Source organism: Lemur catta, chromosome 11, assembly GCF_020740605.2.
Source record: "Lemur catta isolate mLemCat1 chromosome 11, mLemCat1.pri, whole genome shotgun sequence".
In the NCBI taxonomy this organism is placed as follows: Eukaryota; Metazoa; Chordata; class Mammalia; order Primates; family Lemuridae; genus Lemur; species Lemur catta.
Genome location: NC_059138.1, coordinates 79,769,457 through 79,879,216, shown reverse-complemented (window position 1 = coordinate 79,879,216; position 109,760 = coordinate 79,769,457). Strand labels below are relative to the sequence as shown.

The 109,760-nt window shown below is 36.7% G+C and overlaps 1 protein-coding gene across 2 annotated transcripts; it reads left to right on the top strand.

Moving 5' to 3' along the window:
• The first annotated feature begins 393 nt into the window (after positions 1–393).
• DPY19L1 (dpy-19 like C-mannosyltransferase 1) lies at positions 394–105,262 on the top strand. Of its 2 annotated transcripts, XM_045564413.1 has the most exons (23): positions 453–782; positions 17,794–17,818; positions 18,463–18,550; positions 21,909–22,046; positions 24,055–24,175; positions 24,931–25,024; positions 44,189–44,246; positions 58,850–58,941; positions 63,074–63,173; positions 65,268–65,345; positions 73,383–73,469; positions 75,562–75,621; positions 76,159–76,239; positions 83,032–83,133; positions 85,215–85,286; positions 87,330–87,379; positions 92,078–92,102; positions 92,834–92,953; positions 94,445–94,619; positions 95,361–95,460; positions 96,640–96,765; positions 102,409–102,602; positions 103,975–105,262. In XM_045564413.1, the coding sequence occupies exons 1-22, from the start codon at positions 485–487 to the stop codon at positions 102,563–102,565; spliced, it is 2,247 nt and encodes a 748-aa protein (XP_045420369.1). In that variant the 5' UTR covers positions 453–484; the 3' UTR covers positions 102,566–102,602; positions 103,975–105,262. The 2 variants fall into 2 exon arrangements, with proteins under 2 accessions (XP_045420370.1, XP_045420369.1); XM_045564414.1 differs by having other exon boundaries at positions 394–782; positions 102,409–105,262.
• Positions 105,263–109,760: the final 4,498 nt, after the last annotated feature.

Genomic DNA, 109,760 nt, shown 5'->3' with positions numbered 1-109,760 from the left:
GGAGGGGCAGCCGCTTCCGGAAGGCTGTCTGCGGCATCGCCCCGGCGGAGCCCAGCGCGGGCCCCGAGCAAGGTTGGGGTCGCGGGGCGGCCGCGGGGTCGGGCCCCGCCCGCGCCGGAAGTGCGCGCGTGCGCGTTGGCTGTCCCAGAGCGCGCGTCCGGCGCGGAGGGGCGGCGGGGGCGGGGCTGCGGCCGCTCGCAGGGTGTCCCCGCCCCCGCCCCCCGGCGTTCTGCGGTCGCCGTGACAACCGGAGCGGCGGCAACGGCGGCGGGCGCGCGAGTCCGGCGCCGCCTCCCGGCCGTACAGCCAAGCAGGCAGCCGCCGCCCGGCCTTCCTGCTCTCCCCGCCTCTCGGCTCGCGGGGAGGGACAGGCCCGCCCTCCGCCCGCCCGCAGGAGAGTGAGCGGCGCCCGGCCGCCCCGCCAGCCCGCTGTTCTTCGGCCGCCGTCCGGGCGCGCGCAGCGAGCGGGCGCGACTATGCTAAGATGGTCCTGCAGGCGCGGAACAAGCACCGGGAGGCAGCTCCCAAGGCGCCCCAGCCGCCCCGCGCCTCGCAGTCTCCGCTGAGGGGAGCGCTGGACATCGGCGCCGGGGAGCCGGGGCCCGAGCGCGCGCCCCCGTCCCCAGGGCGCAAGGGCGCCGCGGGCAGGAAGGGGCCCCGCGCCGAGCCCGCCGCGCCGCTCGCCCGGGGCGGCCTCGGGGGGCGCCTGGCGGCCGGGCTGCGCGGGGCGCTGGGCCTGCGGCGCGCGGGGCGCGGCCGGACCTGGACCACGCTCCTGTTAGGTGAGCAGCCCCGGGCGCGCGGGCGCCGCCGGGACGCGGAACTTTGAGGCCAGGCCCCCTCCCCTCCCCTGGCTTCCTTCCCCTCTCCTCCCGCTTCCGCCGCGCGGAGCCCCGCCGGCCGGTCCCCGCCAGTTTGCAGCCCTCTCTGACTTTTTTCCTGGGACGATCTTACCTCCTGCTCCGCTCCTCCTCCCCGGGCTCAGCTCTCGCACGCTTCCCACCCGCTCTCTTTCTGGGCTTTTAAAAAATGGCCCTGAGATCAACAGCTGCCCGGCCTGGCCGCGAACAGGCAGGTCTGAGCTAACGAGACTTGGGCGCCGCTGATTGGTGCGACCGTCCGCCTTCCCGTTATCTCGGCCCCTCACCGCGAGGATGGTCTGCTTTGGCTTGGGAACGATTCCGTGGAGCTCAAAGCAAACGCATGTTCCATGTGCTAGAAAGTTGCTTAAACTTATAATTAAATTTCAGCGTGCTTTTTTCTTCTTGGCCGCGAACACGCCAGTGGCACTTTATTTGTAATTCCCCTCGACACGTCACTTTCCAGGTTGTGTTTTGTTTTGGTCACCGAGCCTTAATCCTCCCTGCTGACCTAGGAACGATTGATGAGGAGGGCTCTCCTCCCTTCACTCTGCCATGCACCAAATGGATAATATGTAACGATGTGCTGAAAAAAAGTTGAAGCATTGACATGTTTGCACCCATTTCAGGTTTTCTTTGTTTCTTGATGGACATTCTGATAAGGCAAGTTTTAGCGGTTTGGATAGTAGGCCTATTTTTTCTAAGTCAGCTAGTGAAATGCCGTAACACTGCTTTTCCTATATAATGGACTTTGGCTACTTAATTATTTAAATAATGGTGAGTTATCGCTTTGTGTATTTTCAAATTCTTTTAGTGACCGTAAGTTCCCTTAGCTAAGAGTTTGGGTTCAATATAGGCAGACGAATAGAACGCAGCAAATTGGTTTCCCTTGGGTAACAGCCACCGCTAGAAGGTACTCAGTAATAAAAAGCCAGAGTCATTTCTGTGTGTGTATTCCAATGGGCTCAGGGAGGTTGTTATTAGGGTACTTTTTTTTTTCATAGTAGATTCAAGCCTAGAAAAATTCAGTTTTTCAGCACATTCTCTCTCTCTCTCTCTCTCTTTTTTTTTTAAGTAGCGAGCTCCAAAACCTGGCTAGTGTGCAGGTTAGGTAAGTTCACCTTGGGGAGGCAGCATGATACAGTGGATGAGGCAGAGCCTTCATGATCCAGTACACGGAGGTTCATTTGGTTTGTTTCAAGTTACTTCCTTTGTGAGTCTTTTCTTCTCTGCTAGGTGGGATTATCACATGCCAGATTTACTCCATAGGGACATCCTCGGGACCGTAATTGAAAGGGTTGGGTGATACATGGGAAGGTATTTTGTGTTTAAAGCATTTGACAAATTGTAGTTGCTATAATAAAAGCAAATGCTTAATCCTGATTTGAGATCTGGTGACAGAATGAAGTTGCATTTTTATTAAATGGCTAGTGTAAACATTCACTTTGTAGTAAAATATAGAATGGCATTGCTTCAGGTAGGTTACAATAAGAAATCTTGGAATAATATACTATCTATTGCCATGTTTCTGCATATTTTCTTTTTTTATAATTGCATTTCCTTTGAATCTTTTGATATTGGATGACTTATGATTGGATTTAGCCCGTACCTAAATACAGTTTTGTATTAGTGTAACAGTATAGTACTTTGCTTGACTTGCCCCTTTGGGCACTGAATGAGGTTCAGTGAATGTGGCGCACCATATTCTTGGGTGTACCTTGGACAATAGGTATCAGATGTATGGAGGTTGGATGAATAGACCAAAGTCGAGACTTTTTGTCCTTGTTAACCATCTACATGAGGGCACACCTTGAGAGATGGTTCTGCTGAATGATTGGACTGGGAGTGTCTGGTTCTTTCTCTATGTCTACCCTCATAGACCAATATCAGACCTATTTCTTCTCCATGGTCATGCCCTGCCAGAGTAACAAAAAGCCACTCACATCCTGCAGATAGGAACAGAGTTTAAACATTTTTGAAAGCTGCCTCATTTCATCCTCTTCTCCTTCACAGAGTGAGTGTTGAACTAACACAGTACAGTGCTTTAGTGTGGGACTTTAAAATAGCTCTTTGGTTTCCACATTGAGATAAATTGAATATTCTTTTGTTCATCAAGAGTTAATTTGTAACTGATCAAAAAAATCAAGTACAACAACAATTAAATATTAAGCTAGACAAAAATGGATTCATTTCTATTTAGGAAGAGATTTTTTAACTCGAAGCTGCATGATATTATGGGAATGCTCATTTTTAAGAGTTAGAAACTAACCAAGGCTCTCTTCATGTGCTAAGCGCTAAGGAACTTACTGCCTACCAAGGTAGCCCTTTCCTTTTTTGGGTAGTGTTAAGCATTTTTAAAAAATGTCTCCTTTAATATATATGTTTTCTTCTTTTTGGACATTATTTACTTAATTTAATGTTAACATTTGCAAAGAGGGGTTCTTGAAATGCTTATTTTTAGAAGTTTCAACCCAGTAGCTCCCTATATCAGCCAGAGGAGGCGGCAGTGTAGTAAGAACCTTGACAATGTTTCTCGAACTTTTTGGTCACAGCCCACATTGTAAACAATACATTTTACAGTAAACCTGCTCACAATACTGAAAATACAATTCAGTACTTATATGCATATGTCTGTGTGTCTGTTGATCTATTTATGTATATCAGCATTCTGTCAGGAAACAGATTTAATGAATGGACTATTTTCAGAAGCATGAGTAGGTTTAAGGAACCCACAAAGGATATTAAATCATCACCCAAGGACTGTCAACAATGGGAAGGTGCTACCACCTCTGGGCCTGAAGGAGAGCTTTATCAGGAGGTAAAGATACGCCAGAGCTATGCTGTGGGAGCAAGGTCACCCAGGAAGAGTGACCCGAAAGAAGCACTCTCCTCCCACCCTCTGGGCTCCCTTTAGTGCTTCTCACTGGCAGAACCTACTGGAAGCCCTTAGGCAAGGGGAGCAGCTGGAGCACTCTGTAGGGTCAGTCTCCTGGGGCTGGGAACAAGGTGGAGAAGGGAAGAGAATGAATTTGGAGAGGTAAATGGAGACTAACTAGTACATATGCATATATATAAAAGCAAAAAGTTCATGTAAGAATATTTATCCCTATAATGTGTGGTGTGCTCTGGTTTTCTGTTCTATCCTTTAAAAATAATTTTTTTATAAACAATTAAGTTGATTTCATGATCCATTGTTCTGACTCATAACACTTTAATCCCGTGTTGTGAAAACAGTGCCTTACAAGAACTATGTTCTGATAATATACTTTGTTTCAAACTAGGAGGGTGCCTGAGCAAAGCATTTAGCTTTCTGAGCCTCAGTTTGTGCACACGTAAAATTAGAGACCTGGACTAAACCAGTGCTTCACAATCTTAGCTGTATACAAGAGTCACTTGAATACTTTAAACCATCCTGATATCCAAGCCACACATCAGACCAATTAAATCTGAATGTGGGATGGGGATGGTGGTGGCAGTAGTGGTGGCGGTGGAAGGAAGCATCAGTTTTTACAGTTTAATGTCCTGCCTCTCTTTAGAAACAGACTGTCTAGCATCACCGAACTGATGTTCCTATATGGCAGCAATTTGCTGGAACTGTGTAAATCCCAGCCCCCTTTTAAATGGGGACATGGACAGTCCAGTTTGCCACAGTTTCCTAGTCTCTATTGTTTCCCTCAAGCTAGAGCTGTAGTATTTATGATCTGATATGGAAGTTATTTTGAGTTAAGAGAAGAGTGACCTTTTTTGTATCCATGTCCCTTATTAAAAGATGGAAGACAAAAGGATAGCTGGAGGAGGCTGTATGTTTCAAGAGAAAATGGAAAGGGTGCTTTCCTTTGTGGAAGTGAAAAATATACATGTTAAACATGCAACAAAGCATGTCGGTGGTGAAAGATTATAACATAAAATACCATTTCCAAATAAAATACGGTAACCTGAGTGTGGAAAAGATAGATGATAAAATGACATTAGTGCTGTTTGACTCATTCATATCACCTGCCTGGTTCCCGTGTTCAGTGGCCTCTGCACTCCTGCTCTAATCTGGTTCTTTTTTGGCAGGTCTTCACAACCTCAGAATTATTATATTTTGGCTCAGACAATTTTTTTGTGATGGGGGCTATCCTGTGCATTGCAGGATGTTTAGCAGCATCCCTGACCTCTACGTACCAGATACCAATAGTACCTCCCCAGTAGTAACAACCAAAATCTCTCCAGATATTGGTCAGTGTACCCTGGGAGGCAAAATTGCAACATGTAGGGCCACTGCTCTTATTATCCACAACTTGTGAGAGCCTTGGAGCCCATATACTAGGAGGCACTGTGACTTCTTAGGGCAGAGGGGGTAGAAAACTGGGTGAGGCAGAGTTGAGCCCAGGTATTGGGAACTGGGATGGGTGGAGCACTGTGGCGTGGTAGAAGCAGCACAGGCATTTCGGTACCGACCTGCATGTGAATCCTGTTTCTGCACTCATCAGCTGTTTCTACACTCCCTTAGTATTTCTCACTCTGAGTCACCTCATCTTTAAAATGGGGATAATAAGGGTTTTGGTTATGCAGAAGAGTAAATGAAAAAATATATGAAAAACTGGACAATAGGCTCATTCGTATTATCCAATTATTGAATGCCTGCTGTGACAGGTGCTAATTACTAAGGATAAAATGGAGAATGAGACTCTGTGCCCCCTACCTTCATGGGAAATTACATTCTTTGGGGGGAGCAAATAAATGAAAATACTAGCACATTGTAGTAAGTGCATTGGAGGAAAGAAGCTGCTGAGATAAAAAAAAAAAAACAAATAGGAAATACCCACTTTAAATAGGGTCAGGAAGAGGGGTTTGAGGAGATAGCCTTAAAGCTGAGAAAAGATGTTAGCTGCACAGAGGAAAAGAGAGTATACCAATGAATAGCATATGCTAAGGTAGAATGGAGCTTAACATGTTGAAAGAAGAGAGGGTGGTGGTATATCAAAATGAGATGGACACAGACCAGATCTTGATATGGAGCTTGGATTTTATTCCTACTGCAATGAGAAGCCATTGAGGAGTGTTGAACAGGAGAGTGACATGGTTGAATTTTTACTTTGAGAAATCTGCTCTCGGGAAAATGGGTTGTGACAATGCAAGGACAGAAGCAGAGAGACCAGTGAGGAGACTCTTACAGATACCAAGAAGAGACTTATTGGCCTGGATGAAGGGGGTGTATTTGAGATATAGTTTGGAGATAGAAATGATAAGACTTACTGATGAATTGGCCTTGGAGTTAACAGGGAAGAATTATGAGTAATTTCTAGGTTTTTATCTGCTGTAATTGGGTAAATAATGGTGGCATTCACTGAGATGGGGAATGAGAGGTGTGGATGAGGGGACAGGCTTGAAGGAAAAGATCAAGAATTCTACCTTAGACATGTCACCTTTGAGACATTTGTGAGATGTCCAAGTAGAAATGTCAAGGTGGTGATGGGACGTGAGAGAAAAGGTCTGAGTGGAGACATAAAGTAGGGGGTTGTCAGCGAACGGGTGGTCTTCAGATTCGTGAGAATTGCATTCATATTCTTATATTCATGGGAGTGATAGCATCTTGTACTGATATGGGGCTTACTCTGTGCCAGGCTTTGTTGAGTGGGGAACCTGTGGCTTTAGGGCCACATGTGGCCTTCTGGATCCTTGAGTGTGGCCTTTTGATTGAATCCAAATTTTACAGAACAAATCCTTTTGATAGAGGGAAAGCCAGTGAGTAAGATGGGAATTTGGGATTTTAAAGACTTTCTTTAATGTTTAAAACCATTTTTTATTCTTAAAATAGGTTTCTGGTTAACTCTAAAGAATGTTTCTAATCACCTGAACCTGTTTTATCATGAAAAGAAACAAAAGATTTCTGAATATATGGTGCTCATAAGTACTCAAATAACAAGTGTGATGAGTTTAGTTTGTGTGAAAATAAGGATGTATTATCAATTTATGATTGATTTTTGGCTAGTAATATGACATCAATACTGAAAGGAGATAAATTTTCAATTATATACCTATTTGTATGTGGATGTTGCCAAAATTTGAACAATGGCTTCCATACATTTTAAACACTTATCCTATTAGTCTGCATTAGTGTCTCTTAATGAGTGTATTAGGCATATTACTGTCTCTTAAAATTATGATAATGAGGTACAGTTGTCCCTCAGTATCTGTGGGGAATTGGTTCAAGGACCTCCCTCAGATACCAAAATCCAGGAATGCACAAGTCCCTGAAATGAAACGGTGAGTAGTTGCTTGTAACCTGTGCATATCCTCTTGATACTTTAAATCATCTCTAGATTACTTAGAGTACCCAATACAATGTAAATGGTATATAAAGAGTTGTTACATTGTATTGTTTATGGATTAATAACAAGAAGAAAAGTTTGTATGTGTTCAGTACAGATGCATTTTTCCCCCAAATATTTTCGATCTGAGATTAGTTGAATCCACAGATGTGGAACCCACAGATAGGGATGGCCGACTATATTCATGTTATCATACAGACTATAAGCTTGCATACTAGTTCCAAGTGAGGTAGCTTTAGGCTTTATTATTTATATGTTAATCCTAAATTCTTGTTTGCTAGATCATCCTTTGCATTCAGCTTGTGCTTTACCCAAACCATTGGAACATCACTCTTCCAAGGGAAGAGTATGCTAGTTTTGTTTAGTACTCTTCGAACCATTTCATTCTACTGGTTATTAGCCATTAAGCTAGTAAAATTACATCTATTTGTAGGTCTAGACCTTTATGCTGTTGGTTAATCTCATAAAGGGCAGTATCATTTCATAGGGAAGATTAGTTCTCCATGGATGACCTTCCATAATTCAATCAAGAATCATTGGATAGAAATAAATTTTAAAAAGTAAAAGAATCTATTTTCGGAGTACACGAACCAACAAATATTATAGCATATTTTTGTGCTTTAATACTGCTTTTTATTTTCTCAGCATTATCACTATTATTTTTTTTCCTGAGGGCACTTAAATGAACAGCTGATATATCTTCATGTTTGTCTGGCATCTTTCTCCATGTTTGACTTCCTTCCCAAGTCACCAATTGTCAGTTGTGTTTTTTAGCACTATGACCATCACATAATGAATGCTTGGATGGCATTTTGTAATTTTAACTTATAGCAGTGAATGGTAACATAATAGCATAGCTGTCACCAAAATCACTTATACAAATTCTAGTGTGGTTCACCGTACTGACCGGGATGGGTGTGATTTTATATGCTAGTTTACAATAGCACCAACTATATCATAAACACAGTTTATAAATCAACTTGACCAATTACTTTTTAAAACTTTCTATCTAGACAGATTTTTAATTTGTGAAGATTGTTGTAATTGAGAAGAGTTAGGCTTTATTCATATTTTTGTACTAACACAAATTTGCTTAAAGTGCTACTGCCCTGCACTGCATTTTCCTAGCGGTAATCATTTCTTTCTGTAATACAGTCTTTCAGTGCCACAAGTGTCAAATGGCAGAATCTTTTTCTGCAAGTTTTAATACTAATCATAAAGTACTTAGGTAGCTAGCATAGTGCTCTTGTTTTCTACTGTGTTTAAAATTTTTTTAAAGTAAGACTTTATTTCTCATTCTTTTCTCATCTCTGATCTCCATAGGAATTTCATAAAAATCTAGAACTTAAAGGTTACCTCCTAGAATTTTCCCAGTGAGGAAACCTAACGTAGGGCCAGGTGAATGGCCCAACACCATTATTGAGCTCAGTGGGTGAAGTTTGGAATTGAAGTTAAAGTCTCTTGGCTTTGTTAATTACATCTGTCAAATTGTAGGTTTCAGATCTAAAGTCTAATGGGAAGATGACTTTGTATGTCCCAAGACCCGATAGCTCTTTTAGCAAGAGCGCTACTTTATTGGCTTTACTTATTTGGGGAATCGTTCTTTTATATCTTTATAGTCAACATGTCAGTCTCCATTTTGTCTTTGCATAATTATTTTTTGAAAACTATTTTAGATTTTTTTTATTGTGTCGGTTGTTTGGCAATGGTATAAAAACAGTAAAATAGTAAAAATGGTGCAACAGTTTTCTTAATCATTTAAATTAAAGGATAAACAAGACATTGTGATATCCAAGGGCAATTTGTAAGTTAGGGGAAATCCATATCTTAAGATAGGATGGTTTATCCATTAATGAACTTATAAAATCTCCTGCTGAATATGATGGGCCTGAACGTATATTGTGTTTGTGCAGTTCTCTTTTTCTCCTATCGAAGAGATGCAGCCACATGACTTTTCCCATTGGGTTTACTGAAATTTTGTATCTTCCATGTGTGTGCTCAGAAACATTTAATGAGCTAGCACATTATTTTGGTTGTATATCTTATCTAGCAACTTGTTCTTAAAACACTGAAATGCATTTTTTCAATAAGGTGAAAAGTATTAATGTAGGTTACTGCTTGATTTAGAAATGTTTGTATTCACATATGAGAATAAGATTTTTGAAAGAAGTTAGGATTTATTGCCTTTTAAACACATATGTTGAGTAATTGTTATATCAAGTATTACCTATTTTTATGTCTATACATATATAAATATTTAAGATATGTGAAAGTTTACTTTATATATTTCTCTGTTGAGAAGCCTAGTTATATCCTGTTTGAGGATGATGATATTTAATATATATTTTGCATGGTCTCCTGTTTTCATGTCCTGTATTCACTTTAACATAAATTGTTCTGTCCTTGATGGTTTTGTGCTTTCTAAGGCATTTCCTCCTGTGTGCCAATTTATCCTTTCGGTTGAATGTGCTTAACATTTTCATGAAACTGAAAATGAGAGCAAAAGAAACCCAGGCCTTCCTCCAGGCCTTGCTGCTTCCCAATCCTGTGACCTTGAGCCTTATGGGAAAATAAGAGCCATTATCTGCCTCAAAGGGACTTCTGGACCATTTTTGCTTTATATGTGAAAGGGCTCTATAAACTGCATCTGATAGACAAATGGTAGACATTATCATTATAATTAAGTGTTTTCTAATTTTTTCTTAATTGTTGGAAAGGACTGTTGGGCTCAATGCCAAATATATGGAGGAGATTCAGATTAACTAAAGTCATCCTTAAAACCATCATCACATAGACCTCTGTGAATTCTAGGTCTTACTAGGACCAGTAGTTTCTTCAAATAACTGTGAATTTTAAAAGCAATCCTGCTTCTCACTTTGAAACTCAATATCTCTATTGATAAATTGAGGGCATTCCTTCTTTCCCTAGTCAAAGTAGAGTTTTTTCCACCCAATTCAAAATAGAAAATAAATTTAAAGGGCCAAACCTACCAAAAGCTTTGGAGTTTGGGAAGCCGGAAGATCAAAATGAAAACAGAAAATAGTGAGAAAATAGCTGTGCGGTGAAGTCCAGGGTGTTAGTGGTGATAGCTGTAGGTAGCTACTCAAGGTCATTAAGTGCTAGGAAAAGAAATAACCAAGGAAAAATTCCTCACTTTATACTTCGTGAAAATGAGACTCTGAGAGGCTAAATAACCTATAAGTCATATAAAACCTCAGGAATATTTCTTCTTTAGAATGGCTTTCTTACCAGGGAAACTAAAGAAGAATTTGAATTTTCTTTCTCTTTCTAATTCTTATTTTCAGCCATCAAGTTTTGTCAATTTGTCTTTCAGAGCATCTTTTGAATTCATATTTCTCTTTTCGTAGTAAAGCCCATTTCATCACTGCTGTCCTGGTCTCCTTATCTCACACCTAATCCCATATTCTTCTCATGGAACATCCCGACATAATGACTGTTTCTCAAAGTTTGGACTGTGTAAAACCACAGGGGTTGTTAAAAATGTAGAGCCCCAAGTGAGATCTACTGTATCAGGGTCTCTGAGAACTGGGGCCAGGGCATGGAGTCTTAACATGCTCCTGCCAGGTCAGAGTTCTCAACCCTGTTTGGTCGTTAGAATCACCCCCAGTGCCAGATCTAGTAGTATGGAAAGCTCTCAGGTGATACTAATGTGCTGTCAGTCTGGCACCATCACCCTTTAAAGTGTGTATGAATCACCTCAAGGGTCTTGTTAAAATGTACATTGGAAGTCAGGAGGTCTGGGATGGAACTTGAGCTGGTTCATTTCTTGTTAGCTTCCAGGTGATACAATTACTACTGGACACTTTAGTAGCAAGGAGCCAGTTCTAACATTAAATTTTGTGAATAACTACCTAGATTTTGCCCCAGTCATTCTCTGTGCTAATGATAATCAACCTTGACTGTATATCAGAATCAACTGAGAAAATCCCTGTAGTTTCAGATTTAGGGGCCTGAGATTAATATTCAGTTATCTCTGTTTTTACTCAGTGCCAGTGATGATTCTAATGCAACACCAGCATTTGGATCACTGTGGCTCTATGTTGCTGCATTATGATGTTCTCTCTGGAACTTGCTTGGTTTCTTTGTTGATGAGCTCAGTGCTTCCCATCCTTTTCCACATCATAGCACACAAAGAAATGGTAATATTTGTGTGGCACAGCGGGGCAAGTGGATGATCTCTTCAAAGTCAAAAGGTTATTGGCCCCAGGGACTCTGGCTATCTTATCCTTGGTATTCCAGGGCCCACTAGTTAGGAAGCTTTGGCCAAACTCCTGACACTGTGTGTATAATGAGTAGGCCATTGGTAAATGTTAGCACAGGATTGTCATCATTGTTTATATTCCGTACCACCAGCATTAGTGATGGAAATTCTTTTTATCATGTTGAATCCAAGTCCAAATCCAGCTTTATTTGTTGGCTTTTCAGGCTACTCTCCATAAATCTCCACCTAAGGTGTATCCCTGTCTTGAGGCTTCTACCCCTGCCCCCCATGATCCCATCTTAATAAACCATGGTGTAAGAAGGCCATTACTGATCTGCCTTCTCAGATTTCTTATAGTTCTTAGTCTTTGTACCATTTACTTGAATGCTTTATGTTTTCTGTAATTATTTTACGTACCTAAATTTCCTTTTTTTTTTTCCTGGAGACCAGATCTTGCTCTATTGCCCAGGTTAGAGTACAGAGTATTGTGTTGTGATCATAGCTCACTGCAGTCTTGAACTCCTGGGTTCAAGCAGTCTTTTCACCTCAGCCTCCTGAGTAGCTAGGAATACAGAGATGTGCCACCACAACTGGCTAATCTTTAAGAAAAATATTTAGAGAAGACCGTCTCACTATGTTGCCTAGACTGATCTCAAATTCCTGGCCTTAAGCAATCCTCCCACCTCAGCCTCCCAAAGTGCTGGGATTATAGACGTGAGCCACTGTGCCAGCCTAATTCTTACCTCAAAGATTTTATCTTTAAGGGCAAAGATATTGGCTAATGTTTCCTTAATATTCCTCTTGATTTTTAGGAAAATGTGTTGTGCATCTACTAGGCATTTCAGTACTTTTTGGCTTTGAAATATTTATAACCCACACAAAAATCTAGGCACTAGAAGGGAGGAAGGAGCTGAGCTTGTGGGATATATGACTGTTTTCTCTTTCTCAAACTGGGTCCTAAAGAATGTCTTTTCATTTGTTAGTTTACTGCACAGAAACTGGGCTTTGTTTCATTCTAGGCACTCTAATTTTATTTGTGTACACACACACACACACACACACATGGTATGTGTGTATACATATACACACACACATATATATACATACACACACATACCTTCATGTATCATGTAATGGGAACCTTTCAAATAATTTGGATCATTGAGATATTGTCTGTGTGTTTAGGTTTTTATTTGAATACATTGTATAATTTCTCTTATGTATTTGTGGGTAATAGTGATTTAACAGTTTAACTGAGTGAGGTGCCAGGCATGATGCTAGGTAGTATAAAGATGAATTAAACATAGGCTCAGGCTCGAGGCTCTTGGATTCTAGCAGAGGAAACTGGTGTGTGCATGACCAGCTATTTAGGGCTGTAATAGAGGTATTATAGCTAGGGTAGCAAGACAAGCAGCACAAAATTCCACGTGTGAATTCTTTTGACTTGAAAGGGTGAATTATGGATTTTTCAGGCAGCAACAAAGTTACAGAGTCATTAAGGCCCTTGCAGTTTTAGAGGATTGTTGCTCAGTATCCAGAATGAAGGGTGTGGGGAGTAGGCGGGGGGGGGGTGGGGGGGTGGCGGGGGGAACTGACTGGAAATAGGCCAGAGTATGGGCTCCATGGTGGGAGCAATGGGAAGTCATGGGGCTTTTCCACCCAGGGGGTGAGATGCTTAGATCTGTAGGCTTAGAAACTGACTTCAGGCTCCAGGAACAGGGAGACCAATAGTACAACTTCAGCTTCTGGAAAGAAACTTTAAAACTCAGAACAGAATCTAGGAACAGTAAGAAATGGTTAGTAATATTAGGAAGGGGTTGAATATAGAATCTGTCAAGATTGATTTGAAAACTTTGTCTAGATAAATTTAAAGGGTGTTTGTAACCTCTTTTTATGTCATTTTGTCACTTGAGGCCAACGTCTTTAGAATGCTTTAAGTATGGATTAACCTCAATGTAGGAATAGGTTGTGTTTTTATGTTTTGCATATCATTCTGGACCTAGACTAATTCTTCATATGAGTTTTGTTACAAAATAAGGTCATCAAATACTCAACAAGTGGGGAAGGTCAGTCATAGTAGGAGATCCAAGTTTGGAATCAGAACACCTGGGTTCAACTCGTTCTTGCCATTTATCAGCTGTGTGCTTTTTGGGGGAAATAACCTTTTTTGAGGCCTTGTTTTTCATTTGTAAAATGGGAATAAATACAAGGTTTTTGGGAAATGAAGAGTTTGTGAAGATGCTTTGTGAATTTGAAGTCAAATACTATTATACTTACAAAGTATACATGTAAGGGAAAAGTGTAACGTGGGTGGGAAAATTTTTCTGTAGTCAGGAAAACATCCTGCAGTTGTGGAAGAGCAGCCTGCAGGTGACCACAGAGGAGCAAATGCAGAAACCCACCCTGGCTTCCTGGGGCTCTCATTCTTTGAGGTGGATACAGAGAGCAAGGACAGCGGGTGTCAAACTTTAGGTGCACTAGACTCAACTGGGGAATTTTAAAAGTGCAGATTCCAGGGCTCTTACTTCCCAAGGATCCCTAGGAGGGGTCTAGGAAGGGCCCAGGACATCTGAGTAAAGGTACTGGGGTGGAGTGATTGGGAGAGGGGAGAAGGTAAGAGTGGGCGGGGCCGAGGTGCTGGTCAGAGAGGGAATGAGGTTTGGGGGCTTTGAGGATTCAGCAGAGCAGTTAGGGAAGTACCCTCCATCTGGTTTCTTTGTCCTGTCCTCCAGCCTTCCTTGCTGCAGCCAGATATGGGGGTGGGGGAAAAGGAGATGTCCCCTCTCCACTTGCCAAGGACAAGGGATTTCTTGGAAAGAACAATGGTCGCCACTGACCCTGGGAGCTGGAACAAGGGGGAATCAGGACAACTGAGAGAGGGGAACTGGGGCCTGGGGTTGGATCCCTGGCAGAAACCTGGCTCTTACCACAGGGAGTGCCTGTGTGCCAGAGAGCAGGACCCAGGGAGGGAACTGTCCCCTGGGCCAAGACATCTGGAGGCTTAACCAGCTGGCCATGTGTAGATGAGGTGGCTAATTTACACGAAGTAAATGGGGACTTCACTTGTGAAAAAGATCATTACACACCCATAATTTAGGTTTATTATGTGGACATGATTTTGGATTATTTCATTCCCCACCACCAAATTCAGCAAACATTTGAGCCTGCTCAGCTTCCTGCTAATAAGTACTGTTTTAAAGTTTGATAAAACATTGTTTCTGTCCTTAGGGAGTTATGATCTATTTTGTTTAATCAAGATCCTAATAAGAGGAGAAGAATAATTTTCAGTAAAAGAGTCCTTTCAATTCCCCTAAGACTGAAAATTGATATAATGTGACATATAATCTGGTATAAATTTTCTTTAATCAGAAAGAGTTAATGCAATATCCCAGCGTCTCTAATATAGTTTTAGAGTATAGGCAGTATCTGTGCTTCCAGCAAAATTATAAGAGCCTTTCAAAATTCTCAGCCATAAAGATTGTGATGCTTTGAATTGGATTACAAAGCAAACCTTTCCTTGAACACTGTTTTCTTATAGAATAGGTTTGGATTTTTTTTTTTAAATTTATAGTTTTTTTATGTTCTGGGTCTTTTAAATACTATATCTACCTCATTTCCTTAGAATCCAAAAAAATGGCATGTGTCTTAAAGTGGAAAAAATTGGCTTACCAACTTTGTTACACTCTCAAAAAGACATAGACAGGGTTGATAATCACTGGAATAAACTTAGAGAAAATCATTTGGTGTATTTCGGTAGGCGAGAAGGCAAGAAAAGCTCTTTAGGGGTGCCTTCAGAAGTTTTTGTTATTTTATGTCTCTATTCTTAAATTGTATGCTCGCAAAGAAGTACTTGCTTTACGGGGACTTTCATTTTCAAATGACATATGAATATATTTTAATTTTTAAATAAAGTATATCTCTAAAGTTTTATATAAAAATTAATAACTTTTATAAAATGTGCTGCCTATATCAACAGATGAAATGTAACACTTTTTTCCCTTTTATCTTTAAAAAAGAGGGAGGGAAATAGGAATACTTTAGGGTAAAGAAGGCCTTAGTTTCATCTCCTCCAATCCTTTTCTACAGAGGCCATGCAGTGCAGGACAGAATTCCTGAGTCTAGCTTCGCTTTCTTGGTTTACCTGCTGCTATGTGTTCTTGTACAAGTTACTCAACTACTCTGTGCTTCAATTTCTAGTCTGTATACTGGGGAAATATTTGGACCTACCACATATGATAGTTGTGAGGATTTATGGAGCTAGTCCAAGTGAAGCGCTTGTAAAGTGCTGCCTATGTAATAAGCATTTAAATGTTAGCTGCTTTATTATTGTCATCATCATTATTATCACTAAATTGAAAGGAACAAAGGAATTCAAGTCATTGGACATTATGAATGGACCCTGGAGACTAGGAAACAGTGCCATTCACTTGCCATGAGCTCCAAGGATTGTCTACTGTCTAGTGCCAAAGGAAGCCAATTTAAAGGAATTAAATTAGGAAGGTAGCAAAGGTATCTTATATCTCCCATCTTTCTGAGAAATTGTAGTATTTTAAGGACATAGAGGGATGATGATTTTGACAAATCTTAGTTATCACTGCAAAATTGTGATGGTCAAAGGCCAACTTAATGGCATAATGTGAAATGTAAAGTCAGCAGAAGTCAAGGATGCCTTCTTTTATCAGAATTATTTAGTAGTATTCTATAAGTTATTATAAGTGAAAAAGAAACTAACAGTAAAATTGTAAAACAGGAGCAAAATTATCATTTGTAATTAATATTGTTTAAAATGGAGAATTAAAGATAAGCTAAAAAACTGTATGAATTAATAGTTTAGCAAATGAGCCAAAAATACATTACAAAATAAATACTCTTCAAAAATATGCTAACAATATCTAGTAATGTACAGTAAAACAGACTTCATGAATATTAACAGAAACAAATGTTAAGCTCCCAGGAGAATCTTAAGAAATATATATTAACAATAACTATAGGATTTTTCTCAAGGGCAATTGAAAAGCAATTTGAATTATTGAAGGTATATATCATGTTTATGGATATGAAGACTCTATATTGTAACATGTAGATACTTCCCAAATTAATTTATAAATGAAAATCCAATTATGATCTCAAAGAGATTATCAAAGTGTAAATGTGACAAGTCTTCGGTATGATAAAGGTGGCATTTACATTCAATGAGAGAAGAATGATTTATTTAGAAAATGACAGTTGAATCATTGAGAAAATAAAGGCCAAATTTTATTATGGTGGGGTGAAATTTTTAAAGATAGAAATCAAAAGCAAATAATAGGTTTGTCAGTAAGGAAAAAATTAAAATTTCGAAAGCTGAAAATACCTTATAAAAATGTAAATGACAAACCAAGTTAAATATCTGTAACTTCAGTGATCTAGAAAGAGTAACTCTGTCTTTGGTAACCATACCTCCAGGGCAAAATGTAATTTTAAATTAAAAAAATATAAATACTACTTCAAGGATAAGACAACAAGATCTGAGCTATTTGGTTTTCATTTCTTTTTCTCTTCCTCCCTCCCTTCCTTACTTCCTTCTTTCCGTCCATGTTGCCCAGGCTGGTCTCAAACTCCTGGGCTCAAGCTATCCTCCTACCTTGGCTTCCCAAAATGCTGGGATTACAGGTGTGAGCACCTGGGCTGGTTTTTATTTCTAAGAGTATTTTCATAATTCAGAAACATAATCCATAAACTTTAGTAGTTATTTAATCAGAAGCCTGCAATCAGATGTATCTTGTGATATAAGGAGACCAAATAGTATTAACATTTTCTGGATTCATCTTAATATGTTCTTTGTACTTGAATAGAGAGCAAGCTGTTGATTGTTATGAGATTGATTTTATTAGCTTTCTTTCCCTTTTCTTTTTTTCCTCCTTCCTCATTTCATTTTAAATTTGTTTAAAAACAAGATTAGATTTATAATAAAATTTCAGACATTGCAGTAGTATGTAAAAATGGTAGTTCCTTCTTTTTTACCATCCCAATCCTGTACCCCCAAGCCACCATATTTCTTTATTCTAAGTTATCCTTACCTGTGAGTCTATTCCTCTTGGTTCTATTAGTGGTAGTTTTCATCCAATGGTTCCTGTATAGTGTTTGGCAAATACTAGGCCTCATATATTTTGTTGAGTAAGTGAGTGAATGAAAATTGTAGCTATATGCTTAATTCTCTTATGGTCCAGTCTACTGGAATTTTAAGCATTGCCTTGGGGCTTTTTTTGAAGAACCAATATTCTTGGCCCAGTCACTAAGAGTCCAACATTTGCACATCTCAGTATTTGACATGCTTATCTTGACATGCTTTTCTGTAAGGTGAAAATATTTCTTTATGCTAAAATAGTAATGTAAATTTCTTTTTTTCTTCCAGCTGCCTTTGCAGCAGTGTTGCACTGGTAAGATTGTTTTTTCTCCTATGGTATTTTATGCAGATGTTTACAATTTACCAAAACTTTTCTCTATACATTTAAAGGAATAATTTCAGCATAGTAAGGATGAATATGTATATTCATATATATATATACATATAAAATACATGCAGCACAGTAGTCTGAAAAAGTAGTTTAATTGATAAATCACAGTCAGAATAATTTAATCTTTTTAATAAAAGAGATCTATTATTAAAGAGGCTATATTTGATATTCTACCTCACTTAACATTAATATAGTATTCATGTTGCAAGGAAGATTAATTTTTTTAATCTTCTGGATAGAGAGAAATATGAATTTCATTAGATATTTCTGAAATGTTGACCCAGTGACATTTACAGTTTAAATCTATACTTTTGTTGTACTTCACTTAAAATACCATCATTCTAGTTCATTTTAATTTTAAAATCTAATTTGAATGTGTTTTTTTAATAGAGAGAAATTTTAGTAGAAAAGATGTACTGGGTGGAAAACAAATATGAATATTATTGTATTTGGGTTTTATTACTAAATTGTCTGCAATAGATACTCTGATTTTTGCTTTTAGAGTTACTTTTAAAAATAATACTTAATGTAAGTTTTAACACTGTTGCTTTGTTTTGTTCTTCCAGGAGCCATATAACACACCTTTTTGAAAATGATCGTCATTTTTCTCACCTCTCAACATTGGAAAGGGAGATGGCTTTTCGCACTGAAATGGTTAGTTTTTATGTGGTATTTTATTGTAGTACTTTAGGAATTTTAAAAAAAATTAAGCTTTTTGTCATGGAAATTTTCGAAAAGATGTTTCAAGTAGAAAGAATACATAGCAACCCTCACCCCACTCTCTTGCTTCTACAGCTGGCAGCACATAACCAGTGTTCTTGTATCTACACCTGTACTCATCCATCTCTTTTTAAAGGAAATCCCAGACATTGTATCATTTCATCTATTGATACTTTCATAAGTATCTCAAAAGGCAAGACTCTTTTTTGTTTTTAACCCTGGTACCATTGTTACACTTGAAAATAATTAACAACAGTTCCTTAATATCACCAAATAAAAATCTGTATTTAAGTGACCTCATTGGCTCTTTTTCTATGCTTTCTTTTTTTTTTAAACAGTTGGTGTGTTTGAAATAGTATCCAAACAATGTCTGTAATACTGCATTTAGTTGATGTATCTCTTAAGTCTTTTAATCTTTATTAAATAAATTCCTCTTCCCATTTTTGTTTTGTTTTCCTGCTATTTATTTGTTGAGGAATCCAGATTATTTGTCTTGTAGAATTACCCACAGTAATTCATATTGTTTATTATGTTTATTTGTCCCAAGTTTCCTGAAAATTGGTGGATTAGAGTTTTGACAGCTGAAGAGTTGACTTTTTTCCTGGCAGGAATACTTCCTAGGTTGTGTTGTGCACTTTCTATTCTATCATGCCAAGAGGCATACCATATCTAGTCGTTCCACTTTCTCTGATGCTAAGGTTTATCAGTGGCTTTAGGTGTTGTGAGACTGATCTCTCCATTATAGCCTAGTCATAAGCCCAGGTCAGTTATTTAATTATCATTGGCAAACTATGATTATCTATTCTATCATTTTTTTCTAGTACTTAATTACTATAATTCTCTCTCTCTTTTTTTTTTTTTTTTTTAAGAGACTGAGTCTTACTCCATCATCCAGGCTGGAGTGCAGTGGCACAGTCACAGCTCACTGCAGCCACGAACTCCTGGGCTCAAGTGATCCTCCTCTTTTGGACTCCCATAGTCTGAGATTATAGGCAGGAGCCACCAAGCCTGTCCATTATAATTCTTCTCTAAAGAAGTTTCCCACAATATCTTTTTGGTTTCCTGACATATATACTTCATAGAGGAAAGACAGGAAAATGCTTGATACTTTCTTTTTATTTATCAGTTTTCAGAAAAATGAGTACATTCTCTGTCATCTTCTAGTGGTGACCAATGGAGTACTTTCTTTTGGCATGTCATTATCATGTGATGGATTTTTAACATATTTTGTAAACTTCCTGTCTTTAGCTAGTGAAAGCCTTTGTAGTTCACCCTGCTTGCTCTTGAGGTGACTTTACTAGTGTTTCATAGCTTTCTTACTTTCAAGTACTATAAGACATTTTCTTCCCAGATCTAGCAAAGAGCCCCCATTCCTTTCTGTAGCAAATGGTATTTAGAGACCACAATTTTGGTCCTAGAGTTGCTCATTACTACTAGATTGGCCATTGTGTCTAAGCCTTTTTAGTGAACAGAATTAGGAAACAAATTTTTTTTTAAAAAGAAAGTAAATCATAAATTTATATTCATATTTTAGAATTGAAATTTAGGATTAGCTGTTTTTTACTTATTTAATGTTAAACTTACATCTTTTCTCTTAGTCTGAGAATCTTGGTTTCAAATTACTATTTGTTATGAATAAAAGTACCAAAGGTATTATTAAAAAATATGATTACTGAAAACAATTTAAGTAATTTTCTTACAGTTTGTTTTAGCCTAGGATATATTCCACTAGAAATATACAGTAAAATTACTATTAAGTTACTTGAAATTCTCTACTAACTTAATAGTTAATTCTTTTATTTTTATTTTGATATTTAGGGATTTTTATTTGATTTATAATTAAATAAAACATTTACATTATTCCCAATTAAACCTACAAAACAAGGTAGGTGTAGTTTCCTAGGGGTTCCATAACAAAATATAGTAAATTAGATGGCTTAAAATGCAAGAAATTTATTCCCTCACAAGTCTAGAGGTTACAAGTGGGAAATCAAGGTGTTGACAGGGCCATGTTGTCTCTGGAGGCTATCGGAGACAGTCCCTTCTTATCTCTTCCTAGCTTCTGGTGGTTGCTGGCAATCCTTTGCATTCCCTGACTTGTTGATCTCTGCCTTCATTGTCACGTGGCTTTTCCCCCCTTGTGTCTGTTTTTGTGTCCAGATTTCCCTCTTCTTGTAAGGATGTCAGTTGTATTGGATTTAGAGTCTGCCTTAATCCAATGTGACCTCATCTTAGCTTGATTATATTTGCAAGGATCCTATTTCCAAATAAGGTCACATTCACAGGTTCTGGTGGACATGAAATTAGGGGGACACTATTCAACTTAATACAGTAGGAAACATGTTTTAAAAAAATAGTGATATGAGAACTAAAACACAGTAGTATTAAGACCATGTTTTCCTTTTTAATAAATACTTGGGTAGGCATATTGCTTTTGTAATTAAGAGCCTTGAACTCAGTTTAGAGTTTGGTAGCCATTGGTACTGGCTGCCAGGGCAGTTCTAGGTAAAATTGCATGGAAGGTTGAATTGTGTCTTGTATTTATCTGTCTTCCCTTATACTGCCACTCATACTCCCTCCTAGGCTTCTTGTACTTTCTTGTTTTTCACCTAATGTATTATTCCACCCTTGCTATCTTTCCAAAGTAGCATGTCAAGCTAAAAAATTATCTCTTTTCCTCAAAATAGGGCCACCCCCCACATCCCCTCTCCCACAGGGTTCTTACCTTATGCTGACTTGATAGGAGGGAGAATGATCTATAAAATTAGTTGGTATCTGAATGAAATATATATGTATTAATACATCATCAGGTGGCCTTCTCATCACATTTGCAATTTTGCATGTAAATCTGGAGGGAAAAAGAAATGATAGTGTCATTTTGGGGACTCAGATAAGCAATGGAGGGGGGAATACTTTTGGGACGATTTCTTGGTTTATGGTAAATTTTAGTTCCACAATAAACCACTCACCCTGTTCATAAGATAGCTTTTTGTCACACTTATATTAGTGTGGGTTGTAGGATTTTCTTAGGTGAAGTGTGCTGAGTCATGTTATTTTTAAATGTTGAAGCTATTTTGGAAGCTATTTTGCTTTCAATTATTTAAATTAAGACAAGATTCTATGAAAATAATATAGTTTTTTATCTTTAGAATTTATCAGTGATCAGAAACCTATGAAATTAATTGTAGCTATTACTTGTTTTTTAAAAACTGTATTTTAAATTTTTTTAAGCTAAGAAGAGGCAAAATAATTGTGTACCTTTTATTATAACTAGAGCATATCCTTATTTCAGGGACTGTATTATTCCTACTTCAAGACTGTTGTGGAGGCACCCTCATTTTTTAATGGGGTCTGGATGATTATGAATGATAAACTGACTGAATATCCCCTTGTTATTAATACATTAAAAAGGTTCAATCTTTACCCTGAGGTAAGTTAATTTTTCCAATTGTGATTTTTCACTTTTTCACTTTTTTTTTTTTGTATAAATGCTGATTCTAAATCTAAGATATAATTCAATATATTAAATTTTATTTCATTTTTTAAAAGAGAATAGGTAGCTTGGGAAGGAACATGGGAAAAAGATTATTATTGATTTTGCAGGGGCTTTAACTGATTCTATAGGAACTTCTATTGTGATTGTTTAGAAAATGCAAAAACTAGATTTGGTGTGCTTGTAGGGATTACAGTAAGGGAGCTCCATTACTTTTACATGTCATTTGCCAAATAATGTTTCTTCCCTCTTTAGAGTTCCTCATATGATTGAGTGTACTTTCTTGGGGTGGGAGTGGGAGAAGGTCAGCCTATCCAGGAAGTAAGAGGGGAAGGGAGTGATATTTGGTTTCTCCTTTACCCTCCTTGCAAAATTATAAATTTGTTGATGTGGAACTGTTGAGTTCAACAGAATATATACTTTAATGATTTTAGTACATGCTACCAAAATGCCTTCCAGAAAGGTTCTACTAATTGAAATCTCCACTAGCAGTTTTAAAAATAGTTGCTTGTTCCTGCCTTTTGTCTGTAATAAATTTATTATGTTTATTTATACACAGGTGTTACTGTAATGCTTTAAGGATAAAACATAGTTTTTCGTTTGGTTTTTAGCTTTGTGTATGATGTGTATGTAATTTTTTCTATACAGAAATATCTATGAATTTTAAAAATTTGTTTTTTATGCATACATGTAAATCTTTATACTCATTATAATTATATTTTTATATTTACATTTTTAATTTATCTGGAATTGGTTTTGATGCATAGTGTGGGGTAGGTATCTATATTTTTTTCAAAATGCTATTCTGTGCAACCTAATACTGATGAGTGGTCCATTCTGTTTCCACTGATTTGTATTAATAGTAGCTTTCTTTTTTAATATGCAAAATCATTGTACACGTATGCTTGCATCTGTTTTTGGACTTTGTGCTCAGTATTGCCTTAGGTTGAGGCCATAGAAAGTGGACTTTGAGATGGAGATTTACATAAAGGCAGTGTTTGTGGGAGTGCCCATGGGATCAACAGCTGGAGGGGGATGAAAGAAGCAGAATGAGGCAGATGGAAGAGTTGCACTATAATGCAGTTTACAGTGAAGACCTCAGTCAGTCCCAGGGGAGCTCTGGAGCCGGGATGGCCCTGCAGAGTTGTTCTGCCTTAAGGCAAGGGCCCTTGGCCTTTATATCCCTCCCAGTTGACTAGTTAGTTATTGGATATAGGTTGCCCTTGGGTAGGGGTTGCGCCCTTGAGTAGGGGTTGCGCCTTTGAGTGAATTTACTTTCTTCAGCCAGGGCAGTTCCCAGAGAAGGACTTAGCTGAGAGCTGTCAGTTACCAACCCTCTGGGCAGCTGGAGGAATGAGAGCCTTAGCCCAGAAGGGGGACCTGGGTGGCTCACCACCACCACCTCTACCACAGTTATATTGATCTGTCTGGCTGTTCCTGTGCCAGTATCATACCATTTTGATTACTGTGAGTAATAAGTTTTAGTATCTGTTAGGACATTCCCTTTAGTTGTTTTCTTTTTGTTATTTCTCTAGTTAAATTTTAGACACTCTTGGGATTTTGATTAGGATTGTTTTAGGTTTATGAATTAATTTGAGGGAGAATTCACATCTTGAAAGATTAGGTCTATTTAAGTAGACCCAGTATCACTCTATTTGTTCAAATCTTCTTTTATGTCCCTTAGAGTTTTATAGCTTTTGAAAAATATAAATCTTGCAATTTTTTTGTTATGTTTTATTCTTACCCATGGATGAGCAGTTGAAGACTGACCAGTGAAGAGATAGGAGATTCTGAGCTTCATTTTACTAGATTTAAAGGGAGCCAAGTGGATGGTACAGGAAGGGGAAATTTGGTAATTATTAAAATATATCAAAAATATTATAGTAATAAAAACTGTTTAGGATAATTTCTTTTCTTATGATGCCTCTACTTTTTAAAAAAATAGGTAATCTTGGCCAGCTGGTACCGGATTTATACCAAAATAATGGACTTGATTGGTATTCAAACCAAGATATGTTGGACAGTTACCAGAGGAGAAGGACTCAGCCCTGTTGAAAGCTGTGAGGGTAAGTTTCTTTCTATAATATTGTCCAGTTATCTATAGTAACATAGTAAACTTACACACCCAGCATAATAAACTTAGCCCAAAGTTAGTGGTATAAGCAGCAACCATTTTATTATGCGTGTACATTCTGCACATCTAAAAGTTGAGGAGAATCTAGCAGGGTTAATTTGTCTCCATAATGTCGGGGGCCTCTGCTAGTAAGACTCAAATGGCTGGGAAGACCAGAATTAACTGGAGGCTGCTTCACTCACATTTTGCTTCCTAGTTGGGGTGATTGTGAGGCTGAGCTCAGCTAGGACTGTCCACTGGGACATATACATGTGGCTATTCCATGTAACTTGGGTCTTTTTTACAGCAAGGTACCCCAGAGTAGTCAGGCCTTTCCTATGTCAGCTCAAGACTCCAAGCTGTACCCTGCATGGCCTCTTAAGACCTAGCCTCAAAAGTCATATGGTATTGGTTCTGCTGTACTCTGTTGAAGCAGTAACAAGCTCAACCGGACTCAAAAACAGGGGTCATAGACCTCATACCTCTATAGGAAGCATATCAGTGAATTTGCAGCCCTGTTTCAAAACCACCACAGTTACTACCCTGTTCTCATCTATGTTCTGCAGTAGTGCCATTTTTTCACATGGGAACCAAGGCAACCATTTAATATATCTGGCAACCATTTTCAAAATAAACACAGTTTAATGTAAATTGCTAGACACATAAAGTAATTTATGGTTAGAACATATGTTTTGTTTATTTTTAAAGGATTGGGAGATCCTGCTTGCTTTTATGTTGCTGTAATTTTTATTTTAAATGGACTAATGATGGCATTATTCTTCATATATGGCACATATTTAAGGTAAGAGAATATTTTAGTATGTATTTGTAAGATATACTAGAATAATAAAAATACTTATTAGTTAATAGTTAATCATTACTTAGCTGATAGTTCAATTTTATAACAATCTCATTCCTAAAATATCTACTTGTAGTTATAGAATTATTTCACATTTACATGATTTCACCATTGGTATAGCCAACTGTACCAATGTTTTAGAGGCATAAATAGAGCATGGTGGAGATACTTGATAAATTTTAAATATTTATAGGCACTTGATCATAAACAATATATATTATTTATAGAAAATATAAAGGAAAAGACCATTATCAAATGATATGAATGGCTCTTACTTTGCTAATGTTAACATAGAAGCATATTCTATACAGATATTTAATATCTAACCTGATTTACTTTACAGTTGAGTAGTATTTCTAAAACTAAAAGTTTGACTAATCTTTTTAAGGATTTGGATGTCTATTTTTCTTCTTTTTTTGAAGATTTATCATACGGTATATGTGTTTGAACTGTTTTACCTTGAGGGTATCTTTAGAATTTTCTTCATTACTGCTTAGTGATTCTTTGTAGTACAGAAGTATGAACATATGTATATGATTTTCAACTTGGGCTAATGAGGTTGCATCTGCTATTATCCCATTATCTTCTTTGCTTTGGAAGTATGGCATTTTCAGTTTAGTACCTCAAAGATCTGTTGAGTTTCTAGCTCAGTGTTTGAGTATATAACAGTAACTTGATAAATATTGTCAAAGGAGAAAGCTATTAGAAGATAAATTTAAAATATATTTGCATATAGATTTAAGACACTTAGATGCTAATATTTCTGACTTTGGTCTAAGAAAATTCTTTTAATTATTTGGGGACATTAAAATGGAAATGCGTGATTAAAAGATGATGTGAAAGAGTGAAAGATTTTGTTTTTGAAACAAGAGACAAAGAAATAACTTAACCAAAAGAATATGGTAATCAGGAAAGGAGGCTGACTTGAGGGAAAGTGGGCCAGTGTGCTTGTATAATGAGCCAAAAGGATAGAAACTTGGTGGTATATGTTCATTTTGCTAAGTACTGCCCATCTGTCTTATGGATAGCTTTATCACATTTGGGAGATTAAATTTTAAATAACAGAAGTTATAATGTGAAATATGGCATGATTGCTAAATTGCTAGTCTTATGCTACTTTATTTATTTATTTATTTATTTTCGAGATGAGGTCTTGCTATGTTACCCAGGCTGGAGTGCAGTGGCTGTTCACAGGCATTATCATAGTGCACTATGGCCTTGAACTCCTGGGCTAAAGTGATCCTCCTGCCTCAGCCTCCCTAGTAGCTAGGGCTACAGGTATATGTCACCATGCCCGGTTACTTCTTAAATTCAAAGAAGAATTTCTAAACATTTACTAAAGAAAACATGGATATTGTTTTCTTATAATTTATAACCTTTGTTTCAAAGACAGAAGGCACAACATCTGCTGAACAGAATACAAGGTTCTGGTTTTAGTTGAGGGGTTCTTGGTAGCTTGAGCCCTGACCTGAACTTTCTCAATCTTCAGCCCCAACAGTGCCTGGTAGGCAGTTTTCTCCCTCTTTGGGAGATGCATATTCGGTTCAGTCAACACATAAAGTACTTACTAAGTTTCTTCCTTAAGACTGTGTTTGGGCATTGAGTGCATGGGAGTGGGGAGGGTGGGAGATAGAGGGGGTAGCAGAATGTGTGTAATGGACGATAGAAAGGAAAGAAGGATAAAGTGCTCAAAATCCAGAGTAAGGAGAAATTTGTTCTGTGTGAAGGGGACACTTTAGCTTGTCCCTGGAGAATCAGGGTTATTTGGATAGGTGTGGAAATGAACAATGAGGAAAAAAACATTCCAGGGAGAGGCAAAGATGGAAAATCTGGGTCCTGGGAAGCAGGTAAGTTTGCCTGGGATGCATGTTCTTGAGGGGGCATCGTAGATTAAGATTGGAATAGTGGCTGGGCTGGGTGGTGAAAAGCCTTGATACTAGGATGGTTTGAAACCTATTCTAAAGCAAGTGAAGCAAATCAGAAATTTGGCCAGTACAGGGACAGTATTCAAGCTGAGCTGTGATCTCGAGACCCCTGACTTTCACCAGACCCCAAAGTCAAACAGTGACTAGTTCAACACAGTGTTTGTCAAACTGCAGGATGTGACCTATTAGGGGGTTTTAAAATCAATTTAGTCAGTTGAACCCAGCAATTTTTTTTCACATGAAAAAGAAAAGAATACAAATGTAAACAGTAGCATCTACCACACTTAGTAAGGGTAGATATTAGAGAAACTTCTATTTGCTGTATGTATGTGTATATGAATCTGTACTGAGCTGTAGTGTAAAGTCGTATTTCTTACTGTAATTTTAGTGTTCAAAAAAAAGTCTGTAGACTACTGCTTAAGGTGGCACGAGGGAACAACTCACACCTTAGAGCATTTGGGTCTTTCCAAATAGCTGTCTCTGGCTCTTTTCCAGTGCCAAGGGCTGCAGCTGATTTCAGCTCTGCCTGCTTGACTGCTTCCTGCCTCAGCCGCCCCTTTGGGGTTGCCTAGGTCTCGTACCCTGCAGTGGTCCACACTTGCAGCGCACATTTTTATTTTTCCAACTCTTCTTCTGCTGTTTGTGGGCTTTTCCTTAACCCTGAATAATCCCTTTAGCTCTTTCTAAAGCATCCTGAACTCACGGTTCTTCCCAGCACTACCCATCACCAATGAGCTTGCAGTTCTTGTGCATAATGGAGCCACTTGTATTCTCAAGAAGCCTTGACTCTTCCATTGCTCCCTGAGGGGAGTTGTATAAATATAGCCCTGAAATGCTGGTCCTGATTCAACATGTATATCATGTTGTATAATGTCTCTTATCACTTCTTTTCTATCAGGTTTTTTTTTTTTTTTTGCATTTTTTGTATGTTTTTCACATTAAGTATTTTTAGAGGTTTCAAATTACTGGTTAGTTCTTAATATTTTCTTCCTTCATAGTTAGTTTAGTCACCCTTCTAATTTTATGAGTGGGATAAAGCTCCAGACTTCTTATATTTGGGTTAAAAATAAAGAGGAGGATAACTAAAATTGCGTTTAGATTTTTTTAATAAACTGTGTTCCATAATTGAGAAATAAAAGTTGAGATTTGTCTATTAGATTAGAAGTTTGCAGGCAGATTAAGTATGACAGTTTTTAATCCAGAAGTATATTTGTTTTCAAATAAGATAGATGAAAGATTTTAGAAGCCAGATAAGCTAGTCTATTGCATCAGAAATGGAAGTAGGAAAAAAACCATAATCGAATGGTGAATAGGGCTATGCTGCCAAATTCTAACTTGAGGAGATGCAGTGAGATCTGTTTTGCAAACACAACTTACTCATGCTAGAATTCTCAGTATTGTAGTATTTTAAAAAAATACCCATTGTTAATTTTTTTCAAGTTGTATTGTTAATTCACAGTTATAGTTTTTTTTATTTCATGAGATACCCTGATGTTTCTAACAGTACACTAACAGTTTCTGGAGGCCAGTTTCTTAAGACCCAGTGTGTGTAAATCTCTGTTCTGCAGGGAGGAAGGAACTTAAGAGAGTGGTTGTTGGACATTTAAACTACTGCTGCAGTTTCTTATAGAGGAAATTCATATATGCCTAAAATTCTCTTATTGATAAATGCCAAAATTTTTGTTATTGGACCCCAAGGCAGGTATCAAGCAACAGGCTAGAGTGCCATGGTATCATCCTAGCTGACAGCAACCTCAAACTCCTGGGCTGAAGCAATCCTCTTGCCTCAGTCTCCTGAGTAGCTGGGACTACAGGAGTGCAGCACCACAACCTGCTAATTTTTCCCATTTTTAGTAGAGATGGGGTCTCACTCTTGCTCAGGCTGGTCGCAAACTCCGGAGTTCAAGCGATCCTCCCACCTCAGCCTCCCAGAGTGCTAGGATTACAGGCATGAGCCACTGCACCCAGCCTGCAGTTTAGTTTGATTTTAGTATTATTCTGGAGTTTGAGTTTACCTCTAGCTAGGTCATTGTACATTAGGGAGAAAGAATAGATTGGGTAGTATATTTAACTATTAATTATTTACCCTTAATGGTACACTGGCACATGTTTAACAGCCAGCTCTCTGGCAAAAACACATACATACATCAAGTTTATTATATATTTTCCTGCTATAAAGGATGTGTACAAATAATAACAGGATTTCTAAACAGGATTGGTTTTTTCCTTTCTTTTTGGAAACAGTACACCAGCTCAAATAACAGAGGGAGTGCAATACTGGGATACAGAGGTCTTGTGAACTAGAGAGTCATTGGAAGAAGGGCTTTGTTTAAGGATGAATATCTGTTGGTGTTAGATTTATCCCTACTTGCTGCCAGTTATTCTTTAGTTGTCTCTATCTTTTGGTTTTTCCTTCTTGGTTCCTTCCCATCTACCTGGAAATGCCTTCATATCTTACCCTCCCCCCAGCAGTGTTTCCCCAGCAAAGACTGCTGGTCTCATCCACCTCTCCCACCACTGTCTTCCTACAGTGCTTACCCGGCAGCCAAACCATTGGGTGCTTGGTTTGTTTTTGATCTTAGGATGGTAAAAATGTATAAAACTACCCAAGCTTTTCACAGATGAGTGCTGTGGCTGACCTAAGAGGACTCGCTCTGTCTTTTTGTGCTTCATTTTCTCTTTAGAGTTCTCCCACTGATTACTGCTGCCTCCATCTTCAGAATTCATGTACCTCCCTAAAACTGAAGGATGCACAAAAATTCCTTTCCCACACCGCTCAAGACAAGGGAAATAGGGTAGAATCATAACAGCCCTTAAGTCTAAGTATGATTTGCAGATCTTGTGTTAGAATCTTTCCTATTCAGCATCCTATCTGAGGGTGCCTCCCAAGCACCCCTTTAGGTTTTTATTAATAAGCTCTTGAGCTCTCGGTTCCATTCTAGATTAAGCATCATCTGAGGAGGTCTTCTGGAGAAAGCAGTGGGCAGTGAGGGGGCTAATGACTCATCCTGGGGCAGGCAGAACAATGCCCACGTGGAGTATCTGTCTGTACCGACCGATACCTTACCAGTCGCTGCTGCCTGCTTAAGCTTTTGTTTATTATACTCCATGGAGTATTTTTACTAAACTTTACTTTTATATTATTCCTTCAGCTCCTATTGAGCGTCTTATGAGCGTCAACTTAAAATAATCAAAGGCTCAGGATCCAGTTAAAAGAGTTTCTTGAAGCGCAAAGTGTGAGGGCTGTCGTCTGGGTTACACAGACACCAAAGAATGGTGATCAGTGCTCCCAGTGTGGGCGAAAGTGAAGATTGTTTGTTTAAGCAAAAGCAGAGGTGCTGAACAGAATTACAACATTTTCCAAACAAAGGCTCACATACAGGTGTAAGATTTGATTGGTTACTATTGATTATAGGTTAAGGGAGTTGCTTAACATTTTACGATAAAGCAGTAACAATCACCAGGATCTCTGTGTCTAGCGTCATTTAGTCTAGGTTTGAATGAAGAACAGGGAGACGGTTAACGTACAGCATCTCAACACAAAGGTCAGGAAGCAGTAGTCATGTACCAGAGAAGAAAAACAGGCATATTATGTGACTCAGTTTCCAGGGCCTAACTTTTCCCCTTGGCATAATAAATTTGGAAGGCCTTGAAATTTAATTTTTATTTTACATAAGAAATAGCTGCATGGAATTCATTACTTTATGTTTTATGCATCTCTATAATTTGAGTACATTATCTATGATATTGCCCATTATCCTTTTCAAAAACAAACACATTTTTTATGTGTGGAATGTGTCATATCTATGGAATTATATAAAAACTTTACATGCATATTTAAAGATTAGTAAAATGAATACCTACATACCTATAATACTTAGATAAAGAAATAATAAATTATCAGAAGTTTTTATACCCTAAAAATTCCTCTTAATGCATTCTCTTCCCTTCCCCAACCCTCAGAGGAAAGGGTATCCTAACTTTTGGACTAATTTTTTTCTTGTTTTTCTTTATAATTTTGCCACCTATGTATAAGTCCTTAAATATAGTGTGTTTAGTTTTGAAAAACTGAATATCAAGCTCAAGCACAAACCTATCTGTTTAAGGAAAGGGCACAATTGCCATTATTATATGAAAGTTCCCAGAAGATAGCTGAACAGGGTTTCTGGGTCGTGGTCATCAGGTTCCCCCGAGGGATATTTCTGGAACTGTCAGGAGCTCAGCTGAGCTGGGAGAGAGAGCTGAGTTGCCAGGTGTTGGAATAACTGGTTAAAACAACGAGCCCAAAGTGAAGGAGTTAAGCAATCATTTCCTGTGATGGTATCAATCAAAGCAGACTCCACCTGTCCACACCCCTCACAGGTACAGGGTCAAGTGGATCAGTACATCCATGGGAGTTGGGGTTCAGGAGTCTTCTCACTTTATTACTGTTAATGGAGCCCCAAACAAAAGGCTCTGGGCTCTGAACAAAAGGCCCCTACAGTTTTATGGGTCTTGAGGTGGGGGGAAGGACTAGGAGTGGAAAAGAACAGAGTTTGAGTCAGAGTGGGGAGAAGTGTTTTCAAAAACTTCCCCACTGGAAAGCCTCAGCAGAGGTCCTGAAGAGGACCTTTGCCCGAGGTCTCAGGTAGACCAAGGAATAAAGGTGCGTAGGCTAGGAATGAACATATATGAAGAGCTTGACCAGTGAGAGGGGCCTGAATCCTTGATTGCAACTCCTCCCAGAGACTGCAGTGCATTGGCTCTGCACCAAGCCTGCAGTGAGGAGGGCAACTTTTCCCTGTGAGACCTGCCAGGCAAAGCCTTTGCCTATGGACAGGCTGGAGAAATACATGTAGGTGTCAGCTAGGAGTGTGGCCCCTCAGGACATCAGTGGGCAAGATCTGGGAAACTCAGTCACAGAGGCATCTGGCAGAAATGTAGTGTGGGCCAGGTACTGAATGTCAAGCAGATATACCGTCAGGGGAAGAGCTGCCCCCTGTTTCTAAAAACACTGTGTACCCTAGCTCTCAGGAGCATATCAAAGCGGAACAACTTCTGTGAGTAAATGAGTGTCTTTAGCCGATGCCAGCACTAAGGCATGCAGGAGCCAAGGTAAAATACAGACAACAATCTGTCCAGGCTCACCCAGACATTATCCTCAGGTTAACTAAAACATGGGGATCTTGGGCATGAGTGAGTACTTGGTTCTGGACTGGCTGCTTTCTGTGGTTTGTGTACATCTGTCCTCTTGACGTTTTCCTTTGCCATCCCATTGGGATGTCCTTCCCCATTCTCCTCTGTTGGATCTTCTGTGCCTGTATCCTATTTATTCTTCTTTCTTGGTTTTTCTCACTTTGGTAGACCACATCTTCTAGTAGTTCTTGAGAGTGGGTAGATGAGAGGCGTATTCATGAAACTCAGCATATTTGAAAATATCTTTATTTTGCCTTCATATTTGATTGCTTGTTTGGCTGAGCATTGAACACTTTTCCTTGAAAATTTTGAAGGCATCTCTCTATTGTTTTTTTTGCTTCAGATGGTGCTATTCAGACATTTTTAAGTTATTAAGATTCTTACACCTTTGTATATGACCTTTTCTGCCCTTCCTCTCTCTGGAAGATTGTAGAATCTTTTCTTTGTCTCCATGGTTCTGAAATTTCACAACAAAATGTCTTGGTAATTTTGTAATTACATTTGAACATTTGATGGGTTTTTTCAATCATATAACTTATGCCCTTAATTTCAGAGAAATTTTTAAAAATTCTTTCTTTACTTTTTTCATGCCCTCTGTTTTCTCTTTCAGAACTTTTATTATTATATTTGGATGTTACATTTCCCAGTCTTCTAATTTTCACATCTTTTTACATTTTTAATCTCTTTGACTTTGTTCTATATTGTAGAAAATTTTATCGGCCTTATTTTTCCAACTCTTCTGAGTTTTTCATTTTCATTATCATGCTTTTAATTTACAAGAATTTTTATTTGTTCTGTGAACATTTCTTTTTCAAAAAATAGTATTTTATTTTTGTTTCATGGTTTCAATATCTTTTCTCTCTGAGAGTGTTAATGATTTTTTTCCCCTCCCTGAATAATCTTGGCATCTTCTAGCTTTTTTTTTTTTTAATTTCTTTTGATCTGCACCATGCATGTTAGGAGCTTTCATCAGACATCTGGCAACCTTAGGCTGTCATGATTAAGACTGAAGGACAAAAAAGCTGTATGGAAGCTCTAAATCATGGGTGGAATCTGTTAACGTTGAATTTTTATATAATTTGAATAAATGTCATGAGAAGAGCTTAGAGTGACTGTCAGTTCTTTAGATATAAAAGAAAATATAAAGCAACAAATGTCTTTCCAGGTTGTAACAGGAAGGTAAAGTGTTTTATCAGGTTACCTGAAATAGAAGATTATAGAATTTTTAAGAAGTGATTGAGTAGGAGGGAGAAGACTTAAATGAGTTTAGGAGACACTGTCTTCTATGTAAAAATATGGAATAAGGTAGTATTTGTAAAGCACCTAGAAGAATACCTGTGTTCAGAAAATACTTTTTGATTGAATGAAATGAATGAATTAATAAATTATTGAAAGAAAAACTTATTTCATGGTTGCCATATTTGTTTGACAGGCACAATAAAAATCTGTTATCTATCATATAAGCTTTACTAGCATTTACCAGTTTAGGAAATATTTTTCCCATGGACTCATTCTGAAGCTTTCCCTCTGCAGATTCCCATCTTCACTGCAGACTGAAGAAGTACAGTACATGTATGACACTAATGTGCAAGGCTCTAGTCTAAGCTCTTTACAGTGATAAACTCATTTAATCCTATGGTAGCCTTATGAGATAAGTAAACCATTTCATAGATGAGGAAACTGAGGCACAAGAACATTGAAGCATTTTCCCAAGGTCACAGACCTAGTCATTTGCAGAGTTGCGATTTGAACAGAGGCTGCAGAGTGTGTGCTTTACTGTCTTGTGATACATTTTAAATGTTCTTTCCACAGTAATTAGATTATCTGCAGCTTTAGTTAATTTTTATTTAAAAATCCTGAGTAATGAAAAGAAAATGTTTATTCCATTTCCAAAGAGAGGGATATTTATGTTTCATAAAAAAAGTTTTCATCTAAAATATTTCAGAGATAAATGGCACTTAAAAGAATCTAGACTTCCCATTCTCTTTTCCATTCTAATTTTCTAGAATAATTACTATTCTGTAATATTAATAGTTCATTTCCTAAGGGTTCTAAGGTCCCAGGATTTTACTGTTCTTAATGCTAATATTTCTATATGCATTGTTTATTTTAGTAGAAGTTGATATGTAGAAGTTTACTCTTTCTAATATTATCATTTATCAGGATCCTATTCTACTTTTGGCTATCATACATGTAATTTTGTAATTATTCTAATAGTTTCCTCCATTACTTTTTGTTAGAATCATTTTATTGACACTTTACCCACAAATTGGAAGGAAAGATACCCTAATCTGTGTGGTGTTTCTGTTTCATTCAATGTCTATTTTTGTAATTGCACATTTTCCCCTGATTTATCATCCTCCATGTAGAAGCGTGCCTAAACTCCAAAGTTCTGAGTGGTTTGGCAGTTTGTGGTTGTGTGGTTGTTTCAGTCTGTTTTTTGGAAGGTTTCTTTTCTAATTGTTTTCAGCCAAAGTTAAAATATACTATTTTATTTCTTTCAGTGGTGAATAAAAACATCAATTTTATTTTATTTTATTTTTATTTATTTATATATATATATATTTATTTTTTATTCAGGATATTATGGGGGTACAGACGTTTTGGTTGCATGTAATGCGTTTGCCTCACCCAAGCCAGGGCTACAAGCATGTCCTTCCCCCATGCAGTACGTTCCACTTCCATTAGTTGTGGGTTTACCCCCCCAATCCCCCCACCTGACTGGCACCCAGTGATTGTTACTACCATATGAACACATTAGTGTTGGTCAGTTAGTACCAATTTGTTGGCAGATACATGTGGTGCATGTTTTTCCATCCTTGTGATATGTCACTTCGAAGGATGGGCTCAATCTCTATCCAGGACAATACAAGAGGTGCTATATCACCATTGTTTTTTGTATTTGAGTAGTACTCCATGGTATACATATACCACATTTTATTGATCCATTCATGTGTTGATGGGCACTTGGATTGTTTCCACATGTTTGCAATTGTGAATTGTGTTGCTATAATAAACATTTGAGTGAAGAAGGAACATCAGTTTTAATGTTGTCTGGAACATTTATGATTTTGTTCCTCATAGCTGTTTGATAAATATCAATAGGTCTTCAGGTAAGTTTATTGAACAACTTTCTTTCTATTAATGTGCTCTACAACTGGGTATGTTACTTATTAGTATGTTTTTAAAATTAATTTTCATTATTTTGTGTATACATACATGTCTCTTGGCATCATTTATTGAGTTTTCATGATAAAACACAGCAACAGTTCCTTGCCCTGTCTCCAGCACCTCACCCATCCCTGTATCCAGAGAAAACCACTTTCTAATCTTTGAAACCTCAGCAATTCTGATATGTAAACCAGTAGTCCACAGTTACATTATTACGGCTGTATAAATATTGCTCACTGCTGAATCAAGTAGTGCGAATAATTATTTATTTGGTAACTTAAATTTTTTCCTGTGCTTAATTATTGCCAATATTTTGTTTTCATTAATTTCCTATATACTGATTAATTCCTTTACAAATCTGCAACTGAGCTGTAAGCACTTATTTTATACTTTGTTAAATGTATGTAATCCATTATATTTCAGCTCTCCTACCCCATTCCCAAGGCCTCCCTCCTGGAGCCTTCTGCATCTGGTTCCATCCTAGATGGGGCCTTCTCTAGGCTCACTGCACAGCTGTTCCTGCGACTTTTGTTTACCACCATGTTGAGAATTCCCCTTTCCTCTCTCGCATTGGATTCATTATTTGTTGACCTCTTTCTTGTTTATTTCATCATTTTGGAGAATCACATTTCTCAGGTAGTTCCCAAGAAAGAGTACATGAAGGTAATGTAAAAATACATGTACTTTGCATGTTTGAACATTTCTTATACTTTTGTACTTGGTTACTGCTTTGTCTGGTTATAGAGTTTTATTTTTCTTAAGACTTTTGAAGGCTTTGTTCCACTGTCCTCTGAGATTCAGTCTAGCTTTTCAAAACTCTGGTGCTATTCTGCCATCAGTTCCTTTTGTATGTGGCTTGTTTGTATATGGGTTCATCTTTTTATCTTTAGTGCCCTAAAAGGCCATGGTGTGGTAGATACTGTATCATCCTTTTAATCAGATACTCTGTGGGTTCTAGCTATGTGAACACTTAATTCTTCAGTTTGGAGGAAAACTTTCTATCACTATTTACTTCATGACTTTTTATTTTCCTTTTTTTCCGTTTTTCTGAAAATCCTGTTGATTGGATATTGGAACTCTTGAATTGAAATCTAATTTTATATAGTTTTTCTTCCTTATTTGTTACTTTTTATTGTCCTTGCTGTTAGATTTCCAACTATACTAAAGAATCTTGAGTTCGAAAATTTCTCTGCTTCTTGCATTGTCTCTGTTACCTCCAGGTCTCCTTTGATTTTGTGTTAGCTTGTTTTTCACCCTAAAAGCTTCTCCACAGCCTGTTAATCCTTAGCTTGACATTTATATCTAAGAATGAGATAGCTTGTAAAAACTGGTTTGAAGGTTATAAGGTGAGTGGTACTTAATGACTGGTGGGTTTTATTATAGAGTGATCAGACTGTAAACTGCTTTGTTGGGGGAGACCCAGGCCCCTTTCCCCTTGCAGGTCTTTCATTTACCAACTTCGGCAGCCTCTGTGTGTGGCCAGGAAACAGGGGAGAGAGTCCAGGAGGTGTATATGATTCTTCTTCACCTCAGTGTAGAAGTGACAGCCAGTACTGGTGACAATCCCACCATCCCCCACCTCTCTGGGATATGTGGATACTTGTGTATTTAAGGCCCAAGAGCACACTCACCAAGGCCTGGGTCAGTGTCTCTGTCTTTTCCATTCCCTTTATGGCAATTTTTTGAGAACTTTTAAATGATCTTTTTCATGACTTTCTCTACATTTAATGTCTGCTACTCAGCATCCCTGTGGCCACTCTGATGTGTCCCTGATCTCTTCCTCCTCTTTTGAATATTTGCCCTTCTCTCTACTCAGTTCTCCATTGCTTTTCAGCTTTTGTGAGAAAAGCCTGGCCATCCTGTTGTAGACAGAGTTAGTCAGCAGAAAATACCTTTTCTTCCACGTAAGGAACCAGCTAGTCATAGAGGGGAGTGCATTCATCTTCCAATTTTCTGTTGTTCTCTGTTGTCTTCTTTGTTTGTTGGAGGTCCAGAGTGGTAGAATGATTTCTTATCTTTTAGATAATTTTTTTTAAAAACTATTTCTAGATATGTTCTGGAAGCCCTGAGGACCTAGAAGATTAGTGTGTGTGTCAAACCCCCCCCACTTTAATTTTGCTTAAATGTCTCCCTTTACATCTGAAGTGAACAGACATCATTAATGTAACCAGTTTCCTTGCTCTGTCTTCCGATGATCCAACCAAGTTACCTAGAAAGTACTCAGTATTGCTTTTAGGCTCTCTTGCAGACTAGAATAGCTTTTTATGTCAGTTCTTTACTCCTCTACTGTCCCCCACCTGTTTTAAGGAAAAGTTGAATTTCATATATTTTATGCTAATTTTTACTTGCATTGTTTTATCTGATATTTTCTTTTTCTTTATTTTAAAAAATCAAGCATTTATGGTTTATACAGGCTGGGTTTTTGGCTGAAAACAGGTCTTAAATAGGTTTTGAATTATACCATCTCCAACTTCTCCAGCTACATATTTTTTTGAATGTTCTATTAACTTGGCCTGCTAGCACATCTTTAATCAAACCCATTTGTTCCAACAGTTGTATATGAATATTTAAAAGATAAGTATTTTTATTTAATATGCATAAATTGATGAAAATTATTGGCTGAAAATATTGGTGCCTTTTCTCCAAAACTTGCCCCTTTTTCTGTCGTCACAGTCTCAGGAAATGACACTCCTGTCCACACTAATGCCCAAGGCTGACTGGAGGGGAGGAGACATGCGTTCCTCTTCCTCACCTCTGCAGTCCCAGGAGTCATGGAACCCTGTGCTTTATTTCCTGAGGATATCTCTGGAGTCCTTCCACTTGTCACCTTGGGGCACCTTGGCTTTATTTCTCTGGCTCCGACCAGTCTTGTTCCCTGCCAGGCTCTTCTGCACGCTGCAGTCCGTGTGATCTCCTCATTTGAGGAGCTGTGACAAGGACAGCTGCAGTTGCAGCACAGAGTTTGGGTAGGAGGATGAATAGGGAAAGGAGTCTGGAGGTGTACGCAGGGGCCAGAGCCTGTGAGGCATTTTGGACATGTTTCAGTGTTTGGATGTGACCCTGAGAGTAGTGGATGCCAGCGAAGGGCTGTGTGGATGGTAGGAGTGCCGGCATTGGGTTCCTTCTTTTTTTTTTTTTTTTTTTGTCCACCTCTTTTCAGTACACATACAATCACAGAGAAATTATAATGAAGGAAGGAAAATTCAGTGACAAAACAGAAGTAGTAAAAATATATAGCACATACAAAATGGTTGACAGGAAAATTTGAATTGTGTACAGCATCTTTGTATATAACTTTTTTTTAAAAAAAGGAAAATACATATAGACTAAAATGCATAAATATTTTAAAGCTCTTGGGAAAAGTTTTAGATACTTCATTGACAAGACTAAGTGAATAGAATGCTTAGGTGTGAACATTGTTAAAGATGGCAGGTTCTGCAACGTAGAGGGAGCAGGGCTGGGAGGCTGGGCAGGAGGCTGTTGCAGGCGTCTGTGCTGGTAGAAGAGGGTAGCAGCCTGGGCTGGTGTGGTGAGGGTAGGATGGAGGGAAGTGGGCAGACCCCGAGATCTCAGGAGGCAGAGTTGGGATGGAGGCTAGGGAAAGTGTTTTCTCAGAGGGGAGTGATATTTCCAGGCAGGAGGAGAAGGGAGCATCTGAGAAGAAGCTGAGGGTGTTGGGTAGGTAGTTGTTAACCATGGAATGAAGGTTCTGGAGGGCACAGTGGAGAGGTCTGCATGAGAGTCGAGCAGTGTGGTGGATGGCTCAGAGCAGAGGCTCCACTGAGCACATGGCACTGATGACAAGCAGGAGCTTACATCTGGGCCAGTCCCAAGGGTAACAATGATGTGAGGAGTGGTGTGTTTGGCTGCAAACTTCCAAAAAATGAATGCCAGCAGTCTTTTGATTGAATAGTAATTATGTTTCATTTACCCCTCAGATGCCTTTCAAATATCTGCCACTAACAAGGCTCAGTGCTAGGCACCTTGACAGTTACCATGGTGAATTGGGAAGTTCACATTCCAGTAAATAAAGATTCTGTTTCTTAAGGTTGGCAAAGAGTTCAATTAAAGGCATTAATGAATTGCTTGTAACAGACTGGCGAGGACCAAGCTGAGAACTTTTCTCACCTTTCTTGATTCTCACTCTCTTTTCTCATCTTCACTATCTCTTTCCTTAGTAACAAGTAAATCCCACTCCTAAGTATAGGGGAGGGTTCTTAGCTCTGAAACAGGCCTATTTGGCATTTCTTCCTTGGGCTAGCAAGTGCTGATGTCGTATATTTGAGATTGGAAATCCTCTTAATTCAGTTGTTTTCAAATTATTCTCTCACTTTCTCTTTCTTAAGGATTTGTGTAACAGTAAGAAAACTTACTATAAGTTATTTAATATTGTTTTAACTATGATTGCTTTTTTTCTCTTCAAAAGTTAAACTTGGCATGTTTCATCATTTTTTTGGAAATAGAGATAAATGTCTCAATGATTAATGAAGGCTATCACAAATTTGATGATTGATTTAAATCCATACAACTGGGAAGTATTTTAAAGATCTTTTAAATTTTCATTTTTAATTAGCCCTCATTTTATATCTAAGGAAATAGAGGTTCAAAAGGTGAATGGGATGTGTGAATACATGTAAATGTTTAGTTATCTTAGAGTGTTTTAAAATTTGCACAATAGGAGCTTTCGTGTTTTCTGACAGTTGGTGATATTGCAGAAGAGGCTTTTTTTTTTAACCACTGGGGAATGCTGAAATATCAAATGATCAACTATAGTGAAAAAAAATTAGAACAATTTTAAGTATTCTGGTCACTGCATCTTTTCTGTTTAGCAAAATAAAAGGATTTATATGGTAGTCTCTATGGGTTGGGGTAGGAGGAAGGTCAATACTGGGGATACTGTTTTATATTTATTTCACATCACATCATTTCATAGTGATTGTAACTCAGAATATTCCTTGCAGATAAGCAAATTTTATTCTCCCCTTCTAGCTTTGCAGTGCACACAAGTGCACCAGAAAAATCTGCCTCCCTGGTTAATTGAGCAAAGCTGAGTATATTCATGAAAGATGCTGGGTCATGGCCTATGTTTTGGTAATTTGGTGAAAAGGGAATATTGTCACTCTGGTTCTGCCTTCACGAAAATGTCCAACTTCAGAGCCCCCAGGATATATGGCAATTGAGTAAGGATGTAAGACTGACTTAGTTCTTACGCAAACCTTATCCTGAGATTTGGTCAGGGAATTGGATTTGTGGCTCTCTTGTCCTTTCTCTACATTTACTCTGCTATTTTGAGAATTAAAGTTATTAAATTTCAGTTTCAATTCCTTTTTGTTCCAAGGAATTTTTAAAAGGGAATTTTACATTAAATTCCCAAAGGGTTTTTTTTCCTCATTTTTCTTGTGTTTTAGGTTGTTTTGGACAGTCATCGGAGAATGAGGTACCTTGCAGCTAGGTGCTCCAGGGACATAAGAAAATAAATGTATAGTTTTTATATAGTCAAAATACTATGTATATTCACAAAATTGAGCTTACGATTATCTCCTTCAAATCCTTGATAGTTTCTTTTAGCTTATTTGACCTGTCAAATTCTGAAAGTGTTAAAATACTACACTAGGATCAGATGATTAGATTTTATTATGTTCTCTTTGTATTTCTAGTTTTAACTTTGGATACTTGACTGTTATATTGCTTGGCCATAAAATTTTTACTTAAAGAAATACAGTTAGTATTGAATAAGTAGAGAGCGTCATACTGTGCAACTGAATGGGCTGAATTGCCATCATATAAATGACAGTCCTTCCCAAATTATATGTAAATTTAATGTCATTCTGATCAGAAACCCAAGTGTGTGTCTGTGTGTGTGTGTGTGTGTGTCTGTGTGTGTTTAAGGGGGGGATTGGTTAAGATGAATATGATATGTGTAGAATAAGTTGGTGAGAATTACCTAAAAAAATCTTTAAAAATAAGAGCAGTTGGGTGTGGGGAACTTTCCTTACCATATGTTAAAATGACCATAATGCTACAGTAATAAAAATGTGACACAAAAAAATACAGAATTAAATCAGTTGAATAGAATAGAATGGATTCTAGCATTGTAAGAGATTAAGATATGATAAAGGCTGAATTTCATTTCAGTGGTAAAAAGAATGTTTATTTGATAAATGATATTAGCATAACTGGCTATTTCAAAGAGAACAAAAGTAGGGTTCTACAGATGAAAGATCTAAGTGGAAAATGCAGTGCATGATACTAGGAAGAAATTTTAGTAGACTAATTTTGAGGTGTGAAAGACCCTCTGAGACAAGACAGGAAGTACAGAAGTAGTAAAGGAAAATATTGACATACTTAACTACATAAAAATTTAAAAAATTCTTTCTGGCAGAATACACCGTAAATTATATCAAAATACTTTGTCACACGTATGACAGCCAAGGATTTGATAACCCTAACCTTTAAAGAGGGAAACAGAAAATCCAGTAGACAAATAGGCAAGAATGTGAGTAGGCAGTTCACAGAAGAGAATTGCATGTCGTCAAAACACTAAAATGATGTTCCGTACAAGTAGGCAGTGAGAAAAAAGTTTTCAGCTATCTGAAGGGCAAAATTTAAAAGAGTCTAAGCACATCAGGTGCTGCAAAAGTGATAGAGAAATGGACCCCCTCCACACACTGTGATGAGTGCTCAGACTGGTACAGTGCTTCCTGGCATGGTTTGCATTCTGTGACTTCAGTGTCTCGCAGTTAGGTCTATCCTCCCAAAGTAAAAGCACCCGTATTTACATGTGCAAGGCTGTTTATCTTAACATTTTTTTTATTATAGCGAGAAATTTAAAAATACCTGTATGTCCAATAATAGGGAAAGGGCTGAACAAATTGCGATGCATTTGTACTGTGCAATATTTAGCATCCATAAAAATAATGCCTTAGATTAATATGTATTGATTAGGAATAATCTTCATGCTAGACTAATTAGAAAAGGAGCAAATTTCAAAGGATTGTTAATAATATGATCACATTAAAAATATATGTTTGCATGGTTATAAAGAAAGATTTGGGAGGATGGACACATGAAAAAATGTTAAGTAAACAAGATTGGGGGAAGGTGGCAAGAAAAATCCTATAAACTAAGGTACTGAAAATATTAAAATTTATTTATTTTTTAAACCTTTAACTCTGCCTTAACCCTTCTAATGTCTAACCAGTGTGATGAAGCCTGGGTTAGCCTGTTTGCTTTTCTTTTGAAGAAGATGTTGTATGCCTCTCAGGAGAGAACCCTGGCTTCCACTCCCTGGCCTGTACCATTCTCTGGCTTCTTTATCTCTCCTTATTTCTGGGATCCATTACGTCAGCCACTTTCTGGCCAATGTTCTCAGTTTCATTGCCCCTTTATGTTTCATTTGTGCCCATCTAGGCTGATAACTGGTGGAGAAAAATCATGCAATCCTGCAATTAGTGACCCTATAACAGAGATCTGTAATCTCCTTTGCTCCCCCAAGATGTCTCAGCAGCCCTTGTGTTTTCCCAAGTTACCACTTTCCTAAAATGGCACGTGGTATTTCAGACATCCCCCTCTTTCCTCAAACCTTTAATGCTGCCACCTTTTCTCTCTAGCAGCAAGTGACTGTGCCTCTGTTCTGTAGGAAAAATGGAAATTCCACAAACTGCTTGCCACTAAACATGCAATCAGTCTTCCTCTTCTTCCTTTGCTAAGGCAAACAGGCCACCTGTGCTGGGATCCCAGCCTTACCTGTCTCCCTCTGGAGGTGGTGGGGTGGGGCTGTGTGCTCCTAAAATGGATTATCCCTGTTGTCTTTGGTATCTCCTCCACTTTTCCTCATTCGTGCAGCCCCAAGAGTAAATAGAAGGCCTGTGATACCTTACCTACACCATCTGGTTCTTTGTTTCCTCTCTGGCCTCTCTGTGTTATACGAGTACTTGTAGATGGTTAGAAAGAAGGAAGTATTTGGGTAGAATAATGAGAAAGCAGCATGAACTAAAAAGAGTAAGAAGACCTCAAGAGTAAGGGTGAAAGAAACGATGGAACAAACCTAAAAACAGCCTCATTTCCTCTACCCACACTTGGAGGAAAGTAGGGAACATAACTCTTACCTGAGCAAATGAAGTTTGTTGTTAGAACTGCTAGACTATACTGTGACTTCTTGGCTAGAGTTATAAAGGCCTGATTGTCATACTTTGATATATGTGTTGTATTCCAGTTTTTTGAAAACAAATGAAAGATAAAACTTTATAAACTAGTGTTTGCCAAGTGTGTTCTGCAGAAAAATAGCTTGGGGATAGGGTTAAGGAAATACTGAATTAAGTCTTTAATGTGCTGAAGTGCTTTGTGAATTTCCAAAGCCAGGTAGACAGTGTGGTGTTTTCCAACTTTATGATCACAGAGCCCTTTTCCGTACTTCTCCATCCCATTCCCTAATGTATATCATGTGTCCCAAGGAAAATAGTTTGCGAAATGTTGAAGGATAAATAAATACGTGGTACTAAAGAAAATGAAGAAAAAGAAAAATCAGCCTGCATGATGCACAGTAATATGACTAGTAATAATTTTTATTCCTTTTTAGTTTGTGTGCTTCTCTGAGTCTACACATTTTGAGGATGACAAATTATTTTTAAAAAATGAAACTTATTTTGACTAATGATACTTTGGAGGAGACATTTTGTGCATAAGCATAGGAGATGTACGTAAGCATAGGAGAGTTCTAGTGTGGCTAATACCTGCTGTAGTGCTGTAAGATTATCATGTTGTGTTATTTCAAGGTTTATTAGGGTTGACCTGAATTTCTGTTATTTGAGTTATGTTTTTGTATCCTCTTTTTCAGCGGCAGCCGATTAGGAGGCCTGGTTACGGTGTTGTGCTTCTTTTTCAATCATGGAGAGGTAGGTAATCAAAAAATATTTTCAGAATCACTCCTGGAAATACAGGTTTCTTTTTTAAATTTAATATCTTTAAATTTAATCTCTAATAGCATTCTTTAAATGTTTGATCTTATTATTTTGATTCAAAATTTAAACACTTGCATTCATTTTAAGTCATCTTTTCATGATCATTATATCTCTTATGTGATATAACTCTTAGTGATTTGAAGAAGTAGTGGGTCTGATTCAATTCTTCAAATAATTTTAAAACTGTGAAAGCTCACATTTTAGGAATAATAGAAATAAGCTGGTAATAGATATAGTTAACTTTCTTGTGTGAGGCTTTTTGCTGTAGTAGCCTGCACAGTATGTTATTTTGATGTATTAACCTTTGATATAGTTTTAAGTATCTCTTGCAGAATATTTGATAGATTTGCAACTGTCCAAGGACTTTCTAAAGAAAGCAGCATTGCAAAGTACATGGACTCTGGATCCAGGCTGCCTGGGTTCAAATCCTGACTGTCATTGACAAAGTCATTTAATCTCTCTGGCCCGTAGTTTCCTCTTTGTAAATGGGCATAATGATGTTACCCATTTTGTAGGATTATTGCAGAGATTAAATGAATTCATACATATAAGTGCTTAGAAAAATGTTTGGCAGACAGTAACTGATATGTAATTGTTAGCTTGTATCGTTATTATTATTATCTGACTTAGTTTAGATTCAATTCCAAAGTAAATTGAGAGACAATGATTTCCTTCATCTAAATTAATCATAGTTGTAACTGAATTTATAGTAATATATCTCTGTCCAGATTTCTTTCATGGTAAATTTTGTAAGAGGGAAAAAAGAAAAAGGTCAGCTTGCTTTGTGTGGAGTGACTTCATCCTTTCATGTGTTTATACACTCAGAGTCTGCAGTCTTTTCATATGCACGTTATAAAGCTCTGAGAGTAATCCTATCCAAACTTAATGCACAGTCAATGTTGAACTTTTTAAAAATCAATGAATTACTAATGGATATTGAACTAATATGTAGTTGGTATTTAGAATCACAGAAATGCAAAGCTAGAGTGGCCTTGTAGATTAGAGCATCTGATAAATGACTGTAGCATGACATCAGTTAAGTAGTTTAGTGTGAATTTCGAGCACCCCCGAAAAAAAAGATTTGGCTCTTCCTGACTCTCGATGCTGCACATTGTGATAGTGTGGACCATGAAACATTTGAAACACACATTCTCTGAGAATGACCTAAGAGATGGGAAATAACCACTTAATAATGGAAGAAAGGAGCATTGTGTTTAAAAATAAAATGTTGGAGGAAAGGGATTATTCAAAATTTTGGAGCCAAGGCCACTAGAAAGAACACTGTTTGTTAAGCACAAAGGTCTACTCTGTTACCCTTACCATGCAGTAGGGTTGTTAATTCTTAATTCCTGATCTTATGTTTTTCTTACAATTTTGATATTCATGTAGCATGAACATCATTCCTTACAAAGTCCTCTTAATTTTTAACAATGAAATTTAGACAGTTGATTTTTCAGGTTGATGAATTGCCTTTTTGATACTTGTGAGCTACTTGGTGTAGTTGAAAGCATGCTTAGACATCACTTTCTTAGGAAAAGGTAAACTAAATATCATTAGAATTAGATTTCAGTGTTACTGAGATAGTCAAGTAGATAATTGTACTTATATGTAACTGTAGCTTTAGGGTAGATGAATGACCTTTTTGTGTAATGTCGTATATTAAAATTGAAAGCACAAACTGCAGATTTGGGTAAAATATTGGTAAGAACTCAAGTAGTCGCAACCTTTTATTATAATTTTAAATATATTTTGGTTTTCAGGTTATAAGATTTTCAGACTATTTTTTTCTGACTTTTTAAAATGTTACCTAAAATATATAATTTTTATATGAGAGATAAACATCTACTCTGGTAGTACCTATTCATGTATTTAGTGAACTTCTGTAGAGCATTGCTCACTAGAATTGCTAGTGGGTTACTAATTGGTACCTTACTTTCTTAGAAAAGTTACTTTAATCACATGAATGGGTTATGTGCCAAAAACTAGTTGTGGATTATTACTTACTTTTATTTCCATTATTTAGTTTGCTCTGTACTAGACTCTAAAACAGCATATGGTATACTTTTAAAGTTTTCTTTTCTTTCAGATGATTTTACAAGGGAAAATTTTTGACTTAACAAAAGAATTATAAAATGTGTAGCATGAATGAATTAATCAAATTATTTAAAACAAATTTAAAACTTTCAAATCTGAAACTTGTGAAAATACAATAAAGGGGCTCATAATAATAAATTGAGGTTATACATTTCATAATAACAATATGTACGTTTTTATTGATCAAGCTTCTTTATCAAATGTTCGTTATGTCATGACTAAGAATTATTGCTAATATGAAATCTAACAATTTTGTTCTGCTTTTAAAATATTTCCTTGTAAAATAAGATACATGAAGCATGCATTGATGTTGCAGAATTTTTAGCATGCTGATTGAAAAGCGTTTAGATGAGTATAAAAAGACTAAATACAATATTTTTTCAATTTTTGACTATTAGAAATTCTTTTATGTGAAATAGAGTTGTTTAGCTTTTTCATGATGATATTAAAAAATTATTACAAAGCATGATTGATGTTTTACATAAGACATGTTCATGTGTATGAAGATATGCACATATAAGAAGGACATTTCTTTTTATTTTTTTGAAAAAATTACTTTTTAAGAAAGTAATTCAAAGTAAATCAAAGGATTACCTTGAGATTCATATCTAATTAACGTTTGTTTTTTTTTTTATCACCCACAACATATTTCCGAGCCATATTGGTTTCTTAAATATTTTTAACTGAACTGAGACTAAAATATAAAGGTACATGTTCTAATTACTTGTTGACATAGTTATGCCATTTATATGAGATTTGAAAAAGAATGCTCAGAACACTTTGAAAGCAATCCCATTAATCCTTATATTCTTGTATAACAGATAAGTAGTGAATAATATCCCAATATCATAAAAATGGTAACACTAAAAGATTAAGTGATTGGCTCAAGTAACTAAACAGGGAGATGATTCTTTTTATTAATTTTATTTTAATTTAGAAATATGTACATTTATGGAGTACAATGTAATGTTTTAATGTATGTATACCTTGCAGAAAGATTCAGTTAAGCTAATTAACATACCTTTTACCTCACCAACTTATTTTTTTGTGGTGAGAATGTTAAAAAATCAATTTTAGCAATTTTGAAATATACAATGCATTATTATTAACTGTGGTCACCATGCAGTACAATAGATCACTAAAACTTACTCTTCCTGCCTACGTGGAACTTTGTACACCTTGATCAACATCTCCCCTTTTCTCTTCTTCCCCCAGCCTCTGGTAACCACCTTTCTATTCTCTGTTTCTATGAGATCAACTTTTTTAGATTCCACATGTAAGTGAGATCATATAGTATTTGTCTTTCTGTGCCTGGCTTATTTCGCTTAGCATAATATTCTTCAGTTCTACCCATGTTGCTCCAAGACTGTATAGTATTCCATTGTGTGTATATACCACATTTTAAAAAAATCCATTCATCCCTTGATGGACACTTAAGTTGCTTCTGTATCTTGGCTATTGTGAATAATGCTGAAATGAACATGGAAGTGCAGATATCTCTTTGACATACTGATTTTAGTTTCTTTGGATATATACCTAGTAGTGGGATTGCTGGGTCATATGGTAGTTCTATTTTTAGTTTTTTGAGAAACCTCCATACTGTTTTCCAAAATGACTATACTAATTTACATTCCCACTAACGGTGTACAAGGATTCCCTTTTTTCTACATCCTCTCCAACAATTGTTATCATTTGTCTTTTTGATGTTATCCATTCTAATATGTGTGGGGTGGTACCTCATTATGGTTTTAATTTGCATTTCCCTGATGAATAGCATTTCTTTATATATCTGTTGGCTATTGGTATCTCTTCTTTTGAGAAATGTTTGTTTAGATGCTTTGCCCACTTTTAAATTAATTAGGTTATGTGTTTTCTTGCTACTGAGTTGTTTGAGTTCCTTATATATTTTATATGGTAGCTTCTTACCAGATGTATGGTTTGCAGATATTTTCTCCCAATCTGTGGGTTGTCTCTTTACTCTGTTAGTGTTTTCTTTGCTGAGCAGAAGCTTTTTAATTTGAAGCAATGCTAGTTATCTAGTTTTGCTTTCATTGCCTGTGCTTTTGGACTCCTATCCAAGAAATTATTGCCCAGACCAATGTCATGAAGGTTTTTGCAGGGAGAAGATTCTTAGGTTCCTAAACATATAACTCTTAGGTTAAGGGAGTAGGACTTCAAAGAAGACAACACTATAATTTATCTTTTACAAGGGAAAGGTGCAGAGATCTTTCTTTGCCAATTTGTGGACCTCCTCTGTTTTTTCCTTTTTTCCTTTTTTTTTCGTTTCTTTCCAGTGATAGTTAGGTTTTGGCCAGGACGTTTATTCTAGGTCTTTTCTGTTTTATTCAATTCAATTAAAACAACATATACTGAGTGCCTGCTGTATGCCATGTACTTTCTGATGCTTGGGATGTGTCATTGAGTAAAACAAAGACTCCTATCCTTATGGACAATCGTGTGAAGGTGAGGCAGTCTTCTGCCTAAAGTGGGAGAATAACTGGTTTATTTGTGTAGTAATAACTGGTTTATTTGTGTAGTAGTAAGGAGGAGCAGAGAGTGATAGGCGATATGTTCCAGCAGTTTAATAATAGGAGTTGGGGTAGGGAAGGAACAGATTCTGTAATCTTTGTAAGGCTTATTTGGACTAGATGGAAAGCCCCTGGAGGATTATGAGCAGTAGAGTGACATGATTTAATTTTTTTTTTTTTTTAAACAGAGTCTCACTATGTTGCCTGGGCTAGAGTGCAGTGGTGTCATCATAGCTCACTGCAACCTTAAACTCCTGGGCTCAGGTGATCCTCCTGCCTCTATCTCCTGCGTAGCTGGGACCAGAGGTGCAAGCTACCATGCCCAGCCAGTTTTTCTATTTTTGTAGACACGGGGTCTTGCTAGTGCTCAGGCTGGTCTTGAACTCCTGGCCTCAGAGCAATCCTCCCACCTTGGCCTCCCAAAGTGCTGGGATTACAGGCATGGGCCACCATGCCCTGCCCGATTTAAATTATTTTTTACATGAATTTGGAAAATAATATAAAAGTATTAATACAAGGTATATTATTAATTCAGGCTACTGATTGGTATGTATATGGGTTTGTGAACTTATATTAAACTTACAATAACACCAGAAGTCCACTAAAAAAAGAGTGTGTTAATCTCAGTCGGGAATGAATCTCCTGATATAGATTTGAAGACTAGTCTACAATATAGTAGAAAACTAGTCTACAGCATCCTTCATGACTTTGCCCCTGTGGGATATCTAGTGTCTTATGTTACATCATTCTTCAGGCTGGGTTTTTTTTTTTTTTTTTTCCCTAGCTCTGCTGGTCTTTCTTCCTCTAGTTCCTGAAAAGGACCAATACTTTTCCTTCCTCAGGGCCTTTGCACATACTGTTTCCTATGCCTTATACAGTCCCTTGTCCCTGTCATCTCCTAACCTGTGCCTAGTTAACTTCTAGTCATCCTTAAGAACTGAACTTTTCAGTTTGGGTTTTAGTGGTGTTCCTCATTTCTTCCTGAAGATCTGGGTTTATTTAAGAACTTTACTTAGCATTGTTGTGAAGATCTACTGCTAACAAATTCTCTTAGTTTTTGTCTGTCTAAAAATGTCCTTATTTTGTCTTCATTTTTTGAAGTATATTTTTGCTTGATAAGAACTGTAGGTTGATAGCTTTATTTTTCAATACTTTAAAGATACCATTCTATTGTCTTCTGGCTTTGATTGATAAGAAGTCAGTAATAATTCTTGCCATTGTTTGATAAAAAGTCAGCTGTAATTACCGCTGTTCCTCTAAATGTAATGTGTCTTTTCTCTGGTGGTTTGAAGATTTTCTTTTCGTACTTGATTTTTATGTTTGATGGTTGTGAACCTAGATGTGCTTTTGTTTGTATTTTCTTTGCTTGAGGCTCACTGAACACTTTTGTGGGTAGATTTTTATTTTTAATCAGTTTTGGAAAATTTCTAGCCAATAATCTTCTGTTTAGATATTTTGTTTTCCCCATTCTCTCATCTCCTTTGGGAATTCTAATTATATGTATGTTTAAATTTTCTTGATGCTGTTCCACAGGTTTTTAACACTCTGCTCCCTTTTCCTTGTCTTCCATTTTTTTCTCTCTGTACCTCCTTTGGGTATTTTCTCTTGCTGTGTCTCAGAGTTCACTGATACTTTATTCTAGTGGATTTGGTCTGCTATTTTCACCATCTGGTGAATTCTCCCTCCCTCCCTCCCTCCCTCCCTTCCTTCTTTCCTTCCTTCCTTCCTCTTTCCTTCCTTCCCTCCTTAGAATTTCCATTTTATTTTTTTTCTAGAGCTTTCATTTCTCTGTTGAAATTTATCATCTGTCCGTACACTTTATCCATATTTTTCTATAAATTTTAAACCTAGTTATTATAGTTATCTTAAAGTCTTTGTCTTCTAATGCCTACATCTACATTGTCTGTGGATTCAATTCTATTGGCTGTTTTTTCCCCTTCATTTCAGGTCATATTTTTCTGCTATTTTGCATATCTCATAGCTCTTTTTTTAATACAAGACATTTTATATAAATGAATGATAAAGACTGAACTAGATAATCATCTTTGATTTTATTTTCCTAGACAGGGAATAAACATCTTTTCCTGTGTCAGGCACTTAGGGTGAGGGGCTGAGAATTTGGATCCCACCATGAATTCTGCTAAGTGGGCAGGGCTGCAGTTAGTTTACTTCCAGTTTCAAATGAATTAAGGAGATCTCTTTTCTTTTTGGCTTAAGCTCCAGCTTTCCAGGTGCTCAGCTTAGGGAATAATCCCTTTGACCTTAGCAGTATTTGAACTGGGAGGGGGGGATACTTTTCTACTTTTTAGTTAGTGTTAATCCATCTCAAGATTCAACTCCAGCAAGGGCCTGGGATATAAGCAGTGTATGAGATTGTGATCTCTCTGCTTTCTGACTCTTCTCCCACTGCCCCTTACTCCCCTAGATCCGTGTGTGTGTGTGTGTGTGTGTGTGTGTGTGTGTCCCAAGTTGGGGGAGGGGTGGCTGTCATGCAAAAATATTCATTTTCGTGTTTGGCTATTTCAGATTCCAGTTTACGTTGTTAGAAGTCGGTTTTTGAGTCCCAGAAAAAGACTCTCTCTGAACTTACTGAAATTAGGCAATTGTTCCCAGGTGTGAAGTTAGAGTTAGCAGTTGTTTTATATTAATGTATTTATTTGGGCTACAGCTAGCCCACTGTAAATCTTGTACTAAAAAGGCAAACCAACCTAATGTGTGCAGTGAACACTATTCGGGTGATAGGCACACTTATAGTTCTAACTCAAGCATTACAAAAGCTATCCATGCAACAGAAACATTTGTACCCCCTTAATATTTTGAAATTTAAAAAAATAAAACTTTTTAAAAAAGGCAATACAATAAAAGTGCATGTTTCTGACCTTTTTCCTCTAGCTTTTTGTTTTGAATAAACTAGAACCTACAGAAACATTCTAGATTCAGTTTCCTTTACCAGTTTTAATATTTTGCCACATTTACTTTCTCTCTCTCTTATACACACACCTACATACACAGACATTTTTCTGATCCATTTGAAAATAAATCGCAGACATGGTGACATCTCACCCCTAAATATTTCAGTATGTTTCCTAAAATCAAGGACGTTCTCCTACATGATCCCTATACTGTTGTCATACTCAAAAATTTAACACTGATAATTATATAATAAAATAATACAGTCCATATTCTAATTTCCATAGTTACCCCAGTAAATTATGCTTTTTGTTTTGGAGTCTGATCATGGATCTCACATTGCATTTACTTGTCATTTTATCTTGAAGAGTTTATCTAGGACAATTTCTCTGTTTTTTCTTTTCCATGACATTAATATTTTTGGGGGTCTAGGCTCATTATTTTGTAGAGGACCCACAATTTGAATTTGTCTTATTGTTCCCTCATGAATAGATTCAGCTTAGACATTTTTGTGAATATGACATAAATGATGTGTCCTTTTCTTTTCATTATATTTGGAGGCATGTAAGATCAGTTCATCCCATTGCCAAATTTACTAAGTTGATCACATGGTTAAGGTGGTGGCTATCAGATTTCTCTGTTATAAAGATGTTCTTTTTTCTTCTACATTAATAAGTGATCTATGGAATGATACTTTGAGACACCATGAATATCCTCTTCCCCTATAGCATTTTACCAACTGATTATAGCATCCATTGTTGATCCTTACTTGAATTAGTTATTGCATTGGCCATTACAAGTGGTAATTTTCTAATTCTGTCATTTTATTTATATTTAATAATTGGTGTTTTATAAAGACAAATCCTTCTTCATGCCATTTTCTTTTACTGTTACTATATTTGCATAGATTCTTTTGTTATTCAGTGTTTTATAATAAATTGTTGTTATAATTCATCTTGATATTCAATCACAAATTTGGCCAGTAGTAGCTTCCTCACATTTTTAATGATACATCATTTTCATACATTACAATTTACATATTTTAACTCTACAGCTCAATGGATACAATTATGTAGCCATGTATAAATGTATATATATTGTATATATGATTATGTATACAATCATGTAGCCATGATCTAGATCAAAATATAGACTAATTCCAGCCCTTAAGCAGACTCTCCTCTGTCCCTATCCAATCTATATCCCTTGTTATCCCCCAAATAGGTAAGTACTCTTCTGATCTCTATCACTTTTGATTAGTTTTATCTGTTTGGAGGAATCATGGTTTCTGATGTCTAACTTCTTTCTCTCAATATGTCTATGATATTTATGCATATTGTTTTCCAAAGTGCTTGTACAAGTTTTCACTCCATTGGCAATGTACAAGAATTCTGGTTTCTTCCACACCCCAGTCAGTACTGGCAGTGCTCTTAATTATAGTCATTCTGATTAGTGAAATAGTATCTTATTATGATTTTAGTTTGCATATTTTCCTGATGAGTAATGATGTTGAGCACCTTTTTATATTGCTTATCTGATTTAGGTATTCTCTTTTATGAAGTGCTTATTTAAGTCTACCCATTTTTTAAAAACTTGGGTTATTTCTTTTATTGGTATATGGGAACTTTTTGTAGGATATATGTTCTGCAAATACCTTCTCACAGCATGTGGCCTGTTTTTTCAGTCTTCCTGGGTTTTTTTTTTTTTTTTTATGAACAGACTTTCTTAAGTTTGAAGTTTAATTTATCAGTCTTTCATGTTTATTCCTTGTGTCTGATTAAAAAATCTTTGCCTATGGCAGGTCATAAAGATTTTCTCTTATGTTTTCTTGTAGAAGCTTGATTGGTACAGCTTTCCTGTTCTGGTCTATGATGTATCTAGAATCTTGTGTATACTATGAAATAGGTTCAAGATTCACCCCTCTTCCTTCCCCAATTTGGGTGTCCAATTAACCTGGTACCATTTGTTGAAAAGACACTAAATTGTAGTGGTGCTTGTGTCATAAATAAGGTAACTGTATATTTCTGTGTTTGTTTCTAGACTTTCAATTCTGTTCCATTTGTCTGTTTATCTTTAAGTCAGTATCATACTGTCTTAAATATTGCAGCTTTATAAGTGTGATATCTGGTAGTGAAAATCTCCAGCATAGTTCTTCTTCAGTATTGCCATAGCTATTCCAGGTCCTTTGTATTTCCATATAAATTGTATTGATAGAAGCAGCTTGTCACTACTTCTCCCTCCCCCAACACATATGCAACCTGCTGGGATTTTAATTGTGATTGCCTTGAAGCTCTAGATCAATTTAGGGAGAATTGACTTGCTGAATAGACTAAATCTTCTAATCCATAAATGTAAATTTATATTGGTCTCCTTTAATTTCCTTGAGCAATGTTTTGTGTTTTGTACATCTTTTGTTAGATTAATCTCTAGGTATTTTATGTTTTTTTGATACTAGTCTCTGCCCTTTAGATATGTCCCATTGGTCTCTGAATACTTCCTTTCTGACACAAAAAGGTACTCCAGGACCCCCTTGTACTTTTTGTCCCCAAATATAAAATCAGCTGTTTTCCAAGGAATCTTAGATTCTATTAGTGGAAAATTATATTAAGAAAACACAATCTGTGCTCATTGCCACTTTCATATAATTGCTTTTAGCCCTTTCTCTGACAAGAGATAGCAAGTATATATTTTTTAAAAATCATTATTTCATACTAATTCCTCCAATTCTCATCCAATGTCATAGAGTTCTTCTCTGCCTTCCCCTACTCCATATTTGTTTGTACCTCCTATTTTCCCACAAGTCAGTGTGTTTATTTCTTTGCTTTATTCTATAATACATACAAAATAGTTTCAGAATTTCTACACTAATATCATTACCAGTAACAAACCTTACTAAGTAAGGTTCAAGATTTCTTCACAGTTATTTTTCTCCTAAGGATATATTCTACTAAGGGGGTACAGTCAGAGATCAAAAGTTAAACAGTTAAAAAGCAACTGGAATTATTTTTGTTTCTCTAAGTTATCATTTTGATAGTGTAATTTTGTTTGTTTTTATTTATATTGCCTTTATGTCTTGACTAATGCTTTCATATTTTAGTCAGAATTCTACGTGTGTTGATAACTAGGTGTTATTGATAACATCTTGCCAGATATACTTTCTAATTTAAATGAGTAAAGACGTTCAAGTTATTACAACTGTGAATGGAGGCATAAAGAGGTACTTCATTGCCTTTCCAACGAAGTTAGCTGCTTTCAGAGAGGTTCTGTGTAAACTTAGGATAGAATATACTGATATCCTGGTTGTTTAGAGACAAAAAGATCAATGTTTCCTTTTATAGAACAAGCAGAAATTCCATATAAAGATAGTAAAGTTTAATAATAGCAATTACATATCACTGCCACATTAAACACTGTGTGAGCCAAAATTGTATTATAAATTCAAATTGAAATATGTAACTGGTTAATTGAGCAACTTCTCAGTACAGGTTGAGCATCCTTAATCTGAAGATCTGAAATTCAAAATGCCCCAAAATCCTAAACTTTTTGAGTACCAATATGATGCTCAAAGGAAATGCTCATTGGAACATTTCAGATTTTAGATTTTCATATTAGGGATGCTAAACCAGTAAGTATAATGCACATATTCCAAAATGCAAGAAAAATCTGAAATCCAAAACACTTCTTATCCCAAGCATTTGGGATAAGGGATACTCAGCCTATATATGGTATAGAAATAGACCAAAACTCCAAGAAAATGACCAGGCTTACTTATTATGAAGGTGCAGTTCCATCAGCTGCACAAAGCCTATGCCAAGCTAAGGCTTCCTAAACTATGGGACTTTTCTAAATAATATCAAAGAGGAGTTGTTCAAGCCATGCCTCTTGCACCTAGCATTATTATGGTTACCATGCAGATAACGGTATCCTTATACCTATACCTTTCTCTGAAGAGGAGGAATAGCCAAACCTTCATAGTGACCAGAAATCTTTTATGGAAGCTCTCTTAAGTATAGTGTTTGAAGCATTATTATAGCTAATGTTAAGCAATATAAAGCAATATTATAGCTAGTATAGCACAGCACCATCAGAAGTGGGGTAATTTGTTTTAACATATTGATTGCCACACTAGAAAAAAAATTTTTCCTCAGGGTCATGGTGTTTTATTATGAAAATAGAACGAAAACCTCAAAAACAAAACAATCCCTTCTAATTTAATGAAAAATTTGTTATTTTTTATTGTTTTCTATGTGTGAAGTATATGCAACTAAATTGTCAATATTGTAGCAATAAGAACATCAACAAGTAAGATTTGCATGAACCAACTGCAGGCCCCAGGCTCAAAACTAGCATGAGTTTAATACAACTCACCTGGCAGCTAATGTATTAAACCTAAACATTATACCAAGTTATGATTAATCCGGCAAATATGAACTCTATTCAAGACTTTTGAAATAAGCCTTAAACATGATCTATTTGATACTAATAACCACAACATATAACTCACTAGTCAGTTATACTACTATTCATTTTAAAATTATGAAGAGAAATCAGTTAGATTATATCTCTAATATTATAAGTAAATTATTTGAAAATAGAAATTGGAAAATGAAGCTGTCTATTGAGACTTTTTCATTTTTGATTCTTGAGTAAATGATTAAAACATTTAGCCTTTACTAAGAAAATAAATTAGAAGCCTGTTGTCATCAACATCTAGGCAGTATTATGTTGCAGTATTACTAAGTGCTATGGAATGTGTGCTAAAAATTATATACTAGAGACTCCTGTCTCTAGAAGGAAAAATTATATACTAAATGATGGCAGTTTATCCAATGTAAGATTTTCATTGAATTCATTTTCACAATAAATTGATTTTTTATGCTTAGGGTTCAGCATACAATCTTATAACTCTTTTTGAAGCAGTTCACATGTATATTTCCTTCTTCAATTCTTGAATTTCAAGATAATGCCTTTAGAAAGCATTGACATTTTAAACTGTCAAACTATGCAGACAACTAGTAGATTTTTATTTTACATTAAAAATTAGAGTTCAAGAAAAAACATTGAACTTTTCTTCTGCAGCTTCTTCACCTCTCTCAGCCTTCATAGAATTGAAGAGCATTAGGGCCTTGCTCTGGATTAGGCTTTGACTTAAGGGAATGTTGTGGCTGATTTGATCTTCTATCCAGATAAATAAAACTTTCTTCATATCAGCAATAAGGCTGTTTCACTTTTTCATTCATATGTTCACTGGAGTAGCACTTTTAATTTCTTTGAACTTTTCCTTTGCATTCACCACTTGGCTAATTGTTTGGCACAAGAAGTCTAGCTTTCTGCCTATCTCAGCTTTTGACATGTCTTCCTTACTAAGCTTAATGATTTCTAACTTTTTATTTAAAATGAGAGATGTGTAACTTTTCTTTCCAATGGAACAGAGGCCAATTGTAGGGTTATTAATTGGCCTAATTTTATTATTACGTCTCAGGGATTAGGGAGCCCTAAGGAGAGGGGGAATTATGGAGAGTAGCCAGTCCGTGGAGCAGTAAGAATGCACACATTTATTAAGTTTGTCATCTGTGATGGGCACATTTCATGGCATCCCAAAACAATTATAATAGTAATAGCAAAGATCACTGATCACAGATCACCATAACAGATATAATAATAATGAAACCATTTGAAATATTGCAAGAATTCCTAATATAGGACACAGAGACTTGAAGTAAGCCCATTCTGTTGGAAAAATAGCACTGATAAACTTGCTTGATGCAGGATAGCCACAAAGCTTCAATTTTTGAAAGACATAGTATCTGCAAAGCACGGTGAAGTGAAGGAAAGGCAATGAAATAGTGTGCCTGTATGTCTTACTATGCATCGTACTGAAGTCTCTAGTTAATCTCATAAATAAAGTTTTTAAAAATTACATTCCAGTATCAGCAAATATACATTATTAAAAGACTTTTTCAATCTTTTCAGAATTCTCTTGTACATGTAGTTGATTCAAAAGTAGACAAGTATGTTAATTTCATAGAGGCTGGTGAGCTTTGGTAGAAAAGAGGAACAAATTGGCTCAGACTTTCTATAGCAGTAGTAGAAATATCCAGTAGTCTGAGGTAGAGCTAAAATAAAAGAAATACTTATTTCTGACATGGTCTTTATAATTCTATATAGTGTTTTAAGTAGCCCTGCTTGACTTGAAAGACACAGTGATTTCTTTTAGTGTGACTAAGTAAGTGTGACTTACTTAGTGGTGGTAGTATAATTAGATTGCTTGCATTTAATCCTATGCCGTTTTCTTTAAATGGAAAGATAGACTTAATATATTTAGTATATATATATATGCAGAGAAATGATTGAGTTCCAAAACCGGGATAGGATAGTACATTGTTTAAGAATGTCCAAAGTGAGCTTTGCAAATAGGTTGGTACTTGACTATTTTTATTTTAGGACTTTTGTTACTTAATTTGATTCCCTCTCCTTTTAAATATTCAGCAAGCCAGGGTAGCTTGGGTATAGAAGTAAAAACAAAAACGCAACATTCCTTTCTAGCAGCATTGTGAATGAGAATGCTAAAATTGGTAACTACAAAGAGTTTTGAGGTATTGATTATGTATAGTTTTGATGAAATTCATGGTAAAGAAGACAAATTTTAGATAATTTAAATAATCAATTCAAATGAAACATTTTTAATTTTGGCAGAACATTTTCTTGCTGAAACTTTCCCCACTTTCCTTTTAGGATATATTTGCATTGTTTCAGTACTTTCTTGTGGACAATTTACGATATTAGTGCTTCACATGATCTTAAGCCATGTTTGTCTCTCTCAGTAATGTTTCTCACTTACGAATTTTGCTGTTTATGGAAAGCCCAGTAGCTTGTTTCACAACACACTGTTTAAATTATTTGTGAAAAGGACTTTTCTCTGCATTTATAAATAGCAACTTTCACATCATATGCCTTACTTTGCAAATTTAGCAAGTATACTACACTGTGAATTTTTTTTTTCAGTGTACCCGTGTGATGTGGACACCACCTCTCCGTGAAAGCTTCTCATATCCATTCCTTGTACTTCAGATGTTGCTTGTGACTCATATTCTCAGGTAACTTTGATTGCACTTCAGGTGTTTTTTTCTTTGTTTTTGCATTAAATAACTTAAATTAGAATTTCTTAAGCTTTTACAATAAAAAAGTCAACAAAATAAAATAATATAATCCTATTGTTAGGTTGAATTAATAAACATGAGCATAAAAATGTTTATGCTAACATTTCCTCCATCTGCCTTCTGGTCCTCTTCCTTTTTCTTAGTGGTCCACAGGGGTCTGATTTCACTTCTTCTGTCATTTCCACTTTCACAAAGTCTTCTGCTACCACTATAGCTTCCTAAAAATGGACAGAAAGAAGGGAAAGGCTGCTTTTGCTAGAGTGTATCCTGTTAGATCTTAGTCCTTCAGAGAAAGGAACCATTGTAATCAGGTGTATTAACACATGTAATTCTTCCTACATTTGTTTAGCATCCTGAGAATCAGATAATAGGGGCAGAAAGAAACCACCTCTGTAGACCAAAGATACACTAGGAGAATTCCTGCTAGAAATTCAAGATTAAATTAGGCTTTTGCACGTTCATCTGGCCTCCAGCTAGAGACCTAACAGAGATTCAAGCACCAAAGAGAATAGGGCTGAGAACAATTCTCTCTCCTTTTTCTGTTGACAAATACTGAGTTTAGACAGATGCTGCCTTGCTCCAGGGGGTAAAAATAAAACAAAATGGGGCCTGTGGAAAAATAGAACAAAGCATGATGAAAATCTGAAGATGACTCAGACTAAGAACTTCCTTCAGTGATCTGCCAGATTCGAAAGAACCTTGTTGAAGTCTCTTATGCCAAACCCTTGGGGTGATCCATTTCCCTCTGTGATTATCTCAGCAGGCCTAGAGCCATTATAGCTTTCAGTTTCCTATGCAGTAGTGTCTTTAAACAGACCTTTTACAGAATGTAGGATGGGTGGTGGTTTTTGCAGTAGCTTTTTAAAGTTCATACAACTCCAGCCTTATTGTTGTCCCCTAAACTCCTCTTTTTAGGAGTTTAAAGCATCTTTAGCACCTTCAAATAAGGTGAACCTCTATGAATTCATAGCCTTTAACTCTGCCTTGCTTGTTCTGGGGCACTTGAAGAAGCATTCCCTTCACAAACATCTTTGGAAGAAGTGTTGTACTCTTAGAGAGTCTTTGATTCCCCACTGCAGATTCTGTTTTTCCACATCCACATTCTTGACATTGGCTTTTTCCTTCAGTATAGTGCAGACAGTGGACTGCCCATCAGTCTCAATTCCTGCTTTTCTTCTACCTTTGCTCCTGTCTTAAATCCACTGAAGGCAGACCTTTGGTTCTCCTCACACTCACTGATCTGATCTGACCTGGGTAGCTGTGGGCAGTGCTGCTCCAGGTGCTGATCACTGCTTCATTGAACCCCTTCATACTGCAGAAGGCTGTGTTAGTTTCCTACTGCTGTGATAACCGGTCACCACAAACTGAGGTTTGTTACCTTACCGTTCTGTAGGTCTGAAGTCCTGAAGTCAAGGTGTTGGCAGGGCTGCACTCTTCCTAGAGGCTCTGGGGGAGAATCAGTTTTCTTGCCTTTTTCAGCTTCTAGAAGGCCGCCTGCTTTTCTTGGCTCATGGCCCCTTCTTCCATCTTCAGTGCCAGCAATGGCAGATTGAGTCCTTTCTCATCAATTCACTACAACCTTCTCTTCTGCCCCTCTTCCACTTTTAAGGACCTTTGTAATTATATTGGGCCCACCTCGATAATCCAGGATACTGTCCCTATCTTAAAGCCAGGTGATTGGTGATCTAAATTCCATCTGCAGCCTTTGTTCCCCTTTGCCATGCAACATGACATATTCACAGGTTGCAGGGATTAGGACATAGACAAGTTTGGAGGCCGCTATTCTGCCCATCACCCACCACCGTATTGCTGCTCCAGTTGCTGCTTCCTGCCTTCAGGAGCTGCATTCTTTTGGGTTCTTCTGTTTTTGTGTCCAGGTGTCTCTGTGGCAAGCTCTTTATGTTTTCTTCAGCCTCATAATCAGTGTCATTTTCAGCCTCATCCACCTCCTCATTCCTGTTTTTACTTTGGTTTTGCTGAAAAGTTTTAGGGAACTTCCCTTTCTTCACAGTCTTCTTCATGCTCTCTGTTTATATTCTTGTTGACATTTTCCCTCTCATATTCCTGCCCATCTGAAGCGAGAACAGCTGCTGTCATATTCTCTGTCATATTGATCTTTCTCGCCATCTTCATTGGCACCTCATCACTTCTGATTGGGACAGCTTTCCTGTTTTTGTTTCTTGGTTGGCACAGGTCCCTTCTTGCCTGGTATGGCTGTGCTCTGGTGGCTGGTGTGACTGGTTATTTGGAAGTGTGGTGGCTGTTTTCATTTTGCGTGGGGTGACAGCTGCTTTCTTGGAAGCTGCAGTCTTTTTAGTGGGGAAACCATATCCTCCTTTCCTAGAGTTGTGGCAGACTTCTTGCCTTTGTTCTGAAGGATAACATCCTCTTCACTATTGCTCATCCACATCTTCTCATATTTCATTCTTGTTACTGATATCTGTCACCTTTGGAAGAGTAGCCATTTCCTGTATTTCTTGGTTCCACCTTTAGTTGATATCTCATGATATGAGAGGGAGGATGTGGGTGAATGGCTTGGGTGAGCCAAGAAGCAGCTGAGCAGTGTTGATGCAGGCTGCAGAGCTGTAAAACTGGAAAAAGAACAAATCCTGAATGTCAGGAATTATTTATATGTAAAGTCAGCAGTATATTTTATTTTTAAAAATTGGTTTTGTCCAGTTTTGAATTTTAAGTATTTTTCAAAGTTCAGTTTTATATAAATTACCTAATACCAGCACAGTCTTATCTTTTTCTTGATTGTTCTTGGCAATATTTATGTTTCCATTTCTGTTACCTTGGGTCAGTTTTATATTGATCACCAGTTGGAATTTCTTTGTTTTCTATTTGTTCCTGTCTCCTCTCAGTGCATTCTGTACACAACAGATTAGTATTAAATTCTTAGAAATCTCTAATGTCTCCTGTTACCCATAAAATGAAAATCATCTTTAGTATTCAAAAGCCATGAGAAATGCTTTATTTTAGACAGAGGCTTTGAAACTTTTTGGCTGTAATCTATAAGAAATTTTACATTGTGTCCCAGTATATACATATATGTGTGCATGCAACTGAAACAAAAATTTCACAGAATAGCACTCTTATTAAGAAAGATGCAGTCATGTGTATTCTATTTCAGTCTACTTCTCTCCATTAAAAAATGCTGGGTTTTTATCTAGTAAATTGGTTTCATAACTCATTAATGGGTTACCTGGAGTTTAGAAATACCCTTGTTGGACTAGAGTAGCAGAAAAGGATGTCCTTCTGGAGAAGGGCTACTTGAGGAAGTGAGGAAGGGAGTTTCACGGTGGGTGCTCAGTGCCCCTATAGGTTTATCTAACCAGGAATTCTTTACTCTGTCCAAGCTGCGTATCTTGTCCCCTCAATGTTATGGCCCTGCATGCTCTACTTTTGTGAAGACGTTAGGCATGTTTGGGAGCTTTGCATTGGCTCACAGATTTAGAAGAAAAGATAAAGTCACCTCACCCTTGTAAAATTTTGTAAATTATAAGTCAGTACCAAAGTGAAGCCTCTGAAGGTGACTCCAGGATGGCTCCCATACTCTGCCTGGTCTTCATTTTTCGGTGTCCTACCTGTGCAAGACCCAGTGTGTACCTTACATCCTCACAAAATCTCTTTCTGCTGCTCAGCCCTTCTTCTGCATTCTTGCAGTACTTGTCCCCATAATGTTAATACTTGGCGGTTAGAATATGCTACTTTCTATCATGTTTTCATAGACATATCTGCCTTTCCAACTAATGAATCTATTGAATCAGCATACATTATTTTAAAAATTTTAAATTCATAAAATATAATTTGAAAAAAAATTCAATGGATACTGACCCAGCCACCCTCCTCTTTGACAGGCTCTGTGTTTTTGCAGTAATAATGGGTATTTACTTTTCACAGAAAATTGTTGCAACTGAGTATCAGGAGGTATAATTTCTAACCCATTGGTTCATTTTATATTTAGGTTATAACCAGACCATGCTTAGAGATTCTAATATGTAACAGTTTGGAACCATGCTAGACTACTTTGTGGTAAACTTGCTGATATTTATTTTATCTTTTCAAGGGCTACAAAACTTTATAGAGGAAGCTTGATTGCACTCTGCATTTCCAATGTATTTTTCATGCTTCCATGGCAGTTTGCTCAATTTGTACTTCTTACTCAGGTGAGTTGATTATATTTTTAAACTGATTTAAACTTAACATGTTTGATTATGCAAACTCACTTGTTTAAAATTATATCTGAGATGTTATACAATTCTAAGTGCTAAAATATTTTCTAGTTCATGTTTTTAATGAAAGCTCAGCGTAGGGAAATAAGAAAAATTTACTTATTAATGAGTGTTAATTATTTTCTTATTAACAGACTGCAGTAATGAACTCAAATTTGTAAGAATGCTATCTGTGTTTTTTAGCATTTGTTAGCGTGCTTAAAAAGCGACTTGTGCTATAACTTTAAGTCTTTCTCTTAAATAGACTATAGTATTTCTCTTAAGTAAAATGTGTCTTTCATGAATATTCTTACATGAAGAATAAGTACACATAGGATTACAGGATCAATAGCTAACCAGTTCATGTTTTATATAACTCCCCCTACCAGTCTGCAATTTACCTATCATCTTTCCATGTACTCTTGCCTCCCTTCAAATGGGAGTACATAAAGGAAGGTAGCTTGTTGAGAAAGTGAGTAAATTGTGTGTTTATTTTTCCCCCTCCTGTTTTTTTAAAAATTATGCTGACCATATTTGTATAAAGCCATTGAAGAGTTTCTTTTTAATATTCTTTGTAATGTCTTGCTTGGGAGATTAAATTAGACCTGCATTTGAGTCTTAATTTTATTCACTAGCTTCTTGACTTGGAGAAGATGCTCATTTCTGAAATATAGAAAATAAAAGAACCTACTTTATTGGGATGTGTTTAAGATTAGTTTAGGTAATATATGTAAGACTCTTAACGTAGTACCCGGTACTTAGTGAGATTTTAATGAAGTTAGCTATTTTTATTATTATTTTTTAAAAAATGGGCTTTATATAAACTTATTTCTTCCTTTGATCTTATCTTTTAGACTCCTTTATCTAGTTTAGTTTGATGACATTTTAAATCAGTTTCTGGTTTAAATTGTCACTGAAATTCTCTCTTTAAGATTCTAACTCATAAGTTTGCTGTGTATTGCTTAGCCCTTGGGGTGGAAAGGGATTCCATTGATTCCAGTTAGTGGAGATGGCCTGCTTTTTAGGTGGGTAGGGGAGGTATTATGACTCTCTGTGGGGTTTATGCTGAATAACAGCAAATATTTCCCCACAGTTACAGTGTCATATCAATCACCCTTAAGCAATGCAGTGTTCTCCATGGATTACTCTGAATAAAGGGAAACCTTGTTGTTTATCTTACTAATGGGAAAATTGGTCGTAAATTGCTTGGAAATAAAAAACTTGATGAATGGAACTTAAGTTATATATTTAAGTATTCAGCTGTTTTGCAGTTTGTTTATGCTATGTTTGTATAGTAGAAGAGGCATAGAATTTAAATTGCTTTCTTCATGAAGAAGGGTGGAGAGGTATTGTCTGACATAATACCTCTATGTAAGAGGTACTCTGTCATCATTTAACCAATTAATTCATCTAAATAATTCCAGTATTCTTAGAATTCTTGACACATAACATTTAATTTTCTTTAAAGTGGAAAACTAAAAATATCTTTGCAGTGAAAGTACTCCTTCTAATTTGAAATTTGATAAATTTGATTGTAATTAATGCTTGAATATTGTATTAATGAAAGAGAACACTAATGGAGATACGTGTAAGGAGTGACTAACAAGCAGAAATTAATGTATTTTTATGCACACATGCATTGCGTAATTATTTTTGGGTTTAATGTACCTTCTCAATTATGTATTAGTTGTCATGTTATAATTACATTTTCATATTTTTTTATTGGACAAGGCACTTTTCAATTGTTCATGTTGACAGTAGCATCAACCTGATTAAAATGAGTATTGTTTTGGATAATCCAAAAAGTAGACAATCCACATGGATGAGAGAGCTGTGTATAGGAGGAAAAAAATCAACCAATATTTTTTCTATTAGTATATTGACCATATTCAAGAATAAACTGGCAGATAAAAGGAAAACTAAAGAACTCACTTTCTGTATAAATACAAATCAATTGATACAACAGTAAACATAATCTTTCTTCTTTCTTATAGTTATCAATTTCATGTATGATTTTTATTTTTAACTTAATTTCTTTTTAAATTTCAGATTGCATCATTATTCGCAGTATATGTTGTGGGGTACATTGATATATGTAAATTACGGAAGATCATTTATATACACATGGTATGGTTATTTTATTGTTTTCTATTTCATTTGTCCTTAAACTCCTGATTAATATTTAATGTGTTCACGGTTGAAACTAGTTGTAACATGATTTCATAACAAAAATGAGTGTCATTCAAACACTGTGATATAATCAATAGAATAAGCCACCCAGAAAATTAAATATTTTAATTTGGATCATATTGTCTGATTGCGGTTTTACCCAACTTATGCATTATGGGTAAAAGAAAGAATTCCTGAAAGAGGAACATGGACTGGTATATTATCCAGGAGGCAGCAGTTAAAATGCAATGGAATGTCCATCCACTGAGCTCCAACTATCTAGCACGTGGGACATACCAGTGACTAGAACTATGGAGACCACAGCATTCATGTTGCTTACTTTCTAATAGAGTGGGGGAAGGAAGGAAGACAGAGGATAAGTAAAGAACATAGTAAATGGGTAAATGATGTAGTATATTAGAAGATAATAAGGATTATAGAAGAAATAAAAGAACAGTCAGGGTAAGGCAGATCAGGAGCGCCAACACCATTGGGTGGGACCAAGGTATCTGATGAGGGGGTCAGGGCAGGTCTTATTGAGAAGGGGGAATGGAGCAAAGATTAGAAGGAGAAGAGGAAGTTGGCCAAGTAGATATCAAAGAAAAGAATATTCTAGGAACAGTTAAAGCAAAGGCCTTAAGGCTGGTTTGTTGATGTTGGTGAATGTTTATCCTTTAAAAACACTTGTCTCTGTCATTAATTTTTATAATTTTGATTTTTTTTTCTTTTATTATAATATGCCATTATTACTTTTTATTCTCTAATAAGTGATACATATAAGGGGATATTTATAATGTATAGGGAAATTATGAATACAGTTATAAAATAAACAGCCACGGGCCTACCATCCAAATGAAAAATAGAACTTTATCATTACTTTGAAGTCCTGTGGGCGCTGAGCTCATCCCCTTACTGCTCCAAGAGATAACCACTATCCTGACTTTTTAAGTAGTAATTGACTTGCTTTTCTTTATAACTTTACCATATATGTATTCCTAAATAACATAGTTCTATTATTAAATATTCACATTGTTTTTAAGTTTTGTAAAAATGGTATCCTTTTATGGGGCTTATTTTTTCACACAACTTTCTGAGATTTGTAAGTTAATAGGGTTCAGATATTTTCACTGCTTTATATTTTCCATTGTATAAATAAAGCTCAATTTATTCATTTCTTTCATTGTTGAAAGACATTTAGGTTCTTTCCTCTCCCCTCCCAGCCTCTTTTTTCAGTTATAAATAATGCTGTACTTTCTTAGTCATGTCTCCTAGGGCATATATGTTAAAGAGTTTCTCTGGAGTATTTACCTAGTAGTAGACTTTCTGGGTGGTAAATTATACACAGGCTCAACTTTGTAAATACCAAATTGTTTTGCCTAAATGATTGTACTACTTCAAACAGCAATATGTATAATAGCTCATGTTATTCTACATCCTTTTTTATTTTATCGATCTGGTTGCTATAAAATGGTATCTTACAACCTTAATTTGCATATTCTCTGATCCTCAATGAAGCTAAGCATCTTTTGGTTTGTTTATGGGCCCTTTGTGTGTGTGTGTGTGTGTGTGTATGTGTGTGTGTGTGTGTGTGTGTGTGTGTGAGTGGCATTCCTATTCAAGTCTTGTACCAGATTTTCCCGTGTCCAAGAGAAAGTGACATATTTTATTCAGTGCAGTATAATCCATTATTTTCATTATTTATGTTGATGGGCAAATTGTTCCAGATTTGTCCAGCTATTGAAGCTGGCTTCTCTATCCTTTTAATGTGTCATCCTCATCGTGCTTTGAGCACTTTTAAAAGAAATTAATACATGTTAAGTTTCATGAAATGCTTTTCTACATCTAAGTGATTCTGTGTATTTTCCTCTCTTTAATCTGTTACTGTGGTGAATTAACATTAATTGATTTTCTAACATTAAAAACTTTGCTTTTCTAGGGTAAACACAAGTTTTACATATTGCTGGATTCAGTTTGCTATTATTTTGTTAGGCTTTTTACATCTCTTTATGAATGAGATGGTAATTATCTTTTTTTCTTTTCTTTTTTATTTCAGCATATTACAGGGGTACAGATATTTAGGTTACATACATTGCCTTTGCCCCACCCAAGTCAGAGCTTCAAGCATGTCCATCCCCCCCAGACAGCCTGCACCACACCCATTAGATGGGAATATACCCATCCCTTCCTCCCCGCTCCCACCTGCCTGACAGCCGATGGATGTTACTATCTTTTTTTACACTTGGCTTATTTTTTTTCAAACTGTTTAATATAGATTTTTATTTTATAGTACAAATCAGATTAAAATGTTAAGCATTCAGAGTTAGCCAGTCACATAGTCTCACAGGCAACTGTGGCTAAGGGCTTTGACTCAAAGTTATAATGTTGAAAGTACTGAAATTACACAGGTGTAGTTCGTAGTAGAACCTATATTGGATAAATGATATATACTTTATGATGTGACTTATTAACGATTCTCTGTCTTATATTATCACTTTATAAATTCCTAAATCTTTATAGTATAAATCTTTATAGAAAAAAATACATAAAATTGTTTCCAGAAAGGATATTTTCCATTGTTTATTTTGATAAAATACACATAACATAAAATTTCCCATGTTAAGCATTTTTAAGTGCACAGTTCAGTGGTATTAAGTACATTCATTTGTTTTGCAGCCATTATCACCACATATCTATAGAACTCTTCTCATCTTGCAAAACTGAAACTCTATGCCCATTAAATAATAACTCCTTATTCTCCCATCTCCCCAGCCCCTGGAAACCACCATTCTACTTTCTGTCTTTATGATTTTGACTACCTTATGTACATGATGTAAGTGAAATCCTATAGTATTTATGTTTTTGTGACTGGCTTATTTCACTTAGCATAATGTCCTTCAAGTTTCTTCCATGTTGAAACATATGTCAAAATTTCCTTCCTTTTCAAGGCTACATAATATTCTATTGTGTGTATGTTTGTGTACTACATTTTGCTTATCCATTCATCTATCCATGGATACTTGGGTTGCTCCCACATTTTTAGCTACAGTAAATAATACTGCTATGAACATGAGTATACAAATATCTCATTGAGACCTTGCTTTCAGTTCCTTTGGTTATGTACCCAGAAGTGGAATTGCTGAGTTGATCATATGGTAAATCTATTTTTAATTTTTTTAGGAACTGCCAAACTGTTTCTCACAGCAGCTATACCATTTTACATTTCCACCAATAGTGCGCGAGGGTTCCAGTTTCTCCATGTAATCACCAACATTTATTTTCTCTTTTTGTGATTGTAGCCATCCTAATGGATATGAGGTGTTGTCTCATTGTATTTTTTCTTATTTTCTTTTAATTAAAACACTTTATTTTTTAGAGAAGTTTTAGGTTTATAGCAAAATTGAGCAGAAAATACAGAGTTCCCATATACCCCCTGACCCCACTCATGTACAACCTCTCCCACTATTGAAATCCCACACCAGAATGGTACATTTATTACAATTGATAAACTTACACTGACACATAATAATCACCCAAAGTCCACAGTTTATGTTAGGGTTCAATCTTGATGTTCTGCTTTCTATGGGTTTGACAAATGTATAATGACATGTATTCATCATTGTAGTGTCATGTAGAGTAGTTTCACTGCCCTAAAAATCCTCTGCACTGTGCCTGTTCATGCCTCCCCTCCATCTCACACCCATATAAATGCTGATTTTTTTTTAACTGTCCCCATAGTTTTGCCTTTTGCAGTGTGTCATATATTTGAAGTTGTATAGTATGTAGCCTTTTCAGATTGGCTTCTTTCACTTAGTAAAATGCAGTTAAGTTTCCTCCAAATCTTTTCCTGGCTTGATAGCTCATTTCTTTGTAGTACTGAGTAATGTTTTGGTTATGTGGATGTGCCACTGTTTATTCATTCACCTACTGAATAGAACGTTGGTTAATTCCAAGTGTGGGCAATTATGAATAAAGCTGCTATAAGCATCTGTGTGTAGGTTTTTGTGTGGATATAAGTTTTTAGTTCATTTGGGTAAAAGGAAAGTGATTGTTGGATGGTGTGGTAAGAATATGTTTAGGTTTTAGGAAATTACCAAACTGTCTTCCAAAGTGACTGTACCATTTTGCATTTCCACCAGCAAAGAATGAGAGTTCTTGCTGCTCCACATTCTTGTCAGCACTTGGTGGTGTTAGTATACAGATTGTGGCCATTCTAATAGATGTATGGTGGTATCTCACTGTTTTAATTTGGTTGAATATCTTTTCATATGCTCACCTGCCATCTCTGTATCTTCTTAGATGAGGTGTTTGTTAAGGTCTTTTGCCCATTTTTTCATTGAGGTGATCATTTTCTTATTGTTGAGTTTTAAGAATTCTTTGTATATTTTGGATAACAGTCCTTTATCAGATGTCTTTTGCAAATGTCTTCTCTCAGTCTGTGACTTGTCTTCTATTGACATTGTCTTTTGCAGAGTAGAAGTTTTTAATTTTAATTAAATGCAGCTTATCAATTGTTTCTTTCATGGATTGTACCTTTAGTTGTGTATCTAAGAAGTCATCACCATACCTAAGATCATCTAGGTTTCCTCCTGTCTTATCTTCTAGGAGTTTTGTATTTTTGTGATGTACATTTATAAAGATCTGTGGTCTGTTTTGAGTTAATTTTTGTGAAGGCTGTAAGGCCTGTGTCTAGATTTATTTTTTTGTATGTGGATGCCCAGTTGTTCCAGCAGTATTTGTTGAAAAAACTATCTTTGCTCCATTGCTTTGTCTATGTTCCTTTGTCAAAGATCAGTTGACTGTATTTATGTGGGTTTATTTCTGGGCTCTGTATTTTGTTCCATTGATCTATTTGTCTTTTCTTTCACCAGTACCACCCTATCTTGAATACTGTAGCTTTATAGTAAGTCATGAAGTAACGTAGTGTCAGTCCTCTGACTTTGTTCTTCTTCAATATTGTGTTGGCTATATTGGGTCTCCACATAAACTTTAGAATCAGTTTGTCAATATCCACAAAATAACTTGCCAAGATAATGATTGACATTGTGTTGAATCTATAGATTAATTTGGGAAGAACTGACATCTTGACAATTTTGAGTCTGTCTATACATACATGGAATAACTCTCCATTTATTTAATTCTTCTTTGATTACTTCCATTCAAGTTTTGTAGTTTTCCTCATATAGATCATGTACATATTTTGTTAAATTTGTACCAAATATTTCATTCCAGGAATGCAAGAATGTTTTGACCTTAGAAATTCTTTTAATATAATTTACCGCATTAAGAGATTTAAAAGCCAGGCACTGTGGCTCATGCCTGTAGTCCTTGTGCTTTGGGAGGCTGAGGCGGGAGGATTGCTTGAGGCCAGGAGTTCGAGACCAGCCTGAGCAACATCGTGAGACCTCCATCTCTGCAAGAAAAATGAGAAAAAAATTAGCTGGGTGTGGTGGCATGTGCCAGTAGTCCCAGCTACTTGAGAGGCTGAGGCAGGAGGATGGCTTGAGCCCAGGAGCGTGAGGTTACAGTGAGCTGTGATCCTACCACTGTACTCCAGCCTGGGCAACAGAGCCAGACCCTGCCTCTTAAAAAAAAAAGGATTTAAAAAAAATCAACAATATGATCATTTCCTTTGGTGTTATAACGATATTTGATAAAAGTCAACATCTTTGTCTGATTTTTAAGACTTTAAGTAAAAATAGATGTGACTCCCAGTGCTGAGAGCCACTTGAAGTCCAAGTGGGTCCTTGGCTTCATGCAAAAAAGAATTCAGGGGCCAGCCAACAGTATAAAGTGAAAGCAAGATTTATTCTGGAACTATAGAAAGTCTATTCCACAGACAGAGCAGAGGTTAGTTAGTTCTCTCTGCAGAAGAGAACCAGCCCCATGGTTCCTGTTGCCCTTATATTTAAGCAACAGCTTAGTTATAGGCTAAACAAGGGGAGGAATATTCTTGTTATTTCCTCAAAAGGGTGGCTTTTTTCTGGAATTAGGGTGATGCCCTCCTTTTGACTACATATGGTCAAACAGGAAGTGTCATGCATCAGGTACATAATGGGAGTGGAGGGTTTTCTTAGAAACTTTTATGGTAATGAAATGTATTGTGAAGCTGTAAGGTGGAGAGGTGGTCAATTTCTCCACCATCTTGGTTCTAATCAGTTGGAACTTGCCCTGCCTCCATCCTTTTTTGATCATCCTTTTTTGTAAAACAATGCCTGCACAATTAATCAATGCCCAAAGCAGTGCCCAAAGCAATATCTGCCAGTTCCCTGTCTCAGATGGATATTTCCTTGAAATTTTAAATATATAGACATACCTCAAACCAAAAGCTAGGATCATACAAAATGATGAAGCAGTTGAACTATTCATGTGAATGCCAGAAACATGACAAATATACCTACTACCACTCTTTTTACTTAATTGTTGCAGAAATATTAACTAATACAATTTACTACAAAACAAAAGTTTCAAAAATAGGAAAGGAAGATATAAAAGTATCATTATTTACAGGTGTTTTGATTTTGAATACTTGAAAAATCTGAATTAATAACCTACTAGAAACAATGAAAGATTTTATTAATTCATGCATATTTAATATAACTTTTCTAAATACATGTAATAATCCGTTAGAAAATATGAAAAAAGATTCCTGACACAATAGCAACAGAAATAATATACTAAGAAATATGCAGGATCTATATGAAGAAAATTTTATACTCACTAATGTATGTAAAAGAAGACTTAAAGAAATGGAAGCAACATGTATTGCTTTTGGATATAAAGATTCAATGTTGGACAGATATAACTATAAATAATGTATGTTATTGAATAAAGTCTTAAAAATTTTAGTTTTTGAAACTTAATAGACTGATTCTAAAATTCAGATGGAAATTGCTATATATGGACCAAAAATAAAACTTCTAGAAGAAAATATGTATTATCTTAGTTTTAAAGGCTTTTCTAATTATGTAGATAAATCCTGAAGGCCTAAAGGAAATGAATGATAAATTTAGTAATGGATTTAGAAAATAACCATGAAAAAAATACCACTAAGATAAAAAAATGAACTGGGAAAAAGGTTTACAATATCTTTGTTTGATAAGGAGCTATGTTCTATAATATATAAAGAGAACTCTTAAGGAACAGAGAGCTTTCAAAATGCAATAAAGAAATGGACATAGGAATAAACAAGTCCTGTACACACACAAAATAACATAAGTAGCAAATAGAAGAAGAGATGCTGTGTCTCATTTACTATTAAAAGAACGGAAGAGTGAAACAATGAGGTAACATTTTTTTTCCCTATAAATTGGCAGATAATTAAAAGAATAATACACAGTGTTGCCAGATGTGCATCAACAGGAACTCTCATGCCTTGTTGGGAGAGTAAATTAGTATAATCTTTTTGTAGGGCAATTTCTCAGTATTTTTCCTAATTGTAAAATTTGTACATCCCTGATCTGTCAATTCCACTTCTAGTAATTTATCCATTGACATGTACATAAGATGTACACATAAGGATGTTTATCATAGCAGTGTTTGTAGTAGGAAGAACAAAACAAAACAAAATAGAACTGGAAAGCACTTAGGTGTTCAGCAGTACTCAGAGGACCTGTTAAAGAATTATGGTGCATCTATAAAATGGAATACTTTTTTTAGTTCTTAAACAGAATGATTTAGATTGGTTTGGGTTGTTATGAAAAGCTCTCTGAAATACATTAAGAATAGAAGCAAGAAATAGTAGAGTTTATGGGGTAAGTTTCCATTTAAAAAACATAAACTAGAATGTATACATTTTGATGTCTGAAGGATGCACAGGAAACTTGATGGTTATCTCTGGGGTTTGAAGTGTGTGATGGAGAATGGGCTATTTTCATTGTATATTCCCTTTTGGATGGTTTGAATTTTGTTTATCATGGACATGTACAATTTATATCATAAAAATCAATGTTTTTTGTTTTATTTGTATTAATTATATTTTTTCTTGGATTTTTGCAGATTTCTCTTGCACTTTGTTTTGTTTTGATGTTTGGGAACTCAATGTTAATAACTTCTTATTATGCTTCCTCTTTGGTAATTATTTGGGTAAGTGTTCCTTAAACATGGTTGGTTTTGAAACTATTAATAATAGTTTATCGGGTTTTCACTGGCTTGGGGTTCATGAGGGGTTTCTACAGGAACCATCTCGGGTGTCTTACTGAATACATCTCTGTGGCAGTGTTCAAGTACTCACTTCTAAAACAGGAAACAAACACAATGAAAAGTTAGCATCAGAAAGCACCGCACCTTGCCTCTTAGCCCTAATCTGCCCTTTCTCTTTCTTCAGCTTCTGTCACCTAAGTTTTGGTCCCAGGGTTCATTTCAGAAAGGTTTCTGTGCTTTTTTCTGTTTCTCTTTTCTGTTTTTTATCCTATTTCTGCTCTACCCTCAGAACCCCTTTCCTCCCACTGCCATCTCCCAGCAGCTCCCCTCTTCCTTCAGCTGTGATCAGAGGCTTGAGACCTTGCTTACTTAGGGGATTTTTCCATCTATTTGTAAGGAATATTCAGGTGGTTTAAGTCAGGTGATGATTAAGGTATACTTTGCTAAATCACTATGAAGAACAGCTTGAGATTATGGGGAGACTGTCTTACAGAGTTAGAACAAATGGTGAACGGTCATCTAATTTCTTCTGCCACTCTTGTCAAAATGTTATCAAAATATAAAAGTTTCGTTAAATTTAAAGACTTCCAGAGGGGGTTATGCCTTTTTTAATGGGTATCACCATTACAATGTTTGCAAACCTAAGTTACTCCTTACGTTTAAACTGCATGTGTGATAGGATAGGTGGTTTCCTGAAGACAAAAGCATATTGGACTGTCTTAATTGAGACGTATTCTACTTCTTGAGTTATCATTTAGGTTACTCAAATTTTGGCTTTCTTGATTTCTAGAACCCATTAACAAATTTGGAAATTCCTATTTCTTTGTCTCATTTTACAAATAATATTTATTTAAGAACTCATTTTTTAAGAATATGCCTCTTCGCAATCTGGGCCACCACCCCTTTTCAGGTTGTGTGCCTCACGTATACTTAGTCACAGAAGTGAGCAGTTAGCATGTGATGATTCTGTGTTTTCAACAACAAAAATCATTAACTGAGTTGTTCTACTTTGGGATTAATACAAATCATTCTTAAAATCAAAATCAGTGTGCTTTGCAATTAGGAAAGGCAACAGTGCACTCAATTCTATATTTTACATGTGTACTTTGGGAAGTACTGCTGTTACCCAGGATAAAGTATATGACTTTTGATAAATGTGTACAGGGAAGCTATCGAATTGAATATTGCATATGAATAACGTCTAAATACATTTTGTAAGAATTTTCTCCTCAGTTCAGTTGAGCACCTGCAGTATGTCAGGTACCCTGCTAGATGCTTGACACTGAGGTGTGCTTTGGTATGAATTAAGCATATTTATGTATATTTTATATATTTTGAGATATAAAAATAAGTGATGCCAACAGTTATAGATTATAGAATGTGTATACATATTTAAATACAAATTTGCATATATTTATTTATAGTTAATCACTTTGAAACCTGAATCATGTCACATTTTATGTTCTCAGATACTCAGAAACTTCTGAAAAGATTTAATTTGGGTTTGACTATTTATGTTTTGATCTCTAACCCTATTTTTGCTAAGTTTGAAGTAGATGTAGTTCCCTATAGGTAAAACAGTTTGGGACTCTATGAACCTGGAAAGACTTAAGATTTGACAGAGGAGAGGTATTTAGTTGATTCATTAAAATCTCATTTTTTGTTTATCTTGGGTCAGTAATTTTTAGCTGAAGGAAAATCTTACTCCTGTATAACTACTATCGAAAATTTTGAAATTGTTATGTACCTCTTGGTTGTTAGGTAAATCAAATATGTAAAATTTGTCATAGGAATTTACATATGGTGATTCTTTTTTCAACTTTACAAAGTCACTAACTGACCTAAGCTTTGGATAAAATAGGTCTATTTCTTGAAATCACCGATTATAGAAATGAGCATGTGGTGATGCTATGTGGAAAACTGGTGGTGTGTTCAGTTTTAGATACTTGAGAGTCTTATTATTTAGATAATTTTTTGGTACTTGAATTTATGTCTATAAGTATTAACTGTATACTATGTTATTTTTTCTGCTTAGGGTATTCTGGCAATGAAACCACATTTCCTGAAAATAAACGTATCTGAACTTAGTTTATGGGTAAGAATCTATCTATTTTGATACATATGGTTTTCCTTGATAAAATATATAATTGGCTTCATATTTTACTTTTAAGGAAATGACCTATGTAATGCAAGGGATCTAACAGTTTTGTAACAAATATTCGGGCTCAATTGTAATGTGCCAAATTGCCCTTTTGCAAAAACAAGTTAAAATTAATCCTGGATATGTAGTTAAGAATTCCAGTTTTATTTATTATCCATGTTTCTTCTGAGGAACAGTGCATGTATAAGAAACTGTTAATAGAGGGGGAATTTAACAGCAATTGCTGTATAAATCTTCTATAAAATATATTAATTTTGATAAGATTGTATGTATATATTTTTAGCTTTGCCCCTTGATTTTGGAGCAGCATTCTTTATATTAAATTGAGATACATTTTTTAGCATTTTGTCCTTGAGATAGAGATATTTATTTCATGTATGATTAAAGCGTTTATATTTTTTTCTTCCTAGCCTATGTCTATGGAATATGAAGCATCAAATTTATTTTTGTTTTGTTTTGGGCTTTTTTTAGGTTATACAAGGATGTTTTTGGTTATTTGGAACTGTCGTACTCAAATATTTGACATCCAAAATATTTGGCATTGCAGATGATGTAAGTGTTTTTTGCTTAAATTTGAAAGACTTGAAAAAAACCAAACAGGCTAAGAATGAATTATTTGAGTTATTAAAATAACTCAAATTCTAGGATGAATTCTATTTTCACCTATTATCTATTTACTATAATAGAAAGTAAATGTGATTGTGTATATAGTTTTACTCTCCAAAATTAATTTCTTGGCACAGCCTCTTATTTTATTGGTTCTTCTCCATCACAAAGATTTTAAAAGAAGAAAACTCTAGAGATTAAAGCTCAAATTTTAAGGTTTATACAGCCATTTTTCTCTAGCTTCTTTATGCTCCACTTTTGTAACAAAGACACCATCTTCAGAGATCATATTATATAGTCACATTCTTTCTTCTCCTGTTTTCTGGCCAATGCTTGTGAAAGGTTTACTTTTAAGCCTTTACAGGGTAATCTGACCCAAGTTTGTCTTATTAAGAGAAGTTTTTTGTTGGTTTGTTTTGGTAAGAGGGTAGGAAAGAAAATAAAATGAGAAGAATTCTCTTACAAACTTTAAGGATTCTTCCTATCCGTAATTGCTTTGCCTATTTTGTGTTTGTGTTTTTAATCAGCACTCCCCAAGTCAGGAGGCTATCAAAGACTTAACTTAAAAAAGTAAACCACATTTTTTTCCCCTATAATTTTTACTGGCGATCTTTCTTCCTTCTGTACTAGATTAAAGGTCTGGTTTGGAAACTGGATTCTGTGAAGTTCTAGGACTTCCAAGGACTTTTTCTTGCGGTCTATCTTCTCTCTCATCTTGTCCCAGCCCCTCTTTTACCCAGGACAGCTCAGCTTTAATCTTTTACATATTGGACATTTATATAGGCTTTCATATGATCAAGGGAATTTTTTGCTTAAAAAGAATTTTTAGATTGAAAACAACTGGGCTATTAAATAGGTGCTCTACAACCTGTGGAAAGATTTTTAAAGTACAAAACTGTAGTTTAAAATGCATACATTGATTCACTCAGTATGTACCTGCTATGTGTCCAGCAGTAGAATATATCCTAGAGAGACAAAACTGAGTAAGACATGGTCTAGTGGGAGATAGAAACAGTTTCTAGCAATTATAATGTAATAAAGCCTATGATAAAAAAAAAAAAAAAAGTACAGAATGATACGGGAGTGCAGAGGAGGAGGATCAGGGAAGGATCCTAGAAGTCAGCTGTGAAGATGAGAGCTGAAAGGTGATTGAGTCATCCAGGATGCAGAGAGTGAGCAGAAAGAAAAGTGAAATAGCTTCAGTCCCAGGTTTATGGAAGCTGCTTCCTCACTGGAGAAAGATAAATTAGTTAAGGTATTGACTCAGGTTAAAGTGATTATTGTCATTTCTGTCACAGCCTAATGTTATGCCAGGGAGAAAAAAGTGCTGTAGACACAGTTATATCCAAATTAGAAATAATTTAGTTGTAACTTTAATATTTCTAGAAATATGTAACATTGATCAAGGGCATCAGTTCATAAATTCTTAATTTTGACATAGTTCAAAGGAAGAGAATGGCAAGATCACCCAACTTTTAAGCATTTCCACCTATCCTTCTCTGTGAAGAAAATTAGACACACTTTCCTGTCCTTTAGGAACTGCGTGAGCCATTTCTTAGATTAAACCTGATTTACCCATCCCTCTGCTATCAGTGCTCTCTTGGCAGAGCCTGATGAGCTGTAAACTATGGCTAAAGTAGTTTTACTTTGCACATTTTATTTAAAGTTGATTCAGTCAGTAAATTCTGGAGGCTTTAAAAAATGTCTACTTTGCAAACCAATTGTTCTTTCACCAAAGTGTAACATTTAAGTTTATGAGTTCTGGTGTCAGACAGGCCAAGAGGTTCAAGTTCTAATGGCCACATTTTACCTGTGAGACTTCAGACAATGTATCTAAAGAAAACCTAAATAAAAAGTACTTGCTCAGTGTAGCATGGGGTCAATGCTCAATAAATATTAGCTGTTGTTGTCATTGTTATTGTTTAATTAATCATTGTTGCTTATCATGAGTAGATGTTAAATTTTGTTGAATTTTATCAAATGCCTTTCCTGCATCTGTTGAAATGATTGTACAGTTTTTATTGCTTTTGTCTGTTAACATGGTGTCTTATATTAATTGAACACATCTGGGCCTAGGCTTTTCTTTGTGGAAATATTTTTAATTACTAATTTATCATCATTGTTTCTTGTTCTTTGTGTAGTTTTCGCAATTTGTGTTTTCTAAGAATTTGTTCATTTCATCTATATTGTCTAATTTGTTGGCATAAAATAATAAAATTATTTATTTTTCTTTAAATTTCTCTTGGATTATTACAGTTATCCCCTTTTTCATTCCTGGATTCTTATAATTTGTCTTTTGTTTTTAACCATTGGGCTGTCTAGCCTGACATATTAATTTCTTTGATCATTATAAAGGACTAATTTTTGGTTTCATTATTATTCTGTATTATTTTTGTTTCATATTTTATTGGTTATCATTTCCTTCCTTCTGCTTGCTTGAGGCTCATTTTGCTTTTCTTTTTTTAGTTCTTTTTTTTTTTTTTTTTTTTTTTTGGAGACACAGTCTCGCTCTTTTGCTCAGGCTACAGTGCCATGGCGTCAGCCTAGCACACAGCAACCTCAAACTCCTGGGCTTAAGCGATCCTTCTACCTCAGCCTCCCAAGTAGCTGGGACTGCAAGCATGGGCCACCATGCCTGGCTAATTTTTTCTATATATTTTTAGTTGTCCAGATAATTTCTTTCTATTTTTAGCAGAGACAGTTCATTAGATGATTCAGCGTATAGTCATACTCATGACAATCATTTATTACATTGAAAGGCTACAAAGCATAATCAGTGAAGGGAAAAGGCACACAGGGTGAAGTCGGGAAGAAACCAGGCACAAGTTTCTAACCGTTCTCTCCTGGTGGAGTCACATGGGATGCGCTTGATTTCCCTAGCAATGAGTTGTGACAAAACATGTGAAATACCATCTAGCTGGGAAATTCTTGAGAGACTTCAGTGCCCAAGGATTTCATTGGAGGCTGGTCGTGTCAACACCTCTGCCTAGCGTATATCAAAACTCCCAACTCCCAGAAGGAATGTAGGTCTTCATGATAAACCACATTGTACAGTTAGGTTCAGCTGGCCACCCTTATCTGAAAACCCTCCTGAAATCAAGTTCCCTGATGCTAGCCAAGGACCAACCTTGGAAACAGGTTTTTCAAAGGGTAGCATTCAGGCCTACTATGTTAACTCTTTTCTGAACATAAGTTAGCTCCATCTTTTCCTGTCTTCCATGCCTTCTTAGGTCTTTTCTGAATTTGCATGCCACCTCCCAGTCAGCTGTGGATCTGTGGAGAGCTTGGACTGTCTTGGATCTCCTCTACACATGTGTGCAGCTTTCCAGCCCTCCAGGATGTGAGAGCTTATCTACCCCCTTGATGGTTGTCTCATTTCTAGAATCTGTCTGTAAAATTTCTAGCTATTCCTCACTGGGATTGCAACCTTAGGCTGGCAGAGCTGAGTTTTCACCTTTTACTTCCTACTGAGTTCACTAGTTTTACTGAGCATAGGTTTTTTTGCTCTCTACCCCAAATCAAAGCTCTTCTTTTCATGACCAGGCCCAGCCTGGTAGAGCTACTGCAGTGACCTAGCTGGGGAAGGTGGAGGTGGTGCTGATGGTGTATGGGAGCAACCGAGGCAAGAATGCCATAGACTCCAACTGTTAAAGTTCATCAGTTTTTTTACGAATAAATGCTTCTCAATTTATTCTTTCCTTTTGGTCAGTTTCTAGAGCCTGATATGGTTGTTTTTAACAATTCTGTCCAATTTTTAAAGTTGTTTTGGGGAAGGGAGGTTGTTAACTTCTTTGCTATATGTGGAAATCCCCCCATTCCTTGATATTGGGTGTTGACCCAGTTTTGTATCCCTGGGATTAACCTCACTTGCTCATGATATATTACTCTTTCTGTATGTTACCGGATTCTGTTGGCTAATATTTTAAAGGATTTTTTGCCTATGTTCACGAGGAATCTTAGTTGTTTTCTTTTCTTGTAATGATTTTGTCTGGTTTTGGTTTCAGGGTAATGTAGACTCCTAAAATCATTGGGAAGTGTTCTGTCTTCTTCTGTTTCCAGAGAGAATTTGTGTAGAATTGGTATTATTTCTTTCTTAAATGTTTGGTAGGATTTGAAAATGAAACCCTCAGAGCCTGGCGTTTTCTTTGTGGATAGGTTTTCTTACTACAAATTTGACTTCTTTAGGAAGTTCTCAAGTTCATCTGGAATGAGCTTTGGTAGTTATGTCTTTAGAAGAACTTTGCCAATTTTATATATGCCATCAAATGGATCATGCTTTTTAAAAAGTATTGTTGGATTCAGTTTGCCAAAATTCTTATTGAAATTTTTGCATATATGCATATATGGGGAGTGGCCTTTTTGTTCTTTTATGGAGTTCTCCTTATTTGGATTTAGAATCAATGTTAGCCTCCTGAAATGCGCTGTGTTTTTGGTGGCTTTTGTTTTGTTTGCTATTTTTCCTACTTTCTGGAACAACTTGTGAAAGAAAGGATGTAGCAGTTTTTTGAAAGTTTACAAATTCATCTGTATTAACCATCAAAGACTAGGGCTTTTTCGGAGGGAAGATAATTGATTTCTATTTCAGATATTTTAATGCTTATTATTCTATTCAGGTTCTCTATTTCTTTTTGTGCCAGTTTTGGTATTTTATAATTTTCCAGAAATTTATACATTTCACCTAGGTTTTAAAAGTTACTAGCAAATTATGTAGCATACTCTTCTTATTTTAATTCTGTTGTATCCATAGCCACTCTCCCTTTTTCTTTTTGTCATTTGTTTTCATCTTTTATTTCCTTGATTAGTCTTGCTAGAGGTCTATTTATTGTTGTAATATTTTCAAAATTCTGGCTTTCTTTAGTCATCTTTGTTTTTTTTGTATTTCTGTTTGTCACCAAGTTCCATCTCTATTCTCATTTCTTTTCTTCTTATCTCTTTGGGGTCTATAGATTTTTCTGATGCCTCAGGGGAAATGCTTAGCCCCTTCGTTTTCACCTCTCTTATTTTCTGATAAATGCTTTTAACACTAAAGTTTTCCTATAAGTCTGTAGTACATTTTTTTGTATTTTACAAATTTGCCATTTGTGGTTTTCTTTCTTAAAGAAAACCTTTGTATAAAGGTTAAGTTTTATGTTGTTTAGTTTCTAAACAAAAGGATTTTTAAAGCATTCCTAGCTGTTTTCTAGTTTAACTGCATTTATGATCAGAAACAAATTTATATTTTATCAACTTTTTGAAATTTATTGTGACAGGGTACCTGAACATTTTAGAAAAATATTTCACTTGTGTTCAAAGATATTGTATATTCTCTCTTTGTGAACTTTATATTTTCTGTTTGTGAGCTTTTTAATTATATTATTTTAATTGTATGTTAACTTTTATCTAATTTTTCTATTATGGGGGTAATGTTTAACATTTCCAATGAACACTGTCACTTTATCTATTTCTTCCTATAAGTTTTGTCAGTTGTTCTTTTATGTGCTTTGAATCTATATTGTTAACTGTAGATATGTTCATACCACCTGTAATTTGCTTTGTTGTCCATTTTACCAGCGTATATTATTCATTATCTCTGTTTATATATGTTTTGCTTGAGTTCAGTTTTGTGAGACATTACAATTGCTAACTTGGATTTCTTTGTTTCACATTTATCTAGAGTATCTTCTTCTATTCTGTTTTCAACTTTTTGCATAAAGTATGTCTTTTGGTGATAAAATAATATTGATTTTCCCCCTTAAATCCAATTTGAGCATCTGTCCTTTAGTGAATTTAGGCTCTTTATACATATGGCAGTTATCATTATACAAGGACTTATTTCTTCCATTTTATTTGGGATTTGTTTTCTTGCTATTTTAGGTGCTGTATAATCAATAACTCTTCCTATTGATTTCTTAAACTTATCAGCATACATTTGTTTCCCCAACAAGACCAGACTATTTTGAAATGCTTCATCCCATTCTCACCATTCTCTAATTCCTACTCTTAGCCTGATCCTTCTATTTCTTATAGATATCATGTAGAATTTTAGTTCTGATTTCTTTTAAATATAATTTCTCCTCTTTTTTAGGTCTTTGCTTTTTCAGACAGTAATGGACTTTCAAGTTCTGCAAATGTTTTATGTCTTTGAGCCCTAGTTTTCTCATTTATAAAGTGGAAATAATTCCACCTTCCTTGTATGGGAGGTAAATGCGGTGATGTGAGAGTGCTTGGTAGCATGTAAAGAATTACACAAGAGTTGATTATTAGTCAAAAAGGTGCCTTTTATTCCAAGGCCTGCCACATTCTACTTTGCTCAAGTAGTCTTGTCAATCCCCTTTCCAGAATATGGAGTTAAGATTTCTGTGTCTTTACTCCATAGCCCTTTGTCCCTCTGTGATTGACAGAAGTCTGTATGTGTTCCCAAGCCCAACACCTCCTGGTAGGCCCCAGCAAAGGAGATACTAGTTAGCCTGTTTCACCAGGTTTAGCACAATGAGCAGGCAAAACCCAAGGGTAAAATCCTTTGGTGTATTGATGAGTGTGCAAGGTAGGGTGTTGTTGGAGCTATCACTTGTCAGCAAAAGAAGTGGGGAACTGTGAAGTTGGAGAGCATACAGCGCTTTCTTCTTTAACAAAAAAACAAGCATGGTGTGGGAACAGTGGGCTCTATAGTGTAGTAAAGACTATTTTTAGATACTATTAAGATTAAAATGTATTATTGCAATATATAGCTTAATGGTACCTCACTTTATTTCTTACTAGGCTCATATTGGCAACTTATTAACATCAAAATTCTTCAGTTATAAGGATTTTGATACTTTATTATATACTTGTGCAGCGGAGTTTGACTTTATGGAAAAGGAGGTAAGATGTGATTTCTTGTAGTTTTCTCTCCTTAGGTTCTGACCATTCATGTTTTATAAAGAGTGCTCCTGTTATTTCAGACTGCTTATGTACTGTTATCTCAGTTTGAAGGAAAAGGAAAATCTGGCAGCTTAAAGGAAGATTTTCATATTTACATTAGTATAGCTCCCTTAAATATATGGCTTTTCCTCATTTTGATAATTTGGAAATATGCATTCAGACTAGCAGTGGTTTTTTGGATGAGTAAACACAGAGGCATTTCAATTTTCCTCTTTTCAGAGATAGCATTAACTCACATTTCTACTTATTTTGTGGTCGTTTGAATGAGCTCATTGCTTTGAAATACCATTGAGTACAAGTTTTTCAGTCCAACAACATTTTTCTTTCCAAAACTGTACTCAGATGTTTAGAAGGAAACAAGAAAGTAGTTTAGTGGATTGTGAGACAGAAGCCTACAATATTGCGTGATGTTCTTGAATAAGTAACTCTCATTCTTTGTGTTATAGTTTACTAGTTTCTAGTAGTATGCTACAAACAGATATTGTGAAGACAAAGTGAGATAATACATAGGAAAATACTTTGATATTTTAAATAAAATAATATTTTATAATACTTTATGAGCTGGTTTGGTTCAATGAACATATGTGTATGTGTCTTTTTTAACACCATTCGTGTGGTACTTATTTATTATATCTTAGTATCTGTAACACATTTTTCTTAAAAGCTGTATATGTGTGCATGTATTAAACCAGCCAACAATATTCTATTGATACATTCATTTCCCCCTTTGATCCCACTGTGTTAGCCCAGTGGCCTGAGTTCCAGACCAGTAGGTGGTAGTGTACCACATGGCAAATTCCTACCAACCAGCCATTCTGAGTTGAGTGTATCTTGTAGATGTACTGTTTACTCCAGTGGCCTATCAGTCTTCATTTATTATGTCCTGGCAAGTGGTTATGATGTGTAATGGCTGATAAAAGGTATTCGAATGATAGTGTTGAACCTGCTGAGGGAAACAAAGGAAGAATATCTTGCAGGACATTAAAATGAATGTTCATAGGAGATAAAGACTCATTCAAACATTAGGAGAGAATTAGGATTTGGTGAAAGCTCTTTAACATTATGGAGGATATCACACATGCCACCACAGCCTAAGAGTATTAACCATCAGTTATGTGATGAAAGAAATTGTTTATTGAGGCATAATGTGACTTCAGTCAGTTTGAAAAAAACAGCCAAGCTGTTTCCAGCATGCCATTCCCCATCTCCAGAAGTATCGGAATCCATAGGGACTGTGCTGTAGAGACAGCATGCTGTGCTAGTTCAGGAAGTGCACTGCTTTTATGATACAGCTATATAGTGGGGAAAGGGGAAACTAACCTGATATTCCATAATATGGTATCATACTGACATGGAAAGTTACTTAAGATGTAGTGGAGTGAACAGAATGGTACAATCTTATTTACCTATAATTAACACACATAAGGTATAAGAGAGCAAAATTTTAACAATGGTTTTTGAGTGGAAAGATAGTTGAGCAGTGCACAGGATTGCCATGTGTAAGGCTTTGTTATTAAAAACATTTCTATAGTTTTTTTTATCTATTACTAAAGAAAATGTAAAAATGTCTTTTGTGCCTATTATAAACATTGGTTATTTTGTATACATTTGTGTGTGAGTGAATGAGAAAGGGGGTGGTAAGATTTTTATTCCTCACAAAACGTAGAGGAAAGGCTTATTCCATTTAAAGGAACTCTGCTTACTTCAGAATATTAAGTTGGGCTCTGTAGCTAGACAAGTAGAGTGCAAAAGTGAACCGTAATCTTTCTAGTCACATTTCACACTTAGGTGTTGGGGAACTTTAATTTTTAGAGTATTGAACTCAACATTTTGGGAAAGTTTGTTTCTGTGGAAATACACCTTCATTTTAATGATGGAAATCAGAGTAGATTGTACCCTTGATGGGTGAATGTTTATATTTCTTTATACTTTTAGAAATTCACCTGTTTTATTATTTGAAATGAAATTTTGTTTGGTTAAAATAACATTTCCCTCTAACAAAATATCTCCTTAAATTTCAGACTCCACTGAGATATACAAAGACGTTGTTGCTGCCAGTTGTTCTTGTAGTGTTTATTGCAATTGTTAGAAAGGTATGTCTCTTACTTAAGGCTCTTTCTAATACTAAAACATTTTCTTGTTTTTACATGGTAGTTATATATACTTGGCCACATGTTAATCTGATACAGTGTTTCGTATGGGTTTATTGAAACATATTCTGTATTTTCTTATTGATAGACTTTGATAGTCATTTACAAGTTTTTAAAATATTCTGATATCTGCTAGTGTAAAACAGACATAGGAAAAGGATGGCTCAAGTTTTGATACTCATGTATTTTTGGAAGACATAATCAGAGACCATATTGACCCAGATACAACTTGTAAATTATTACTGACTGACTTTAAACTTTTAGGTACTATTTCCCTGAAGTATTAATATATGCCTTTCTAAGTGAAAGTACAGTGTTAAATAACTCCTGGATCATGTTTATTATTCATCAAAAAGAAAAATAGAGTATTAAAAATGTATTGATTAACTAAATAAAATGTTTAGGCCCCCAACTTGGCTTTGATAATGAAATTCTAAGCCCAGATGTAAATCAGGCCAGAGAAGCTCCAGTCTTCATTGAGCAGGTGTGTGGTATTTTCTCTCCTTCTTTTCAGAGGTTATGAACTCTATAACTGCAAGTATTATAACAGAATGAATTGAGATTAATCTGTGATCAAAAAATAGGTGATAGACCTTAGAAGTTTTCTGATTTGTAGCTAGTGATTTCTGCGTTAACACAATGTCACATATTTGTAGAATTTTCTATACTGTAACAATTGTTCACATTATATATTTGTACTGTGCTTTGTTACTCTCCCAAAACATTTTCACGTGGGTATTTCCATTGGTTACTTGACAGCCCTGTGGGGTAGACAGATATTATCATCCCCATTTTGACATATGCAGAATGGGAAGATCAGAGATGTTGCAGCCTCGCACCTAACGGGCACTGTCTGGGGGATGGGCACACTTGTAGCTCACTCTGGTGGTGCAAAGGCAATATATGTAACCAAAGTTTGTACCCCTGTGATATTCTTAAATAATTAATTTTTTTAAAAAGCAAGGGAAGAGTGAGACTAAGGCTCTGCATCTTACCCCTCATTGGATCTCACGGAGTATTTGGGCTTTGTAACCTCACAGCACTTTTCAGCTCTAATCAGTTAATCAGCAGTCCTGCTGTGTGCCAGGCTCTGCGCTTGCTTTGTACTTTTATATACTTTATGTGGGTTTGTACCTAGTAGGTACTCAGAAAATACTAGATGTTGGCCACCCAGAATATATTCAGAAGACAGAAGACAGGACCGTGGGTGGCGAGGGATGATGAAAACAATTAGCTGGGCTGTTTGGTTCAAAAAGGAAAAGATTCAAATGGAAAGAGGGTAATTATTTTCAAATATTTAAAAGCCTGCCACTTGAAAATAAGGTCGCACTCTTTCTGGCTGCTTAGAATTATGGGCAATTCTAGGAGGTAGGACTTTTGAGACTTTTGACCAGAATTGATCTGGACTGATTAGGGAAGCGTTACAGATTCAAGCAGCAGCTGGGTGGTTCTTCCAAGGGCTGAATTAAAGCCTGTCAGCAGTGTGGTGGAGAGTATCCATACCAGGGCGAGAATTTCAGATTAGATGACCTCCCCATTATTGCTAAATATGAAAGCACAGCGAGTGTGTTTCAAATGCTTTTAGCTGTGAGTATCAGTCTCTGAGCCAGTTCTCCAGTTTTGCCTGTGTATAATTAAGTAGAGGTATTGACAACAGCCTTGGCATGGTAGAAGCGGCACTGAATGTGAATTTGAAACCAGAAGTTCCGGTTTCAGGACCCCGCAATGCTTCTTAGTTGTCCACCTTCAGGGAGGTCATTTAATCCGTCTGAGCCTGTTATAATTTAGCAGGGTTGTTGAGTATTAAGTATGATCAAATACTATACAAATATAAGAGTAAATTGTAATTATTATTTTCCAAGTTATCTCTTATCTCCATGCTTCTTATGTTTTTAATTAAAGGTTTTAAAGCTTAGAATATATGTTACTTAAAATTTTGTTTTTCCCCAAACAGCTTTTCTAATGTGTTTAAAAATGTATTTACAGATTATTAGTGATATGTGGGGTGTCTTAGCTAAACAACAGACACATATAAGGTAAATATGCTATTAAGAATTTTGTTACCTCATCTATTCATTTGTTAAATAGATATTTACAATGTATTAATTTTGTTTTCTGTTGTTATCATTCCCCTTCTTGTCTTTTCTCATTATTCCCTATCTGTGCAGAGCACAGCACATCACTCATTCATCCCTGAGATCTCATCCAGTACAATCTGACAGTAGCCCTATACACAATCTGTGCTTGAAGAACACAGCTTTGTATTAATACGGCAGTTCAGCAGGGAAAATATTCTATGAGTGATTTTAGGACCAAAGTACTGCCTATTGGGAAATGAGCAGGGAAATACAAAACTGGATCATACCTTACTTACCACACAAAATAAATTCCAAATGGAACAAAGATTTAAATACAGAAAAAAAAAGAAACTCTAAAATTAATGAAGAGAATTTTTATAATCTTAGAGTTAGAGAGGCCTTAAGGCAAAACCTATGTGCCAGAAGGAAAGGTTGACAAAGTTGACCAGATAAATACTTTAGTTTGGCAAGATACTGTAAACATTGTTAAAAGAAAAAGGACAAATTGGGGAAAATATTTGTGATATATGACACAGGACTAATCACCATCATATATAAAGAACTTCTACAAATCAATAAGAAAAATGCTAAAATCCTATTAGAAAAGTAAGTGAAGGACACAAACAAGCAATTGAGAGGAAAATCAATTCTCCTTTTCTCTTTCCCAGTAGACTCATGTCCCATGGATCTCCTTTCTGTTCTTTAACAATGGCAAGTAGTTTTCTCTCTCTGCAGCTTTGCAGGAAGTACCCTGTGCACATAACTGTTCCCCCGTCTCTTCTTTCCTCCTAGCCTGGTTCTTTGCGTGGCTGACTCCTTTAATCCTTGCTTAAATGTTACTTTCTTCAAGAAGCCTTTCCTGACAATTTCTGAGCAGATTCCTTGTCCTCTTGCTTGCTGTTTTCACCATCACACCCTTTATCTTTTTCTCTTAATATTTATCACCATTTGTACTTAAATACTGATGTATTACCTGCTTCTCCTGAAGGGAGGGATCATGTCTGTTCATCAGTTTATATGCAGTACCTGGCACATAGCCAAGAATAGTAGTTCAATGAGGGAATATTTACACATAACTAATGGGCACCCAAAACGGTGCCCAATCCTATCATAAAGACATTCAGATTAAAGTGAAAACCTTTTAACTTGTCAGATTTGTAAAAATTAATAATATCCAGTGCTTGCAAGGAAATGAGGAAATAGGTGGGTGGGCAGTTTGGCAGTACGCAGCAAAACACACAGTAGGCCTGTGCTTTAGCCCAGCAGTTCCCCCAGGGCAAGTGTATCTTGTAGAAGTGCTCACAGAAATGCAGAGATAATGGTTAAAAGGTGCTTATTGTGGTATTGCCTGTAATGTGAAAAATGGAAACAACCAAAATATCTATTATTAGTAGTAAGGGATTGATTTAATTATGATCCAACCATAGAGTGGAATGCCAGGCCATCTTTATGGAAGTAGTTCCATCATACATCACTGAATTTTAAAAATATGTGTAATTATTATACTTTTGTTTAAAGTATGGAGATTTTGTGTTTATTTGTACATAAGAGTGATCTGGAAGAATAAAACCCACTAACTATTAAGAGTGTATGATTGGAAGATGGAGTGAAGCAAGTTTTAATTCTACTTTCTTTTGTGGGATGTGGGGGCCTAGGGATTGTTGGATTTATGTGTATCTGTATTTTCTTTTATAACTTGAACATACACAGCCTTATATTATTCCCTCACATCCAAATCTCTGCCAACACCATGATAAATTATTGCACATACTCCTAAGAGAATCCTTTTTCTCATTTGGAAACAATTTCCTATAACTATGCCCTTGGTCATACCTGAAGCATTTTAGTTGAGGTCCAGGGGAAAAGGAAAAAGATTCTGGTGTATAATGCTGACATTTCTCTTCATTTGAGGTGAATATTTCTGAAGAGCTCAGAAATAAGCTACAAAGTTATAGCTATAGTATGCAGCTCTGGAAGAGGAAAGTGGGACTTTTCACAGAAACAAAACCATCCCTTCAAGAATAACTCAACTATAGAAATAATTATAGAAAACCATTGAGCTTCATGAGGTTTTCATTTCAGGTAGGATCAGAGCTCATTTTTGGAAGAAGAGTAGCATTTTGACATTTTATTGCACATAACTGCAAAAGTCATGTGCCAATATAAAAAGGAGAAAGCTAGTTGATAAATTTTAATTATCAAGATGGTGAATACCAATATCCCCTCTACTCAGGGATTGAGGAGGTAAAGTAAGATATTGGCAGCAGGATGTAGTAAAAGTATATTGCCTCTGGAATCAGTCAAAATATAGTCCTGGCTGCCACTTAGTAGCTCTGTGACTTCCTTTCCTTAGCTGTAAATTGGGATAATAAATGGTTGTAAGATCAGAGTTAATGGAATGTACTAAACACATTAACATTGTAAATGCTCAGTAAATGGTAACTGATAGTTTTTACTTGGCATGAAAGAAGAATAAAGAAAGAACCATCTTATATTCTTCATTTACCCCATGTTTACTGAGTTTTCCAATATATTAATTTCACAAATTAGATTATGTGCTTACCTGGGTTGGGAGTTAATTGATTCACTTGTTCATTCATTTAAAAAAAAATTGAGTGCTATGTGTCAGATACTGCTCTAGGTCTTGGGAACATATCAGTGCTTAAGACGGAGAAGGTGTGTTTGTCAACTCACCCATTTCTATCTCTGACCCAGACTTCTCCTTTGAACTCAGATTTGTACATGTAATTATTTGATAATTTGTCATCTCTATCTGGGTGTCTAGTGAGAATCCCAACTTTTAATGAGTACAACACTGCACATCTGACCATACCCCTGCCAGCATGCTTCCGGACTGTCCCTATCTGATCGGGACCTCTGTTGTCGTGCCTCAGCTAGGAAAGCCTGGCATCGTTCTTGATTCTGCTCTTTATCTCACATGCCACGTCCCATCCATCTATAAATCCCCTCTTCATCACCTTCAGCATTACATCCAGACTTTGACTACTTTGATCACTGCTGTCCTGGTTCGTGTCGCTGTTACCTCCCCTGGGTTATTGCCTCATAACCTCCTGACTGACTCCCTGCTTCTGCTCCTGCTGCCCCAGGTCTTTCTCTGCATAGCAGCAAAGCGAGCCTCTAAAACGGAAGTCAGATCCTGCCGCTGCTCTCTTTAAGTCATCTTCCACATCACTGCGAGTAAAATCAGAGTCCCTGTCATGGTCTCCAGGGCCCTGTGTCTTCTGGCCCTTCGTCCCTTCTTGTCTCCCCTGCATCATGGCCCTGCTCACTTTCTCCTTGCTAATCACACTGTCTTTGTGTAGCCCACTAGAACCTCCCCTACTGCAGAGCCTTTGCATCCTCTCTTCTCTCTGCCTGAAATGCCCTTCTCTGCGGAATCCTCAGGGCTCACGCTCTCAGCTCCCCCAGGAGCTGAGATGTCACTCGCTCAGATGTCACTCGGTTGGTGACCACATGGATTAATGCACACATTCCTGGGTACCCCACTCTCCCTGTGTCTTTCACCCTGTTTCCTGTTCTTCTCAGCACTCATCATCATGTGATATATGTTTATTTGCTTTTTGTTTGTCTCCTTTGACTTATATGTAAGCTTCATGAGGGTGAGAATTTTTGTCTATTTTGTTATTGCTCTATCTCCAGCGTCCTCAGTGCTCAGTGAAATTGAGTGGATGGATGGATGAATTTGTACTCTGTACTCCTGAATGGTTCATTTTAGTAGGGAGAGACAGATGATGATCAAATAAACCACAAATGAGAATTTTGTTTTCTGTGAGAAGATAAAACATGGAAGGGGGGTAGGAGTGACCCAGGAGAGGGCACTGAATGTGGGGGAGTCGGGCTCTCTGATGGTCTAAGGAGTAAGTGGTCTAGTGTGACAGAGCACGGCAATTAAGAGGGAGCATGGTTGAAGACAAGCTTCAGGGCTGAGAAGTGGGGCTGGTGTAGAAAGACCACATGTGGCAGGGCAAGGAGTTGAGAGTTTAATTGCAAAGGGAGCCCATCGCAGGGTTTTAAATAAGGGAGTAGCGTGGCCAGCTTCCCATTGGCAAGACTGCCCTCACTGCAGTGATGAGGACTGATGGCCGGGGCAGGAGTGAGACGTGGTGAGGATATGTCAGCCTCTAAGCATGTGTCCCTTCTCGACAACTTAGAGCTGTCAAGCAAAGCTAAAGATGGAAGTTTGTGTCTATTTGTATATTCCACAGCTGGTGCTGAAAAAAATCTCTTATATGGCTTTCCTAACCCTAAATTGCCTCTTTAGCAGCTGCAGTTTAGGGGGGCACTGAGGGACCACAGGGGTGGGAAGCAGACGTATGGGGCTATGAAGGCTTCAGAGTGCTTATTATTCACTCCCTGTGTTGACGGCCTATCACCGGTGAGGGATCTGGTACACCACAGGGAGCTTTTGTTGGCCTAATAAATACCCATGTAGTCAGATACTCAGGACATAATGCAACATTGGCATTTTCAATAAACTTTCTTAAATGATTTTAGTAACAGTTTTGTATATAACTTTTCGTTATTTTGATTTATGTATATGTATCCTGAGAGAATATTATGGAAGTTGTAAAATTGGCATTTGTAAGATATAAATGCAAATAATGATTCAATAGCAGTATTTGTTTTTCATTTCAGAAAACACCAGTTTGATCATGGAGAGGTAAAGACAGCATTACTAAAATTTCACTTATCTATCTATTTGGACTTTTCTTTCTAGTTCCAATTTCTAAGTTTATTGGCAGTTGTCATTAATCATCTTCAAAACAGCCAGTATGTGTTTTTATGAGAATGCTACATACAAATTCACTGACCATTCGTGTGTTAAAACAATTAACTAGGGAGCTTGTTTCGTCTGCTGCTGACGATCCTTACAGTAACAGCAGTTGATTTCTGGAGCCCATTTAGATGCATATGTGAGGTGTCTTGCATGATTGGAAATCAGTTTCCTCTCTGCTCACCTTGCCCGGAGGCTTCGGAGATGTGACTGGTGTTGCTGCTCCCATCTCCTAGTGATCCAGCCTAGTTTTAAAGACAGCTCCGAGATGGAGCTCTAGGATCTTGAGGCAGCAGTCATTTCTTTTACCGCCTTCCTGCCTTGGTCTGATGGTAGCACCAAGGTAGATTCAGAAATGTGGGCTTTATTAACCATAGGCTTGACTGTGAGAATTACAGGAACATTTGACTTAGTGACTTCATAATTTAGCCTTCTACTAAAATGGGGCAGTTTGAAAGAGAATTGTAAGAACTACTTTACAAATTTCAGAAATCAAGGTAGCATGATTTTTTACTACTAAGAAAAAAGTATTCTTTTCTGTATATTCACCAGCATAATAGTATATTCTTAAACTTCACAAATACTAGAAGTAAAAAATGTTTTCTTCTTTCTTTCAGCTGGTTTATCATGCATTGCAACTGTTAGCGTATACAGCCCTTGGTATTTTAATTATGAGACTAAAACTCTTCTTGACACCACACATGTGTGTTATGGCTTCCTTGATCTGCTCAAGACAGGTAATGCAGTGGTTACCTTGGAGTCATAGCTGCTATGATGATTTTACTCCAGTCTTTGTTATTGAGTAGCCCTCAAATAATATTGAATTACCCAAAGGTTTTAAAGTAATTTTACTTAAAATTCTTCATGATTTTGTACTAATCTTTCCTAAAGGGTAAGGGCCAAAGCTGATCATTGTGTATCCTTCTGACTTGTAAAATAGTCCTTGGTGTACAACAAGGACTGAATTAGTGCAGGCTGATTTCATGAGTGATTACTACAGGTGCTGACAGAAAGCAAAGCTTAATTGTAGGAATAGCTTTTTGTTGTTGTTCTTTTGACATTCATATCACAAAAAATTCTAATAATTGATTTCAAGTTACAGGTACTTTCAAATTCTATGTTCTTTTTTAGTATCAAGCTTAATTTTGTTTCATTTATTTGGTATACCTTTGTGTATACATCCCTGACTTCTGCTTTTTAAAATTTACTTTAAGCCTTCCTTGGTTATTTGCTGCTTATTTTTCCTGGAACACTGCTCCCTTGCTCTGTATTCACAGGTTTATGCTTCCCCATGGTGTCACCTTTTCATCATCCAGCCAAGGTGAAACACAGCAGTACCTCTATTAACTAGAGACATTTACTAAGCACTCACCCTATGCCCTAGGGATGGGGGTAGATTGGTGGATGGAAAAATCAAAAACCCAAAGTTTGTATGTGTGCCCTCAAGAAACTTAAAATCTGGTTCTACAGACATGTAGAGAAATAATATTAAGAAGAGAACAACAGGGAGGGGCGAAGCATTATTACTGAGTGTGAACTATTTGGATATGGAAAAAAATTAGCCAGCCTCAAGGTTCCCAATCAGAATGTTGTTATTGTGTTAGAGAGAGGCACTACTTAGCCTTTTATCAGGGCTGGCCTCACAGGGGTGGGCCGCTGCTGTCACGCAGGCACTGCACTCAGGACCCTGCACTTTGTTTAATGCTTACTGTTGCTGTTTTGAAATTCTTAATAACTTTTTTTTCCCAAAGTGGATGCATTTATTTTTATATGCAAATATATCACCCTTCAACAAATACATAGTAGTTATAAGATCTGAAAATTAAGTCGGCCAGAGAGAACTGCAATCTCTGGATTCATATGCCTTAATCCTTCCATGCAGAGCCTCCGAGCATGAGACTCTTAATAACTTTTGAACAAGGGACCCCACATTTTCATTTTGTACTTAGCCTTGTAAATTGTTTAGTTGGGAGTGGCTTTACCTGAATCTGGGAGAAGAGAAAGCAGGTTGAGAGAGAAGCTTTTTAAAGTCATGGTCCATCTATATGAGGCTGCTGATAGAATTCTTTTGATCCTGAGAATCATTATTTTTGGAACTTATCCTTTGGATAATTAATCCTTTGTCTGAGATGCTAGCAGAGAGCACATTCTTCTCTGGGAAAAATTTTTTCTTATTGGATACACACTGCTTTGTACTAACAATTATCAATGTGTCCATTTGGTTTCAGCTATTTGGATGGCTCTTTTGCAAAATACATCCTGGTGCTGTTGTTTTTGCTATATTAGCAGCAATGTCAATACAAGGTTCAGCAAATCTACAAACCCAGTGGAATATTGTAGGGGAGTTCAGCAATTTGCCACAAGAAGAACTTATAGAATGGATCAAATACAGTACTAAACCAGGTAAAAAAAAAAAAGTCATTATTTAACTAGTATTTTCCCCACAATTTTGTATATCACTGCAAAATCTTAAACCCAAGTTACTTCCAATGGTCTTACTCTTTTTAAGCAATGCTGTCTCTAGAATATCCAAAAAAAATAAATAAAAAGAAGATATCAATCCTGCTTAAATGGTTTATAGGGTAATTATTATACATATTTTCTTAGTAATTCTATTTTTGATAAATTTTAATTTTTTCAAAATTTATCCTAAGTTATTAATGCCACATTTAAAATAATTTTTATGCTTATTTTCTCAAGGAATTTTTAATATTCCTTCTTGCAGTTAACTCATGGAATGTGATATTTTATTCATGTGTAGAAGGAGAGACTTTGTTGTCATCTGAGTCTTCCAGAATTCCTTGGTGCTATATATAAAGCTTTTCTAGTCAATTTGATACTTCTTTCTTAGAATCAGGAAAGATTTCTAAGATATTAAAAAAAGAAGAAGATAAAAGAAAGAAGTCCTCAGTGATGAGATGATGAAGCTCAATTCTCCAAGGAAAGAGTTTGCTGGCCCATTTGCTGACTACCACTTCATCAGCCATCCATCCCACTTCATTCTGGTTCTGCCACAGAATCTTGAAGTCACGAGCCTCTCTGGGCCCCTGCTCTGTCACCTGTGAAATACCTGAGTTTAACTAAGAAGGAGACCTTTCTCACATTCACCTTATGTCTGCCTAAGACCTTCTTCTTGCTTACCAGATGCAGTGTTCGCGGGTGCCATGCCCACGATGGCAAGTGTCAAGCTCTCTGCACTTCGGCCCGTAGTGAATCATCCGCATTATGAAGATGCAGGCTTAAGGTCAGTACAGAATTTCACATGTCAAAAATAAATGTTCTGTGCAGTGAGTGAGGAGACCAGCAAAATAATAAGGAGTGTCTCAAAAAGGATATGATGTCCTGGAATTTGTAGAGTCAAGGAAGAAGGAGGCTGAAACAAGACTGCTAAGCTAGAAACAAAACTGTTAAGGCTGCACAGAACAGTAAAACTATTAATACAACCTTTGGGGCTATCTTCTCTAGCAGGCAGACAAAATAAACCATACTATATCAATTTCCTACAGGTTGACAGGGCTCCAGAATATCCAGATTCTTATTAGTCACCATCCTAAGTTGCCCTGAAGATTCATTAGCGTGCAGTGTTTCAGGTTCAGGAGGAGGTTTTTCTTGAATTCTAAGGAGTCATTGGAAATAGAATCCCATTCAAATAGGGTTTTATTCTGGTTTTCACCAATATAGCCTGCTAAAATGATCTGGAGTGTTTTCTGTTTTCTGGGGTTTTTTGAGGCTTACTATTTTTTCATAATTTAGAGCTTTGTGTTCTCTTAGAAGAAAAAGTAAATTTAATTTTCATGCAGTTTCTAGGGTAGGTGAAGCTGTTCATTTCCTAAGTGATTAGGTGAATCTGTTAGTATATTCTTTTGCATAACAGTGGGGATGCACATTTTATAAACAAAAAGCTTTTTCATTAAAAAATCGATTTCACAAGCTAATTTCTAGAGCACTTTTGTTGAATATGTTTAGTTTTTCTTAAATCTATAATAGAGACAAAACAGAGGACTATTTAATGTGAATTATTGTTATCCAAGTTGGGATGGTTGCGGCTTCAGAGTCCCCCTGCAGTTGTGTTCATGGTAGTTCATCCCTGTTCACACACACACAGGGCACCTGACTCTTACACGTGATAGAGTGGTGAAGAATTTCAAAACAAAAACAAATGAACAAACAGAAACAGGACTCAGTTTGGAAATGCATGGATGCCTTGACACTCTACCTCTTCTCCCAGGACTGTTATGCTATTTCTGCCTTCTGCTTTTGACCTCACAAATGCCCCTTAGCAGGAACTCCTGTGAGAAATTTTCTCTTGACCTGATTATTCCATATAGTCTTTCTGCTAGTCCCATTCAGTGCTTTCTTCCAAATATGTTGATTATATCCTTTTAATCTTGAAAATTTTCTGCCCAATTATTTTTCTTTGAAGAGCCAGAACAAAAATAGTATACTCAATGTATAGCCGAAAAGCAGCTGAAGAAGTGAAGCAAGAATTGATAAAGTTAAAAGTGAATTATTACATTCTAGAAGAGTCATGGTGTATAAGAAGATCCAAGTGAGTATTCAACATGGTTTATATTTTATAATCATGACATGAAAAGTTAATCCAGGCTCATGGCAAGTACTTTGCTCATGGTACGTGTGAGTTAGAGATACACACACACACATGCACACACAACATTTTGCAAAGTATGAATAGGAAAAACTTTTTAGGTAATTATTTGGAGTTTTTTTCTTGTCTTGTTACAAGTATGTTTGTTTTCTATGATTTGCATGTGTATACCACTTTAAAGAGATGATATTGGCACTGATTGATAATCTCCCAATTTGTCCATATTTGCCTGTGATGTTTTAAAAAACTTTAAAGTTGAGTGTGTTTTATTTCAAAAGACTTCCAGAGTCTGAAACCAAATAGTGGGGAGTCTCATTGTAGCGAAGCCCAACACGCATTTTCCATCCCACATCTCTGCACCACACCACGTCCTGCGGGTGGATGAGGCGCCCTGTCTTCATTGACTTAGAATGAAACTTTTCTTTCTTGGCATTTCACATCTTATTTGAATGGGAAAATAATTAACTTTACTGTGACCCACATTCTCTTAGATTTATAGTTTTAGAAATTTCTATTTCCACAGAGAAATTCACTAAACAGAGTATAGCTGTAAGTGTTAATAAGATCTTGAAAGCAAGTGTGAATCTAAAGTTAGCCATCTAGAAATGCTGTACCTAGGTGACCAGACGGCAAATGAGAGGAGCCTACTATTAAAATACCAGAACATTCCCTCCATGAAGAGCACGGCACGTGGGCAGTTCCAGAAATCAAGGGTATTTTGTAGAATACTATTCTTTTTAAAATTCTCTCTATTCCTTAACTAAACAGAAGCCTTCGGAAGATTGCTGTATCTGTGGCTTATTCATACGTGTCCACCATATATGTCAATGGTACCCAAGGGTGTTAAGACAAAATTGTAAAATACTGACTCATGAGTGAAAATAGTTCTGTGACATAGTATCTACCCAGCATTGCCCACAAAGGAACTAAAATAATTGTTGATTGTTGAATGATTTTCTTATAAATATGTACCAAGTGACTTGAATTCAATCAGGATTTATAGAAAATGTTGTTGTTCTAATAATTTAGAAAATGCTTTAAGTATTTGTGAACATATGAATATATATGAAATTCACATACTCACTTTGAACTTTGTTATATAAATTTAGGACAAAAAAGTTATAAGCATTTCTCACAAAAATTTCATGAGCACATTATAGTAAATGAATGATGGGCTGACATTTGCAGAAAAAATGCAGTTTCTTGGCAGAGCTTTCTACCAGAATTGGGACCCTCTTTACTTCCTTGGGCTTTGCTCTCTGGAGACTGTTAGGGCAGCCTTGAATCTCCCAATTTTCTAATAACAGCTAAAGATCAATTCTGAACTCTCCCTACTCTTTGCTGTCTCTCTCCCAAACCAGCAGGCAATCTGCTGGGACTGTTTTCACAAACACCTAAAAGAGCCCAGGAAAGAAATGTAAATCTTTTCTCTTTACATTTCCCTAGCTCTCAGCTTTTAGAATTTGTTTTACAGCCTTAAGGTGTTTCCTGAAAAGCTCTCAGGCAGACTGGCAGAGGGGGTAAACTCCAGGCCTTTGTTTCCTGCCCAAAACCATATCTCAGGGGCAAAGATCACATCCCTTGCAATAGGCCTGACTGCATTTCAAAGATGACCAAATCTCCAGGAACAGAAAAAAGCAGTCCGAAAGACAGTGACACCGCTTCCCAATTGTTTTAATTTTTCCCATACCTTACCCTTCCTTTTCTTACATGTATATAATAAGAAAGGTGGAATGTTAGGTTTGTTCCAGGTGGGAACCCGAAAAGTATGTATAGGACAGAATGGTTAATACAAAACTTGGGCTTGTAAAACAATAGCTGCACAAGTCTGGAGAATTCAGACGTCATAAATCTGACAGCTACAGCCAGCATTCCCCCCCAACCCCCCATAGGGATAAAGTCTTTCCCTCCCCCTCTCTCCCGATAAGGACACCAGAGCTGAAGGATGGATGTGACTGGGGCAGGGGTCCTAAGAGCTGGTTGCTTGAAAAAGGATTTATTGGAAGCCGCTGTTCTGGCCACTTACTTACTTCCCCGGAGAAACCCCCTATAAAACCCAAGGCTCTCCCCTTTTCTCTTTTGGATGTTTTTTTGCCCCCACCCATCTGCTCCAAGTAAACAGCATTTTGCCACACATGAGGCTTCGTGTGTCTATCTCTTGGCTCCAGACCCAACAGAGACACCTGTAGATTACTGGAACATAAAAATAATTTTAATAACCTTTTTTTGTCCATGCTAACAATGAACCTTTATTCAAGATTCTTCATTTTTTTCTAGATCTTTGCATAGTGTTTAGAAGATGAAAATTGCAGAGGCTTTGTATTGTACACTATTGGCAGAGCTCCTTGGATTTGCATAACTGTAGTAGTCTCATGTCCTGATAGAGCACTGTTATATGTACTCAAGATGGGATATAAAGGCAAATTTAGAAGTATGTGGCTATAAATCTTGCACACTAAATAAAACCAGTGACCATTTAAGCAACTTCAAATCACTTCCATTTAGAGCTCACTTCGAGGCACTCAGACTGAGAGTTAGGGTCTGGAGGGGGGTGTGTGCTTAATTTTCCCATCTGGGCCTTGGCTTGCCACTGTTGTGTCTGTTGCAGCAGGAGTTGAGAGACAGAGCTAAGAAAGTGACTCTTTCTCATCTGTTTTCCTCACTCATTAATTAAAACAACACTCTCCATCTACCCTAAGATTTAAGCCAGACTGACAACAGCTGTTAGGAAACCTTGGACAGGTCCATTCTGCTTCAGTCTTGACACAAAACAAAAGCTGTGCTTTCTGTTCTGACAAGGAAGCAAATAGGGAGCTCAGATAGGAGAGGAAAGGAAGGAGTAATATTTATCTAGTGTTTACATTTATAGTAGGAAAAACTGAGTTTCTTGACAGGGAGCTTTCTACCAGAATTGGGATCTTCTTCGTTGCCTTGGCTTTCACTCTCCGATTCAGTAATACCAGCTTGAAACACTTGTAGGTTACTAAAACATAAAAATATATCGAAACAGGGGAAGCAAATGGGGAACTAAGGAGAGGAAAGGGAAGAGAGACCAATATTTATCTAGTGCTTAATCTGTGCCTGGCATATTGGTGAGCACTATATTTATATGATCTCATTTACAAGTGGCTTAATTGTGTGGCTTGATTATTCTTTAAATACTTGACACTCTGTGTTCAAATTCAAGCACTAAATATACTTGAATGCAAGTTGTAGATAAGTTTTTAATTACTCTTTCATTCTTAGTTCTCTGCTTTCCTTTATTAATTCTAATAATAGAGTTGACATAAAATTAAGATACATGTATTCAGAAGAAAATCATTCAGATTTTCACTAATGCTATTTGAAGATGTAGCTGGCTGTCCTGGAGAGACCTTTGGAAACTCAGATGAGGACTACAGGGTATTGCACCAGGCAGACGAGCTCACAAGGGCACCTCTTTGGCCTCTCTCTTTCCTAAAAGCTACTGAACTTAGGAAAACTCTGCTTAGTTTTCTATTTCCCGTGTCTCACCACTACCACAGGCCCTTGATGTTGTAACAGTTCAGCCTTGATATGTGGGAGAAAATCAAAAGGTAGAAATCCCAAGCCTATCCATATTATCATGGGTGGAATGTCAGTAGAAGGGTGTGCAAAAAGTGTGCACCTGAACCCTCTTCGTGGGAACACTCACTGGCAAAACCCTTCTAGGAGATAATCTGATGGAGGCAAAGTGAAAAAGTGTAGTCCTTTGACAGAGGGAAGGACAGCTTGCAGAAGGGAGATAGGCACAGAAATGTTTATAGCAACATTGTTTTGTAATGGCAAAATGGGAAACAATTAAAATATCCATCTGTAAAGAATTTATTAAATAATACGTTAGTACTAGCAGCTACTAAAAAGAATAAAGTAGGTCTTTATGTACTGAGATAGAAAAATGGCCATATTTTATTAAGAGTCTCAGAATAATCCCAATTTTTGTAAAAACAACCCAAGAGCATCCACGTCCATGTCTGTGTTTGCGTGTGTATGTGTCTGAACATGGATAAAACAGGTCTGGCGGGGTATATGCTGTATTGTTTATAGAAGTCACCTCTGAGAAATGGCATTGGAGATGATAGTGACTTTCATTTTTTTTTTTTTGTTTAGATCTGTATTTTGAAACTTTTATAATGACTGATTACTTTTAAATTAAAGATTTTATTTAAAAAGGAAAAGTAATGTACATTCCTGCTACCATCCTTGCCACATGGTGGGAAGTGGGGTGGGACTGCCACTAAGGATAAAAGGGACTTGTTGAAAATGTTCTAGTAACCTACAGGTGCTTCACGCTGGCATTACTGAATTGCAGAGTGAAAGCCAAGGCAACAAAAAGATCCCAATTCTGGGTTTTCTCTCTTATTAAAAAAGAATAGTGAAGCAACTATGACAAAACACAAGCAGTTGTCAGTTCTCTATAATTTTTCCATATGTTTTTCTGTTTTTTAAAAAATTTCTTAAAAGGCAAATAAGAAAGTATGAACTCTAGCAAAATCCAACAGTTATAGCTATAAAACTGTTCTTGATTTAAAATAAATGTTATAGTTATTTTGAAGGCCTTATTTAGGCACATGTCACATTGATACTGATTTTACTTATACCATTTTTTATAAATATATTTTGCTTTTAAGATTTAATTATGCATTTAGCTAACATGTACACTTAACACTACCAGATTTTCTTTAAATTGACTTATTCTAGAATACGGACAGTGCAATTTACAATGTTTCAACTTAATGATTTTTCGACTTTATGATGGTGTGAAAGGGGCATGCATTCAGTAGTAACCGTACTTCAAGTGCCATTCTGTTTTTCACTTTCTGTATAGTACTCAGTAAATCACATGAGATAGATATCCAACATTTTGTTATATAATAGGCTTTGTATTAGATGATTTTGCCTAACTGTAGGCTAATGTAAGTGTTCCTGGCATATTTAAGGTAAGCGAGGCTAAGCTGTGATGTTCAGTAATTGAGGCATACTAAATGCATTTTCAGCTTACAATATTTTGAACTTAGGATGGCTTTATTGAGATGTAGCCCCATTGCAAGTCAGAGCATCTGTACAATTAATGCAGCTTTCCTGTGAACTAGGCATATTTGCTAGTTATAATTTTTAAAATCAATATTATACCTTTTTCTGTGTGCTGGGCATGGTGTAGATACCTGATCTCTCTTAATCCTCACAACAAACCTATGCCATGGGTATGTATTTCCCCATTTCACAAATGTGAAAACTGAGACTGAGTGAAGCTGACTACCCAACACTGTGTTCCTGGTAAGTAGCTAAGGCAGAATTTAGCTGAGGTCCGTCTTAGCCCCAACACCCGAGTGCGTGTGTTCTGCAGGTCTGTCGCTGTGTTTGTAGTCACCTTTGCTGCATTCACTTTGCCCTACAGTGAGTCAGGGCAGCTTGCTATGACATAAACAACCGTGATAGTGTTGTTTTGTTAAATTAAGTCAGTTCACACAGAAAAAAAGAAATGAGGTCAGGAAGATAAATGTGTTCTGTTTTATCTTCCATTACATAATATGCATCGATTTTTAATGTGTACTTTAATTTTTCTAGGCCTGGTTGCAGTATGCCTGAAATTTGGGATGTGGAAGATCCTGCTAATGCTGGGAAAACTCCCTTATGTAACCTCCTGGTGAAGGATTCCAAGCCTCACTTCACCACTGTATTCCAGAACAGTGTTTACAAAGTCCTAGAAGTTGTGAAAGAATGACTGCTACATGAACTGCTGCCTACAGAGAACTACATCAGTAATTGTTTTAATGTTTTGCTAATCAGTCATGTGTTGTTTTTAATTCAAATCCCAAAAACTTTTGTAGGAACTGTTTTCAAATAGCAAATGTTTTATTTGGTCAATTTGAATGTTATTCTAATGGTAAAAATGACTTATACTTTTATCATTTGGTTACTGTTTCAGTGTACCCCCTTAAAATTTGCTATGCAAATGAGTATATGCTTGTACTTGACTTGAATATCTGTGCTAAAGTGGGCAAAGCTACCTGTATGAAAAAATATGATGGGTCGTGACAAGGATGATACGAAAATATAGGTCAATTCTGAACTATGTAGGGGCTGATTTTATAGTTTAGAGACTATTAATGCCCCTTGGTTCTTTTTTTCTGCCTCTTGCTCTTGTCTTTTGGACATTTCAGTGATTATTGTGAGGTCTTCAGTCACGTCAGCCTCTGTCATCAACTTGAGTCACAGTAGATGGGGCAGACATGGGTATTTGCTCTGTGGAATTATCTGTTTATTTCACTTCCTTGTGTTCTTTTTGTTCTCTGTTGCTCTTGTTAATGAAGACTTTCCTGGCCATTATTAATCCAAACTCTTGGACCTAGTGGTTAGGGCCAGATTCCTTTACTGTCCGACCATGTGGCATTAATGCTGTCTTTCTCTCCTTCCCCCACACTGTTTGTCAGATAAGTGCTGTTTACTCATTTAGTTGCTTATCAAGTACTTATTCTTGGTTTTAAAAAAATTTAATGGTAACTGTATTTTTCTCATTTTTAGTATTATTCAAATGTTTATATTTTAATACCTTTAGAGTACTTTAAAAATTTTTCATGTTTAATTGTAGTTTGAAGAAAACTATTTTGAACAAGCCCAAATATAATGCATCTAGAAACTAATGTATATTTGAGCAGACATAATTTATAGTAGAACAGTAGACTGTAGTATATGGTAATTTTCCTTTTACTATTAAGATACAATAAACCATGACTAATTTTTCTCTCAAAAAAGTAAATGAATAGTGATAAACAGATGGAGCTTTTATATTTTACTTTTAAGATTGCCTGTCTTTAATAAGACAAAGCCTTAAGCCTTATGTTATAATTTTGGTTCTAAAACGATCATTTCTGATCGAGGAATGAGTATATTCAGTCTTCCTCTTTACTTTTTCCTGCCTATTTATTTTTATTTTGAAAAATTTCCAAACCTACTTTGAATTTCTTATATGAATCTTTGTTTTTTAGAGGTTAATTTGCGTGAAATGAGATTCTTCAAAACGGTGAATCCTCATAGTTCTGAGAAATGGTTTTAAGGTTTTAAATACTAAGCAAACCGTGGCTATGGCTAACTACACATTTAATTATACAGTGTTCTCTTTATTAACCACAGGCAGATTAACCTCATTGTGGATTGTCCTTGAGACCTGAGTCCTCAGGGATGGTTTCCGGTGCCCACTCCTGGGAGCCACAGAAGAGCTGTTTTCTTTCTGCCTTCTTACCAGAGCCAAAGGACATGCCTAAGTCTGGGGGAGCACTAGCTTGCTTACATTAGTCAGCTGCAGAGACGGCACATGAGGCCTGGACCGGCCCCCCGGGCATCACCCCCCACCCTGCCCCCAGCCCAGAGCCAGCATCTCCAGGGAGGCTGCTTCCCTGGAGGCAGCTCAGGAGATTGAGTCTGTCAGTGTTCTTCAGATTTGGGGTCACTGCTTCTCATTTGCTGGTTGACTGTTTTATTTCTTAGGCTTTTGAAAGTTTTAAAAAATAGGGAAGCAGCTGGGGATTTGTGGATTAGGAGTAACATTTGAGCAGCGATGCAGCAATCCAGAAAAGTGGGAAGAGGGCACTTGAGGCTGAGAAGCGTGAGAGCGGACGTGGGCGGGAAGAGGGAGGTGTGCTCTGCCTTCGCTGCGATTGCTTCTCACCGAAGTGTGACTGATTTTGTACACCCAGCAGTTATAGTCTTTTTAAATCACACTTTTAAAGTTATTCTCTATTTTTCTCACCCTCCAATAATTCCCTTTCAAGTAAGTTCTCATGTAATGATTGGAAAGTCTGTACAGGAAAAAACATTAAAATACTGTTAAAACTGTTTCATACGCTGGGAAACATTTAAAGTAGTCTGAATTAGCTTTTTCCAGAAGAATCGTTTTGTAACAGTATTTGTTAATGTAACTCCACCAGCAAGCTGTGATTATATTTTAGGTGAGTGAGTTTAGAACAGAGGCCTTGAGGGTACACTGCACGCTCAGCTTTGACCACAGTAGCAGCGGTGCTGTAGAGCATAAATGTCTTATGGCAACGTAGAGTAACAGTAGGTTCTCCACATACATGACAAAACAGTATTAAAGCTCAGTATTTTACATATTTTAAGCATTCAAAAATATTTTTGCTTTAGTGTGAGAAAAGTAAGGATGGACAAGGAGGTGATAGAAGAAGCTATTGCTGTGACATTTAAAAAAACAAAAAGTTGGGCAGTATTTCTATAAAAAGATAAGCCTCTAAAGACGCTTGACAGAAAAAGTACAGAGTTAAAATAAGCCAGTGATATTAAAGAGAAAATGAAAGGATGTATCAGGAATAAAGTGATATTGCATAGGAGTATTGTATTTTTATGAATTTTTTGCCAGTTGTTTACATGTATTATATATGTTAAATAAAAAAGATCATGAAAAATGTGGAAAGTGTTTTTTCTTGATTGTTATTTTCATTTCCACCTTGACTGAAAAGGTTGGGCCTCATTGTATAGTCAGATAGCCATACACTGGCTTGAGTCAGACTGCAGTCCTGAGAAGAGGGGGCGGACTGTAGCAGTGGGATCTGTGAGACTTCTGGTCTCTCTGTTGGTGGTGGGAGGTGCTGGGATTATCCAGACTTTTCTTATATTTATGGTAGAGTCACATTACTTTATCCTTTCCTTCAAGGGATGCAATAATTCCTTAAAGCTGTATATGGGGGATAATTACAGAGTTGCTGAAAGCCTTTTTTCGTACGTTAAACCACAAACAATTTGGTGTCATAATATTTCCTAAATTGTAGCTCCATGTTTTTACTTGATATACAAACATCAGCTTTATTGTTCTGCCTCTGTGGAGAAAAGGCAGTTTAGCTGTGTTCATTCCTGTGTAATTAATTTCTTAACACAGTGACACATTGATTCTGACATCTTTGGGGAATGAGGTGTTCTAACACAGTGGCTCTCAAAATTAGCAGGCATCAGAATCCCCTGGAATGTCTATAGATTGCTGGGCCCCAGCACAGAGGTTTCTGATTCAGCTGGCCAAAGGCGGGGCTGCAGAATGCATTTCTTGCCAGTTCTCAGGTAGTGCTCCTGCTGTCAGTACAGGGTCATACTTGAGAACCTGTGCTCTAATGGGTGAGAACAGCCTGGCTGGAAGACTGGCCTGCAGGGGGCGCACCATTCCTGACAGCACATCCCACCAGGGCCTGTTAGATGGTCCCTCTGCCAGGAGCAGAATTTTATGAAGCCCCTTCTTTGTCTCTTAGGGGGCATTATCAATAAAACTTGCAAGAAGCAAAGAATAGATAGGGTAGTTTTTTTATTTCAAAATATTAAGGGGGTACAAATGTTTTAGGGTACATGGTTCATTTTTGTAACGTTTGAGCCCTGGCTATAGGTGTGCCCATCACCCAAATAGTGTTCATAGTACACGTTACATTGGTTTATTCCCCTCCCTCTGCCCACCCCGGTTTGCTTTCCACTGAGTTTTACTTCCCTCTGTGAGCTTGAGTGCACACTGGTTCTTTCCAATTTAATAGTGAGTGCATGTGTTTGTTTTCCCATTCTTGCAACACTTAGGAGAATGGTCTCCAGATCCATCCAGATTGTTGCAAAAGGTAATACTTCATCTTTTTTTGTGGCTGAGTAGTACTGCATGGTGTACATATACCACATTTTATTAATCCACTCATGAATTGATAGGCACTTGGGTTGATTCCAATCTTTGCGATTGTGAATTGTGCTGCAATAAACCTTTGAGTGCAGGTGTTTTTTGATAAAATTGTTACCGAAAGCTCGGCACTTGTCCAGGAGGCGGAATCAGAAGTAGTTGAAGAGAAGGAAAGAGATTTATTACTTTGCCAGCAAAGGAGGAAAAAGGTAGACTGTCGTCCCAAAATCCAGTTTTTCCCCCATCATAGGCAGAAATACAGAGCTTTTAAAGGGAGAGTCCCTCAGTTCTAGGCTATTGTGGTTTAACTGTTCTAATGGTCCCATCTCTGCCAAAGACAAAGCCGGTGAACTCAGCGCCAGCCACCCAGGGGGCTGACACCAGCTGGGATAAGAACAAAAGAACTTCTCCCTGCTCCTCCCTACCTACCACTGGCCTGAGGCAGGGATGCAGGTTTCAGTTCTCAAAGGGAGTGGAGAAAGTTTCAAAGAGAAAATATTTTTGCCATTTTTTTTTTCTTTCAGGCCATTTCCTGTTACACATACCCCACTCAATTTTAGGCTTCCATATCTATGGGGGCAGGGCAACTACTCTGTTACAAAATGACTTCCTTTCCCTTGGATAAATACCCAGATAGGGTAGTTTTTAACGAGAACACTGATGTGATTTAGGAATCATTTAAATAGTTTGAAGCTGTAAACTGAACTTTTTTTTCAGTTCAGACATAGAAAAGGAGTTTCTGGTTTAAAATAGAACTTACTTTGGTAACATTACTTTGTCTAGAAGAAAATAGAGAAATTCAGTGATGTGTGGGAATTTTAAAAATTCGTCTTCCACTATATTACTTTTGTCTTGGCCCCAGAAGTCTTCAGTCTCCTCCCTGTGTTAGAGGGCAGGCAAGACTCAGCACTGGGGCACAGACTGCCTGCTTCTCTCTTCTGCCTCCTCTTTCTCCTGCCCCCAGCTAGAAGTGTCTAATTTAAATCAGTAAAATTGTTCTCTTTGCAGGAAAAGGAGCTACTTTTAAACTTCATTACACTCCTGAATTGGCCTTTATTTCACAGCATTGTATCGTGACAGATACATTTTTACATTTGAAGTTGAAAAGGATATTAAAGTAGAAAAGGGTTTTGGAAACTCTTGCTTTTTACATTTCCTCCCATGAGAGAGATTTTTAAATTGTGAATGAATGTAACTGTTGAAGACTTTTTCTCTTAAGATTTTGAGTCATTGTAGCATAATTAAGAGATAAGACTTTTCCTTTTTAGCAAAGAGATTAAGGCACCATTGATACTGGCTTCTCTCTCAAAGCAATGTTTTCTATACTCAATTATCTCTAACCCAAAACTCTAATTACTTTAAAGATGCACAGTGTTGTCAAAATGACTTTCAAATAAACGGTAGTACTACCTAGTATTCTGTTTCACAGGAAAGGTCTTTTGAATGCAGCGTAATATCATTTCATTTGATTTTTAAGTACCTGGGTGTTTGGTTTGGAGACTTTTTTTGCTGTATGCAAATTTATTATCTTGGAGTAAAAAGGTGAATTTAGCAAAATTTCTCTCATTCAGTTGTTATGCTGATTTCTCTGACAGCTGTAGTTCTTACCCATTTCTGAAAAAATAGAAATGAAAATAAGAAATGACCATTTCTACTAATAAGTAGATTTGGCATCATGCCATGAAAACTGATTTTTTTAAAAAAGATGCCTGCAGGTGAGCTCAAGCTCAGCCTCATTGGTGCAGCTCACATCTCTGCTTCTGTCCCCTGGTGAGGACATCCTGCTCTGCAGCCAGGCCCCTCAGGTCTTGACTCTTGGCATCATCCCCTTAGTGACCAGACTTCAGATTTGGAGGCCTCAGTCTTGCTGCAGGAAATCCTCTTCCCAGCGAGTACAATTCGGTAATCCCTCCAGCCCTACGTGAGTAATGAATGTGGCTTTTTCTAAGAAATACACCTCGGGCAGTCATTACCAAATTCATCTGCACATTGGAATTACTTGGGGGCCTTTGAAAGACCTGAAGCCTGTGTCCCACCCCCAGAGAGGTGTGGCCTGAGATTTGGAATTTTAAAATAACCCCCAGGTGACTCTATTGCCTTAGACCTAACACTGTAGAGCCTGCTCTTCCTGCTTCACCTCTGCATGTCCACCCTTTCCAAGTCTCTGGCCAGTCTGAATGAGAGTGGTGAGCAAGCGTCTGTCATGTACATACTCTCTTTTACTAATAACGATTGATTATTAATTTCTCCATTATTTCTATTAATCATGGGACCTAGTGTTGAGAAGACTCAGGAAAGAATTCTGTGTTCAGTTACAGATATTTGCCCATGGCTGGAGAAGGGTGGCGGAGTGGCAGTGCAGGGGCCCCATATAAACCCTGATTAGAATGTCAGTGAGAAATGGGAATAGAGCAGCACAAAGAAAATAAAAAATAAAAAGAAATTACTTTAAAAATCACTGACAATTTAATATATATGGAGAATCAGGTTTCTTCTCTTTGCAGATGCTTTTTTCTTTTTCCTGGAATGTGCTTTTCTTGATCAGTATCTACCTCAAGGTGCAACTCAAATGTCACCTCCTCGTGAAGCCCTCCCTGACTGCCTACTCTTTGGCTGAGTGAACTGCCCCCAGTGCTCTTGCTCACATAACCCTCACATGGCACACATTTATTAACATGACTTTTCCCTACTACATCGTGACCTTATAGATGGGACATATGTCTTAATTCTGAATCCACAATGCCTCCTAGCACAGTTCCTGGCAAGTACTGCTTAACAATTTTTTGCAATAAACTATACTTTATATAACAATGCAGTAAATTCCATTTGGCCCTAAAAATTATTTTAAAAACTAAAGAAAGTGGAAGTTTATGTATTCCAGCTGTGGAGAAGACATAATGAGACTCAGGACATCGTCAGATGCAATTAGTATCACAAATAGGAGAAAAATGTCCTTGACAAACAGCTGAACAAAAATTAGCCTCATAACATATGTGAGCCAAGTACCCTAATACATTCAGACATAGCTAGTAACCATATGAACTTACTGGAAAGCAAAAGAGCAAACACAAATATATCCGTCTCCAGGGGAGGGACTGTCATTAACCTGGTTTCGGTTGTGTGGCTCAGGATACTATGACAGCCAGCTGTGGGCACATTTGCTGTGGACCATGGAGCAGGGACTCTGATAATTTGAGAAGGGATTTTCCAGAGGATGGAAAGAAATTGGTGTGCTATTATTAGATGAGGATATTAAGCAACACAG

Excerpts from the sequence above, each read along its gene's own strand:
- DPY19L1 (XM_045564414.1), top strand. The coding sequence starts at position 485 with ATGGTCCTGCAGGCGCGGAACAAGCACCGGGAGGCAGCTCCCAAGGCG. Across the intron at positions 73,470-75,561 it reads CCTCTTTGGTAATTATTTGG|GGTATTCTGGCAATGAAACC; the intron begins GTAAGTGTTCCT and ends TTTTCTGCTTAG. Across the intron at positions 96,766-102,408 it reads TGGTGTATAAGAAGATCCAA|GCCTGGTTGCAGTATGCCTG; the intron begins GTGAGTATTCAA and ends TAATTTTTCTAG.